Here is a 136,065-nt window from a genome sequence, read left to right as displayed (position 1 = left end):
CACACAGCTCCCCAGGGGCAAGGATCGCTCCCCTCCTGGGGCAAGACTGGTCTGCTGTTGAGTTCATCTACCATGCATGGGTGCCACCCACATCCTTTGCCCGCCCGCTGGGCATGCGCTGTTCAGATGGGGACAGAAACTCCTTTGCTTTGGAAGCATTTGTATTTGCAGGTGAGGGACGGAAACGTTTTCAGTGAAAATACAAATGTGCGGGCATCCTTGTGGCAGCTGAAGGAGCCAAAGAGCTCTGGTTCACATTTGGGGCCTGGCAAAGGAGCCCCCCCCCCGAACCCCTACACTCTTTGGGTCCCTCAGAATCAGGGAGCAATCAGCTGCCGTTTCACACGAGGTCGGCCTGTCCACTTGGGGGGCTGGGTTCCTTTCACAGCCAGTCACGAGGCTGTGTTTGCCCCCCATGCTGACTTTAATGCAGATTCAGGAGGGTTCCTCAGTTGGTGGAAACCGCCACAAGAGCCTTTCCCCATGGAACGCCGGCTCTCTTCCCTGCCTTCGGTCACTAAGCCCTGTGTGTCCCCCCCCCTCCTCCACAGAGCGTCTCCGGGGCCTTTGAGACCATCTACAAGAAGCAAGGGCTGCTGGGATTGTGGCGGGGGGTGAATGGCGCCGTGCCTCGTGTCATGGTGGGCTCTGCGGTGCAGCTGGCCACCTTTGCCTCTGCCAAGGAGTGGGTCAGGAAGCACCAGGTAAGGAGCCCCGGCAGGGGGGTGGGGAAAGGGTTTGGTTGCGGCTCGCTGGCATCTATGGGAAGGGGGAGAGTCTCAGTGGGGGACGCGAGCACAGGATTCATCCCTCACAAGGAAGGTAATTGAAATTTGCCTGCTCCCCCCCCCAAAACGGAGGAAAACAGAAAACGTGCTGCCCCTTCCTGCTTCCCCCCCCCCCAGTCTTTCTGCCCCTCTTTGTTCTGAAGTCATCAACAGGCAGAAGGAGCTTGGGGAGGGGGGCCCTTGGCACTCAGCGCCCCACCTTTCTGCCCCCAGTGGTTCCCAGAGGGCAGCTGGATGGTGGCCCTCAGCAGCGGCATGATCAGCAGCGTGGCCGTGGCCGTGGCCATGACCCCCTTTGATGTGGTGAGCACCAGACTGTACAACCAGCCAGTGGATGAGATGGGCAAGGTACGGCTCTGGCACTGGGGCTGTGTCTCATAAGGGGGGGGCACAAGCAAAGCAAGGGGAGGTCTGGCCGCCGCAACTCAGGAGAACCACCACCTTCAGAGGCGGTCTATCTCAATAGACTATGCACTGGGGCCAACTGACAGCAGTCACCGTCAAGTGCTGCTGGGAAGCATCTGTTGGACCTCTGGAGAACGGGGGCAGCCCTGGGTGACGCCCCCGAGAGCTCCTCTACCCCCCCCCCCCGGGAGTTGGGTCCCTGGGCCTTGCCTGCCTGGTAGGACAAGCTGTTCCGCCGTCTGCCGGGCAGTGCGTGAAGACCGCGTGGGCGGAGGGGTGGCACGGGGTGGCACTTTCTGAAAGCTTGTCTCTGGCAGCTGGGAAGGCTTTTGGCATGCGCCCACCACCACCACCTCCCCGGTGTAGGAGCGTTTTTGGAGCACTGAGTGCTGCTGCCTCAAGAGAGTCAGGGATTAAAAAGAGAACGGGGGGCACTTGGGAGCAGTCTCCTTTCCCAGTATTTTCTTGCAGTCCTGGGGGATGGGGGGAGACGACCATGGGCTGGATGGCCCAGCTGTTCCCAAATAGTAGGGGCTACCTTGTGCCCCTGCCTCCTCATCGCATTCTTTCTCCCCCTTCCCCCCCCCCAGGGCAAACACTACCGGGGGTTCCTGGACTGCTTCGTGCAGATCGTGGGGAAGGAGAGCTTCCTGGCCCTCTACAAAGGCCTGGGCCCAGCTTACCTGCGCCTGGGGCCCCACACCACCCTGAGCCTCCTCTTCTGGGATGAGCTGAGGCAGTTCACCCGACAGCACCAGGGAACCTGAAGGGATGCCACTGGAGGATTTGGCGCTTGCTCTCCCTCGCAGGGGGTAGCAGAACAGGGGCAGCCAGTGGAAGCGTGCTTCTTGCCCCCATCTCCCGTCTCCCTGTGGGGCCGCTCTCCCTCGCCTGGACACTGGGTCAGAGGGCAGGCCTGCACCAGCCCCCCTCTTTGGGCCCTCTGGGGGCAAGTGAGGTGGAGACATCCTGGGCGGTGCTGGCGAGAGCGGGAACTGTGCCTTCCATTCTTGGCTGGCTGGTGGGGCTCCAGGCTGCTCCCCGGAAAAGTCTGTGCGGCCAGATGAAGCCTGGTTGAGGGGCACGCCCCTCCCTTGAAGTGTGAGTAAGCGGGGAGAGCGGGCCGGCACTGGACTGGGATCTCTAAGGGGCAGCGTGAACCCGGGATCTGGGGCTGCCTTGGGACCGCACCCATTCTGCATTCATATTTCAACTCTTGGACTGGAAATCTGCATTGCAAGAGGCCCAAGTGTGGCAGCAGAACTGCTGCCTGGCTCAAGGAGGTCAAAGTCCAACCGGGAGTGCCAAGAGAGACGGACGGCCAGAGCAAAGTTTGCTCCACAGCTGTTGTCACTGGAGCCAGGCCTGGCGTGGGGCTCCCTGTCACCAAATAAAGATTTTTCTACGTTGTCGTATTTATAGGCTGCCCCTCCTGTGTCAGGGCTCACTTTCCTCTGCCCGGGGAGGGGCTGAACCGGGCCACGCTTTGAAACAAGTCAGGCCCTGTTTTCTTCTGCCTGTCTGCAAGCCCTCGCAGGAGGAGGGTGGTGAAAGGTGCAAGCTATGAGGCAGAAGACCCTGCCTCATAAACCCAGCCCATGAGCCCCCCCCCCCCAGGAATGCACCCTCCTTGGTGGGCAGAAGCCCTCGGCCAGTACAATGCAGCTTCAAGGGGCACAGCCCTGCCCTGCCCTCCTCAGAGTGCCCGCTGAAAAGAGGCAAAGGCCCAGGGGAAGCCACCCAAACTGGCAGGCAGGCAGGGGCCTCCCAAAGAGGGTGGGATGAGTGCCCCCTGCTGCCATCTAGTGGGCACTGGTAAGATACAGTCTATATTGACTCCAGAATGGAGGGGGGATTTATGGGTGTTGAAACAAACACCATCAAAAGAGACTCAGCACAGCCTCCGTACTTCTGTGCTGCCTGAGAAGGCGGCCCCCAAGGCCCGGCTTGCCTGCCTAATGCAGCTGAGACACAGCGAACAGGCCAGCTCCAATCCCAGCGCTCCGTAAGGTAAAGAGGCGCATCAGCACTGTGCATAACAGAGGAGTGGAATCTAGGAGGCACCCACGCGGCAGCGTCCCGTTTCACCTCCCCTGCAAGTGGATAACCAGCAGCTGAAGACATCTGTGGAGGGAGGGTGGAAGTCTGCCCCCCCCTTCGCGGCCCTCTTGGGGCAGGCTCCTAGAAGCCACAAGAAACAGCCTGGCAGAGCAGGCCGAAGTCAAGCTGGCTTGGCTCACTGGCTCAACACCAGCCATTCCCAGATGTCCTTTTTACTTACAAACCTACTGCATAGGGAAAGACCAGAGAACTACTGCATAGATCCTGAGATGACCACTTGATAAAGGCAGTCCTAATTCCCTGGGCCCTCCCGCTGCCTCCCGCAGCCATACAAATCAGGAACACATCATCCTGAGCGTAGCACAAGCATGGACATTAGAGGAGGGGTTTTGGATGAAGACCATGAGAGCAGCATTCCTCCAAACCCCATTTTGTGGCAGCGCTTTGAGTTGGGGGGGTCGGGAGGGGGTCACCGGCACAGAGCATCGTCTCGGGATCGTTCAGTTGCTTCCACAATTATGGAGCAACAGTTCTCTCCTAGAGAGGAAGGAGCTTATAACTGATAGGAAGAATCCGGATCAAACAAACCAGAGGCTCTTTGCGAATGGACCAGCACCCGCATACCAAGACCACAGCTGGGTCAGTTGTCTTTTCCAAACCTGAGAACTCTTCACGAGCATTAAGAGACCATTAATGAGTAATGACTGGGAGCTGGCACAGGGGGACACCTTTACCTTTTTAATGAGCTTTGAACATCATCTACAGAGGCCAACCAATCACAGAAATAGTACTGACATCCATTGGTTCTTGTAGGTTATCCGGGCTGCGTGACCGTGGTCTTGGTATTTTCTTTCCTGACATTTCTCCAGCAGCTGTGGCTGGCGTCTTCAGAGGCACTGAGAGACACTGTCCTTCACTGTTCCTCCTCTGAAGATGCCGGCCACAGCTGCTGGAGAAACGTCAGGAAAGAAAATACCAAGACCACGGTCACACAGCCCGGATAACCTACAAGAACCAATGAACTCTGACCGTGAAAGCCTTCGACAATATTTAGTACTGACATCCTTCCTAAAACAACCGGGCAGAGCAAAGACCCCTTGGATGAAGGAAGGGGCCACAGGCATCCAGTCACAAGCAAAACTAACACTCCGCTTGGGGTTGGATACTTTTCGAATCCTTATCCATAGATATAGTTTAAAATTGGTGCTTGCTCCAGAGAGGATCACATTTGGCCCAGGCAGTCCAAGGGAGGGTGTGAGAACCGGGGGGGGGGGGAGTGCGCCAGGGAGAGTCCTTGGTGGGTGTCCTTGAGTGGCAAGGCTTGGGGTAAGGGCACAACCCATGGCATGCCTTTCCTCAGGAGCAGTCCAAGGACACAGAGCAGGGCCTGAGCGTCAGAGTTCCCTCGAAGGCTGCTCCAGGCCGGGTGTTGCCCGACCAAAAGGGCGAGCAGAGCTTTGGGACAGGAGAAGGGGGCAGGCCAAGGGGTCCCGGCCTGCTTTGTAGGTTCAAGCGCAGCTGGATTCAAGGGAGTCTCCAAGCCAGAGGCCATCAAACAGGACCCGTGGGCGACCTAGCAAGGGCTCCCGGGCAGGGCAGCTCAGCAGAGCCTCCAGAAGCAGAGGCAGTCTACCCCTGGGTCCCGCCTGGTCGGGGGCGGGCCACAGGGCAGGCCCGCTCAGCTTCGGAGGGGGGGGCGGGCGCCGCTGGGCCGGCCCCGCTGCCCTTTGGACCCTCCGGGCGTCGGGGCGCCATGATGCCTGCGGCTGGCCTGCTGTCGTGGCTGGGCGCCTGGCTGCCCGCCTGGCCCGGCCTGGCGTGGGGGGGCAGCCTGCTGGACGCCTGCTTGCAAGGTGAGGCGGGCCGGCGGGCGGGCGGGCGGGGGGCGAGGCGGGCGGGCGCCCCCCTGCCCGCCCGCCGGTTGGTGACGCTGGTGCCCCCTTGCAGGGCTGGTGGGCTCGTGCGCCGTGGCGGTGCTGAGCAGCCTGCTGCGACTCCACCTCTACCTGCAGTGCTTGACGTGAGTCTCCGCCTGGCTCGGGGGTGGGGGTGGGGGTCCCTCTCTCCCTCCCTGCCCCGCGGACGCTGACCTTTCCCCGCTCCTCTCTCCGCAGCGACCCGGCGCGGCAGGCGGCGGCGGCGGCGGCGGCGGTGCGCGGGCAGTGGGCGCTGCTGGACCCGGTGCACGTGGGCGTGGTGGGCGCGCTCTTGGCGGCGGTGGGCTCCCGCGTGGCCGCCCTGGTGGTGCTGGAGTTCTCCCTGCGCGCCGTCGCCACCCTCCTCGCCCTCCCCAAGGTGGGCCTCTGCGCGGCTGGGCTGGGCTGGGCTGGGCTGGCGAAGGGGTCGGGCCGCGCAGCCCTGGCCTGAGCGGGCCCCTCCCCCGCGGCCGGCCCCCAGCCAGGGAGGAGGAGGAGGAGGAGGCCGCAGCCCCTCCGGGGTCTTGGCACACCCAGGGGCCCTCCCCAGCAGAGAGAGCAGCGCCCAGCCCGGGACGCACGGAGCTGCTTTCTACTGAATCAGACCCCCCCCCCTTCTCCATCCAAGTCAGCCTTGTCTCCTCAGACCGGCAGCGGCCGTCCGGGGTCTCGGGCAGGGGTCTTTCCCATCACCTACCTGCCTGGTCCCTTTCGCTGGAGATGCCGCCGGGGATTGAACCTGGGACCTTCTGCATGCCGAGCAGAGGCTCGAGCACTGAGCCACGGCCCCTGCCCTTTCTTTCCTGGCTGTGGTTCCTGCTCCCCACTCCGAGGCTTGCAGGGGAGGTGCCCCCCGCATTGCAAGAGAGTCGGTGCCCCTGAGCATGGCGATGGGTGGGGGTGGGGTGCATGCCCTGTGTCCCAAGGCCAGGCGGTGTGAGCTCAGCCCCCCTCCCTCTCTGGCTCCGCAGGGGGCGCACAGCAGCCAGCTCTTCTTGCTCTGCCAGTACTCGCTGGGGTGCGGGGTCTCATGCAGCCTCAGCTATCTCCAGGAGGGGGCGCCCCGCCGGACGTGGAACCTGCTGCTCAGCGCGGGCCTGGCCGGCCTCCTGACCAGCTACGTGTGGCGCTTGACACACCACGTTTTCACCATGTACGAGCTGCACTGCAAAGAGCGCTACTGCGGGGTGTGCCTCTTCTTGCTCACCAACTGGCACGGCATCCCCCGGTTGCTGTGCAATGCCCTCAAGGTCACCTTCCTGGTGGCTGACCTGACAGCCGTGGCGTTGATCAACCGTGACTTCCTCACCACCTCGGAGGCCATCCGCTTCTGGACTCCGCTCACCATCTGCTACACGCTCCTGGTCATCTACATGCAAGGTGAGGCCTCCCTCTTCTTCCTGGCCCTGTACCTGCCCCTCTTCTGCCCCTTCTAGTCAAAGCTGCTGGCCTCCTAGAAACTGCGCTGTTAGTTCAATTGCTGATGTTCATCATTCTGAGAAGTTGAAATGTTTGTGAACATTCCATGACCTCACAGCAGTTCTCCAAATGGCTGGTCAGCACATGTGCATCTTATAAATAGCGACTGTCTGCGTGTTTGGTTTGGGATGGAGAAAGGTTAGAACCTCAGTAAAGCGTATCTTCAAGGACAGGACTGTTCTGATCTTTTTTCCCATGGGAAACTGCCCGTGTGGCACCGAGAGGGGCCCCGAGGAAAAGACCCGCGTTTCTTAGCAAATGCCCGCTGGGGCTTACTTTGCTGCTGCAGGGGAGTCCTGTGGCGCTTTCCGGACAGAACGACATTTATTCCCGCCTGAGCTGTGGTGAACTGGGGGCCCCTTCCCCTCAGGTGCACGAGCGGCCCTTTGGTGCCCCCGACAAAGGGAGCCCCTTGTCCACAGCCCCTCGTGTGGGAAGAGGAGGCTGCTCCGTCTGGAAGGGGCCCCTCGGCGGCACTGGCCTAAGAGGGCTCTCTCCTTTTCTTTGGCCGGACGGCAGAAGAGCAGCGGCAGAACCCCAGCCAGCAGATGGTCTACCAGACGGTCTTTGTGCGAATGGGTGGCCTCTTGATCCTGCTGATGACCGTGGGCAGGTGGACGGACATCCTAAATGTCTTCATCTCGCTGATGGGAGAGATCTGGTGCCTGCTGCGGGCAGGCGCCACACTGGAGATCTGCAGGAGGCAGGTGAGGAAGAGGGCGGGACTGGGGAGGAGGGGTCCTGGGGGAGTGGTCCGAGGGAGGCCCTTTTGGTGAAGGGAAACCCCCACGGCCGCTCAGGCCAACTACTGCACACCCCAATAACACAGGGGTTGCTGTGCGGGACCGTGCCGGTAGTCTGCCGGTCTGCCTCTGCTGGGCCAGCCAGGGGCCCCTGCAAAGGTCTGACGTGCTGTGATGACCAAGGGGGGGGAGGGGGGAAAGGACCCCAGGGGCGGTGGCAGCCCTGGGACAAGGCTGCCTGCTCCTGCCCTGGGCCGTACTGACCATCCTCATGGGTGGAGGCTCGCCATTAGCCGTCTGTTGTGCCGCTGCTGCCACTGGCATGGGTGGAGGAGACGGGCAGATCGCTGGCCCTCTGGCCCCGGCCTAGAAGCCCTGGGAGGATGCTGTTCAGCAGGTTCCTGGTGGCTGGCAGCCCAGGGGGGGGCTTTCCCCAGAAGCCAGAGGACCAGGTGGCAGTGTTCCCAGCAGTCAGTGGGGCTTCTCAAGGTGGAGGTTCCATGCCTGGCCCGAGCGAACTTTCCTCGCCACTCCCACAAGGCAGCTGCAAGCACAGCGGAGGGGCCTGCGTCTTGGGTGTGGAAACTGCGGTGCTGACGGCCGCCGCTCTGTCCAGAATCTAATACTGCTTGAGGGGATTTCAGGATTTTTCTCAGCGGTCCTCCCATTTGGCTTCTCCTTCCCGGGGGCCCAGAAATCAGCATGAAGACCACCTCTCAAAGCTCTCAGCAGCAGCAGCAGCTGTGTCCTGAAGAAGAGAAGCAAGACAGGCTGGTCCGGTGACGGTCAGCGAATGGCCAGCCCCGGTTTTCCAGGCCTCTGAAGCAACCCGTTCCGCTCTCGGCTGCAGGCCGGGTGCCTCCTTGAGGCTGGACTCTGGCGCTTCTTCCCATGCCCCATCCTGCCCTGCAGCTCCCTCCGCCTTCGCGTTAGCATGACGGCAGTGGCTCTCCTTGGGTCCTGCCTACTCCAAGGGCAAGCTCCGTCTTCTGTGACTCTTTGTGTGGATGCCCGTGCCCATGGGGGGGGGCCTGCTTTGGTGGCCGTGGGTGCCCTGCCCTCTGGATACTTTGGTCAGCTGGCTCTTGCGTGCTGGAGCTGTGAGCTGGTTCCTGGGCAGGCCGTTTCCCAAAGACCCTGAGCCCTCTCTGCATGCCTCCGAAGGACTAACGCCGGCCCCCCTCTGGGACACGCACAGCCCTCCTGTGTCTACAGCCATAGCCTGAGCGCTGCAGCTTTCGATCCCGTCCCTCTACCTTGTCCTGTACCTTTTTGGTCAGTAACTGTGGGAACAAATAAAATCTGGAAGTGCTGGAGTGGGGTGCCTTGCCTGCCTCTGCCTGGATTCTTTGGATTGTGAGAACAGGATCTCCATCTCAGGGTGCCTTGTAGGGGGCACGCCTGTTGAGGGGCTGAGAGGGGGGGCTCACCTGGCTGGCTTCACCTTGGCAGAGCTCCGCCTCCCGCTCTGAGCAGCCACAGTCCAAAGAGACCCAACTGCCGCGTGGAGCCACGGAACCCACATTGCCTGGACACCGTGGGGTGGGTGGGGGTGGAGAGCGTTGATCTTTACCATCCACAACGATGGGGCTGCAGCATCTGGGGCGGGGGCAACTGGAACAGGAGGAGCTGCAGCAAGGAAGGCATTCCCCTCCCCCCCCCCCCCCGAGCACTGGGCGAGCCAAGACCTGCCAGCCGCCTGATGCATTCTGGACCTCAACGGCTGGGGGGTGGAAAGATTTGCCAAGCCAAAGATGTGGCTGGCACAGGTGTGTGTGTGTGTGTGTGTGTCTTTCCTCGGCCTAGCACAGAAGCTCACCCAGAGGCCTGGCCCACCTGCCTGTCCTCCTCAGGAGTAAGACAGACTGTTTCCAGGCAGGAGTGCTGGATGCTGTGCTGCTGGGGGGGGGGGCAGGTAAGACCCCCCTCCTTCACTTCTTGTGGGTCCAGCTGGCAACTTCACACATCCCCAGAAGAGGGCAGGAGGCCTGCCCATCTCAACTTGCACCAAGGGAACTGGGCCCAGCTGTCCCTTCCAAAGGGTCTTGGCTGGCTGCCTGCCTGCCTGCGTGTGTGGGGGGTGGGGTGGGGTGGGGAAGCACCTTTGCGACTGCCCTAAAGGCCAGTGTGGGACATCCGCCTGCAGCCCCGCTGGGTGGGGTGTGGCCATGGGGCCGGGGTCCCTGCTGCTGAACCCCCTCGGGGGCGGACCGCCCCCCTTCTGCCACCTCCGCCCCGGGGCCTGGCTGGGCGGAGGGGGGCCTGGGCGCCTGAGCCCTTCCCCTGGCCAGAGGCCGGTCCCGGCCCCGGCCCCGCCGGGTGCCCGAGGCGCGCCTCGCCTTTTATGGAGAGGGCCGGTCCGGGCGGCCCCGGCCGGGAGAGAGGGCCCTCCACCGCCCGCCCGCCCGCCCGCTGCCGGCGCGGCGCGCCTTTTGTGCGGGCGGGCGTGCGGACGGGGCGAAGGGGCAGCTGGGCTCGCTGGCAAAAGCGCCGCGCCCCAGCCGCTCGCTCGGTGGCCACGTGCCGCCGGCGGCCCCTCTCCCGCCGCCTCCGCCGCCCTCCCCCCGGAAACTGGATCGGCGAGCGGGCGGGACACGCGGCCCGCCTCGCCTCGCCTCGCCCCTCCCCAGGCGGCGGCGGCGGCGAGCGGGGAGCGACCGCAAGCTGCGCGGGGGCGCGGGCTTGGCCGAAAGCCCGCGGCGGCGGCGGCTGCGGGTCGTGGCCGCGTGCAGCGAGGCTGCCCCAAGGCTGCCGGCCCCCTCCCGCCCGCCCGCCCTTCCCTGCTGCCTCCCCTTGTCCCCCTCGTTCCCTGTGCACACCTGGAGGGGGCGTCGGTGCGGGGGGGGCTCTCTCGGGGTCTCCTGGAGGCCGGATTCAGGCCTGCCTGCCTGCCTGCCGGCCTGCCTGGCCGCTCCCCCGGGGCAAAGATGCTGCCCGGGAAGGCGGAGAAGCGGCGCAGCTCGTCCCTCTTCATCCCCCTGGCGCCCCCCGGGAGGGCTCCCGTGGCTCCCGACAAGGTCCGAGCCCCGCAGAGCTGCAGCCCCCCTGGCCAATATCGTCCCATCGAGGCTCCGGAGGCTGCTGGTGCCCAGCCACCCCGAACTTGTGCCAGTGCCGCCAAGGGGGTGGAGGGGGGCTCCTGGGGAGTGCTTGGCATGACCAGGGCAGGTGAGTGGGGGCGGGGGAAATGACCGCCTACTGCCAGCCGGGAGGAAGCCCCTGCCCCAGGTTCTCCTCGCCAGCACAGCCCTTGGCCTTGGGCAGAAGGACAGAGAGGCGCTTTGGACTGGCCAGCAGGGCTCAACCCCTCCAGCTTAGTTCCAGGCCAAAGGCTCGGCCCGGGAACAAACCGACTGCTGGGAGGGAGGGAGGCAGGGAGGGAGGGTGTGCCCCTGGCTGGCGCTTGCCCCCACTGAGGCGCAGGGCTTCAGGGGGCATCTTGTGGCAGGACGGAGTCCCTGCACCTGCCATTGGAGACATTCAAAGCAAGCTCCTATCCCTTGGGACCAGCTGGCATTTTTGGTCTTGTTCTGTTGCAGGTGGCTCCACACCACCGCCTCCGTCCTTCCTGCCCAGCTGCCGGGGGCGCCCTGCCCCAGAGGGCGTCTGTCCTCCTCCTCCGCTGTCCTCTGACCCCTTCTTGGCTCCTGCTCTCCAGGAAGAGAGGGGGGCCTTGCGGCCCCCACCCCGACAGGTGACCTTTCCGTCTTGACAGGAAGTGGCACAAGGCCACACCAGGCCACACCACCTCTGCCCAGGCGGCCTGCTCTGCCTGGCAGCAGCTCTGCTGGGGCTCAGGCCAGGAAGACGATTTCCCCGCTCCTCCAGTCCTGGGAACGGTGCAAAGTGAGTGGGTGGGTGTTTGGTCACGGCGAAGGAGCCAGAAATCGTCCTTCATGTTTTCCCTTCAAAACGGGGGTTGTTTTTTTTGTAGGGGAGACTTGTCTGTCGCCCTGGATTTCTGTCTGCCTTTCAGACCTTTGTGCCTCCTGGCCAGCCCTTTTGCTGCCAGCCCTACATGCCTGGCACGACCCCAAGAGGCATTGTCTGCCTTGGGATCCTTAGCAGTATCGCAAAGCACGCTGGGGTGCGACTAGGTGACCCGTGAAGTCAGACCAGTAGTCCGGTGTTGCGTGCTCCCTCGGATGACTTCCCAGGGTCTTGGGCAGAAAAAGTTCTTCCCCAGTGCCACCTCCTTCAGATCTTTTTTTAAAACAGAGAAAATGAGGCGATGCCAGAGATTCAACTGTAGGGAAGCTGAGCTCTGGGGGCTGCCCCTTCTGTGCCCTGAAGACCGGCCACACTTAGCAGTAGAGCAGTTTTGTGTACCAGAGGCCCAAGAGTCAGTCCACATACCTTGAAGGACAGTCTCTCTGGCAGCGAAGCGGGAAGATCTCTGGCTCAGCGCGTGGAGTGGGGCTGCCATTCCAAACCCTGAGGTTAAGGGGCTGGTGGTCGAAGTCTCTCCAGAGACGCCTGATTCAGCAAGTCCCTCCAAGCGCTCCTGCTGCCCGGTTCAGCCTGCTTTGTGCCTTTCCTTTCTGCTTTCCAGATCTCTTCCATGTTTCCAGCAGAACTAAGGCAGATGCCGATTCTGTCTCCAAAGTTTGACTGGGCTAGTGAGACTGGCAAACCGGTGGAGAAGGCCATTTCTACAGGTGGGGCATTCAGCAGAACAGGCCCGTGTGTGTGTGTGGGGGGGTGTTCTGGTTTCCAAAGCCCGGGAATGAAGACTCCTCCAGCTCACAATCTGCTGCAATTCCTCCTTCTAGATATTTGTGCCTTTTGCCACAAAGCCCTCTGCTCCTGGGCTCCAGCTGTTCAGGCCATGAACAAGCAGTACCACGCAGAGTGCTTCAGGTGCCGAGTGTGCCACTCTGCCTTGGCAGGGCAGCAATACTTCCAAAGAGAGGGGCGGCCCTTGTGCACCGCCTGCTACCAGGTGAGCTCCCCTGTTGCCTCTGGCACTCCCTCCCCCCACGGCAGCTCAAGGTTTGGGTTCTGGGCAGCAGCTCTGCATAGGCCCCCTCCGGGCACAACTGCTGAAGCCTCATGCCTGTGCGCTTGGGCACCTTGATAGTGCTCAGGCCCTCCAACATCCCTTTGTCTCTTGGGGCTTCTCCCCACCCACAGAGCACCCTGGAGAAATGTGCCAAGTGCCAGGCTTCCATCTGGAGCCAGATCGTGCGGGCCTTGGGCAGCGGGTACCACCCGGAGTGCTTCGTCTGTGTGGAGTGCGGCCGGACCATTGGAGATGAGACGTTTGTGGTGGACGAAGAGGGTGGGGTGCACTGCCTCGGCGACTTTCACAGGTACAGGTGGAACAAACTGCTTTTTCAGACAACACTGGTACCGAGAGGGAAGCAGGCACAGAAACATTTTAAATGAATAGTTTAAAATATAATAAACGATCTCCCGACTACATGATGTCTCTCAGGGCACGTAGTGTAAAAAAAAAAGGCACAGTGAAACTCAGTATAACCCACTTAAAATGTGTTTTAAAATCTTTTTTCTTAGAAAAAAAAAGGAATAACTGAGAGAAATGGTAAAAACGATCACTATTGTGGATTCTTGAAGAGCCCCTAGGATTCAGCTTGAAATTTCTTTAGTCAGTGAAATTGCAACCCCTCCCCCCCCCCCCGGCCTGCTTTTCAGGAAGTTTGCTTGGGTGTGCAGTGCCTGTGAGAAGGCCATCACCCCCAGTGGAGGGAGGGACCGCTACCGGATCGAGTGCCTGGGCCGCTGCTTCCATGAGGATTGCTACCGGTGTCAGGTGAGTCTGGTGCCAGAGCCGGGAGGCCTTGAGATCCAGGGGTCATGGCAGGGGGGGGGGGAGCACAGCTGACCTGTACATTTTAAGATGTGAAATATCAACCACCTATTAGGCGTAAAACCAAAGTGGGGAATACCAGGCACGAGGCAGCACATGCCAGACTTCTTGTCTGGTATATTTATTTATGAATTTATTTATTTACTTAACAGTCTGCCTTTCTCACTTGGACTCAAGGCGGATTGCACAGACGTGAGTCAATACAGTTGACGGATGGGACATTTAATAAGCAGTGCAATAGCATTAGGGTTGTAGGACCAATCAGAAATCTAAAAACAGAACAGAAGCAAAGGGAACTGCTAAGACTCGGGAGGCCCGAGATGGTGCATGTGGAGCACTGCCTGCCTGCCAACTCTTTCCCCACCCGCATCACCGGCCCACCCTGCTCTCTGTTGCGGTCTGTTTTGGAGCCCAGCCAGGCCTGCATCTGGGCCGGCCACTTTCCTCCGCTGCCCACTGGTGATGGTCCAGAATGCAGTTAAGAGTGAGTGGGAAATGCAGGGGAATTTTTGGGCGCAATTTTTGAACGTATCGACACTTGCAAGGAGGTGAAGCTGTGCTTGAAGAACAGATGGAAGTGTATTTAAATTAGCCCCTGGGGGTCGCCACGGAGCCAACCCTCGCTCTCCTTTCTGCCGCAGAGCTGCCGGGTCCGGCTCTCCCCAGAATCTACGGAGGACGGCTGCTACCCTTTGAATGGGTGCCTGTTTTGCAAAGCCTGCCACGTCCAGCACAAAGAATCGTCTCGCTGAGCAAGCAAGGCGCAAGCAGCTTTCTGGTGGTGGGTGGACCCAACGAGCCAGCGTGGCGGGTTTCTACAGTCCGACTTCCTGCCTCATCTCTCTCGTTTTCTTCCATCTGAGTTTTTTTCTTTAGGGTTTAATTTGGGGGCACAGCATAATGCGCGGGGCGGCCACAAGATTTGCTGCTGGGCTCCGCAGGGCGGAATGAAAGGAACCCGCCCAGCCAATTAACCTCCCAGAAAACTTGCAGCAGGCTACGGCTTCAAGTCCACACCTGGAACACGGCCTGTCTGCCACGGGCTGTGAGGGGCTAGGCTGGTTTGAAGCACTGCGGGGGCTGAAGGCCAAAAGGGGGGCTGCCTGACCCACCTGCTGACCGAATGTCCCTTCTGAGAGGGGTTGGAATCTATCAGCAGGCTGCATGGGTCTATCACCAGCTGTGGGGCCAGTTCATCCTGACACCCCGCCCCCCCCTCCCGGGCTCATTTGCAATGCACTTCCTGGCAGCCCAGATATCAAGTGGGGTTTGCGCAACGGACCCGAGTGAGTGAGGAAGACTGCCCGCCCCCCGCCCTGCTATCAGTTGAAAGGGCAGCAGAACGCTAAAAATGGGCGCTTTCCTAGGGGCCGCCTTCCTTTTCCTCAGCCCTGTTGGACTGGGAAATCAGCCTTCCAGGTGGGGCATTTCAACTTGGGTAGAAATAGGCAGAGGAGGATCCTTGGTGGGAACGAGCCAGGAAAGGGTAGGGTGGGGGTGGGGGTGGGGGTCTTGGCAGCGCGGTGCCTGACAGGCGTGCCCAGTCCCAGGCGGCATCTGCCAGCCTCTGACCAGGAGGGGGTGGTGGGAGGGCAAAGATGCCCCCGAGGTTGACCCGGCCTGCAGGCCCAGGGCCGGGCCCCAAGGAGCCGTGCGGAAGGGGCCCCTTTCTCACCTCTGCTGGGGGGCGGGGGGCAGGGGGCGAGCCGGCACCTGGGCATCCCTGCAGGAATGAAGCGTCCCTCGCACTCCCCTCCCACGCCAGCGCCAAACACCCCCCTGCCCTCACCGGCAGGTTGGTTGGAGCTCTTTCGCCTGCAGGGACGCTCAGGGCACATTAAAAGCTGGGGGGGGGGAGAAGAGAAGGGGGGGCGCACACATACAGGGGGGCAAAGACCCGCCGCCCACTTGACCGGTCATGAAACGGGCAGCGGCCGCCCCTCCTCCTCCTCCTTCCCCCCCCCTCGCTGGATGCTCGTCCTCTCCGTGGGGTGGGGGGGGGGCAGCACGAGGCCACGGGACCCCCCTCCATGGCTGGGGACAGGCGGGGGTGCGGGGGGGGGGAGGTCGGGTCCTTCTACACAGCGGGAGGAAGTCCCCCCCGCCCTGCCCCCCCCCCGTGACAAGGGCACCGCATGAAGGCCATTGTGGGGGGGCGGGGGGCAGGGCGGGGGGGTCTCAGCCTCCCGCCGCCCATTGGGTCTCCTGCCCGTTCTTAGAAGGGGGGAGGCGGCCCCCCCTTCCCCGTGTGGGGCGGGGAGCGCGAGAGCCGCTCCGCCTTGCTCGGGGGGGTGGGGGTGGGGGGCGGCGCGGGGGGGCCCTCCTGCTCCTCCCGCCACAAAATGGCCGGAGACGCGGAGGCCACAAAATGGCGCCCGCCCAAGGACAAAGGCAACCCTCACCCTCGGGGGGGGGGCGGGCGGCCCCCCTCCTTCCAGAAGGCTCTCGCGCGGGCCCCAGTGCGTGGCTGGGGGGGGGCTCCGACGCCCCTCCCCCCCCCCCCCGCGGGAGTCCGCGGCTGCCCAAGTCCACCGGGGCCCCCCCTCCTGCTCCTCCTGAGGGCTCTTTGAAAAGGCGCGGGGGGGAGGAGAGAGAGAGGGGGGGCGCCCTTCCCCCCCACCACCTTCAGCGCGGCGGTTCTGGCCCACCTCGTTGCGCTCCACCCCACCCCCCCCCACCCCACTGACCCACCATGAAAAACAAACTACGGTGGGGCGGGTTGTGCGTCATTCCCAGGGCGCCCCACTGTGCTGACTGGGGTTCCCCAATCCCCGCCCCCCCCCCGCTCAGACGAATGCCCGACCCTGCCCATAAGAAAGGGGCTGCCCTTGGAATGGGATACCTTTTGACCTTTTACTCAAGAGTAGGCGGAGGAAACAAAGGAACTGCGGGGGGGGGGCACATTTTCAGCCAGCTTCATGGGTTTCCCTCCTCCAGAGCAGCAGCAGATTCGCCACAGCCCCTCCCTCTCCCCGTGGGAGAGCAAGCCCAAGGGCCCCCACCCCACCCCCCGCACCTATCCCAAGGGCGGGCAGAGACCTCTGCGGCCCCTCTGCGGGGGGGGGGGGGCACAGTGGGACTCCCACCCCAAACGCTCTTCTCAGGCCCCAAGTGATTTCCGCCCCCTCACTGTCAAGGCAGAAGGGGAGGGGGCTGCTCAGCTTCGACAATGGACTCACTTTCACCTGCGGAGGGGAGGCCTGCAGAAATGGGGCCCCAGGCCTCCCCTCCAAGCAAGCCCTTCTGATTTTACCCTGCCGAGGCGGTTGCAAGGAACCTCGAGCGCTTCCCGGCCCCACGGAGCTACCTGCCAACCTCCCAGTGCTTCCCTCTCGTTGGTCAGTGTAGGTTAGAGGGACCCGAGTCCGAGGGGATTCAGTCTGTCTTTCTGCACTGCCCCGAGGGACAGTTTTGTTGCAGGTGACCCAGGGGGGCCTCCGCCTGCTGCCTTGACCCCGCCACAGCCTGCTGGGCCTCCAAACAGCAACAGAGACCCACCTCTGCTCCAGAAGAAGGGTTCGCTACAGCGTGGAGCCCATTCTGTGCAGGAGGAGGGCATTGTATGTAAAATAGTGGCATCCTGCCTTATGTCCTCAGACTCAAGTTGTAAAGACGTACAATCGGACACGGAAGTCTAATCGGACACCTGAAAGACTAACCAGACCTAGCGTGAGTTTCCTTGAGTCAGAACTCACACCCGACAGTCAGCGTTAGCCTCGAAGGTGCCACCGGACAGAGCATTTTCCTTTCGCTGCAATGGGCCGACGGGGCTCCCCTTCTGAAATGAAAACAATACTACTGACCGTCGGCGGGACAAAAGCACAGCCAGGTCTTCCCAGCCAAATTACACCCTCCGCCAGACACCCTCAGCAGTGAAACTCTCTTACTCGTCTATCTGCCGGCTGCTGCCGAACCGAATCCCAACAGACGGCATCATCAGGGCGAGGCAGTCTGAGGAGCAGAACTGTGACACAGGGTTCCTTGCAGACATTCCTCCTCCTCCTCCTCCTCCTGATGCACATTCCCCACGCAGCTTCGGTCTGGCAAACATCGTACATCCGGGACCCCTTTCTTCCAGCGCCCCTCCAAACCTCATTCCCGCTTCCTGGAACCACGGCTGGCCTCTGCTTCCGGCCGAGCGAGCACATGCCCGTCAACGCGTGGAGCGCATAGGAGAGGGTTTTATGCCTGACGCTGATGTGGTTTTAGCTTTCTATCAACACTGTTCTAAGTGGGTCTACTCGGAACCCACCTCCGGTCCACCCTCCGCATAGTAGGCTGACCAGGAAACCTGAAGGTGCTGCGAGGGGCGAAGGGCAGAGGTGGCTTTTGGGCAAGCTGCCCTGGGAAGCGCCAGCCAGTCCACTCACAGCAGAAGACCCTTTGGGCAGGGCTGGGGACAGGGCCACCCCGCGATTCCTTTGCCCTGTCCTGTCCACACCCTCTTAATTTGTCACCCACTCCCCCCAGGCCAGGATGCCATGTCTGGGACACACACACACACACATGCAAGGCAGAAGCCCCTGCCAGCATCAGACAAAGAACTGGGTAGGGGGGCGCACGGGAGATGGGGAAGGCAGAGAGGCTGCAGGCGCTGCTTGGAGGGACAGAGGGGTTTGGCCCAATGGGAAAGGTGGGCTCAGAGGCGCCTCTGGCTGGCTGTTCAGGCCCACCCACAACACACGGAAGGAATTCTGCCCCAAGGGTAACCCAAGGGCACTGGGGGTGGGGTGGGGGGCGTGTCCCCCTGCCACTGGGGTGGGGGGGCACCTCTGGGGCTGCTGTCTGCCTGGCTGGCCTCGCTCAGCAGGGCGTGGGTGGCATCACCCCCCTCTGACTCGGGGCGGAGAGGGGGCTGGCAAGCCAGACCACCGCGGGGGGGGGCAGCCTGGCATTGAGCTGGCCCAGCCGCTCCTGCCCGGAAGCTCTGCCCCGGCAGCCGGCTTCCCCCCCTTACCCCCCCCGCTAGATGGGCCGGCCGTTTGTGGGCACAAGGAGAGCCCTTGCCGCCCACCCCACGGGGGCCCCTTCCTGCTCCCCTCGTGCCCCCCCACTTAAGGGAGCCTCAACCCGGCTGACGACCCGCTTTCCCTTCTCCCCTCCGCAAGGGACGCCCTGGGAGGTCGGTGGGGCTGAGAGCGCTGTGACTGGCCCAAGGTCCACCCAGCTGGCTTCACGGGGAATCGAACCCGCTCCTCCAGATCAGACCCCCCACCGCTCCAAACGGGCGGGCGGCGAAGGCGTGCGCGGGGAGTCCCGTCGAGGCGCTGCCGCCCGCCTTCCCGGCTCCTGCGGGCCCGACGCCGCGGCCGGCACCCCCCCCCGCAATGGCCCCCGCCAGAGAGAGAGAGAGCGAGACAGAGAGCGCCCCCCGCCCAGCCGCCCTCTTCCTCCTCCAGCCGCCGAGGAGGAAAAAGGAGTGCCGGCGGGGCTCTCTCTCTCTCTCTCTCCGGCGCTCCTGCGCAGCGCGGAAGGATCCGGCACTGCGTCGGTCAGTTGGCGCAGAGAGCCGCGCGCAGCGGCATGGGGAAAGAGGCCGCACCGCGCGCATGCGCCGTCCCTCGGAGAGGCTTATTGGGGACACTGGGATTCTCTCACCCCTCCCCCCGCCGCTTCCGCGGCTGCTCGCCAGTCCTCGAGTGAGCATGCGCCCCGTGTGCCCTGCCCCCTCCCACTTATCTCTATGGCTCCGCGCGCCCTCCCCGCGCCGCGGCCAATGAGGGGAGAGCATCGAGCGCCAGGCGTGGCTAGTGCGCATGCGCGCGCGAGGCAGCCAGCCGCGGGGGCCGCTGCTGCTGCCGCCGCCGCTCAGGCTGAGGAGAATCGGGGAGAGGCGGCGTCGGCCGGCGGGCGGGCAGGCAGGCAGGCAGGCAGGCAGGCAGGCGGCGGACGGGAGCGCGCAGCCGCCCAGGCCGAGTCCCAGCAGGCGCAGCGCGGCCCCGGTGGGATGGTGCCCCCCACCGGCGCCGGCACCACGGAGGGCGGCGGCCGGGCGGGGAGGCGGCGGCGCGCGACAGCAGCAGCGGCGGCGGCGGCGGGAGGCGGCGGCGGAAGGGGGCGGCCCGGAGGCGGAGGCAGCGACGGCCCCCGCGGGCGGCGCTGAGGGAGGGAGGGAGGCGGCCACAGCGGCGGCGGCGGTGACGACAGCGGCGGAGCCCCCCGCCCGCCCGCGCCGCCCCCCCGCCCCGGCGGCGGCGGCGGCGGCAGCAGGAGCAGCAGGCGCAGGAGCAGCAGCATGGTGCGGGAGACCCGGCACCTCTGGGTGGGCAACCTGCCCGAGAACGTCCGCGAGGAGAAGATCATCGAGCACTTCAAGCGGTGAGTGGCTGCCGGGGGGGGGAGGGGGGAGAGGCCCGGCCAGGAGGCCCGGAGAGGGAAACCGGTTTGGCCTGCAGAGCCGCCGCCGCCTCCTGCTCCCCGGGGATCGGGCGGCAGGGGCCAGCTGGGCCGCGGCCTTGGGGCCAGCCGCGCTCTCCGCCCGCCCGCCCGCCCGCCCTTTTGTCTGTCGCTGCTCGTCCGGCTCGCGGCCAAAACAAAGCGGGGGGGGGAGAGAGGGAGGGGGGGGTTGTTCCGTCCCCGGTCCGAGCGCCGCCGGTTGGGGTTGGGGGCGAGGGGGGGAGACGCGGAGCGGCGGCTGGGGCCCAGCGGCCCTCGGCCCGCTTCAGGCACGGAGGCCTCGGCGGCGGCGTCCCTCGTGGCGCTGAAGCCGTGGGGGGGGTGGGGGGGCAGGCCGGGATCCGCGTCTTCGTCGCCGTGGGGGGGGGGAGAAGAAGAAATCGCGGCCCCGAGAGTGGACCGGGGTTGTCAGGACGGGGCCGTCCAGTGGCGTGTTTCTCACCCCTGCTGCTCGTCGCGAGCGGCCGCCTGGCCCCGTGGGTGGGCGGGTGGGCGGGTGGGGGGCTCCGGCTCCCGCATCCTGGAAGGAGACCCGGCCCGCCCGCCCGCCCGCCCGCGGCGTTTCGCTCAGCTGAGGCGGCGTCCCGTTTTGAGGCCGGGGAAAGGCTTGACAGCCCCCAACACCCCCCCGCCCCGCCCCACCCCCGATCATTTTCTCGCTGCTATTTTGAGCCGGGCCACTCCGCGGTGCGCCTCATGAGTCACCCTGGGGAAAATAGCCTCCGCCGCTGCCTGGCCGGGAGCAGGCTTGGGCGGGTGGAAGGGAGAAAGGGGGGGGTCCGTCCACCCCCTCTGGCCTTTGGATTTGAGCTAAAGGTTCCAAAACCCGGTCGTGTTACGGGAAGGACACCTTCGTGTCTCCAGAAACCCCCCTTCCCTTTCCCTGTGTGGTAGATTGGGGGGGTGGGGGCACAGGTAGACCAAGTGTCTTGATCCAGACCTTGGGAGGGTTATGCTAGCAGAGGGATGTTTGTTCCTTTGTCATTCCTCAGCAGTTTATTTGTTGTACTGAAGCAGTCATGGGTTTCAGTGGGTGTGGGGGATTCTGTGTGTGAAATGAAATGTGTGTGGGAGCCTAGAGGTTCCCCTTTTCTCTCCTGAGGTCCTCTTTCTCCCCCCCCCCCCCGCCAGAAAGGAAGGTGCCAGAGCGCATCGCAGCATTGCCTCTAGCCTATACTGGTCAGCCAGGCTTTTCCCTTGGCGCAGGTATTTTTGTGCTTTTCCAGCCGTGCTTTTCTTCTGGCAGAGGAGACTGCATTAAAGGAGAGATTCCTTTCAAACAGTGTACGGTGCGGTGGTCTGGTTAGTGTGAATGACTTTCTAAAATGGCGGCCCGGACCTGGGTTACGTAGGAAAGAACAGAGCTGATTTCAGGCTGTATGCAGGGAGGTGGGGGAATCGGGAGAGAAGCCAGGCTGTGCAAAGGAGGCAGCACTGGGAACTGCGTAATCAGAGACTTCGCCCAGCTCCCTTGTTGCCGACGCTGCAGAATTTCATCCAAAATGTGCAAAGGGAACAGAATACCTTGAAAAGAGCAGTTGCTGCTGTGTGGTGTGTGTGTGTGCGCGCACTCGAGGGATGTCCCCTTGCATGAAATCTCTTTGGGTTTTGTAATGGGCCATGTTTAGTCCTTGCATGCTGAGAACTGTAAAAGTAATGTATAAATTGTACAGAACGCAGAATGGTGAGCAGAGATGTAACACTGTAAAACAGAAGAGATTAACATCTAGGGGGAAGAGAGACACAGTTGCTCCAAACATAGTCTAGCTGTGTGGATCTTGGCAGCTCTTGCATAAAAAATGATGTTCTTGTGCCCGGTGTGCTGAATGCAGATCACTGTATGTTGAAATGACAGACAGAAAAGGAATACAGCTGTGGGGTGGTGGTGGAGGAAGAGAGTTTGGGTTCTGTTGTTTGGACTGTGTCAAGATCCTTGAGGGATTCTTCAAGTGAGAACAAAATTTGTCTTTCCAGTGTTTCTTTCTCCTTCACCCTGCTCTCACAAGGCCTTTGTAAGGAAGGGAAAAGTTGCCATGGTGCCGTTGCTTAGTGATGGAGCAGAAACATGGAAAGATCTGAATTAATTGCCTCGCTTTTTCCTCTTCCATCTTTTTTAGTGTCTCAGTTTAAATATAGGGCTTCAAATTTGTCACGAGCATTTGGGCTTGACAGGTTTATTTGTCTTTTGTTTCAGGATCGGGGCGGGGGGAATGGACCTAAATGTCCAGCCGTGTATTCCAGGATTTGTGTATAGAAAAATGCTCAAATATATTTTTCACCAGCTTCTAGCCACTTGGATGGCTGAATCCTTTAACTATCAAATATCAAGAGTTTCGGTTGGCAGGAGACCATTGTGAGTACTGTAAGCTCACAGAGGAGTAGCCCTTCTTTTGTATGTCCTTTGGTTGGTATCGGTGGGGGCAGGGAAAAGTTGCACAAGAATTGTATTGCTATCTTGTGCCCAGAGCTGCTAATATGCATATGAAAGGCTGCTTCCTGAGGTGGGTGTAGAATGTGCAAGGCTACTTCTTGGAAGAGACTGCCTGCTGGTTCTGTAGGAGAGGCCCTTGTCAAGATTTAGCTGGTCTTGGCTGCACAAAGTTCCCACCCATCCCCCAGTCTGAGAATAGGACAAAGGCTATGTAGAGCGCCTGAGTAAGCAGTCAGTACCAGCCTGTCCCTGCAGAAGCCCACAGGTATCTCTGGCTGGCTGGTGTGTTTCAGGGACATCAGTGGCAGACCTCAGCCAAAGCATCGCCTCTCTTTGATCTGCACCTTGGCATTAATTTGAATAATTCCAGTTTATGCTTGTGAAGGATGTGCCCTTTCAGTAGCAAAGGGTGCATTGAAACCAGATGTCTTTCACTTACACAGTTTGCTTGTAATAAGAAGGAAAAAATTAGCCCTGAATGAGACATGCTCATTTACTCTCAATCTTGTAAGGTGGTCAGGGAGGGGTTTGGCTCTGCAGTGGTGTGACTGACTGTGCGTGCTGTGTATTAATCAGAGACCTCAATGTATAAAATTGACACAGAATGCTTTCCAGTATCTTTGTCCCCATTTAAGGTAATTAGGTCCTTTCTGGTGATTTGCAGTGAGCAACAGCTGGTGTCAAAATATTTAATTATACAGTTCCAATTTACAAAGCACTTAGTTTTAGAAGGGAAAAAAAATCAACCTTTGGCCCCAAGAAGCTCACAATCTAAAATGGCTTCAGGTACAGGACTGTGTATGTGGAGTGCAGAGGAGAGGACGCTGAACATCTTTGAAAATGCAGGTCTTTTGAGTGTTTAGATAATGCAAGCTTATATATTAAATGTTCATGAGGGCATTTGTATTTATTCACTTCTATTATATTCCCACCTGAGTCCCCAAAGGGGACCCAAAGCAGTTGACATTGTTCTTCTCTCCTCCATTTTATTCTCAAAATGGTTTTGCAAGATAGGTTAGTTAGATGGAGTGTGTGTGTGTGTGTGAATTGGTCCAGGGTCACTTCGCAAGCGTCCATGTCGTCAGAGTGGGAATTCAAACCCATATCTCCCAGAGACCTTAGTCTGACACTCTAACCACTATACCACACTGGCTTTCTTTATGAAAGAAATAGGGCTATAGTGGAATGGGACAGTCCATGAGGGTGCTTTCATAAAGAGAGTAGGATTGTCATCTGTTGCATGGCTGTATGTTTTATCTTGCTTGTTCTGCTTTCTACATTTGTTATCCATTTTTGCCCTGGGCATAGTATGTCGTGTTAATCTGACTTTGTATTTGTCCTCATTGTCTTCTAATTTTGTAATCCTAGTCCTATTGCATTGTTTATTGGGTGCCTTATGCTGTCTGATTGCATTTTTTTAATGTCTTGTAATATGCTGTGAGTCTCAGTCAGAAAGGTTCCTGTGCTGGCCCTCCTCCCTTTGGAAGTTAGCGGTGGGGCCTTTTCTGTGGAGGTGCCCTGGTTGTGGCACTGCCATCCGGATGCATTCCTGTGGGTACCTGTGCTGCTTTCCTTTAGGAGCCAGGTAAAAACTGTCCTGTCCTGGGCCTCTGTTGGTGAATAATATTGATCTGTTGTTTACATCTGCTGTATGATCTGCTGAAATTTTTAGACTGTCTGGTTTTAGTTTTTGTGGCATTTCGGTTTTTTTAAATGGTGTTGTTCACCAAGTTAAAGGCCCAATGTAGTGTTATGAAGTTTTATCCTCCTTGTGGGGAAACGTTACTTTTAAAACAGGCTCATGGTAGCAAATAATTTTTTGACTGTTTCAAAGCAGTTCATTGACCACTAAACCACAAGGCTGTATTGAGATTATTATTCTCTCGAATAATCAATCTCTGACAGGTAATCAGCTCTCTGATTGAAGAGAGGCCAGAAGTTTGTTTATTTCAGGTGTCAAGTGAAATCCCAGCCAAGAATCACTCGCAGTTATCTTTTAAGATTTTTAATTTAAAATCAGTCTAGTAACTCTAGAAATAATTTAATAAGGAATTACAGTGAACAAAAATGCTAGCATATATCAATGAAATTAGAAATAGAATAGCACACATCATCCCTTATTCTATCTATTTTACAATTAAAAGATAACATACTATTTTTAAGATTATTACCAGAGTGTTTTCAGAAAAGATAATCCCAATCTGAGAGATATATTAGGGTATGCCTACAGTTTAAAGACCCAATCTCATGACCCACATGACTTTATTAAACCACCTAATTTGTTTCCTCTGAAGGCTTGAAGTATGACACCCGTGAGCATCAAATGACACTTTACCGAGGGAGGCTTGTTTCGCTGTGCGCTCTGCTCGTACTAAAATTCATTCTGAACATGAAGGCATTTCCATAAACTGTCTTTCTCAAGGTTGGTTGGGGTAATGAGTACAATGCTGACAGTAAAAACGCAGAGTGCCTGACCACGGGGAAAGGGCAAGCTATAATTCTTTAAGAGATTAATAAATGTTATATGATGAACTATCTTATACTTCTTGTGTCAAGCATCTTAACGTATCAGCTCCCCCAGATTGAGACCGGCATCACAAATGGAGCCAGCCGGTTCTTGCTCTTTCAGGTGCAGAAGGTGGTGATGGTCCCACCTTTTCTGGAAGGTGCTGACAGTAGACATTATGCTGGTGTAAGGAAAGTGCTATTAAAGTTAATTCTGTGTGATTTAGTAACCTCCTGGCCTAGCTCCGTAATCTTGGGAGAGCAAAGCGCCGGTTTTGTGACAAGGGCTAGTGTTTCAGATATGCTCCTCTGCAGCAGATGTATCCACCCTGGGGATTCGGCGTTTAAGGTCTTCCTTTTTGTGTTTCCACAGTGCATCAATTGTACTCCACTCCATCTCCACCGTCTCTTTCCCAGCTAGTGGATGAACTTACCCTGGTGTGTGCTTCATGACTGTGGTCTTAGTCAACCCTATTGTCTTTGCCTGATGAATGGAAAGTCGCTACCTTTTCCCAACTGGAGGAAGCAGGAGGGTCTGGGGTCTTGTGTTCTTAAAGTCAAGTTCTTCTTTAGGCTGTGCAAGGTGGGTCGCTCTGCCACTGACTTCAGAGAAGTGAGTTTGCATAGAGAAGGAACCCTGAGGAAGGATGTAGGAGAGAGAGGAGACTTTCTTCTTTCAAGTGTAAGAGGAGCCAAGGTCCCCAGGAGATAAAATGACAGCAGCTACTGTGAGAAAAAAGAACTTGGCTTGCCACACGGTTTCCATTCTTTATTAATTCCACCCCTCTTTAGTGGCATTTACACCTTGAAAGCAGCAGAGCACGTTCACCTAGCTTTTCAGTTGCTGGATAATTCCAGTATTGCTGATAGAATCAATCTTCCCTTTGCTACCTTGCTCTGTGAAGGGCCGATCAGGTTTTCAGGCTGTTTTGTGCTAAACCATTGAGGAGACTTCCAGACGTCTTGAATGTTTCCTTTTTGGCAATCCAATGGATTGGAAAGGTGCACGAGCCTCAGAGTCTGGTCTCGCATCTGATGCCAACAGTGAGTGGCCAGGATGGCCTTGGGCATTCCCCACACCTATGAAGCAGAGCTAGCATTTACCTGCTTCTTCAGTGTCCTGTGACAAGGAACAAATTCTCTCTGTGTTTCTTAGCACTCCCTGACAGAGTTATATAAATAATGTTTAAAAACAACAACAACCCACAGTAGTCAGATATCTAGAAAGTGCCTGAGGATGGACGAAATTCCTTATGATTGTTTGGGTGTTTTCCTTAGCCTTCCCATCTTTGATGTAGTCTTCCAATGTCGTCTTCATGGCTGTCACGCTGGTGCACCTGTCGTATCTTTCCAGCTCATTTTAATGTCATAAAGAGTTACTTTGTTGGGTATTCCACAACCTGATCTGTTTTCTGTTTTGCACGTCGGTTAGCTATTTGAGTAAGAGAGGTACCAAAAGCACATGTCTTAAAGTAAAATCTCCTAGCTGTGGAGAAAGCTGCCCTGAGTTGAATTGCCAATCCCTTTCTCAGTGTAACTTCCTTCACCTGATGAGGAGAGAAAGGGGATGAAAGGCAGGATAAATATGTTGCCGATAATACCTCTGAAAAGACAAGGGGGAAAGTTGCTTCTGTTTCTCTATGGAAAGAGGCCAAGTATTGCCTTAACCAGATTAGCGAAATGCTGGAGAGGAGAATGGTCTTTTTTAGATAATGATTTCAGGCTCAAAGAATCTAAAAATTAAATTGGGTAGTCATGCAAAATATAGAATGAAATACTTCCCAAAGCTCTGGTAAACTGATGGTCCTGTGCAACCCCTTGTACCTTTTCTGTGTATTTTAAAATTCATGGTGTCCTGACAGTCTGCTGTGATCTATGAACACAGCATTGATCAAGCAGAGGCCTGCACCTGGTTTCCCCATCCATTTGAAGAATTGCATTTTTTGAAAGAAACAAAAGGGAACCCAGCTATAAAGTGTGGGGTGGGGGTGGGGAGAGAGAAACTTCCCTCCAGACCACCCTTTGCTGGAGGAGCAGGACTCCTCTCAGCGAGTGGCTCTTAGCTGAAAGTCTTCAACCTGGTGATGAGGTGAGCTGCAGGTAAAGCTGGGATAGATCTGGTTGGCCAGCAGCTCTCTGCTTCAGGTGGTGCGCTGCTCCCTCAGTCAGTCTGCAGGTGCCAGTCACAGACCTTCTTGCTCAGGCTGTCAGTCCCTGGGGCACCACTGACTATTCAGCCATCTAGAAAGACTCGTTCTAAAAATAGCCATTTATTCATTCACATTCTTACATCGACATGGCTTTTTTCCTGATGGATGATGAAAACTGTATTTTGTTTGTCCATTTCCTTGCTTTGCCAATGCCAGGATTCTCATGCAGTCCTGGCAGGTGCCCTGGCATGCTTTGAAAAGATCCTTCTTCCTCCACGGCAGGAAGTTGGTGTCCAAGCACTTGCTATTCCCATTTCATTTTTTGGGGCCCCTAGCTCCCTTTCTACACAATTAGGCCTCTGTGGGCTTTCCATGCAGTCACAAAAGTGGGGTTTGCCACACAGGGTAAAGTTGATTCCTTCAAAGGGCTGGTGTGGCTTGCTTGTCTAGTACTTGTCCTGTCCCAATCGGTGAATTTAGGAAGCAAATTGAATTTTTTGCTTCAGGTGACTCACAGGGCTGATTCCCGGTTTGCTTTTCGGTACTTGGGAGTGCACCCTGAGTCCAAAATGCACGTGCACCCTGGGAAGTACCTTCATAAATCTGAAGTGGTAACTTGCTTCTCCCCCTCCCCTCGAATTTTTCCAAAGCAATGCATGTTTCCACCCTTCATAGACAGTGTGTGTGTTTTCTACTCTTCTACAGGTATCCAAGAACAAAAGTAAAACTCACCCTAGTAGTTTTGGAGAAACAAATGTTGACTGGTAGATATCAGTGGGCTGTTGTTTCTAGCAGGGAATCCCTCTCACTGTCTTCCAGGGTGGATTTGATTTAAATCAGATTGATTTAAATCACTGGTCAGTAAGACTAGATTTAAATCATGGTTTTCTACGTATAGATTCATTCTTTCTGGTATTATCTTAATATTTACAACCAGATAAAGGTTTCATTTTTAGAATAATAACTTTTCAGATTAGTTTTACACTTATATCAAAAAATTACTGATTTGGTTATCCTATTATAAATCGATAGATAATTATTAAATTATCATTCTGGCCACCAAGTCTTGTATTTCTTTGCTGCAATGGTTGCATTTTGCACACATGCCTGCCTTACCCATAGGTAGAGGAACGTCATTAACATATTCCCAAACTGGGTCTCTTTTACGGACTGCTGCCATTGTAGATTTTCTCCTCCAGGGAGAGAATAATATGATAAACTCAGGCTATACACACAAAAATCTCAAGACTTGTGGAGTATTCTGCTCACATGGTTTCACTTTCATTTTTACTGCTTGCCTCTCCCTCATACTTAGCTCCTTGTGCAGATCTGTTCCACTCCAAACAATCTTCTATTTATTGAACTTCTTGAAACAGCACTTAAGAGGTAAAGGGTTGATTCTGTGTACCTAGATTTGCAAAGGAACAATGGGATTAAGTCTTTTTCTCAACTCTGCATGTTTATTTTATAACATTTTTGCTGTGAAGAAGAGGCATGTTATCTCTGCAGACACAAATTCACTGTGTCTGGGCCTGGCTGCAACCGCGGCCACAAAACCCACTGCGGTCATCCCAACCCCAGACTCCCAATGCCGGGAGGGATGAGGAAGGAGCTGCTCCCCTCCCAGCCTACAAGATGCTGAAAGATCTCTCTCTCACTCTCTTCCCCCCACCCTAAACTCCAAGGCCAATGTCATTGTGACGCTTCTCTTTCATATTTTATAGCACCCAGCCTGAGGAAGAGTTCTAAGGCACTTGAAAGCTTGCACATGATTTTGTGTCATTTTGGTTAGTTCCAATAAAAGGTGTTCTGTGGGTTATGCTTTGTTTTTGAGTTTGGATTTTGGACCAGCTGCAGACAGCTTTTGTCTACTTTGGAAATACCTGAATTCAGCCAAGTCAGCTGGAAGAGAATGGAACTAGCAAGAGACTGTGCGTACGGGAATTTACCCTTCATGTGAAGTTGAACTACCCAATTTGGCTTCAACTGATTTAACACTTTGTGCATCATATTAAATTTATCTCCCAAACAGCTAATACAATGCCTGCCAAGAAATTCCTTTGCTCTTGCTCTACAAGGGATTTCTGAGTCTCGCTTGGTGTCAGAGAGATGCAAGGAAAATTGCTGGCCTGTGTAATTTCAGTGGAGAGACACCATTTATTTTTTCTGGCTCACAGAAACCAAGGTGCAAACAACCTGAGACCCTTGGCACAACTTTATGCCTGCCAGCATGAAGCACAGGAATGAATGCTGGCAAAAACAGGCTTTAAAAACCATCACCTGGAATGTTTTATTCCTCCTTATTTTGTAACATCCAGCCTGAGGAAGAGTTCTGGTGAACTTGGAAGATTGCGCCACTGTGTTGTGTGATTTTGGTTGGTCCTAAGAAAAGGTATGATGTGAATTGTACTGTTCTATTTAAAACCTTCCCCACTTTGCCTCCTCTCAGCCAAGGTGGCACTTCAGTGTAATACCAGACTGAGACACCCCCCCCCCTTTTCCGGTCATTTCAGTGTACCGCTTACTGTTAGCCAGCAGTGCTTTTTGATTTGGCAGGCTCGGGTGGAAAGCAAGCTAGGCTGCTCCGTGTCTTTATGCTCTCAACCCCGTAATATCCGACTCAGTCCTGAGTGCTGAGGGCTTGCTCCAGTAATGTTTTGAAGGAAGCCTCTGCAGTGTCTGAGGATGAGGAAGAGGGCAGTTACCTCAGCTATCTCCTGTAGTGGGAAAGAGCCATTGTCGGTTTTCTGAAATGTTTCCTTTTTACTTTGGGTTAAAATCTGCATGCCAGCCTTTTGCCATGTGTTCAGCTTTAATTCCTATATGGTTATGTACACGATAAACATGTCTTTCTTGTTCACGTTTGAACACATGCTTGTGGCAATGGCTGCTGCTGCTTAGCAACGGGAACACCGGGCTGGTGTGGAATGCCTTGACGGAGCCTAATAGGAAGATGCAGGCACCATAAAGCAAGCCAGTTTATGCCCGACGTATTGCCAGTGGGCCTAACATAATCCCAGCATTTTAGCAATCTTCTAATATAATATGTTCAGCCATATGCAAGTAGATTAGTGAACAGGCATAGGAAGAGGCCAAATAGGAGATTATTTGTGTATTGCTCTCACCACTTGAAAACATCCATCTCGCTACTACAGATGTGGAGTATTTCATTTTTATGGCTTGTGTATGAAGGAGAAAGAAAGCAAGTTACTTAGAAAGGAGTAGGTATAAAGTAAAGTAAATATGTAATGTTCGTGGACCATAAACCATTCAGAAATTACAGATTTTTTTTGGGCAAGTGTGACTCTCGCCTTCATTTGGATCACATTCTCATAGACCAAAGTGAAAAATGTGTGTGTCCTGATGCACACCCTCAGTTTCCAGCACCAAATCACAATTTTACAAGTAATGTTTAGATAAATATTATTTTTGCACGCATACACATAGCAGATTTGAGGAAGGATGGGGAGAGTGTACATCAGGACACACACATCCTTGAGGCACTAGCTAGCCAGTGCAGAGGTGAGCATTTTTTCACACAGGAATTTGCTGGGTGGTCATGGGCCAGTTGTACAGTCTCAGCATAACCTACCACACAGGGTTGTGAGTAGAAAATGGAGGAGAGGCTACCTAGATGCACCCAGTCTCCCCAGAGAAGGTTACTGAGATAATTAAAAAGGAAATGAAACCCTGGGGGTAGATGGATTTCCAGCAGAGCAATACAAAAAATTAAGAATCAGCTCCACACACACTTGGTCAGAGGTGAGAATTGTTGTAATCTCTACAAGATCCAACACTAGTGGTATTGTATTGTCCTATTTCACTGCTAAACCAAGGCGCCAAGGTATTTACAGCTCTCCTAACGTATACGTTAAACAAAATAACCCACCATTATTTATTTAAAACATTTTTATACCACCTTTCCACCCAAGTAGGGTCCCCAGGCCTGTGGCCAACTAGGCTTTATCCCACACAGTCAAATAGCTGATGGTGTTTGTAGAACCCTTCCTGTCATTAATGACTATGAACTGAATGATTTGCAAGCAATTCTTTTGTCCCTTGATGCTGAAAAGGTGTTTGATCACCTGGAGGGACTCTTCCTCAGATCCCTTCTACAAAGTATGGGGTTTGGGAATGGCTTTCTTCCGTGATTGCTGCTCTTTACCAGTCTCCAGTTGCCCAGGGAACAGTAAATACTTTTAGAGCTGATGGTTTCACCAAGGAGAGAGGTGCCTCCAGCAAGGCTGTCCTTTCTTATCCCCCCATTCCTCATTCTATCAGCGGCACCTCTGGCAGCGGCCATGGGGCCTCATGATAAAATAAAAGGTATAATGGTTAGTGACGTGCAGCATAAAGTTGGTCTGTGTGCTGATGACATGATGTTATAGTTATCACAATGTGAATCCTCTTTGCCAGCTGTTAAGGAGGTCCTGGACAATATAGCCTGTTATCAGGCTTCAAAGTAAATTATAATCGGAGATTATGCTTAGCCTTTCCCAAAATATCAAGAAATCTATCCAATCGTGATTTCATTTTTAGTGGATAGGGAAATAATGGAGGCATTTGGGTTGTGAAGATAACAACTAATATGCAAAAATTAATGCAAGCCAGCTAGCAGCTGTTAGGCTCAAAAATGACTCAAAACTTTAAAGACTGAGCTGAATGTAATCCCATCATGGGTGCTAACAAAAATCCAACTAAATAATTTCCCTCAAAATTCTTGTTCTGTTTTCAAGTGAATATTCCCCAGAACATGCTTAATGAATAATCTACATTAAACAAATTTATCTGGTCAAATAAAAAGCCCAGAGTATCACAGTGAGCCCCTAGGGGGAAAGGAGGCCTGATTGGTCCTGATCTACACTTTTACTTGGGAGTCTTCACAGTTGCGAAATATCCTGCAATACGTAGAATCTTCAAACTCAAATCACTGGGTGCAAATAGAACAAGGTTTTTCATCTCTGTATTCTTCTTGAGGAGGTAACCGCAGGATAAATCACATGATAAATCTGCTAAAATTAGATTGAATCCTGTTGTGAATTTAGCCTTTAGCATATGTGATCACTGGAGAAAGTCAGTCGCCCCTGATGTCTCACTGGCAACAATGTTTATGGGTCAAAAAAACTTTCCCCAGGAGCATTTAACAATTGGATAGGTGCCAGTATTAGCAGATGAACAGATGTATCTGAAAATAGTTTATCAAAAGAAAAAAATCAAATTACAAGACCTGACAGGCAACTAGAAAAAAATTCTGGTTTCTGCATCTCCAGTTGCAGCATTTATTCCGAATTCTGGCTTTTAAAAAAGAGTAGACTCTGCATTTGACTTTCTTTGGAAAGCTGATTTCTGAAAGGCTGCTCAATAGCAAAAGCAAATTTCCTTGCTTTATAAGAGTATAGTCTCCATAGTTTAGAACACATGCCCATGGGAAACAGAGATGAATGTAACTCCTAGTGAGCAGAAAAGAGCTCAGATATGGAATATGTACGCACTTAGTTTGCCCTCCCTAAACATACAGGAACTGTCAAGTAATATCCTAAGTACCGTAGATGGTATCTGACACCTCTGAACCCACATGTGGCCACAATATCCCATATTGTGCTGGAAAGACTGGGGTGTAGGTTGTTTCTCACATGGTTGGTGGCATTGCTCCAAAATTCTACAAGACTGGGGGAAAGTATTGATTCAGTACAAAACATTGCAGGGTACAAAACCCCAGTACAAATGTCTACAGTCATGCTGTAAATGTTTGACCACAAAACATTACCCAGAATAAGCTTGGAGCTAATTTCACTGTTTTTGTGTGCTATTAAATGTCTAATTGCAACATTCTGGAAGAAAATAATAGTACTACAATTTTTAAAAGTTATCTTGAGGTTTGGGACCACTGAACCTAGACAAACTTTCTTCTCAGCTGAAAATTCCCAGTAGCCCATCTCACACAACTAACTTCACAAAAAAGTGGTTAGCCTTCTTTGAATTAATTGAAAAGTCTATGCAGCAAATCCAGCAAAGACCTATGATATACAGCCCCATCCTGGTTTTCAAAGTAATTGAAATTAATGGGCTTAGACTGGAGTAACTCTGCATAGGATGGCACTGTCAGTGATATATCAAAGTTGTCCACCAATGTAATTATGCCCATTTGGAGCACTAGTTGTTCCTTCATTACTTGTCCTTTGTTCGTTGTTGATTCATGTTTTCCATATGTTGCGATATTTTAATTATTATCATTATTTATAAAAATGTATGCCATTTTAATTTTTTTCACACTTCATACTTCTAACCCACCCAAGGCCCTATTTTGGGTCCCAAAAATACATAAATTGTCCCATGTTAACCGGAGAGTGATTGGGAAGGTGTCAGTCTTAAATATTCCCCTCTAGAAAGATGAGATGGGGTAGCAGTGGTGGGCGTGCTCCCTCCTTCGTACTGGTTGCTTGGTTGGTGGTGAATAACGTTTTAGATTACGAATGGTCCTGAAAAGATGGATTCGCTTGGCTGGTGGTTGAGCAATTTTAAGAAGGGCTGCCCATGCCCTTTTTATCAGAGGTGGCATCTTCATGTCTGAAAAAAATGGCAAGTTCAGCCATCTAGCACAAGGTCTTGTTATAGCAGAAACAGCTTCTTGAATACCATAGAAAAGAAAACTATTGTGCTAATTTCAGAGGGCAGACTGTGTTGGTCTGCAGCTATATTTGAGTCCAGGAGCACCTCAGAGACCAACAGGATGATCAAGGTATGAGCTTTTGAGAGTCCATCATCTTTTTGACTCTTCAAAACTTCTACTCCCCATAAAATTCGTCTTTAAGGTGCTGCTGGACTCTTGCTCTTTTCTACTCCCAAAAACCTTGTTAATCTCTGTGGTGCTGCTGGACTCGAATCCAGCCATACTGTGCTAATGCTGGTGGGATGATGCTGAGAGAATCAGATTAGGATCTGGGAGACCCAGGTTGAAACTCCCACTCTGTCGTGAAGCCCACTGGGGGATCTTGAGCCACGGTGATTTGCTCTTGCCCCAACCTGCTCCATGGGGTGGTTATGAGGATGAAATGGCTGGGGGAATGATGGTTGCTGCCCTGAACTCCTTGGAGGAGTAGCTGGATGACATTGGATGCAATAAATAAAATAATATGCAAGGGGTGGAAATTATTTTTTATTACGGGGACAGCATTGCTTTGTCTTCGCTGAGTTCTTACAGGCTGGCACATTGACCAAATGTCTCCCTGGGGTGTGTGTGTGTGTTTTCTTGCTTGTTTGTTTTGTTCAGCCTGCCAGTAACTGGGAAATAACAGCCTTCTTCGAAAGGGCTGAAAGGGCTGACGTAGGTATAGAGATACAGAGTGAGGGTTTCACAAGGCTGTTCTTTCGGCATTGTGAAGGTCATGGCGGCTCCTGTCCTTTTTGTCTAACCTCTCCGGCCAGCTGGTGCTTGGACAAAGGTTGCGTTAAACAAGCTTGTGGCTGCTCCTTGCAAATTCTGCCCAAGAAACCAGCTGCTTGTGTTGCATTTCCTCCCGCTGCCTTTTCTTGTCCTGCATTGTTCTGCTGCAGTCGCTGGTCTTGTGATGCAGCATTGCAGAGCTCCCCCCCCTTTTGGATCAGTTAGCGTGAAGCAATGCAGGTCCCCTCCCAGCGGTAACTGCCAACATGGGAGCAGTTTGGAAAACAGCCAATGGGTGGGGCTGGATCAGATCACTAGGCAAATTAATCTTCACCGTGGTGGACTAAAGGGTATGCGCAGTTAAGAGGTTCCTGATAATGAAACTCTTCCTGCTAAATAGCTGCCTTATAAACACCGTTTTTTAAAAAAGCAACTTTTGCCCTCCTTCTGTGCTCTTTGGAAAGCCGTTGTCCCACTTGTTCATCACAGGAGAGATTGTGCAAGGCTAAATAATTTAGGTAAATCCCTGTGGTAGAAATCTGGCAATGGTTCTGTTTGCTGCAATGAGGAGAAATTTGGGTTGCTTAGATTCCCTTCCCATCTCAGGTCTTCCCTGTAACGTTTTGTTTGTACCTGTCCTTACTCCTTGGATTGGTGAGGCCAATAAATGGCACTTTACCCAGTGCCAGCAAATAAGCGCCATGTCTGAGGAGGGATTTAAACACTTGGGGTCCATCTTTTTCATCATCGCTATCATTTATTATTTCTCAAACTCTTAACATGCACCCAGGCCAAACACTCCCCATTGTACCACGCTCCCTTTCTGTGACTTGGCCAACTTGTGGAGAACGGTAACCACCAAGCCTAAGGAATTCTTTACTTCTGTGCCTCAAGTAATTTAAATGTGCCAACCTTGTTTTTATTACTTGAGAGCAAAGGAAGTTCCTCATAGGGATGAAATAAATGAATATGAGTTTTTCTCTTGGTAATAATCCCCTTGGTTATGGACAGCAAAATAACTGGGTGGTGGGAGGCTTTGCAACTGGTGCAGGCCATACCAGGCAACAGCCTCTGATGTTCTGGTCTCCACACCTAAAAAAGGATATTGCAGAGCTTGAGAAGGTGCAGAAAAGAGCAACCAAAATCAATTAGGGACTAGAGCAACTGCCCTATGAGGAGCAGTTAACACGCTTAGGGCTGTTTATCATGTCTCCCCTTAACCGCCTTCTTTCCAAGCTAGAGGTTATAAAATTATGCATGGTGTGGAGAGAGTGGACAGGGAGAAGCTTTTCTCCCTCTTGTAATACTAGAACGCGGGGTCATCTGTTGAAGCTGGAGGGTGAGAGAGTCAACACAGATAAAAGGAAGTATTTCTTCGCACAACGCATAGTTAAATTGTGGAACTCCCTGCCCCAGGATGTGCTGATGGCTGCCAACTTAGAAAGCTTTAAGAGGGGAGCAGACATGTTCATGGAGGATAGATAGGGCTATCCACGGCTACTAGTCAAAATGGATACTAATCATGATTGATGCATCCCTATTCTCTCCAGGATCAGAGGAGTATGCCTAATATATTAGGTGCTGTGGAACACAGGCAGGATGCTGCTGCAATCATCTTGTTTGTAGGCTTCCTAGAGGCCCCTGGTTGGCCACTGTGTGAACAGACTGCTGGACTTGATGGACCTTGGTCTGATCCAGCAGGGCGTTTCTTAGGTTCTTCTGTGATTTTTCCATTGGTTCTAGTTCTGTGCCTTTTGTTGAAAAGTTGTGTGGGCTTTTGTGGCTCAAGCCTGTACACAGAAGAGTGCAGAGAGAAACTTGCCAGTATAAGTGCAAACCTGTGTAGACAGGAACTTCATTGACATGAAGGGATGAGTGGTGCACGTTTCTTGGCTCTCATATAAGAGCTGCACATTTGCTGTTCCTGCACAGCTGAGTCGTAGGCTCTGGGAGAATCCCAAGGGATTTTGCTGACTTTTCTCTCATGGCCTTAAGTTTTGGCCCCCACATAGAAACCAGCAGTGTCAGTGACGGTGAGGGGCTTCACACAGATTCCAGAAGCAGGGACTCTGACAGCCTTGCAAGACCACATTGTGAAACTCAGCCTTGAACTATTTGCAAATAAAAACATTTGAAAAGTCATTGTTAAAGGTTGTCTCATTATTTTAACAGTGGATGAACTGAAAGTGTATTGGAGAGATGAAATAGTTATGTCAAAATGCACAATTTTCTTTATTACATCTTGCAAATATTGGTTAAATCTAGGGGTACTTAGAGCTGAAGAATAATTTAGATTAGACTTTTCAAAACCTAGGGCACAAAAGATGGGACTTGATGTTACTTGGAAGTCCTTTTAGATTCTCTTGTGCCAAGAAGAAAAACAACTTTATGTGAAATAATTTTATTTCTAGCAGACTAAAGTCATGAAATAGAAGCATGGCTGCAGGTGTGTTGAGGATTGCAGCCCCAGTTTTAGAAGTATCACTCCAATAAAACATGACCTGGGGTAATATTGTGTATGTGAGCATTCATATATGTAATTTGTTTTTTCTCTCTCCTAGATATGGACGTGTTGAGAGTGTCAAAATTCTCCCCAAAAGGGGCTCAGAAGGTGGCGTGGCAGCCTTTGTGGATTTTGTGGACATCAAGAGTGCTCAGAAGGCACACAACTCCGTCAACAAAATGGGAGATAGAGATCTTCGGACGGATTACAATGAACCAGGAACCATTCCTAGTGCTGCTCGGGGATTGGATGATACAGTTTCCATAGCATCTCGTAGTAGAGAGGTTTCTGGGTTCAGAGGAGGTGGTGGTGGGCCCACATATGGCCCCCCACCATCACTTCATGCACGGGAAGGACGCTATGAGCGGAGACTTGATGGGTAAGTTCCAAGGTTTCACTAGGCAGGTATTTTGTATTTGATGTGGTGAGAAACACAAACTCTTGTCTAGGGCCCCCAGACGGATTTAAAATTGGGGGAATGATCTGTGTTTCCTGTTTTGGGTTGGAGACGGAGTTCGTGCCTGTCCCAGTGACTGGTATCTTGTGGATCCCTGGAGGATGTTTCCTGCAGCTGGTTGGATATCTGCTGTCAAGAGACATTGGTCCTAAGATGGAAGACTTCCTGTAGCCAGTCTTGATTGTGGAGCTATCCTTCTAGACCTTAGTGATCCCACCTCTTGGATAATGTTAAGGCCGTTCTCGGATGGAGCTATTCGTTACAGCGTGCCATGAGGCCCAGTTTGGAGTACCGCCAGAATGTAGGACCTACGGATCTCTTACAGAGCTTCCTACCTAGTTCTCAGGGTTTTATTGGTGTATAGCTGATGTGTAAAACTGGATTGTTGCCAAAATGTTCTAGTAGACTTTGCATCATCTTGGATTCTACAAACAACTTCTAGTGATTGGAATACCTGTGGTACGATGAAGACAGCAGAAGGCAGCTTTTGAAGTTTCCGTTTTTGGATCTACACCACACACATATATTGGGATTACTGTTCCTTATGGTATTGGCAAAGGTGGAGATGTACTTTGCCAAGTCTTGGAAATTACAGGTCGTTCAGATGCTGGAATAATGGCTACTACCTCGAGCTTGTGGGATGGCCCAGGGGAGTGGATTACTATCTAGTCCTGTTGTTTTTTTATTTTTAAAAAGCATTGTCTACTGTGCAGTTAAAAAGTGCTTTAGCTTTAAAGACATGGTGCTGATAATCGGCTTATGTGGATACATCAGACAAAATTGACTTGGCTGGATGCTTACAAAGTTGGACAGTGGATGCCTGCTGGCAAGCAGAGATGCGTTCTTTCTCGTGGTGATACCTTTTTGACCAGCTGCTTGATTCAGACGTAGGGCTGGAGACTCTCTTCCCTATTGGATGTACTTAGAAGCGCCTGCAATCTCATGGAGGAAGTCTGGGGGTTCCATGTCAGTCTGGGACAACTTGCTTCCAGTGGAATTTTTATCCTTTTTCCACTAAGAATTTTTCTTGCTCGCTCATCTAAAATATCATTTGACACCCTTGCCCATTAAGAAGGTGGATTACCCCTATAAGAGGGGCCAAAATTGGGGAAGTTATGTTCACAATTCTCTCCCTAGATTTAATTGGGAATATAGGTCGTGTTTCCACACGTGGAAAAGGTTGGTATGTCCTGCCCTGTGTATCTTAGCCCCTTTCCTAACCCAAGTCAATCCCTCTTTCCACTAACTCCAGTAGTAATAGTACTAATAGATAATCAAATAAGCTCTGCTGTAGCCATTAGATTTTCAGCTCTGCTAGTTCTTTTGTCTGTCTTCTGTGTCCTTTTAACTGATAAGGAGATCAGTTTACTGTCACTGTAACCTTCTAGAAGGATTGCTTATTCTGTTTTACTATATCATCTTTTAACAACTATCACTATTTCAATGTTTGGTAGACTGCAGAATGCTTATTGATTTTGTTCTTTCAAAGCAGGGAGAGACACAACAGTTGGAAAAAATAAATACACACACACAAACAGGCCTTGTAACAATTTGCTACCTAATTTGCAAGCAGCTGCAAATAATTAGAAAGCTAGATGATGCATTTTAATTGGGATTTTGTTTCAGTTTTCATGAGTTGTTTGGAGCCAGGAGTTCAGGCAGCCTTTATGTGTGCCAAATGCCTTTCTGGCCCTGGGTCTGAGATATGATCTTAGCAGGAGAGAGAGCTGTATGCTAAGCAAGGAATATTCTAAGATGGACTTCTAAGATCAAAACAAAAGAGTTCCATAGGACTGTTGAGAGAAGATCTGTCCTGAGACCCAGCGGAGAGGAGGGACTGTGGCACTTTGGCACCCTGAAGGCAGATAACTGAGGTGGCTTTTAATTGGTTTTCAAGGAGGATTTAAAACCCTTCTTCCAAAAATGGATGTTAAATGTTGTAACTAACACAGGCGCCGGCTTATGACTAAGTCTACAAGCGTTTATTTCAAATGTTTCATATGTTCCCCAGCAATGCCACTGAAGACAGGCCATCCTGTTATCTTTTCAAACTAGATGACTAAACTATGAGAAACCCAGGTCCTTTGTTTTTGTCAAAAGACCTCAAGCAGGTCCTTGAGCCACACAAATGGCCTTCTTTAACTCGGACTCACCCAAAATTGGCCTGATTGGGAGCCAAAGAGGTGATTGCATTTGAGGAGCTGAGGGAGCCAAAGAGGTGATTGCATTTGAGGAGCTGAGAAGTCTTTCGGACTCCTGTAGTTAGTTTCATTTTTGGTTAGAATATTTGTACATGCTTGTCTTTCATCCAAAGCAACTTCCATCCAATAAATTTATATGGATGGATTGATCTCTCTTGCTTTGGGTACTTAATTCTGTTTTGCAGAATACCTTTGTCTTATTTATGGCGTTAAGCCCGACCTTCGGGTTGGGGAGAGCAGGGTAGAAATGTAATAAATAAATAAGCAGATGCTGACACCCTGATATTGGCATTTAGCAGAATCGATATTCCTAGGGATTACGGTCCTCTGATACTATATCTTATCATTTTTGACAGGAAAAATGCTTTGCAACAAGTGAGAGATTCCCAGTAACTTGCCATCTTCTGGGCTTCTCTGTGGAGGATATAACCCTTTTGTCAAAATGGGGAGGGGGCTTCTGCTTTTGCTGCTGGGTCCTGCTTTTCACAAGGGTTGGGCTTTCATGACTGAAGATGATTGGTTGTCTTCAACAAGCTTTCATTGAAATATCTGAACAGCTATAAGAATTGCTGAGGAACCGAGATCATGGCTTCATTGTGCTCTTAGACACATGTTATTTAAAACTTCTGAATTCAAAAAATTTAAACTAAAGAATTATACAAGGCTGCAGACCTTAGCTGGTTTGTTCTGTAATGCAATGCGCACTCATGAAAGCCCGATCCAGTAACTGAAACAGTTTGGAGCGAAGTGGTATCTAGATATCTGAAGGGGCCCAAGCTCACACATGGCTTAATGGACTGCTGCCATTTAGCAGCCGACTTTGTCAAGGTAGCTGATGCCATGTGAGAATGTTTGCATGACTCTAGGACTTCCTTCTCCCTCTCTGACTGATATAAATATTTTCCCCCTCCTAAATGCAGGGCTTCAGATAACAGGGAGCGTGCTTATGAACATAGTGCCTATGGACACCATGAACGGGGGACAGGAGGATTTGATCGTACGAGACATTATGATCAGGATTACTATAGAGATCCTCGGGAGCGGACTTTACAACATGGACTCTATTACAGTTCTCGGAGTCGGAGTCCGAGCCGCTTTGACACTCACGACCCCCGATATGAACCTCGGGCCCGGGAGCAGTTTACCTTGCCCAGTGTGGTACATAGGGATATCTATCGGGATGATCTCACGCGGGAGGTACGAGGCAGAAGGCCAGAGCGGAATTACCAGCACAGCAGGAGCCGGTCGCCGCATTCCTCCCAGTCCAGGACTCAGTCTCCCCAGAGGCTGGCCAGCCAAGCATCAAGACCCACCAGGTCCCCGAGTGGCAGCGGTTCCCGGAGTAGGTCTTCAAGCAGTGACTCCATCAGTAGCAGCAGCAGCACCAGCAGTGACAGGTACGTTTTGCTCGGCCCGAGACTTGATTTCAAACCATCAATGGCATAATACAACCATTTCCTTCTCCTCCCCCCACCTCACTCTTTGAGAAACCCTCATCTGAAGGAAAATCCCACCACCACCATCATTGCAGGACATTTTCCCCTGGAAATATTGTTCACAAATAACCAGCCAGAATGAGAATACATGCCTTAGGGTTGTTTTAAAAATGAAGTTGTTCACCCCTCTGTATTATACTTCAAAATGGGTGGTCCTCTGTGCAGCCTCTTGTGAAACAAGGTTGAAGTGTGTGTGAAGAGGGTAGTCTGGATTTTTATTTTGTTGGTTTTAACGTGTAATGTTTTCATAGTGAATTGTAATTGCCTTGAACCATGTGGAAAGGCTGGATATCAGTGTTTTAATCAATGTGTGTGGTCAGTTTCAGATGTGCTTTGACCAAGGAGAGTATTCTGTTAAGAACACAGCACCAGTTATTCATCTTTGTACCCATCTCCCTTGGACTGTGTTATTTGGCTAGACTATTGCACCCACTCTTGGTTGTTTAAAGGAGTGCCACACGATTCTCGGTCATAGTCGGAATGCTGTCTGAGAAGCGAGTGGGCCGTGGGTGGAGGTGTCAGTGTTGACTTAGAGGGTTGCTCTTGGTATAGAAGGCCCCTCTCCCTTCAGTGGGAAGGAGAAAGAGAGATCAGGATAGAATATATGTCAGAAGGAAATGCCAAATGAGCTTGTTCTTGTTCTCAGTCACATTGCAAGTGTACATAAATGCTGGATTAAATTTGGTGATGCACGCATGCCAGAAAGTTGCTGTGTCTGTAGTGTAGGAGAGCGGGGGGCGGGGGGGCACTGTCCCCCATTCATGCCTGTGGAAGGTTTTTTTAGTGGTGTAAATTTTGTTTGAAAAGCTATGCTTTAAATGGCGAACATGTTTATTGTTGAAATATTAACAAATTCCCAGTATCTCGTTCATATGCATACTCTTACATATTAGCAGTTCTGCTGCTGATTTTCAGCATGGGAATTACACCAGTGTCAGTTCTGTGTGCAGACAAATTAACTGTAAGGCCAGCATTGGAAAACACGTGATCCCCAGGTGCAGTCAGCCCTAGCATGCAGCCCAGGGCTTGAAAGGCGTGGTGTGCTTCTTGGCCTGCCCTCCGTCCTGGCGCGCCTGTGCCCAAGCCTGAGTGCATGGCAGTTACGCCGTGAGCCTGGCAGGGCTGCCAACCACTGGCAGTTCATCGCAGGGGGCTTCCCACCGTGAAAGTGCCATCACCTAGCATAGCCACGGGCTGCCTTACGTGCTGTGACGTCACCTCCATAGCATCCTCTTTGCTCATATTGCAGCATTTTTAGCTGAGCTATGGCTAGAGATATAAAAGTTCTATTGATGTCACGGGGGGAAGGGGGGAATGGACATTTGTGGGAAAACTGAAACATATGCAATACGTTCCCTATTAAACCTAAACTTATTTTACTGATCTAACTATATAAAATGTATCCTTTATAGCCTAGGATATTAAATGTTACTATTTTGGAATATTTATGGAATTTAAAAGTATAGATGTCTTAGTTTCTTATAAGAAAAATTGCAGACATACCTGCTGTGGCTGGAAATGCAAGGGAATGCTTGGAAGGGAAAACCTTGAAGGTGCCAACTAGCACATGTCTCTGGGAAAAGTAGATCCTTCTTGCTATTCAGTTCTGTCAAATCAAAGCATAGCAGAAGCGGTGCTTGGCCACACCTAAGATCATCCTTTCATGGGTGATGAGCCTACAGATAGACTGGACGGAAGGTGGCAACGTCATTTATTGGAATCTTTCTGGGGTTGATGTCACCCACCCTTGGAGCACAACAGGCAGACAGTTTTGCAGGGAAAACTCTTTTGCTCTCTTCTCACATGTTAAAATGGAAGGTTGCAGGGAGAGATCTGGGATGATCCCAGGTGACCAGACACGAAGGCCACCTGAGTCTAGCTTGGTGGCTGTTCTTGTGCTTGCAGGTCTGTCCTGCTGGAGTGAAAGCAGATATTGGGAAACTAGGTTTCATTGCATAATGCTGGCCTTTCCCAACCATTTCCCCTCCTCCTTTCCAGCTCAAGAATTTGCCAGGTAGTGATGAGTCACTGGCTTAAAAATGGTCTTGAGTGTAACGAGGGGGCTGGAGCTTCCTGCATGGCGGGATGGCTGGGAAGCCACTCTGGAGCCTCGGCAAGGACAGCTATCCATGGCTTTTTGGTCTAGAGGAAGCTAATGGAGTGACGAATAGCACCCTGGTGAGGGCACACCACAGGATTTCTACACAGGTGCCAGGAGAGGGGGGTGCACGCACACACTGCTTTCTCGGAAGAACTTATGTGGAGGAGTAGGCTTTGTCTGAAAGAAGTTGTGAAGCCCAGGGCCTTCTGTCCAGGTACACCCATGCTGGCATCGTGGAATGTGAGGGGGGCTTTTACGCTGCATACAGAATCCTGCTCTTGCCTGTTGTTCTCATTTTTGTATTGGTGTGCTGCCAGCGTGGTTTAGTGGTTAAGAGCATGGCGGATTCCAGTCTGGAGAACCGGGTTCGATTTTCCACTCCTCCACGTAAAGCCGGCTGGGTGACCTTGGGCCAGTCACAGTTCTCTCAGAACTCTCCCAGACTCACAAGGTGTCTGCGGTGGAGAGGGGAAGGGAAGGCTATTGTAAGCCACTTTGAGTCTCCGTAAAGGTAGAGAAAAAGCAGGGTGTAAAAACCTCCTCCTCCTTATCTGAAGTCATCCATTGCTGCCTCTTGAGAGTTTCCCTCTGGAGGGTATCCAGTTCCTCCTTTAATGAAACACAGATTTTTCCCCCCTGCTATGCTTCAAGAGGAAGGCTGGCTTGTTCACTCTTTGTTTCCCTCAGGAGAAAAAGAGCTTTCCTAGGTCAGGAGTCCAAGGCACTGCCGCCTGGGCAGCCCACTTGTGGAGTTGTGAAAATGGAAAAGCAGCACATTGTGTTGGCTCCTCTGTAGCTCTCGACAGTCTGTTAGCAGCTGCTATGTAGTGTGTGTGTGTGCGCACGCATGCTTCTTTGGTTCTGATATGCTTCTACTAGTTACTCAGGCTTTTCCAGAAGTGGCGGCAGCACTCCTTGCCTGAAGGTCTGCCCCCACTCACTGCTCAGCCACATGGGATGTTGCTTTTTGAATGTGTGTGAGAAAGAGAGACAAATGGAGGGTTTCTTTTGCCGTTGTTTCCTGAGACGTTCCGTTCTTTGAGAGGATGCCTTCAGCACAGCACATCGTTTTTTACCAATAGCAGATCTTGTGGAAGCCTCCAAAACGCTATTCCGGTGAGCTTTGCATCTAAACCACTTTCTAACCTTTTTAAATCTGAATGAGAGTGAAGAGTGGTTTGGAAATTAGACCGAAGTGTGGGTGTGGCTTTCTTTCCTTTTCTGTCTGTGTGCAGACAGGAAGGTTCTGCAAATGGAAGCCAGCGGGGCCTGCGTGAGCTGGGAACGTGGTCTTCTGCAGAGGCAGTGGGAGTGTCTCCTGAACCAGCCGGGACTGGAATTATCCAGTCTGCTTTGGCTGCTCACCACCTCCCCAGAGGCTGTTTGTGATCTGCACAGCCGGCCAGCAAAAGCAGGAGAGAGTGGCTGCAAGCTGAGAGAATGGGCAGATTTTCAGGCCGATGGCAGGCAGGAGCCTGTAGGCAGCCCTGGCACACAAGGGCACATGCAGGAAGGGCTTGCTAACCTGGGCATGTAGATTCGAGTTTTGCTGCAGCCCCGTAAACCTTTCTGGGGCTCTTCAGATTCCTTCTGCAGTGGAGCCCATTTCTGAAATGTTGGTTTCTTATATATGGTTTTCACTCGGCACAGATCTTGCCATCTTAGCCCTGGGATGAAGCTTTTCTACCACTGGAGTCTGAAGATTTTTCTTATTGTTGCTGTTTTGGAGATTTGCAGCTCAAGATAAGGCATTTTGAAAAAAAGAAAGGCCCATCCACCTTGGAATCTGATAGCAAAATACTCTGACTTCAGTAGTTGTGTGCACCTGCACCCACACATTATTTGAGGGGGATGGAATGATGCCTCTTTTGCTGTCTGCCAGCCTCTGTATTGCATTTTCCTTTAGCTTAGGCTGGCATGCATACTTGAGCGTCTAATTCCTCTTGTGGGTGGTATTAATAGCTTGATTATGGTGTAGCTTGTGTATCGATGAAAAGCACTCCTACCTGGCGGAAGAACACAGGAGGATTCCAGTTTTTCAGTGCAGGAGACTGCCTTCTTATAAAAGCAGAAACCTTCAGGAAGTCTATTTCCCACCCTTAAATTTATGCCTGGAAATTGGAATTAAGGATACAGAATTAAATGGAATAAACACCTCGGAAGGATGGTCATGGGAAGACTCTGCAGCTGCCAGTGCCCCTCTGCTCAGAGGCAGAGCAGGAGTTGGAGCCACCGGAGGAAGATTTCATGCAGGGGCCCGAAGCACCTCCCACAGGTCCCACAGCAGCCTCCCAGTGTGCACCTGTCCCTCCCCAACATCCCTCGCAACATCAAGCAGCAACAGCATGTCCTCCAGTTGCCCTGCGGCTGCCTTTCCATCCACTGCTGACCCTTGGAGAAGGCTTCCTGCCTTGGCTGGTGGCGCCCTTAAGTCAGTATCCGGAGCTGCTTGAGCCTCATGGGCGGCAGAAGGGGAGTATTTGTCTTTTGCCACTCTGTGGCCGCCTATGGGCGGCACCATCTTTTTTCTTGGAGCAACATTGCACCTCAGTCAGAGGGCATTCCTGGGCTGAAAGGTGGCATCTGGGAGCAGACAGGCTACCCCTTGCCCCGTGACCCACCCACAACAACACTGGCTCAGAGCCCTGTACCTCAGTTGCATCGGTGTACAGCCACTGCACAGCAGCGTCAGCGCCCGAGTGTGGTGCAGCAGCGCTGGGGGTCTGCACTGGCATAACTGGCCCTTAGGCTGGCGTATCCCCCCCCCCCCCAGCATTGTGCTGTAAAAGACATCAGCTTTTGTGCACTGGAACCCTCTTGGTCATGGATCTGGGGCTGCTTGAGTTGGCAACTAAATATTTTGATGTTCCCATTTGAAAACCTGGGTGTAGTAACAGTGTTCCTAACTTTGGCCCATTCTGGGTCCCCCCCCCCCTTTGAATATTTTGGGTGTGGAGGCCTGGGAAAAAGCAGAAAAAGCTGATAAACGTTTCCCCCATGGTTTTCCCCCTCTAACTTTTTCAGTAAAAGTACTCCTGTGAAATATTTTTATCTTTTGGAAAGAGAGAAATGCTTTTTGAAGCAAGAGTTTTATTCATTTGAAAGATGTAGCATGAGAAACAATCTGCAGCATTCCATGGTAATTCCTGTTTGTATATCACAGCCATTTTGAACATTTAGAGGATTTTTTAAAATTTGAATGTGAATAATTTTAGCAACAATTAATATGCTATAATGTGTTAATAAATTATTGAAAGAGTTCAATGTTTTTGATTTTAAAAGTCTGCCTATTTATTTATTTATTTATATTTATGGACGTTATTTTGCCTTATAGTTTGCCTTTCTCCCTGTGTCTCAAGGCGAATTACATAGTGCAAGTCAAATACAAACAACAGCACGGGACATCCAGAAAACAGGGCAGTAGCGTTTGGATCACAGATATCCAGATAATGCTGCTAGTCTTACCGTGCCTGTATGAGACTTTCTGTCCAATTATACTCAAAATTTACTATAAGATTTGTTTTCTAATTTCAACTTCCATTTTATCTCAACTTTTCAGATGGCAAAAATTAAGGTATGTGTGTTGAGGTTAGTGCAGGGTGCTGAGTATCCAGGTCTCTCTCAAATATTGGCTGTGTTTGAAGTTTTGCTTCTAGAAAACTGAAGACATTTATATTTTTAAATTTCATCAGTAGGCCAGTTAGTACCATTTTATATGCTAAGGTTTAAGTGATATCAGTCTGAGTAGACAAGACTGATCTTGATGGACCAAGGGTCTGATTCAGGATGAGGCAGCTTCATGTGGGTTCATGTGTGATGTTAAAGTGGAATAATCAATTTAGGGTTGATAGGAGGAAAATAAATATTGTGCCTATTTCATTTTCTCAAAAGTTTCCATTTCTTCCTTGGGGAAAAAGAACAGTTCCTCCCCTCCCATGGCTTCAAGATTTTCAGAAATTTTGCTTCTGTAGGTGTGGGGAAGTTGAGAGATTGCTTTTGAGCAGTCAAAGACAGTCCGTGGAGATCTTCACATCAGCGGTGCTAGGGAGGCAGCTGCCTTTGCACGCATGGCTCCTGTGGCGTTCTTAATGGTGGGGATCTGAACGGATGGGCTTGTTTGGACCAGGGGTTCCATACAGATTGTTCTGGCTCTGCACACACATGGGTGGCTTAATCAAGACATCAGAAGAGCAGGATCAGCCTGTTGTGCCCTGGGAACCTGCCATTCGACAACTGAGCAGGGGTAGGCGGTAGTTTCACATCCTGCAACTGACCCACTTCCAGTTTTTGTCGAGTAATAAAAACACCTGTCATAAAATGAGCCCGGCCCACAACCTGGAGGAGCTGAGCTGCTTTCTGAGCACCTTTAGGCAGCCCTCCTGCAGGAGGGCAGAGGCCAAAAGGCCCCTTTGGCTGAGCAGCAGCTGAAGGGCTTGGCTGCTCTTGAACCCGGTTGTGCATCTTCTCCCACGGAGTGGTGAAGGCCGGGGTGTTTAAAAATAAGTAGTAGTTCCTTCTTAAAGAAGAAGAATAGTATTTTCTGCTCCCAGGAAATCTTCCTTGGAAGATGCCTGAAAGGCATAAAAAAGAGACTCTCACAAGCAGTGGCTGTCATCGTGAGTGCTGCTGACGCACAAGACAGAGAAAAGTTGTGTAAGTCTTCGGATGAAGATTTTTTCCAGTGTCTAGTGAGAGGCTTGAAATCAGTGGGAAAGGCTCTTCCGGCTGTAGGGTAGCCATACCTTGAAACCCCTCTTCAGTGTTTAGAGGACTTTACAAGCAATACCTTGCTGCTGTCTTTTCAGCAGACAGTGTGGTATAGTGAACACATGAAGCTGCCTTATACTGAATCAGACACCCCCCCTTGGTCCATCAAAGTCAGTATTGCCTACTCAGACCGGCAGCGGCTCTCCAGGGTCTCCTGCAGAGGTCTTTCACATCACCTACTTGCCTAGTCCCTTTAACTGGAGATGCCGGGGATTGAACCTGGTACCTTCTGCATGCCAAGCAGATACTCTGCCACTGAGCCACCGCCCCTCCCCAGAGTTGGGTGACCTTGGGCCAGTCATGCATTCTTAGCCTGACTGACTTCACACTTGTTGTGAAGCAAAAAATGGGATAAATCATTACGCTCCGCTGAGGTCCGAGGAGGGAAGAGGAGGATATTCGGCCCATTTGGGGGGGGGGGCTGAGGCAGGCCTGGGGCTTGATCTGGTGACTCCAGGATCACAGCTCCTTCGCTTAGTGGCCTTGCTGGCTCCTCCTGGTGCCAGGCCTCCCGCTCACATGCATCCCTCCTTTGTTGTGATTTTAAAGGAAGATGAATCCAATGCCTGTCTGTCTCTTCTTTTTATTTAGAGACGACCAGAAATATTCTTTTCCTAGCCGAGGATCCATCAGCTTTGGCTGCTGATTTCTCAACCTAAGTATGGCCTTGAATGCTCAGGGTCAGTGAGGCATTGCCTGGTCCTCAGTAATGCCGCAAGCAAGCATTCCTGTTAGTCATTCTCCTTCAAGTATAAGAGTGAAAATTTGGAGAGATGATCTTGCAGGTCTAGGTTGTGGCTCAGCCTGGTGGGCCTGTAGCACTTTGGAGCAAAGGCAGCAGGAGGCCCTGGCAGGCACTGCTGGTGGAGTTCCAGGTCAGCCAGGCTAAGAGGCACCTCCGGTGGCACGGAGGAAGGGAGTGGAGGGCAAGTGCCAAACATGGAGGCTTTTTATCACTCGCGCACAATCTCTTGCAATCTTTTATGCGTCTCCTGAATGCTTATGACTCATCCCAGTCCCTGGAAAGGAATGATCTGCAACTTACAGTTTCCACACAGAGCAGGGTGTTAAGGCAGAGCAGTAGGAATGGTTCCATTTCTTTGTGATGGTATTTGGCACCTTATTAGTGGGAGGCGGCTCCAGGATCACACGGCATGGGTCTGGCACTTCTGAGGTGGTTCTTGATCCGAATATTTGTGTTCTGCTTTGGTTTGCCCTTGTAGAAAGAATACTGGAGTGCTACAAAGGGCTCTGCTCCTCAGGCCCAGGACACGACCCCTGCATACAAGTGCCTGAATCCAGACACACTCGAGAGGGAAAACAGTGGGAAAGAACCACCCGTGCTCAGTGGCATTTTCCTTGGGTGGATTTTGAAAGCATTTGAAGCCCTTGTTTGGTTATGGGCAAATGGATTAAAAGGTGTCAAAAGCAAATGAGTGCCTAAAGTAAAAACAGAATCTCTGCTGGTTATAGGCCGAGGTAAAAGTCACAACAAAGAAGAGGGTGTGTGTGTGTGAGCGAGAGAGAGAGAGAAAGGAGGCCTGGCTCCTGGGCAGCTGAGCTGTGATCCAGGGGCCACTCAATCGAGCCTCACATCTGCCCCAACATTGCTAGGCGGCCATAGGCAGGCCATGCTTTCCTCTGCCTGCCCCCCCTCAAGTATGGGCAATAATACTACCCTGCCTGACCCGGAAGAGGGGGGAATTATAGAAGTATTTTAAAAGTATAAATACCTTCATTTTTCATAAAAGAAAAATGTACAGGTATGCCCATTACTTGAGAAAAAATTGCAAAATGCTGCTGTCCAAGGCTGATGGGAGAGGAATTCTTGTTCATAGTTCCCTGAACTCCTTCAGGGGCAGCTCTGTGGTAAATATGGTCATGTCAGGCAGCTGCTGCTGTGGCACTGAGAATGGCACACAGTGGGGGGGAGGGGAGACTTTTAAAGACGTGCTGATGGAAGTAAGGACAGTGCCGGTGACCTGTTGCTGCTGCTCTCAAACACTTGTCTGCATAAATAGGCCTGAATGTTGATGGACACAAAAGGCACAGGTGTGGTTTGGTAGACTTTTTAAAAAAGTGTGCACCACCTTACCAACGATGCAAGCTGATCACTACAGTACTTGAACTGGGCCTTCTGGGAGTGCACAAGATCCCCACTAGAGTATCAGGCAGGAGAGCTTTGGATGATAGTAGGGGCCCTTGGTGTGACCCAAGTAGCAGGCAGGTGGGCTCATAATTTGCTTCTAAGATTACTTCGAGATGAAGGAAAAGCAGTTTATAAATATTTATGAACATGTAAGAGTATTCTTTCAAGACTGCCTGAAACCCTTCATTCTTCTATGTTCATTTTCAGGATGTGGGATCTTAAGGAAGCCTTTAGCGTTGGGCCAGGATCTTTGTGCTGGGTGCAGGGCCAGGAAAGACAATACCAGAAGTTCTGGAAAGCTTGTCCAAGATACCCCTGGTCAACCCCTTTTCCCAAGTGGAAAATTGTACCCCCCCCTTTTTGCCATCAAGTCACATCTGACTTATGGCAGCCCTGGTGGAGTTTTCAAGGCAAGAGACATTCGGAGGTGGTTTGCCATTGCCTGCCTCCCCATAGCAACCCTGGACTTCCTTGGGGGTCTCCCCTCCAAATGCTTGCCAGGGCCAACCCTGCTTAGCTTCTGAGATCTGACAAGATCAGGCTAGCCTGGACCACTGCTCGGTGTTAATTGTCAGCAGGTGGAGAGCTCTGAGGTGACACAGCGTGGAAGCAGCAGTTGTTGCATGGCTCCTAAAGGCAACATTTGAGGAGGTCTGGGCCTTGAGAGTTCTGTTTTTGTTCTAGGTTTACCACTGCAAAATACTTTACCAGGTTGAAACCTCATGGCTTTTCTTGTATAACTCTTTCTTTAACATGTGCTCTTTTACATCTTTATGAGTGACTTTCCCCCAAGGAACAGGGATGTCTGTAGAGTACTTCTGCCTAACATGAGGTGGTGCTGCCAGAAACTTCTTGAGTGGCCAGGTTCCCTCTCTCTTCCTTCCAGCCCACCCTTCACTTCAGGGAGGCAGTGCATGATGAGGGGAAACGTGAGGATCTATTTCAGGGTCAGAAGCACTGGTTTCCATACCCCCGTAAGAGCAGTCCTGCTGGATCAGACCCCCCCTCCCTGGGGCCCAGCACCAGCTTTACATCACCAAAGCAGCTGGCCTTTGGGAAGCCCCAAGCAGGGTGTGAAGGCAGCTACGTTTCCCTCCTGCTGCCTCTCAGCCCAGACCATCCATCTATCCAGTACTTATTGATAGTCTATCCTCTGTCAATTGATCAAATCCCCTTTTAAAACCATCTCAGCTTTCAAATGAATTGCCATTTCAAATGCAGGGTTCCAGTTTTACATATTTTCTATTTGCAAGCGCAAAGTCAAAAGTGGGGATTGTTAATTTGCGTAACCTACCTTTTACTACTGCCTAAGTCAGGAACACTAACAGAGTCTGCTAGTTTCTTAAGAATCTTTGGTCTGTGCTTTAATGCAGGCTGACTTTTGGCATGCTTATTTTTAGCTGGGGGGCCATATCGTAGTGTTGTTTATTGACACAGACTTGGTCACATGGCAGCATTAACTAGCAGGGCATGACACATAGTGGCTGTCAGCTGGTCCCTTTATGTAGGTCAGGGTTGTTAAGATAAGGTTAGTTCGCCTTAGCAAAAAGCCCTTCGGAGGACATTCTCCTTGATGCTGCTTGCTTCTGGAATTTACGTTCCACCCCCTCCCAAAGGCCTGGTGAGGATTGCAGCTGCCACTTACCTGTTCTTTCCAACAGCTTCTGAGGGAGATCGCTTAGCTTTTCCATTTTACAGCTGAAGGAATTTGAGACTCTGGCTTCCTTGGCAAGCTGCTATGACTCCGTGGATTCCCACAGCTAATCCTCTCTTGGTCCTGGAAGTAGGGGTTCCAGTCCCTGCACTGTTTCATTGCACAGTGCTGGTTTGTGAACAGTTTGGTAGGGAGATTCGCTGTAATTATTTTTACCTGTGTGTGTCCAAAAACAAAGTTGGATTATTGGCTCGCTTGAGATTGTTCCTGGGCTAATCGGATGCGAGTTCATTTGAGGTCACTTGTGCTTGTCTGCTGAGAGATGCGCGGGTTGTTCCCATGGAGTCCACATGCCTGTTCCTGGTTTGGAAGTGCCTGGGTTTGTTGAACTTCAAGCACTCCCGCAAGCCATCCAGTCTGTCTTCCAGTGAAAGCACCTGTCAACACCACCAACAACAACAAAGGAGCCCTGAGAGCCCCTGTGGTCAGGCCTGCATTTTCTGCATCAGGTGTAATCCACGTCCTCTCCCAGAGAAATGCACGGGAAGTGTGCACGAAAGTGTCCACATCTGGTACAATTAGCTTGGTAACACAAAGACCACATGTGCTTTATCATGAAAATAAGAGGCAACTGGCTAATGGTTCGGCATTCGAAGGCTGTTTGGGGAGTCCAGCCTAGTAAATATGTGTCTTTCATGCCCCTGCCAGGGCAGGAGCATTGCACAGTGCAGAGGCCCCACAAGTACTTTTTCTGGAACAGGCCCCACAGTGGCATGGGAAATCACCTCTCGCGCTTCCCTCTGTGTCCCTCCCCACCGAGACCAGCTCTTGCCTTCTGGCTTGAGGGCAGCTCCATTTGCTCGGCGCTCAGTCATTCTTTCCGTGTCTTGCCCTTCGTGTGTACATCAGTGTGGTGTTCTGAGCTCTGCTTTTTTTCTGCCTTTGAGCTTGCAAAGACAGTGAGTCAATTTTGCTTTTCTATACTAACTGAGTAGCTTGTCGGTCACTTCAGAGGCCTGTGCTTCTTGGCATGTCATGCTATGGCAACTGGGGGTTACTTTGGTTATTCTTTAACTGACCGGGAAGGCCACACTTTAGTGCTGAAGGTACTGCTAAATGAGGAGGTCAAGAAAACAAATTCACTTTATTCTTTAGGAGCCACCTCTTCTGTATCCTGTTATTGGTGTTATTTTTCTTTGCAGCGTATAATCCTTTTTTGTTTTTGATTTTTTGCCGTCAAATCACAGCTTGACTTAAGGCGGCCCTGGAGGGTTTTCAGTGCAAGAGAGGTGGATTGCCATTGCCTGCCTCCAAATCATGCCTCTGATATTCCTTGAAGGTTTCCCGTCCAAATACTTGCCAGGGTTGAGGCTGAGAGCGTATGACTGGCCCAAGATCACCCAGCAAGTTTCCATGGCAGAATAGGGATTCGAACCTGGGGTTCCCAGATCCTAGTTTGACACCTTAAGCATTGCACCACACTGGCGCTCAATATGTAATCTAGAAGGTATAAATTACCTATAGGAGGTTACTGAGAGGGAAGGCAGCATGGTATAGCCCGATCTCGTCAGATCTTGGAAGCCAAGCAGGGTCAGCCCTGGTTAGTATTTGGATGGGAGACCGCCAAGGAGGTCTAGGGCTGATACACAGAGGAAGTCTTTGGCAAACCACCTCTGTTCTCCCACTGAGTTCGGAGTACATCTTCATCAGCGGGTTTTGTTGTTCCTAGGCAGGATCTAAAAAACCTTTTGCTTCCTGTCACATGTGCTAGGACCGCCCTCTGATATCCAGTTCTCTTCCTGCCTTAGAGGGAGAAGCAGCGTTTGTGGTTAGCTCTGTAGCAAACCTGATTTTTCTAGCCTTTTGACGTCAATAACTCTTCCTGTCTACCTTTCTACCTGTCCAGTTACAGGGACTAGGCAAGTAGGTGATGTGAAAGACCCCTGCCTGAGATGTATAGAGCCATGGGGAGGGGCCGTGGCTCAGTGGTAGAGCATCTGCTTGGTGTGCAGAAGGCCCCAGGTTCAATCCCCAGTTAAAGGGACTAGGCAGGTAGGTGATGTGAAAGACCTCTGCCTGAGACCCTGGAGAAGCATGGGGAGGGGCTGTGGCTTAGTGGAAGAGCATCTGCTTGGCATGCAGAAGGTCCCAGGTTCAATCTCCAGCATCTCCAGTTAAAGGGACTAGGCAAGTAGGTGATGTGAAAGGCCCCTGCCTGAGACCTAGAGAGCCATGGGGGAGGGGCCGTGGCTCAGTGGAAGAGCATCTGCTTGGCATGCAGAAGGTCCCAGGTTCAATCTCCAGCATCTCCAGTTAAAGGGGCTAGGCAAGTAGGTGGTGTGAAAGACCTCTGCCTGAGACCCTGGAGAGCCACTGCCGGCCTGAGTAGACAATACTGACTTTGATGGACTGAGGGTCCGATTCAGTATAAGGCAGCTTCATGTGTTCATGTGTTTCTGTGTTCTTTCCACTCTATCCTTTGTTTGTGTGCACCCAGCAGCCTTTTTCCTCTTCGTCTCTGTCTCCATGCCTCCCCCCACCCCCACTTCTCAGGAGGAATAATGTCAGAAAGTGGGGACAGGGCTTCAGAGGACTTAATGTCGGGGAAGAGGAGCAGGTCGAAGGACTCCTTACCTCCCGACAAGCGTCTCAAGCGGCATCCAAGAACCGCGAAGGAGAGAAATGGGCAAATCGGTCTGATTTGCAAGCAGCGGCTCAAAAGCGGGGCCAAAAAGATGCGCGCAGACAAGATGGCCGCCGCAACTCCCCATTCGGCCTATAAAGTTATGAGGGTGAACCTGATCCCGGTGATGCCGGCTCCTCTGGAGTTCATGCGACCCGGACCACACCGGGTAACGTTGAAATAATTTCTTCCTTAAATTCAGAAGGGGGGGCGGGCAGCCTAGGACTGATTCAACTTATGCGGCAAGCATTAAGAGAGGAGTTTGCCCACATTAGCGACCCTTCCTGCGGGAGTACCACAAGATCTAGGGGATCATCCCCAGTTTCTAGGGCATCCATCCACTCTGAGTCAGAACGTGGGGAAAGCTCTAGTGGCACACGACGTACCTGGCAGACTAAAGCAGATAGGAATGCGCCTTTACCTTCTACCAGCAAGGCCCGGCCACCCTCTCCCTCATTCAGTGAGGAAGAAGAGGGAGAGTTCTCCTCAGGAGAAAACAACAATGAAATAGGGCCACAAAATCAGGACCACCAATCCCGGGTATTTGCCGGGGAAGATTATCAGGCTTTTCTGACCAAGGGCCTAGCAGCCTTAGACCTCCATGAGGATGAGGACTCAGAGGCTGCGAAAAGTAAGGCTAAATTCAAGGGCGCCAAGGAGTTCTTCACCAGACTGACGACATCTACCCGGGCCGGGCCCTTTCCTGAATATTTTGAGGGCCTCCTCAAAACTGAATGGCAGAAGCCTCTATTGAATAGACAACTCCCAGCTACTGTTAGAAAGATGTATAATTTGGAGTCCTGGGCCTCCAATCTCCTTCAGGTACCCTTGGTTGAAGCCCCAGTCGCTGCTCTGCAGTCGGCTGGCTTACTGTCTGAGGATGGGGCTGGTAACATCAGGGACCCCCTAGATAGAAAAGCTGATTATGCTATCAAAAAGGCTCATGAGGCTTCGGCCATATCCATCCAAGCTTCAGCTACAGCAGCCCTAGTGGCTTGGGCCTCCATCATGTGGATCAGGAAAATAATTGACCTGACTCCACAAGATAACAAAAGAGTACTGAGTGGCCTCAACAGTGTTCTAAAAGCGGTAAATTTTATGGCGGATGCCACCCTTGATTCTATGGCTATGTCAGCCAGGGCTCTGGCAGTTTCCTCTATTTCCAGAAGAGCTCTTTGGCTACGGTCCTGGTCAGCTGACTTCGATTCCAAGTCCCTCCTACTGGGATACCCCTTTGAAGGAGGTCGGCTCTTCGGCTCTAAGCTAGAGTAGAGGCGAGAGACAAGAAAAGGCCCGAAGTACATAAAGAAATTTGGAACACGTAAAAGGGGTATTGAACACGCAAGCGGACTGGCTCAGCCGACAGCAGATGGACGAGGGGTAGTGGTCCTTGAAGAGAGAGGTCTTCCTACAAATCACAGAGAGGTTCGGAAGGCCAGTTATGGATCTCTTCACGACATGCGAAAATCATCAGCTTCCAAGGTTTCTATCAAAATTCTTGCATCCAAGGGCCAAGGGAATAGACGCACTACTGTCCCCGTGGCCACAGGGTCTTCTTTATGCATTTCCCCACTTGGAGACTTCACGTAGTACTGCAGGCTCTAACCTGACACCCATTTGAACCCTTACGGGAGGCTTCCCTGGTTCACCTTAGGATGAAAGTCCTTTTCCTCACGGCCGTGACTTCGGCTAGGAGAGTGTTGGAGCTAGCGGCTTTATCATCTAGGCGAAGCCTTTGTGTATTCCATACGGATAAGGTAGTGCTACATCCAGATCCAGCCTTCATACCAAAGGTGAATTCTAAGTTCCATAGGCAACAGGAACTCCATTTGCCATCCTTTTGCCCTCACCCTTCACATCCAAAAGAAAAGAGCTGGCACACCTTGGATGTAAAAAGAGCCTTACGCATCTTCTTGACGGACAGAACCATTCCGACGTTCAGAGTCTATTTGTGTCTATATCACCTCCAAATAAGGGATGTAAAATGTCAAAGTAGTCTATCAGCAAATGCATCAAACAGTGCATCCAATTGTGCTATCAACTTAATAACATCCCGGTTCCCTTGGGGATTACTGCACACTCGGCCTTTGATGGTCATGCATCCGTGGAAGAAATTTGTAGGGCTGCGACCTGGTCGAGCCCTTCCATGTTCATATGTCACTACAAGATAAATACCTATTCTTCATCCAACGCGGTATTTGGTAGGAGAGTCCGCCAGAATGTGGTTTCAGATGATCAGTGAAGACTCCCTCCCAGTTAACGTCAGCTTTTGAAGATCCCGCTGATGAAGATGTACTCCGAACTCAGTGGGAGAACGGAACCTTGGCTTACCTGTGAAGGTTCCTTCTACACTGAGGGAGGAGTACATCCTGCCCACCAGGGTGAAGAATCGAAACAGATGAAGAATGCAGTATTCAAATATTCAAATTGGTTTGCCCCTGAAAGGAATCAAAGTGCTGCATTCTGAACCAGCTAAAGTTTCCGGGTTGTCTTCAAAGGCTGCCCAAAGAGAAAACAGGTAAAGGAAGACCTCAGAATGTCAGAAAAGCAAAGGTACACAGGACCAGATGTCAACATCAAAATTTCAAAAAGTGTACAATTTATGAAAAGTGAAATACAAAAATAAATATATTTGTGTCACAATATGACAGACAATTCCTCAGTACACTAGTACCTAATGTGTGAAAATACTTAACAGCTCTTTACAAAGTCACACATCAAGAAATGAATTCACAGTAAGTGATGATTCTTAACAAATGTTAGTCACACAGCCAAATTGCAAAGAATTATTCAATACAAAAACAGGAATGCCGGCTGATAGTTCCTGTTTTGATTTTTTCATCAGTCCACAAGGCTCATAGCTACTGAAGCAAAAAAATTTCAGCAGATTCAAAATATGAATAAGTCATCGAGAAGGATCCTGGTTCATGTCCTTGGGTCAATAAATGTTATGTGTGCAATGCCCAGCATAAAGTACATTACACTAGACCAGGGGTGTCAAACATAAGGCCCGGAGGCCAGATCCGTCCCCTGAGAGCTTTTATACAGCCTGCAAGCTAGCTGAGGCAGCCCCCTGCCCCAGCTCTTGATCTGGGCTGGCGAGGCCTGGCCTGGCCCGACCAAGTGACATTTATGTCATATCCTGCCCTTGTAACAACTGAGTTTGACCAGTGGTGAGGCTACAGAAGCGGGTGCTAAGCATGGCCAGATCAGAGAGAGCCGGTGGACCAGATGCAGTTGAGAGAAGGCAATTCTTGGCCGCTGCACCAGTTCCTGAATGCCAGTTGTAGGAGGCAGTTGCATCTGAACAACTGGTTAGTCACTGGTCTGATCCATCAGGGTGTCTCATATGTTTTTATGTACTGCAAAATGTGTGTGTTCCATTTTCAGAACATGTGCTAAGGTAGCGTAGGGTATCGCAATAAACAAGATATAGTACAATTTTATATGCTAAGTGCAATTCTAAATACTTTTTATTTAGTAGTTCTAGAAGTTTGGGAGGGCAGGCGGCATGGTATAGCCTGATCCTGTCAGATCTCAGAAGCTAAGCAGGGTCGGTACTTGGAAGGGTGATCACCAAGGAAGGCTCTGCAGAGGAAGGAGATGGCAAACCCCCTATGCTTCTCACTTCTCGAAAGCCCCTTGCTGGGATTGCGGCTGCCGTAAGTCAGCTGCAACTTGACAGTGCTTTACACACATACAGGCACATACACAAACATGCAGAGTGCTAGAGGTTTAGGGCAGGGGTCGGCAAACTCATTAGTCAAAAGAGCCAACTATCAACAGTACAACGATTGAGATTTCTTTTGAGAGCCAAATTTCTTAAACTTAAACTATATAGGTAGGTACACTGTTTATTAACTTAATAAACTTTAATTAAAGCTTTAAGTCTTAATTAAACTATAGGTACACTGAATAAAACTTGATATCATAATACTGATCTTATTTATTGATAAAAATTAAATTGTAAGTCCCTGCCATTTCCCCCTCCCCGTCCGGAGTCCTCGTCTGGAGGCCTGGTCTACCGCCATAAAAGCCTATTGGTAGACCTGGCTTCTGGCTGAGTCCCATTGGGAGGCCAGGTCTACCCATTGGCTTTCTTGGCAGTAGACCTGGCCTCCGGAGGCCCATAGAAGCCAATTGGTAGACCTGGCCTCTGAAGGGGGACTTTTCCCCTGACCTGGATGGCCAAGGCTAGGTTGATCTCTGCCCTGGTTAGTATTTGGATGGGAGACCACCAAGGAAGTCCAGGGTTGCTGCACAGAAGCAGGCAATGGCAAACCACCTCTGAACATCTCTTGCCATACGTTAGGTGTGACTTGATGGGACTTTCCACCACCAAAGATTTGCACCCCACTTTTCTCTCCAAAGGGACCCAAAGTAAAATCTCAGCCGCCAAAAGAAAAATACAATGTTAGTAAACCAAGCAAACAAAACAACAAACAGTGTCTTGGGTTGGTCAGGATCACATAGTTGACTCATCTCAAGGTGTTGGCGTGTGTGAGAGCCCAAGCTTTATAATACCTGCAGGGAAGGAGGACAGCCTTTTCCCAGAGGGAGGGAATTCAATGCTGCTGGCTTGCTATCAACAAGATCTTCCTCACCCCTAAGCCCCTACCTTCTTTCTTTATCTAATCTACCTCCCCAGGACTGTTCTGATAAAATGGAGGAGGGAGAGCTGTACCCCCTACCCTAAGCTTCATGAAGGGCAGGGTGAAAAGATGGTGGATGGATAGACCTTTCCCATGTGCAACTGTACACTCGGTGGGAATAATACTCCTTAGAAAAATGGGAGAAGCCAATGAGTGAGCCCCCTGTGACCCTTGCAGGTAGTTGTGGAAAGTTTGACCTGTACTCACCAGCACATAGCTCTGGGATGGGGACTTCCCAGAGTGATTTGGATAGGAATACGATCATTGTTGCCCTTGGCGGTCTCCTTGGTTTGGGTTCTGGTATCTCTTTGGTGGCCCTGATTGGGCAGACAGGCTGGATAGAAGTTTTGTAAACAGGTACATTAGACAGTTGTACAAAATGGGGGAGAGGTTTCTTCCCTGCTTTGTCACATAGCATGGAAGTAATGGGGACCATTTAAGTACCAGTGAAAGAAAGGTTCTTAGCCGTGTCTTGTTCAGAGAGCTCCTGCCATGCCTGCGTGCTGCTCACGGGGTCTCTTTGCTGGGTTCACGAGGCTGGTAACTGACCACCGGCTGCCTGGAGGGGGTCGCTGTGGGACCATCGAATCCTAGACCAGGGTCTGGAGGCATCAGTGGGTGCAGGCATCTTTTGGGCTCAGCCAGTGGTTTGAAATGTGGCAAGCCCTTAAGCATGCACTTCTTCATGAAGAATAAGTAGGGAGTGTGGGGGAGCTGGAGAGCAGCAGAGGCCCCCCTCGTTGCCAGGGCTCCAGTCCACATTTTTGTGGTTACGAATTATAGCCTGGCGTTACTTTTCTGCAGACCAAGTTATTGCTTAACTTCATTTGTTAGATGTTGAGCTGCACTGCAGTTTGAGTCAGTGAGAAAGAGCTGCTTGTGTCTTTGGAGATTGGCACCAGAGTTTTGTGTCGGTTTTCCCAGTGTGTGTTCCACATACCAGTCTGGAGAAGTGACAGTAGGGCTGCAGAAGGGAGAGGCAGGTTGTGAAAGTGCTCTGTGCTGTGCAGACGGCCGGCCAGCCGTGATTGAGGATCAGCAGGGCATCCTGTGACATCTGGAATCTTTCATCTTCACAGGACAAACTGCTTTTTGTTCTAGCTCACTCTCAAAAAAAAAATCTAAACTCTGATGGTCTTATTTGTTGCTAGAACAAAAGGATTAGCCAAATTGTGATGGCAATATGGATATAAAATTGAACAAAATTAGTATGGGAGGTAAAATGCTGCTTTGATCAAGGTCTGGTGGTCGGGAATCCGTTCTTCCTCCTCACCGTAAGGTGGAGGGCCTGTTTGGCGGGATGTGTCCGCACTTGGCCACAGCAGAGCCAGAGCTCCCTTGAAGCGCAGCGTCTGCCGCACATTTGCTTGCTTCTTGGAATTCATTTCTTCAGGGGTGTAAGTGGTTTGGTCTGGCTCAGGGGTGGGCGGTCCCATGTGGGGTGGGATGTGGTAGGAGCTGTGCCTTTTTGTCTGTGGATTATTGCAAGGAGTCCTTTGTCATGCTGTGTGTGACCACAGGTACTGGCTGAACCTGACTCTCCAGCCCACAGGTGTTCCCACGAGGTTGAAGCATCTCCCAGGAGTGTGTTTTAGAGACGAAACCTAGGGGACCGTTGCTGCTCTTGTAGGAGTATAAAAGCAGTTGAAATTTCACCTCAAAGCAATGAGAGCTCTAATTAATTGGCGATCTGGAAAAAATCACTACATATTACGACTTCAACATTTCCCAGCGTTTTGGAGGGATAGTGGTATATTCATTGGGGATTTTGTGTGGTGAAAAATCCCAGCTGTATTCTAGACAGATGCATTTGCACTCTCTTATGCTTAGATATAGGTCTAACCGGCCTACAGACAGACAGTGTCAATGAGAGGGGGTTCTCTTCACTGCTATATTCTTTGTTAATTATAACCCCATCCAAGGCCATATGTTCCAGTAAAGCTCCAGTCAGGGCTGATACTCCATCTGTTTTCCAAAGGTAGAGTCCCTGACTTCAGCTTAGATCTTAATCTGTTCAAAATGTAATTATAGATTTTGTTATTCTCTTACTGACAGCAGCACCTGGCAATGGCTGTGTGATGCGGCTGCCGGAAGGACTGCGAGGCTCCACCAGTCCTGGGTGCCCTGCATGATTCCTACACATCTCTTAAGCTGCTAAAGCTCTACATTACACTTAATTAAATCTTCCCTATTGTTGAAAAATGTAACAGGATCTACTTGACGTATTACCCACATTCAGTTTCCTCGACTGCCATCTCTGGATTTTGCAAGTGAATGTGCTTACATGAGGATTATGAATTCCTTGTATGGGTTAGAAGCGAGTTGTGAAAATTGCTTTGTGCCATATAGAAGGAATGAAGGAAGGAAAGAAAGAAGGAAGAACATCGGAGTCAGTGGAATGCTTCTGCCTAAGAGCACCAAACTAAGCAAATTAAAGGCTTCTCCTTTGTGCTGGCCAGGTAGCACAAGAGCAGATCGGCTGCCTGTCAGACTCTCCAGGTTTTTGATGGTGTTGGATTCCTCAGGAGGTGCCACTGCAGTGCTGTTCATGAATGCTTTCCAGTATACAGTCTAGGGCAGGGGTGTTGAACTCAATTGTTACAAAGGCCGGATATGACATAAATGTCACTTGGTTGGGCCGGGCCATGCCTCGCCAGCCCACATTAAGAGTGGGAAGGGTGGCTGCCTTGGCTGGCTCGTGAGCCAGATAAGAGCTCTCCAGGGGCCGAATCCGGCCCACTGGCCTTCTGCTTGACTCCCCTGGTCTACGGGGCTGTTAAACAAATCATGCAAATCCTGCATGGAGCGGTAGAGTTTTTTGTGGCCTGGGTGACCTGGCCCTTGGGGTGTTTTTGTTCATTCACACACACGCACACACACACACACACACACACACAAGCAAACTAGGTTGAATCACACTTTTGACTGTTCCTCAGAGAAGGTGTTTATATTAGTAGTTATATTAACCCGAGTTGTGTACATTTGGCTACAGATGGGCTGGAAGTCCGACTCGTGTAGTTATTTCCAGGCTGCTGCTTTGCCTCTCCCTGTGTGCTGAATTGCTGTGGTCTCTTTCACTTCCATAGCAGCGACTCCAGCAGCAGTTCAAGTGACGAGTCTCCAGCCCGGTCTGTTCAGTCCACGGCTGTTCCAGCTCCCACCTCCCAGCTGCTTCCATCTCTGGAGAAAGATGAGCCCCGGAAAAGTTTTGGGATCAAGGTCCAGAATCTTCCCGTGCGCTCCACAGGTAAGATTTGGGTTCATGAGGCATGATTATCATCTCCTGTGCAAAATCTGGCACCCCTCAAAACTCATTAAGAAATGTTTCACTGGGAAATGCCAGTCCAGCACTGAGGTGTAGCTCAACAGATCCGGACCTGGTTGACGTCTGGAGGAGAGGTCTCCTGGGATGCATTCCAATGGAAGCAGCCTGGAGTCCCATGGCAGAGAATGGGGTATAGATGCCGAGCCAAAGAAGATTTCTGTAGTTGGCATCACGTTTCTGGGTAGCTAGGGAGACCCAGATGCCCTGATCTGGATGACCCAGGATAGCCCAATCTCAGAAGCTAAGCATGGTCAGCCCTCATTAGAATTTGGATGGGAGGCCTCCAAGGAAGTCCAGGGTGGTGATGCAGAGGCAGACAATGGCAAATCCTCTCTCAACATCTCTTGCCTTGAAACCCTACTGGGTGGCCATAAGTCAGCTGTGACTTAATGGCACATTCCACCACCAGAGAGATCAGGGGCTGTAGCCTTTTCCAGCCCTGGTTGATGAGAGGGAAGCAAAGCTCTGTGTTTTGTTTTTTAAGAGAGCATTTTTTTCACATAGGAAAACTGAATAAAGGAAGCTCATTGACATGCTTGACTTATTGACATGATTCAGCCTTTATTCCTCTCAGAGGGATGAGGATTAGCAGAGCTGAAGCTCTGGCCAACAGCTGTCCTCATCTGCCTCCCGTCTGGCTTCTGGGGTTTTGCTAGGATGCCCTGGGCAAGAATTGCCTGTAGGTGGAAGAGGTGGGACTGGGGTGGCCGGCTGCCTGTGGGTGAGCATCTCTTGCACCACCAGTATGGACATAAGAAATGAAAATGGCCACCTGGTGTTTTTGTGCAATAAATGCCTGGTGCCGTAACAAGGCGTCACTGTTTTGGCTTTTGCCTCTCGGGTTTAGACACCAGCCTTAAAGATGGGCTGTTCCACGAGTTCAAGAAATACGGGAAGGTGACTTCGGTGCAGATCCACGGGGCCTCCGAAGAGCGCTACGGGCTGGTGTTTTTTCGGCAGCAGGAGGATCAAGAGAAAGCCTTGAACGCCTCCAAAGGGAAGCTCTTCTTTGGCATGCAGATTGAGGTCACAGCATGGATAGGCCCAGGTGAGCAGAGACCTGCAGGAGCACAAAGGTTGCCTGCGGCACGGAGCCCTTTCTCTAGGCCAGAAGCACCTCTGAGCAGTGCTTCCTTAGGCAGATCTTGCAGGAAGAAGTGGCTCTGTGGACGCACGCTCTCTCTTAGCTACCACTTGTGGGAGGCAGGTTGTGAAAATGGAAAAATGAAATTGGAGCAGATTAAAGGTGACACACACACCCAGTTAATGATGCTAGTAGACACAGTGCAATCTGAGGCAGCCTGGAATCTAACCTCAGCGAGAGTTTGGCTTTTGCAGTTGGAGGAAGTCATGAATTGCACTGAAATCAATTCAGAGCAGCTCCCCTTTGTCCTCATTTCAGGTACTTGTTGAATTCCGTTTCCTGCCAACGGAATACATTCCTTCAGTGTTTGCCAGTCTGCTGGCTTTGATAGACTTTAATTTTCTGGCACCATTTGGTCCCAGGGTAGGGGTGGGCAGGATGCTTCTCTCTTGACGCGGCTCATGGGTTGAGATTTTTAAGAAGGTGACATCAGAGAACTCTTTAATCTCTCATTTCAAGAAACTGAAAGTGAGAACGAGTTTCGGCCTTTGGATGAAAGGATAGATGAATTTCACCCCAAAGCAACAAGAACTCTCTTCATTGGCAATCTGGAAAAAACCACCACGTATCATGACCTTCGAAACATTTTTCAGCGTTTTGGAGGAATAGTGGTATGTATATTGGTGTGTTTGTGTGTGAAAATGCATCATATTGTGCAAGTATGTTTGCTCCTGTCGTCTTGCAGGAAAGCTTGAGTCAGCTTATAAATTATTTTTAATTTTCTTGGATCTGTTAAGTGAAGCTAAATTTTACTTGAGAGGCTGTTCATTATCCCTGGATAGCAGCATATTAAGATCCTTCAGAAAACAGCCTTTCCAAGGTGCAGAACAGTTTAAGGTCTGCATCTCCTCACCGGGGCAGGTGATAGTGTTGCAGGTGAGGGGGACTCTGGGGGTTTGAGTCTTGCTTAGCATGATCTGTTTGGGACCTACAGATGTGGAAGATGGCAAGCAGAATGGGTGGGGAGCCGGGGGGCCACCTTAAGTTTTCCACTCTCCCTTTCATGCATGCCCAGGATGAGGAAAAGCCCTGAGAACTCTCAAGGGGGGTGGGGACATCCACTGCCAGTGATGCAGGATATGGTGACATCCACATCATGCCCTGCTTCTTTCAGGGAACAGTGGCACACACACACACAGAAACAGTCGTCTGCTTTCCCAGGGCAAGTGGTAGCTCTCCACTTGTGTTATAATATGGGTTGTCTGATCAGGTCTCTGCCCTCTTCAAAGAACATGGTTTGCCCAGGTTGGTTGTTAGAGCGAGCACACCCTGACCAAAGAGTTCTTTCTCTTTGCTTAAACCCATTAAATTCCCAGGGCTAGATTTTTGTGGTCAGTCACTGATTAATTTGGTAGATTTTGGTTGCAAATAAAAACATACACAACAGATAACGCAGATAAAATAAAGAATCGATAATATTTGTTGCATTTTTAAGACAGACGTCCCGGGGGCTTTCAGTGTATCTCTCTTTAAGGCAAAGTGGGCTTGGACAAGAGAGCTTTGTTTGGCAGTGGAGACCAGTGGGGGGGGGGGGTCATCTCCCTCTTGTGTTTATAGGGGAGGAAGAGAGTTCCGTCTGCTCTCGGAGGAACTTGGATAAGCAGATGGTGGAGCAGAGGGGTGGAGAGTCTGCTCAGACAGACAGAGAGACATGCATACTCAGTGATTCAGTTCCTTTGCCAGCAAAGGCCATTGGGGGGAGGTGAGAGTGGTGGAAAGGTGAGCCAGTTGTCATCTTGAAGCCCCCCACCCCCACCATGTGCTGGCAAACCAGGTCTGGCCGAGACTTCTCTCCCACCTTCCTCTTTGCATGTCATGTATGAAGCAGAAAAACAGAGGAGGGGGGCTTTCCTTGTCCAGTTTCCTCCTCCCCCCCCATTGGCCACTGCTGGGTGAGGCTCCCGGGTCCCAGCCAGGATTGGGGGAGGGTGGGAGGAAGGACCAGTGGGTTGGTCTGATCTGGGGCTGGACCCCTGCTTCGGATATTGAGTTGGGGGGAGGGCTTGTCATGCTAGCCACCAGTTTTCAGAAGGAATGCAGCACTTTAGAGCAGCGTGTATGAGTGGAGGCCTACTTGCCTCATTGTGTGTGTGTGTGTGGGGGGGGTTATGCCCATCCCTCTTTGAGTTCACCTGGCCTTCCTGTCCCACCACCCAGGATATTGACATCAAGAAACTGAACGGCTTCCCCCAGTATGCCTTCCTCCAGTACTGCGACATTGCCAGCGTGTGTAAAGCCATCAAGAAAATGGACGGGGAATATCTTGGAAACAATCGGCTGAAGGTAAAGACACCTTCTCTTAGCAGCTCTCCCCTTATGGTCAGCGCTTGCTTTGAAAGACAGAGGCTTATTTTCACCAGTTTGGGGCAGGGTGGGGGTGGGGAGGATTTTTCTGTGTTCCTCTTAGGGTCTTTCTGTGTGCTTGTGGCTCAGATTAGGTCATTCCGTGTTTTTCTGCCCCTTCACACAGCATTTATTGGCAAACTTGCTGTCTTTGCACAGAGGCTGAAGTCTGATTGGGCGTAGGCGCTTCCCCCCTCTTTCCATGCGCCGTTTTCTCTCTGGCACAGTGTGAGGGAGCCTGCCCTGCCCATACTACCCAAGCTGCATTTAAGGCACTCCAAACAAAAACACTTGGACCCCATTTTTAAGCCAGGAGAACATGTAAATGAAAGACTCCTTATAACTTGCTAGGGCCTCTCTGGGTGGTTAGCTCCAAAGCAGACGTGCTGCTTGTTAAGTGATCTGAACTATGGGGGCTTCTCCACTGATGCAGTTTTTGCCCTTTTGTGTCCAGCTGGGCTTTGGGAAGAGCATGCCCACCAACTGTGTGTGGCTAGACGGTCTTTCCACAAACGTTACGGACCAGTATTTAACACGCCATTTCTGCCACTATGGGCCTGTGGTCAAGGTAGGTGGGAGGCTGCCCTGAGCCTGACTCTCTCTGGGCTTCTTTTTCAGCAGGCTGTTCCGTCAAGCGCTCTGCCTGTCTGTCTGCCTGTCTTTCTGTGTCCATCTGTCTCTCTCTCTGTCTCTCTCTGTGTGTTGTCTCTGTCTCTCTCGCTGTGTGTGTGTGTATGTGTCTCTGGGTGGATGCTGCCCTTAAGCTCCTATGCCAGCTTTTTGTTTTGGGAAAGAAATGCTGCAGATGAGCCAAGGGAACAGCAAATGCCCAAGTTCTGTTCTTGCTTTTCAAGGTTACTTTGAAATTGGGGGGGAGCAGCTCACGCTTCAGGGGCTCTAGTCACGTTCACTAAGGAGGAAACTGCCTGACCCGCACTCTGAATGTGGAGGGAAGTGTCATGCCCAAGAGAGGCCTGGGCCACAGTACATGGGTAGGCTGGCATCGGACTGACTTTGCCCAGCCCTCCTTCAGTTAGAAGCACAAGCGCTGGCCCGATCTTTGGCCAAGCAGCTCTTCACCCTGCAGCCTCCTCCGTGGGTCTGGTGGATGAGCGATGCAGGTTGTGTGGAAGCCCAACAGAATGGCGGCGGAACCTGTGATCTTTCAAACAGCACATGTTGTAGCTCAATGAAACCAGTTACAGACCCCCACACCCAAAAGAATCCTTTGCCCCCTTCTCCCTAAAACTCATGAGACAGGCAAAATGTAGGGAGCTCTACTGTTTGCTAGCCAAGGCTGAAATCAGTAAGATACAAACAAACAGGCATAAAAACACTTCTCTCCAAAGCCCAGAGCAGTCCTGTTTTTATACCCATTCAAAGATGCCGTATCAGAGGAAAGCCAGAAGCCCTTTCCTTCCATAATGGTGTGCTCCTCTCTCATCCAGCCCTCCACCTTGGCAGAATTTGGGGGTGGGGGCTTGGGTTGACCTCCTGTGGATGAGGCTCTTACGTATTTTTTGGTTTCGCTTTTTTTCCAGGTGGTGTTTGACCGCTTAAAAGGCATGGCTCTCGTTCTCTACAATGAGATCGAATATGCACAGGCAGCTGTAAAGGAGACCAAGGGCAGGATGATAGGTGGAAATAAAATCAAGGTCTGGAAAATCCGTCCCTGATAGAGCTGAATGAATGAATACCTTAGCGGCCCCCGTCTCTAAGGGCTAAATTAGTATTATTATTAGTGAAGTTGCTCTTTGGCCTCCTCAGCGATTCCTTATGGGCCTCTCTGATTCCGCTGTCGGCTTGGCTCCATTGTCCCCTTGAAGGTCTCTGCACCGCTAGCCTCGGTTGCCAGTATCTCTGAAGGTGGGCAGCCACAGCCAAGGGAAGGGCAGCCATCCTGCCTGGAGGTCACCGGGGTTGCCCCATGGCGTGGCTCAGCCACCTGTTTCTAGCATTTTCTGTGGGCCTGGCTTTTCCCTCTGGCGGGATAGACACCACCTTGGAGTAAGGAAGGAGCCTTGTTTTGCGATAAGGGGCAGGCAGGCCAGCCCCTGAAAGCCTTTCTCCTGCGGTGCGTTTCCCTTCCTGCCGTATGGGAGGCATCACCTAGCGTTAGCCAGAGTGCCAGCCGCCACTAGGAGCCAAGCATATGAAGGGGAATGGGACGCTGAGTTGCCAGACCACCACCACCCCTTTCTTTTTGCCTGTGTGTGTTGTTTGAGCCCCCATGCCAGGTCGGCATCCCAGTGCTGTGGCCCCTCCATTCTCTTGTATGCAGATTCTTCCCTTTATCTTAGTGAGATAGAGCTATGAGTGTTTTATGGAGTGCATATCTTAGCTGTAACTGAGGGCCAGTAAGTCTGGCTACAGCAGTCATTTGGCAAAGCAGTAGTCACTTGTCCTGAGGAAGGGTCTTGAAATTTGGGTGTGCTTGCTGAGTCAGAGTTGGGCAAATTGTTGCGGGGAGGGCACAAAACATCTTAATTTTTCAAACAGTAAGAGCAGCTAGGAGTTTTCCTTTCGCCCAGAGGCAGGTCATTTTAATGGTTTGAAGTTAATGGCAACTACTAGTCATGACAGCTAAACAGAACCTCCATGTTCAGAGGCAGCACGTTGTCTTGTTTTGCGTGTGACCAGTCTGCTCTTTAAAGAGCACACTGGATGAGCGGGCTTCTTAGCTGACCCAGAAGACCGCTCTGCCAAAGAATGATCTTGAACTGCTTTTTCAGGTGGATTTTGCAAACCGCGAGAGTCAGTTGGCATTCTATCATTCTATGGAGAAGACGGGCCAGGATATCCGAGACTTCTACGAGATGCTGGCAGAGAGGAGGCAAGTGTTGCTGACGCACATTGGCAAATCCGGCCGTGGCCTGTCCAGCCTAGCAGGGCTCCAGCATAGGAATTGCGATGCTCGCAGCTGCCGCTTGGCCCTGGGCTCTTTGTGGGGGGTCTTAGGGGACATTTTAAAGTTGTGTGTTATCCATCTTATGTGTGTGTTAAGTGTCGTCAAGTCGCTTCCGACTCATGGCGACCCTATGAATGAAAGTCCTCCAAAATATCCTATCTTTGACAGGACATTTATCCATCTTAGGGTTATCCATCTTAGGGTTTGTTTTTTTACGTATATGATTTTGACTTGGTATGGAAGAGAGAAGTAAAAGTAAATACTGAGAGAGAAAAGAGAATTTCAGGCCACATCAGACATTGCTGCTTGTCGCACAAAAGCTTTGTTTGCTTGTCAGGCAAATTGCCTCAAGAGCCACAGTTGTGATATAAATAGGGAAGGCAGTTTGTAACTTATGGAGTGTACATATTCGCTATCACCCTATAGCCATGTTGGCAAACCTATGGCACGTGTGCCGGACTTGGCACACTGAACCATCTCTGTGGGCACGCGCAGCCATCACATCTGCCTTCCTTGGACTCCCGCCTCCCAGCTGGGCGGCGGGGGCTTTGAACTGCTCCACGCTGCCTGCAGTTCAAAGTGCCCCCCGTTCCCTGGACTCCCTGCCGCCCAGCTGGGAGGAAACCTCAGTATTCAGGTTAAATTGCCATGTTGGCACTTTGCAATAAATAAGTGGGTTTTGGGTTGCAGTTTGGGCACTCAGTCTCTAAAAGGTTCGCCATCACTGCCCTATAGGATCATTGGTCTTCAACTATTACTCAGTATTACTTTTTATAATGTAATTTAGATTTCTTAAAATGGCCCTCAGAAAAATCAGGAATGGCTTGTTCAGCTGCTCTTGGCCTCCTCGGCATCTGCTGACATCTCAGGCCCTGTGTTTAACCTACCGTTGCAAGATGCAGGTTGAGCTTATGCCTACTTCCCCCAGCATATTTAGAGGTTTATCAGTTGTAATTCATCAGTCTCTCTTTCTAATCTCCGCTTTGAAATCCCTTTGTAAGAGAACTCGAAGAGAGTTCCTTGGATGGCGTAGACCATGCAGCTTGTCAGGGCAGCTTCCCTCACATTGTTCTCAAGTGGAACCAAGTGAGCTCAGATCTCTCCCTGGTTTCTTAGCATGTGATTTGAGTGAGCACATATTATGAGCACTCCCCCCCCACCCCAAAAAAAGGCATATAAGGACGACGCCATTAGAGTAATTAATTATTGAAAATATGCAGTGTCTGATCAGCTTGGGAGAAGCACGATAATTGAAATTGGCTCTGTGATATTCTTATTTTGATGAATCTGGCTGTAGCTGTATACGGTGACCTCCAGTTGGGGACAAGCTAATTTCTTGGTGTTCTTGGTTTTGGCAGAGATGAAAGAAGAGGATCTTACGACTATGCTGCTGACCGTACTTACTACGAGGCTGTAAGAACGCCAGGGACATATCCTGAAGATCCTCGAAGAGAGTATCCAGCTCGTGGAAGGGAGTTTTATGCAGACTGGGATCCTTATCAAGGAGACTATTATGACCCACGATATTATGATGATCCACGGGAATACAGAGATTATAGAGGTGACCCTTATGAACAAGACATCAGGGAATACAGTTACAGGCAGCGGGAGCGGGAGCGATTTGAGTCGGACCGGGACCACGAAAGGAGGCCTATTGAGCGGAGTCAGAGTCCTCATTCCCGGCGGCCACAAAGCCCGGGAGCGTCTCCATCTCAATCTGAGAGGCTGCAGAGTGACTCCGAGAGGAGGATTTACAGCAGGTCTTCAGAGCGCAGCGGCAGCTGCAGCTCACTTTCTCCACCACGCTATGAAAAGCCGGACAAAGCCCGCCTGGAGCGCTGTGCAAAAACGGAGAAGGCAGAAAAAGAGAGAGCCTTTGAGCCAGAGAGGCCCGACAAAGACAAGCGGCTGGTTAGGAAAGGTAAAGCAGAGAAACTCGAAAAGGATAAAACGGACAAGCAAAAACGAAAAGCCAAAATTCACTCTCCTAGCTCTCCATCTTCTGAGACAGACCAAGAGAACGATCGAGAGCCCAGTCCGGAGAGGCTAAAAGGCAGTGGCAAGCAGAGCAGGGAGAGAGCTGACAGAGAAGGGGGGCCTGCTAAGAATCGCCTCGAGCTGATGCCGTGTGTCGTGTTGACTCGAGTGAAAGAGAAAGAAGGGAAAGTGATTGACCAGCCAGCTTTGGAGAAATTGAGAGGGAAGCAAGAAAACGACACCAGGAGGTCGTCTCCCTTGCTGGAGCCCAGACTGCAGCAGCTCCCCCCCCAGGCGGAGCCAGCCAAGTCCGAGCAGCTGAAACCGGAGCCCGTGAGAGCGAAGGCGCCGAAGGAAAAGATGCTCGCCAGTTACGTGGAAGTGGTTGATAAGGAGGGGAAACTGAAGCCCAAGAAACACCTGAAGACAGAGCAGCCGGGCGAAGTGGCAAACCCCCTTGACCTGGAAAAGTTGGAGGCTCGCAAAAGGCGCTTTGCAGACATCAGCCTGAAGCCTGAGAAGCAAAAAATGGAAATCAAAAGGAGCACCCAGGAGGAGGAGGAGGGGGCGGGGGCGACACGCCTGGTTCTGAAAAAGCAGCCTGATGTGTCAGCAGAGTCTGAAAGGAAGTCCTTGAGGAAAGAAGCATTTAAAAGGGAGTCTAAGAAAATTAAGGTGGAAAGACTTGTTCCTGTTGCCAGTCCCAAAGATGCCCCAGTGCCTGCAAGCATTTCTGCCAGCATTGTTTTACGGCCCAGTTTAGAGCTGCAGGCCAGGCTGGGAGAACCAGTTGATGAACCTGTGGAAGTCTCTGAGATCCCTTCCAGGAAGGCCAGTTCAGTGAAACTGCAGCACAGATATTCCCAGTTGTTAGGTGACCAAGGATCTGAGAGAGATGATTTACGCAAAAACTACTGCAGTCTTCCAGAAGAAATGCCTGACCACAGACATGTCCAAGAGAGGCCCCTGTCGTCAGATATTGAGGAGAAAATTCCAATTGACATTGATCACACACAGAGTTACCGGAAACAGATGGAGCAAAGCCGCAGGTTAAAGCAGCAAATGGAATTGGAAATAGCCAAGTCTGAGAAGTTTGGTAGCCCAAAGAAAGACCTAGATGAGTATGAAAGGCGGAGCCTGGTGCATGAGGTAGGGAAGCCCCCCCAAGATGTGACGGACGACTCTCCTCCCAGTAAGCGTAAGAAGTCGTCTGATGCTTTTGATTTTGAAATTAGCACCAAGAGAGAGCGCAACTATCGAAGTTCCCGTCAGGTGAGTGACGATTCTGAGAGAATGGCTTGTTCCCCGAGCCTCAGACCTTTCCCTTTCCATGAGGAGGACGAGGTGCAGGATTCCCCAAGGCTGATGCCTTTAAAAGAAACCAAACAATCACCAAAAATAGACGAAAGGGGCCCTGCATATTCTCACATGGCTGTTAGAGAAGACTCTCTGAAGTTTAATCCCTACGACTCCAGTCAGAGAGAACAGATGGCGGAAATGGCCAAAATAAAGCTCTCCTCACTGAATTCAGAGGAGGAATCCAACCGGTGGGAGCCCTCAGTGAAACCAGAACCCGGCCGAGTGGACATTAGCTTCCCCAGTAGTGTAGTCAAAAGAGACAGTCTCCGGAAACGGTCGATTCGGGACCTGGAGCCAGGGGAGGTGCATTCAGACTCCGACGAGGATGGCGACAGCAAGCCCCGGTCTCCTAAGGCCTCCTTGTTCCTGGAGAGCTCACGCTTGTCTTTTTTATTAAGGGACAGGGAAGAGAAACTGCGTGAGAGAGAGGAAAGGCTGCCAGCCTCCTTGGAAAGGAACAGATTCTACTCTTTTGCCCTGGACAAAACAATCACGCCTGACACAAAAGCCTTGCTGGAGAGAGCCAAGTCTCTCTCATCATCCAGGGAAGAAAACTGGTCTTTTCTTGACTGGGACTCCAGATTTGCTAGTTTTAGAAATAACAAAGACAAAGAGAAGGTGGATTCTACTCCAAGGCCCATCCCCCCATGGTATATGAAAAAGAAGAAAATAAAAACAGACTCTGAAGGGAAGCTGGACGATAAGAAAGAAGATCATAAAGAGGAGGAGCAAGAGAGACAGGAGTTGTTTGCCTCACGATTCTTACATAGCTCAATCTTTGAACAAGACTCAAAGCGCTTGCAGCATTTAGAAAGGAAAGATGAAGACCTGGACTTTCTTTCCGGCAGATCGTATGGTAGACAGTCTTCTCTGGATGGGACCAACAGTCTCCCAGATGTCTTGGTGCAAGAGCCAGTGGTTCTCTTCCATAGCAGGTTTGTTGAACTCACTCGCATGCAGCAGAAGGAGAAGGAAAAAGACAAGAAACCCACAGAAGCTGAAAAGCAGGAAGAGAAGGAGAACCGTCCCGAAACACCCCTGCCTGAAAAGAAAGGGCTTGAGCAGCAGGCTTCCGTGCCAGCAGCTCCATTGCCGGCAGCTCTTGTCCTCCAAGGCCCAGAGAAGGTCATCGGCGAGAAGTTACTGGCCGATCTGCCCCCTTCTAGAGAAGAAAAGGCCCATGAGCTTAGCCCTGAAGCCGAAGAACCTCTTCCTGAACTCCTTGCTCCTGTGAAAGTCGAACTGCCTGAGCCGCCTCTTGAAGCTTCTCCAGCTACAGAAAACAAAGACGCTGCTCTTTCCAGTGCACCTCCTGAGGAGGACTCCATCCCCATGGAGAACCCATTGTCTTTGGACACAAAGCCACCTACTCCTGGGTCTTCTTTTTCCCCAGCAGACACTGTCACAGACCCAGAAGCAGTTGGAGCCCCCCCACCATTGGCCACGATGCCTGAGGAACTGTTGGAACCCAAAGGAGACAGCGTTTCAGGGGCCCCAGGCTCAGAAGCTGCTGCAGTCCAGAAAGTGGAGGTGGTCGCTGAGGTGCTCCCTGCAGCTTCTGATACTGAGGTGGAAGCTGACCCTCCTGTTGTTGTGAAAGACAAAAGGCCTTGCAAGAACAAGCGGTCCAAAACTCCCATCCAGTCTGCTCTTGCCAACATCACTGATAAGCCCATCACGAGGAAGAGCGAAAGGATTGACCGTGAAAAACTCAAAAGGTCTGTCTCTCCACGTGGGGAAGCGCAGAAGCTTCTCGAGTTGAAAGGAGAAGCAGAGAAGATTGTGAAAAATGCGACTAAATCTCCAAGTGCAGCGGCAGAGCCAGACAACCCAGAGCCAAGTTTGCCTGTTGGCCGAACAAGGCGCAGAAATGTCAGGTCAGTTTATGCTACTCCAGGAGACCACGAAGGTCCCTTGCCCCTAAAAGACCCTGTTGAGGTGACGCGGTCTACCAGAAAAAGAGCTGAAAGAGAGCCTCCCGAGACAGTAATTGTTCCTACTCCTCCAAAAAGAGGCAGGCCTCGAAAGTCACGTCACAAACCTGAGGAGGAAATCTCTCCAGTCAAGACAGAGCCTGTACAGCTGGAAGCAGAAGAGGCAGAAACAAAAGAAGCAGTGGAAATCCCTAAACCTGTGGAGGGGTGGAGGTCCCCTCGATCCCAGAAGCTACTGCACAGCCACTTGTCGGCTGCCGGCAGTCAGCAAGGAAAGAAAGGCCGAGCTGAACCAAAGGTAGAAATCCCAGCAGACCCTGAAGAGCCACCTGAACTACCTGGCCAAGGTGCACATGCAGGAGAAAATGGCAGTAAGATCAAGATAGACAAAGAAACAGCTGCCAGTGAACAGAAGCGAGAAAGGAAAGATGTTGACGTGGATAAAAATGCTCCTGAGGTCTGCACAGTTGAGATTGTAGAAAGAAAACCTGCCCCGGAGAAGATGGCCAAGTCCAAGAGGGGAAGATCTAGAACCATGAAGGCTGTGGACAGAGCGTCCTTGATCAAGAGCCTGAAAAGTGTCGAAATCCGGCTCAACGTGGATGAGGTCAAAGGTGCTCTGCGGCCAAGCGAAGAGGAGATGGAACCCATGCCAGTATCGCCCAAAAACAAAAGTCCCCGGGAGGAAGACAAATTGCCTGCCCATTTCCTAAAGAGTGAGGCAGATGACCCCTTTCTGGACACGGGGCAGGACACCCCGTGTGAGCCAACGCAGTCTCCCGAAGCGGTCCAGTTGGCCAAGCAAATGGAACTTGAACAGGCGGTGGAGAATATTGCCAAGCTCACAGAAGGCCCAACGTTGGCAGCCTATAAGGAGCAGGCTGCAGATGTGGCTGAGGTCCGCCCAGAAGAAGAGGGCGACAAGCCTGCCCACCAGGCGAGTGAGACCGAACTGGCGGCAGCCATCGGCTCCATCATCAACGACATTTCTGGGGAGGCCGAGAGCTTCCCTGCCCCCCCACCGTATCCGTCGGAGTCGGAGGTGCCTGCAGAGCCATTAGTGCTGCCCTCCCCACGGGAGGAGATGGAGCCTGAGACAGACCTGGCTGTCAACAATATTTTGGATTCCGAAGCAGCAGCCGCGACCGAGCCACCTGTGCCCCCCTCCTCTGGGTCCGCTGCCTCGGCCACGGCAGCCGCGAGCAAAGAGGCTGAAGTGAGCCTCAGCGAGTCTTCCAGTTCAGCACAGGAAACAGAAACCCTGCAGGAGGCTGACGGGTCTCGGAAGGAAAGGGGCCGCCAGAAGGCCGCTCGGCCAAGACGTAAACGGAGCACCAGCAAAAAAGGAGACACTGCCGAACCGAGGGACATTGAGTCTGAAAGAGGGCCGAGGGCCGTTGAGTCTGAAAGAGGGCCGAGCAAATCCCCGGTTGCCAGTGAAATGAAAGGGAAACTGGAGGAAAGCACGAAAGATGACCAGCCCAGCAAAAACTCTCCTCCAGCCTCCCCCAAACCTGCTGTTCCAGATGCTAGCCAGATCCCATCCCAGGAGGCGACGTCGCAGCAGCCTTCTGCAGAAAGCAGCCCCCCACCCAAAGTTCCTGATCCACTGAATCTGCCACCTCTGTCACTTCCTGTCGACGACTTGAGCCAAACGGGGCTCCAGCTGCGCCCAGCCACCGAAACCGCGCCTGTGACTCCACCGTGTGCCCCGACCCCAACCGTTACCTCGGCCGCTGCAGCTAAGCTTGGGGGCCCTGTCTCTGCCGGGCTGGGTCCCCTTCCCTCCGGTGCAGCCAAGGTGACAGAATGGATCGTGAAGCACGAGGAGGCCCGGGCCCACTCCACCCCTCCTCCTCCTCCTGCTCTCCCCCCAGACACAAAGGCCTCAGATATCGACACCAATTCCAGTACTTTGCGGAAGATCCTGATGGAGCCCAAGTACGTGTCTGCATCCAGCATTGCCTCCACACACGTCACAGCGGCCATTGTTGAACCGGTGAGTGCCCCTCGTGTGGAAGAGGCGCCCCCTCACCCCCCGGCGGAGGCTATGATGAGGCCGGGCGCAGAAGAGAAGCCGGCCGTGCCCGCTGCCCCAAATGCTCTGGACCCCCCTGCTGCAGAGGCCCCCCTGGTCTTTGCGGAGAAGGAGAAGATCCTGACAGTCATCGCCCCCAAGGCCACGTCGGTCATCAGCAGGATGCCCCCCAGCATCGACCTGGAGGAAGCCCCCAGAATTCCCCTGGTGAAGCCGGTGCCCCCACCCCAGGCGTGCCTTGTCAGCTCCCTTCCTCTGAAGCTCAAGCAGAGGCCAAGTGCAAATGATGACATCCGCTTCCACCCGGGCTCCATGCCTGTGATCGAAGACCGGCCGGCAGAGAGTGGCGCCGGCCCGGGTCTTCGCGTCAACACCTCAGAAGGCGTGGTGCTTCTGAGCTATTCGGGGCAGAAGACAGAAGGCCCGCAGAGGATCAGTGCCAAGATCAGCCAGATCCCCCCAGCCAGCGCTGTTGATATTGAATTCCAGCAATCCGTCTCCAAGACCCAAGTGAAGCAGGAGCCCCTAGGGCCAGGCCAGGCACCCCCCAAGGGGTATCAGACAGCGGCGGGCTACGGGAGCGGCCCAGCCCCTTCGGCACTGGTGCTGGGTGCTCAGCCCTATGGCTCTTCGCCGGTGCTCTCCTCTATCAAACTGGAGCGTGGCAGCGTGGAGAAATCTGAACCGGCACACCTCTCTGCAACAGCACCTGCTTCTCAGCCGGGCCCAGTTAAGGTCCTCTCCCAGGCCAGCAGCACTCCACCCGTCCTGGTCCACAACCAGATGGTGCTCTCTCAGAGCATGGCTTCCAGCAACAAAAAGCTTCCAGACCCTCCAGCGGCCCTGAAGGCAGAGCCCAAGGCCCTGCAGCCTTCCAGCCTGAGCCCTGGGGTCGGTCCTCATCACCCCTCCTTGCCCGGCAAGATGCACCCAGACGCCAACCACGTGAGCATGGGGCCCGGCACCCCAGGCGACCGGGCGGTTCCTCACTTGGGTGTCTCGAAGCAGGAGCCCCTGTCTCCCCGGACGAGCGGGCATTCTCCGTCGCCATTCTCAAGGGCTTGCCATCCGGGCGGCCCCTCTTCCCCGGCTTCGGTCATGCTGGGCCTCCAGGGCTCTCCTTGCCCAGGGATCCCCGTGCCCCAGTACATCTCCAGCATGCACCCCGAGCAGTCTGTGATCATGCCTCCCCACAGCGTCACCCAGACCGTCTCCCTGGGCCATCTCTCTCAAGGGGAAGTGAGGATGAACACCCCTCCCCTACCTGGCATGCCCTACAACATCCGCTCTGAAGCCCTCCACTCCCCCCGGGCAGCTCTGCAGCCTCAGCGGTCCAGCACGCCTCAGCCGGCGCCTGTCAGAGAGATTGTCATGCCGCCTCTGTCTTCCCAGCATTCCCCAGAAGAAGAAATGCACTACCACCACACGGTGTGTCGGGGGTCGGCCCCCGTGCAGTCGGACGTGCTGGTCATGCAGCCAGATTACCGCATGCACCCGACCGGCATGCGGCTTGACCAGTACAACGTGCCCCGGGATGTGCGGATGATGATGCACCCACACATGGCAGCGGTGGCCGGGGAGCATCACCCAGAGACCCGGCAGTCCAGAACTCCAGAAGGGGGATCTGTCAAAACGCCGCCTGCCCCCAAGACTCTCCAGTCGGGCAAAGAGACCCCCAAGTCTGCTGAAGTCAAACTGGCTCACTCTCCGCATAGCGAGCCACGCCTCCTCAGTGGTCAGCTGCCCGGCCTGCCTCTGGCTCAGCCGGTGGTTGTGCCGCACGGTGTCCAGATCATGCATCCTGCCGGGAGCTCCTTCCACGACTACCGGGCGGTGTACGGCGACATCCGGAGCTACCACCCAGCGGCTCAGCTCGGCCCACCCCCCTTTCCAGGGGCTCCCTCAATGGGTCTGCCTTCCCGGAGCATGACCCCCTCCCAGGTAAGGAAATGGGGAGGGCGCTGGGTGGGGGGGGGCCTTCTTGGCATTGCTGGCACCTCTGCCCTGGGGAGTTGAGTTTTCACGTCTCCCCACTGGGCAGAGGCTCCTGCTACCTCCTCTTGCATCATACAAGCTGGTTGAGGGGGGAGGGGCTTTGGTGCTCCCTCCTCTTGCATTGGAGGTGCCTCCAAAGCTGCTCTTGGTTGGGGGGGGTAAACAGCTTGGGGGAGGGGTGGAGAAGTGTTGCCTTGGCAGGCGCTAGGAGGCCCATGGCTCTCGCCTGCATTGGGCTGTGGGGTTGGGGGTGGTGGAAGTGACGACTCCCATACAAGAGAAGCAGCCTGTGGCAATAGCCAGAGGTGGTGCCCGCGTGAGCTGGGAATCCGTCATCGGCCTGTAGCTGGAGGACAGAATTGGGCAGCGTGTGGGTTTGCCATGTGCCTGTAGCTTCCATACACAGGAGGCAGAACTTGTTCACGTCTGTGGAGGTGGTCTGCGTGTGAAAAATGCTTGTTGCTCAGTTCATGTGGACATCACAGGGACCGCGCACTTCCAGTGCGCTTGGTTGGCCAGCTCTTTCAACTCTTGTGGCTTATGTGGGCAACTAAAAAATCCAGGGGGTGCTGTGGGGTGAACTGTAAGCCGGAGAATGGGAGGTTTAAAACCCACGCGCACACTCCGATCTGAAAGTGACGCGCAGAAGCCAGAGAGCCTCCGCAGCGTTGCTGTTCGCCCTGGAGAACAGAAGCCCGGGCAGAACGTGCCCTTACCCAGGTTTTTAAATAGGAGTTTCATCTTACCAGCTTTTTAAGTGGTCCTCTGCCTCGGTTTTATGGATCGTCCATGTGCTGTTTTTGTTTGATAGCTTGATTCGACATAGTTACGTTGTTTTTACTGTAAGCTACCTGGAGCAGGATTCTGAACAGGTTGCCTAGAAATATCCCCAGTTCGGTACATAAATAAATATTGCCTGGGTTGGTCGGGGTGTGTGTGTGTGCTTGCCAAGGCTGCTCCTCCCCCCCCTTCCCCAGCATCGAGCGAGAGCAGTGAGCAGAGTCCTCCTGGGTGGCAGCTCAGAGCCCCCGCGCTGCCTGTCCCTAACTGTTCTGCTTCCTCTTGGGCCCTTCAGGGTCTGCCGGAAGGAGAGCACTCACATCCCAGTCAGCCAGCTCACAGCAAAACGCCGCAGCTCTCCCAGGAGCCCAAGGGGGGGGCACAGGCAGCAGGCCCAGAGCCGACACATCACCCTGCCGTCGGCCGGCACGTCCCGCAGATTGAAGCCCACGTGCACCTTCCGAGAGGCCAGGCAGACCCGGGCCCAACCTCCTATCCTTCTCCCGTCGCCATCTCTGTGAAGCAGGAGCTCCCTTCCCCGCACCAGGCCCAAGCGGTCCAGAAAGCAGCCCTCTTCATCCCCACCACTGCTGGTCCTGGCGTGCCCCCGGGGCTGTCGCTCGCCCGCCCAGAACCTCAGTCAGCACTCAAACCCGATCCTGTTTCTCAAAGGCCTGTCGACATGGTCCAGCTTCTAACGGTACGTGTTGCGCGGTGGCCTCTTGCTTGGAATGTCATGGGGGAGGAAGGCAGAGGGACGGGCAGGGCAGGGTTGACCTGGGTCAGGGGTGGGGAGTCAAAGAAGAGGAGAGCCGGGGGTGGCTGAACACTTGCCGAACAGAGGTCTGAGAAGCTGGTCTCTGGTCTGCGACAAGAAGGAGAAAAGGCCTCCCCGGGGTTTTCCTTCCCTTCTCCAGCAGGTTTCCGTGTTAGTTGTGGAATCCTCCCTTCCTCCCCCTGATCTGTGCCGTTCTTCCCTGGCCCTGGCATGTGGCACTCAGGCTCCTTCTCTCCACCCTGCCTTTGCAGAAATACCCGATTGTGTGGCAGGGGCTCTTGGCCTTAAAGAACGACACGGCCGCAGTCCAGCTGCACTTTGTCTCTGGCAACAATGTCCTGGCGCATCGCTCCCTGCCTGCTCCAGAAGGGGGGCCTCCGTTGCGCATCGCCCAGCGCATGAGGCTGGAAGCATCCCAACTGGAGGGCGTCGCGCGCAGAATGATGGTGAGTGGGGCACACGTGGCATGCGGGGGGCTCTTGCCCTCGCCAGACCTGCCTTTGGCCGTGGGGTTCTCGGCCCTCTGAAAACGGCAGGAGTGCTGAGGGCCACGCCATAAGCAGGGGACCGCAGCAGAGAAAGCTCTCTGGCAGCCTCCCTCTGCGCAGCACTGGGAAGAGCTCCAGGGCCTGCCCCTTCGTTCCTGGGCGCCATTGATCGTGCCAGCTCTTCCCCTTTCAGCCCTGGCAGGACGCGTCCGCTCGCTGCGGTCGGTGCCAGCCGGCAGCCTTGCTGCAGCATTTTGAACCCACAGAAGCGGCTGAGCCCTCTCCCAAGGTGTAAGGCAGTAATCGAGCTGTTGTCTTCCAGGTGGAGAGCGATTATTGCCTGCTGCTGGCCCTGCCCTGCGGACGAGACCAAGAGGATGTGGTCAGTCAGACCGAGTCGCTGAAGGCTGCCTTCATCAGCTACCTGCAGGCCAAGCAAGCCGCCGGCATCATCAACGTTCCCAATCCTGGCTCCAACCAGGTATGGCGAGGGGGGGCGGAGCCTGCTGTCCTTGTCGGCCCAAGGGCCTTTGGCAACTCTCGGGCTGCTTCTGTGCACTCAGAGAGTGCCGTGTCTGGACACCAGAGGGACCCAGCCGGACTCGAGCAGTGAGCTGAGCAGTCCCTCTCCGTGGCCAGGGTGGGTCAGAGAAGCAGGGCCATCCTGCCCCCTTTGTTTGGCTTTGAATTATCGCTCATGAGCCTTCTTGCTTCGAGGGGGCTGTGTTGCTGGGGAGGGGGAGCAGGCCGCAAGGCAGCATTGGGTGCTGCATTGGTGGCTTCGGGGCCGGTGTCTCGGCTGCCTGCTGCTCAGCTGAGTGTTGCCTCTCCGGTTCTGTTTTCCAGCCAGCGTACGTCCTGCAGATATTCCCACCCTGCGAGTTCTCCGAGAGCCACCTGTCTCGCCTGGCCCCAGACCTCCTGGCCAGTATCTCCAACATCTCGCCTCACCTCATGATTGTCATCGCATCAGTCTGAGCTGCTGACCGGTTGTGGACTTGTCTCTCCAAGGCACGAGAGCAGAGAGGCAGCGGAGGGACGGACAGCCGAGCGGCCACCTCCGGTCTCCATGGGGCTCGAGCAGACGGTGGCGCTGGGCTCGTGGCCCCGCCACTGGGGTATGTTTACATGTGGCTTTAGCGAAGATGGACGTCGGAGGCACTCTTTGAGGCAGGCTGCGCTTGGTTTAGGTGCCTCCTTTTGGGGGGAAATTAAAGGAAGACTATTTTTTTTTATTTACAAAACAAATTTTAAAAAAAGGAACCAGAACTGCCTTTGCACTAAATTAGTGACTTTGGACCTTTGCACAGTTGAAGACATGTTGTGGCGTTCTGAATGGATGTCTCTTGATACACACACGGACTTGGAAGCTTGGGAGCCAGGGCGGTTTGCTCCTTTCCGCGGGTCAAGGAGCATCTCCCGTGGTCCCTCCGGCAGGCCTCCCCTCTCCGCCATGCGGCACTCGCTTCTCCCTCCATCTGGGATGTACAGTTTACAGTGAAACGAAGCAAAACATGAAAGGGAGAGCAGTTGCCTTTCCTTGTGGGATGTGCAGGACTCTTGGGGGGGGCGTGAGCGTGTATGTATAAATATATATATAATATATATATATATATATATAAATATATATATATATAATACCGACTTTAAAAAGAAATCTGATCCCCACAACATACTTTTTTTTTAATCTGTGCCAAAAATGTGTTTTCAGAGAAAAAAAATCTTATTTTCATACTCGGACTTCGTACGTGTCACTCATTTGTAAGTGCGCTTCATTTAGACATCCCCCCCGGTCACATGTGGAAGTGTTATACACTTGTGCAGACTCTTTATCCCCCTCTCCTTTCCTTCTTGTTTCCCTCCACCTCCCCTAACAATTAATTTATGGAACTGTTTTTCTCAGCGCAGTTTTGTTTTGTGTGTCCATTGGATTACCAACTTTATTAAAAAAAATACAAAACAGCCCTGCGGTGGGGTGTGCTGCTGTGTGGCCAGAGGGTGGCTGCGCATGACCAGCCGGCTGTCGTGCCTGGGGAGATGCCACAGCTTGAACACTTCCAAGAACCTGTTCACAGTCTTAATCGTTTGCACTTGAGAGGGCTGCCATTTGACCGGAAGGGGTTGCCCGAAAGATGGGTCCATGTTGAGCATTTGGCTCCCAGTGCCAGGCTCTGAGCTTGCTGCCCATTGCCAGGTGCAGGACTGCTGGGGGGGGGGGGCACATCAATGCAGCAGAAAAGGAAGGTGCTAGATGAAGTTGTGAATGGACACCCGTCTGCTTGGACTCCTAAAAGGCTTTGACAGGGTCCCTCACCAAACTTCATGAGTGACTTAGCACTCATGGGGTAAGTGCAGGGGTCCTCCTATGGATTAAAAACGGGTTAAATAACAGCAAGCAAAGAGTAGGAATCAATGGACAGTTCTTTCACTGCATCGTGGTCTCACCAGGATTGGTAATTGGGACTGGTGCGCTGAGTCCATAAAAGAGCTGAAATTGGGGCAGAGGGAGCATTGTAGTGGCCAAGCTGGCATGTGAAATACTGCAGAGGGCATCTCCAAATGGGTGAGTGGGCAACAAAGTGGCAAATGACGTTCAAAATAGGCAAGGGCAAAGTGATGTTATACTAGAACGGAAAAAACACTCACTTAAAATGTGGGCTGTTGCTGTCTGAACTGGCCAAGAATGAGAGGGAAAGAGAACTTGGGGTCGTAGTGGGAAGCGGAATGGAAACAGGCTCAGAGTGGCGGCAGCAAAATGGGCAGACTCCATGCTGGGAATGAAAGGGGTTGAAAATCACCCCTATTGTCAGGCCTTTGGGTATCGACCTCATGGAATGGAAAAAAACAGAGGACAACCAAGAGGATTATGGGTTGGGGCGTGTGTCTTGTGAGTCTGGCACTCTGCTATTTAGAAAGAAGGCGGCTAACTGGGAGAAAGGACGCAATAAGAGGTTTACAAAGAGTGGGTAGATTTTTTTTCTCCCTTTCTTATAATACTAGAACTTGGGGGCACCCAATCATGGGCCCTAGATGCAGAATAAAAGTAGTTCTCCTTTACTCAATGGGTGATTAAAATGTGGGCTCCGCTGCCTGAGGATGTCATGTTGGCCACAATCAGGGGTGGCATTCAAAGGGCACTAGTCACATCCTGGAGAAGTCCATCAGTGGCTACTCGCCATGGTGGCTAAACAGAACCTCCACATCCAGAAGCAGCTAACCTCAGAGTCCCTGTGCCCAGGAGGCAACGCAGAGGAGGCCTTGTGGACTCGCAGCGCTGTGTGAGACAGGAGGCCGGGCCAGAGATGGGCTCCAGCAGGGCTCTCCTGACGTTCTTAGAAGCCCCTGGAACAGACGGTGGCCCTGAGGCAGGCTGGTTTCCCAAAAGGGAGGGCTCAGGATTGTGTGAAATAACATGTCAGCCCTTTCTGATATTTTAGAGGCAGCAATGGTGGGGGGGCGTTGCTTGACATATAAATGGGTCCGGAGCAAAGCAGCAGAGGTTGACCCAAGCGTTGCCCAGTCCCTTCTAAAGGAGAAGAGAGGTGCAGCAGAACCCAGCAGACTCTGGAGAGCTGGCTCTAGTCACAGCAGGAAATCTACTGGGGTGTATGTTATTTCTCATGCTCCCCCCCCCGCCCCCTACCTATCGCCCCTTGTGAGCCTTGTGCTGGCCTCGCTGTGGGCGTCCCCTGGTGCGGAAAGGCCAGCAGCCTCACAGCGGGTCACATCAGCCTCGCCTTTTTGGCCATTCATCCCACCTCTCGCTCTCTAAGCCGAGCCGCTTGTCCTGGGGCATGAGGCACCTGTGTCCTGCGGAGGCATAGGGGGAACTCTGGCTAAGATCTGTGCCCCCCCCCCAGTGAACTTCAGCAAGGGAAGAGGGCAACGATGCTTCACTCAGCCCTCTGAAACGTGACCGGTGACACAAGCCGAGTCTTTGGTTTTCAAACAAGCATTAGAAAATAATGGCATTTATTTCATCTAAATATTAACACAGATGTAGATTCTCTCCCATACAGAAATAACTTTGTTTACAGTAGTACGATATAGCTTTGTCTTCTTTAAGTAGCCCCTCCCTCCTGTGCTGCTGTGCTACGACAGGGAGGGGCAGCCCTTTAGGACCCCCCCGGCAGTCCCAGCTGCAGCCCCAAACATGAAGGTAACTGAGTCCTGTAGCACCACCCACCCACCCAACCAGCCGCCGTTTCACTCTGCAGAATCGGGCGCTCCCCCCCCCGGCTGTGGGGCGTCTGTGACAGAGGGCTGTGGGGCCTCGTGCCCGTCTCGTGCCTGGAAGAGGAGCTCGCTGGAGGGGAGGGCCTGCTCGGATTGCCACGCCGTGGGGGCTCCGTACGGCTGGTAAAAGTCCGCATCTGCCTGGAACATAACCAAGGCTTGTGCTGTGTGGATCCGCACGTGCTGAGCCAAGCTGTTGGCGTCTAAGAACTTCTCCCCACAGGAGTCGCAGGCATAGAGAATCTGGGTGTTTGGGTCTAGAAGAGAGGACACGTCAGGAAGCTGCCACCCTCTTAGCACAAGGGGTGGGGGGGAGGAGGATTGCACGCATAAGGGACTTTGAACCCTAGACAAGCTCTAGCCTGCTCTGTGGTGAGGACCGACTCCAAGAAAGCAGTGTGGTGGCAACAGGCCCCCCAGTCCTGCTGATTGAAAGCTTTCAGTTGCAACACATCAGAAGCTGCCCCCCCTCCCCAAGCCGTATGAGGCCCTGTGCTATTTTAGTTCTAAACTAATGAGAATTGGGAAAGTGACCAGGATAATAGCTGATTACAGAAGTGACTGCAACCACCGCCTCCCCACACACGCACACCTGACGAACAACGAAACAGTACGGGGGGGGGGCACAATTCCACACGAGGCAGCCGGACCTTTCCCTCCATCTCCCCAGGGTACCCGCTGAACCAGTCCCAAGACGGTACTCCCATATGATGCAGACCTCACCGGTGGAACTTCTGCCACAGGCCTAGGACAGGCCCACTGAACCGGTTGGCTTTCAAAGGGCAACAGATGCGAAGGTGACAGGGCTCCTCCCCACTGGCTGAAGGGCGGGTGATTTGGAGGCAGTCAAGGCTTCCATGGGGGCGGGGCAAGAGGAACCGGAAAGAAGAGTCCTCGCCTGCCCATCCCCCCTGAAATGAAGCCCCTCCTTTGCCCTCTGCTACAACGGCCACCGCAGGGTTTTCCGGGGGTGGGGGCTGTCTCTACTCAAAGAGTGTCTGACATGAGCTCTTCTGGGGATGCTGCCCTCCCATAGCCACACGGAAGACCTTTCCATACCCGGCCCGCTTTGCAGGGGAGGGGTGGAGTGCCCCAGAGAGCATCTTACCCGGTGGCCTTGATGGCCAAAGCCCCCAGCTGCTCAGCAGCCACCCCTCCCCCGCAGGCCAGGGTTGGGGACTCACCTGCTTCTTGCACCTGCTTCACCGCCTTTGTGATCTCGGCCTTCAGTGCTTCCGTCTCATCTGCTGTGACCGGAGCTGCCACCGGGACCACTGGGAAGGAAGCCATTACAACGTCACAAGGAGTGTCTGGGGACCAAAGGAGGCACTCCTGCCCACAGCCCCTGGGGTGCAATGTCTGGGGGGCCCCGCGCATGCGCACACAGGCAGGGACGCAACAGCCGTCTCAATCCTGCAGCTGTGGGCAAAGCCTGAGCCACCACTTTCGGAAGAGTCCTTTGCAGAGAAAATGGACGTGTTATAAAAGGCAGAGAGGACAAGCGCGTGTGCGTTTTTCTCTTTCAATCTGGCCCCACTCCCCCTTGCGGCCACAGCCGCCTCACTGGCTGCCCCCTCCCCACTTCCTCAGCCAAAGCTGGGCCAGAGATAGATGCAGGTGGCATCGTTGGACGCAATCTGAGCTCAGCCATTCACGTTGCCAGAGAACGGGAGATCTTTGGGGGACCCAAGCAGGCCAGGAGAGAAGGCGAGCCGCCCTCCATCCTCCACCCAGAGCCGAGCAAGGGTGGGCCAAGGCCCCGGCCCCGAGACGCACCTGTGAGCTGCGTGACTGCCGTGGCCGCCAGGGCTTCCGTGGCCAGCGTCACCATCTCATCAGAGGACACCGTCACAATGTTGAGCTCCTCCTCCCCTTCCTCGCCTTCCAGGAGCTTCATCCCAGCCTTGCCCTGGTGGACGGTCTTCACGTGGGAGCGGAGGTTATCCACGCGGTTGAATCCGCGGCCACACTTGTCGCAGAGGAACGGCTTCTCCCCTGTGCCAGAACCAAGGGCCCAAGGTGGCCTTAGCTCCGGCACACACAGGGCCGGTAGATTCTTGTCGAGGAGGAAGCAGCTCAAAGGGGTCCTCCCCACATTTCTGCGGCCCCTCCTCCCCTTTCCCAGCTGGCCCGAGAGCTGTGGTGCCCCCCCCCCCGGCCTCACCTGTGTGGATGATGATGTGCTTGGAGAGGTCCCCCACATTGACGAAGGCCTTGTTGCAAACACTGCACTTATGGGGCCGGATGTTGTCATGGTGGCGAATGTGGTTGGCGAGCTGGCTGGACTGCACAAACCTAGGCAAAGGAGAGTGTGGGCAGAGCATCAAGGGGCCTGCCACGCCCCCCCCCCCCCCACAGAAAGCCTGGCTTGGCGGCAGCAGCTCGGAGGAGAGGGGAGGGGGAGAAAGCACTTCTTGGGTCCTGGTTCATAAAGAAGAGCAGCCGGCCTCCCTTGGGAATATTTTTGGCCCTCACTTCTGCTCAAAGACACCAGACCACTAAGACTGGAAGGTGACAGGCTTGCTCCACCTGAAGACCCCCAACTGGCCCTCCCCCAATTGGTAACAGGCAGTCATCAGACTTAGGCATTCAGGGTTTGATGGCAGAGCTGGGAAACAGCTCTGTGCTCCTCTCCCTGCCCGCCTTCTGTGTCGGTTCTGAACATAAGGTTGGGGGGGGGGGCTCCAGAGGTGAGAAATGCAGCCAACAGATGCAGCAGCACCAGTGCTCTAGAAAGCTCTCCGGAAGAAAAAAGCCGGAGGGAAGGAGGGAGGGGCTGCAGCTGCCAAAGCCGGGTCTTCTCCCTCAACAGGGGGGTGGGAAGCAGGGGGGGCACCGCCGCAGAGGTCAGCTCGCAGACTGGCTCACAGCTGAACCAACTGCCATTTCCGGGTGCCTGGTAAAGCGATCACCACTACCCCCTCCCTGGGGGTGGGGGGAGAAGCAATTTGTGACTCAAGGGGGGGCAGAGAGCCACCCGTGAGCCAGTGCCACCTGCACAGATCTGCCTGAAAGCCAGTGGCTGAAGCCTGGCCGGAAGCCGGCTGGCGAAGGCTGAGGCAGGCAAAGGCAGATGACTCTTGCAGTCAGATCCTTCTGCAGGCAGGCGGGCCCCGAATCGGACCTCCCTGGCCAGGCAGGCAGGGAGGGGCAGGGCAAGTGGGGGTCTCACCTCTTGCCGCAGCGCTCGCAGACGTAGGGCTTCTCCCCCGTGTGTTGGCGCACGTGAGCAATCAGCGAGCTGGCCTGGGTGAAGGCCTTGCCGCAGATCAGACACTGGCATGGCTTCTCGCCTGGCAAGAGAGAGGAGCAGAGCGTGGCTGGAGCAAACGGGCTCAGGGAGCCAGGTTGGCTCGCAAAGCATGCACGGCCTGACTTGCCTTGACAGGCCAGTCCCCCAACCCATCCTGCACCGGGTGCCTTTGTTCAAGCTGGACCCCGGGCCCACCTCCCTCAGCACCAGGGCTTATGCCGCTGGGGCTGGCCCTCAGCAGGGGGGACCTCCAGGGCTGCAGGATGGGGCTCCCGGGCTGTCCTCCGCCCTGTGACCTCTGGGAGGAGGGCCCTCCAGCCTCATGCGACCCCCTCCTCCTCCTGCAGCAGCTCACCTGTGTGGATGCGCACGTGGCGCTGCAATGCTCCAGGGTCAGCAAACTGGCGCTGGCAATGCACACAGACGTAGGGCTTCTCCCCACTGTGGATGCGCAAGTGCCGCTTCAGGTTGCCTGTGGGAAACGAGCCGCTGTGGAGATGCCCACCAAGAACCCCCTGCCCCGAGTCAGCCTGCCCCACAGGCTCCGCGCCGCCCGTACCTGAGGTGGTGAACTGCTTCCCGCACTCCCTGCATTTCAGTGGCCCATCTGCAATGTGGATCTTCAAGTGGGCCTTGAGGTTCCCCACCTGCCAGCAGAGGCGAGAGACGGGCCATGAGCGCGAGGCCACCCCTGCCGCCGTGCCCCCCAGCCCAGCCCAGCCTCACCTGGTTGAACTTCTTCTCGCAGTGGGGGCACTTGTGCTCCTTATCAGTGTCGTGCGTCTCCAGGTGGCGCATCTTGGAGGTGGGGTCTGAGAAGGAGCGCCCGCAGTAGTCGCACTGGTAGGGCTTCTCCCCACTATGCACCAGCTGGTGGCGCTTCAGGTTGCCCGAGGTGGTGAAGAGCTTGCCGCAGTCCTCGCAGCGGTACTTGGCCTCGCCCGTGTGCCGCTTCTTGTGCAGGTTCAGGAGGCTGATCAGGCGGTAGCTCTTGCCACACTCCTCACAGCTGTAGGGCTTCAGGGGGCTGGAAGGAAGGAGGGCGGGGGGCTGCGCTGAATACGGGCACAGCAGGATGGGCAAGCGCAAAGCACTCCCTCAAGGGCCACAGAGTCTCCCTGCGGAACTCTCCGCCACAGGATGTTGTGATGGCCATTAACTGAGATCAATCTGAAGAACCCACATTCCCAGCCATAAAAAAACAAGCTAAGGAGCTGGCTGTTAGCAGGGCCCGAGGCACCCCACAATTTGGGGGGGGGGACTGCATGACAATGGAGAACGCCACTTCCAGTGCCTCGAAACTCTCACCTTTCCCTGAAAAGAGCCATACAGGGTTTGGAGGGCCCCTGCTACCCTACCCGATGGGCCACCACCAACAGAAGACTTCCCTGCCAGCCCTGCCCTCTGCGCCCCCACCTGCAGAAGTGAGGGGGGGTGATCACCAACAGGGCTTTGTCAGTGGCGGCACCTTGCCTGTGGAATGCCCTCCCTGGGAAGCTCACCTGGAGCCTACCGGACTGTTTTAGGCACCTGGCTGAGACATGTCCTGTTGCCCAAACTGTAAGCTAAGGGGGTTGATCTCTCTGCACTGAGCCCAAAGGCCTGTTAGGAAGATCGCTTATGTTGCTGAACTGCCGGGAGGGGGTATCGGTTTGCTCGCTTTAATTATCTCATGTTTGATTATATTGTCCCATTTTATCTTGTGAGCCGTCTCAAGCAGGTGTCCAAATGCTTCGCGTAACGGATAACAGCCCTGGACACCAACTTTTGAGCCCCAATGAGCGGTGAGGGACGGCATCCATCAACTGTGCGGAGTCGGCTGTTGCAGCTCCTGGAATCTCAGCGTGGGGCCGGGGCCTGGCTCAAAACTTGACCACAATCTGCACAGCAGAGCTCTTCCAGCCAGAGGATTTCCCTTTCTCTGGGGCCGACTCCCAACACAATCAGCTCTTAGGCCAGACTAGAAATGGAACCTCCCGGCCTTGAAAAAAACACACCTCCTGGGTCGGGGGGGGTCACCTCCCTCCCTCTCAAACTCTCCCATCACAGCACAGCAGAGCAGCTCCGCTGGCCTCAGGGGGAGCCTCGCCTGATGCCCCCCCTCCTCAGACCCCAGCCCAGCCCACTCTCCCGCCTGCTGCCCCCCCCCACACACACACACCTGTGTGTCTTTTCATGGGCTTTGCAGGCTGCTGGGTCGGAAAAGGCCTTGGTGCACTCCCGGCAGGAAAAGGGCTTCTCCCCCGTGTGAATGCGGATGTGGCGCTTGAAGTTGCCTGTGTGAGTGAACTCCTTCCCGCAGTCCTGCGGAAAGAGGCCGGGTGAGGGGGGGCTTGGGGGAGCCGCCTCGCCCCCTTCCTCCCAAGGACAGCCCACGCAGAAGGCTGCTCCAGCGCCAGCCAGACCCCCCAGGGGGGGCACCGGCACCTGTGCCAGACCCTCACCCCACTGCCGGCTATCCACCTTGGCTGGTAGGCGGCCCATGCGTCACGTTCCCAGCCCTCTGGCTGACCAAGACCAGCCGGAGATTTCAGCAGCCCCGGATGGGCAACTGCTGGCCCTCCCCTCCCCCACCACACCCCAGAATCAAACATAAGCCCGAAAGGAAGCCGGGGGGGAGGGGTGAGCTGGATTGAAATGTTCCCTCCGTTCCTAAGATGAGGCAGGCGTGACCAGACATGGGGCTTTTCAGTGGTGGCACCTTGTCGTTGGAATGCCCTGCTCGCCAAGGCCCACCTGGGTCTTTCTCTACTCTGCTGTCGGTGCCCCCGGCCAAAACACGTCATTTGACCCAGGCTTTTAGCCAGCACGTTTGTTCTTCACTTGTTTTACGGTTTGAGGTCCAAAGGCTGGGTTTGCGCTGGGCTGCTCCGTGCTTTCAGTGGGACTGTTTTTATAGCTGGCTTTTAACAGGGATCGTTTTGGCTGCCGTTTTTATGATTTCAGGGTTGCTTTGATGTGCACGCCACCTGGAGTGGATCTCTCGAGAGCCAGCTGATACATTAATTCAATAGACCAGGGACTGTGAGGCAGTCCCTGGTGTGACTGTCTCTTCTGCCAAGTGCCGGGGGGGTACCCTTTCTCCAGCAGGAGAGCTGGCCCACACAACACACTTGACCAGGCAGGAGCTTCCTGGGACAGCTTCTTCCATGGAGAGAATGGGGGGAGCGTCCCCCCCTCCTGCTTGACTCACCTCACATTTGTGTGTGACGGACCCGTAGGCTTTGGACTCTGTCCGCTCACTGTACGTCCCGGAGCGCAGCAGACGCATTTCGCCAGCGGAGTTCTCCTGCCCCGAGTCGGTGTCTCCGGACTCATTCTCCTCAAGGGGGCTGCCATTAGCCAGCTGGGCCCCTTTTGGCTCAGGGGCCTGGGGGGTGGCTTCTACCTCCAAGGGGGGATCGACGTCTCGCTCTTCCAGCTCCACCTCCATCTCGGCTGGAAGCTTCAGCACTGGGGGGTCGGGGAAAGCAAGCGAGGCAGGTAAGGGCAGGGCTGAGCTAGGCTGCCAGCAGAGGGGCAGAGAGACCCAGGAAGCGCAGCAGGGGGCCCTCCAAGCGGCGAGGAGCCTGGGCCCATGCCAGCCCCCTGCTGCCTCGCTGCCCATGCCCCAACCCCCCCCCCCCCACGTTTCCTTCAGAGACTAAACAGCTCTTTCGGAGAGACCAGCCTGGTTCTCCCTGGCATGGACTGGACGATGCTCAGAATTTCCCCCACTTGGTGGGATCCACACTGAGGTCAACCCCCCTCCCCACGACATACACACCCAGAAAGCATCCACAAGGAAATATCTCCTGAGCTTTCCTCTGGGGAACCCCCCCATCAAGCTCTCCAAAGAGACTGGCACAGCCACCCTGGAAGGGGTGGGGGCCAGAAGCCCGACACAAAAGGAGCCCAGGCCTCAACCTCTCATTCTGAAGGAGAAAAGCTTGAACTAGGAGGATGCGCCGACCACGACGGCCAGCACTGAAAAACTGCCCCACACACCCCCACCCAGACACAGCCCCCCGCCCCCCAGGGGCCAAACTGCGTTTGAGATAAACTGTCTCCAGATAGGAGGGGCTCCAGAAGAGCTCTCCTTCCTCGGGGGGGAGGGGGGAGTTGCACGTCTCAGCACAGGAGGAATGGGACGGGAAAGCAAGAGGTGCAGCTGAGGGAAGAAGGCCCCCTCAGCAAGCCCCACAGTCAGAAGGTGTCACAGGAAGGAGGGAGCTGCAGCTCACATCCCCCGCCCCAAGTGCTCACCTGCCTCGGTGGCTCCAGAGGACGGGAGCTTTGAAGCGGGGCTGCTTTCTGCAAGGGGCGGACAGTCTGGCAATGGCTTCTCGGGCGTGCCCAAGGAGTCGTCTCCCACCACCTCGCCTGCAGCAGGAAAGAGGGGAGCAATCACAGAGCCAGGAGGTGCTACAGGCAAGGAACAGGGCGCTGCGCCCAGGGCCTCCATCCACAGGACAGGGGAGAAATGCAGCCAGCTACTGCAGGCTTGGCCTGGGGGTGCAAACCCTGGCATCAAGGTGGTGGAACAGAAGCCCTTGCGATGGGCCGGGAGGGGGGAGGGCTCCTGGCCTGGGTTGGTTTCCGCCGGCCCCGAAAGAGCCCTCAGGGTGTTGCAGGCGCTGATGGGGCGGGGGGGAGAGGAGGAGGAGAAGAGAGTCCTCTCTTATAACAGCGGGAGGGCCTCTCAGTGTGGGCCTGGCTGCCCCCCCCCCAGACAAGAAAGATGCTTGGAGCAGGCATCCTTCCGGCACTTCGCTCCCCTATCTCCAAAGGGGTTTGAAGCCCAATCCTCAGCAGAGCAACACCCCTCGAAGTCCACGGACACGAATGGACTTAGAAAGGCGCAACTCTCCTTAGGATTGCCCTGCTAGTCTATTTGGCCTTAACAGGGACTGGCATGCGGGTGAAATCACGGCTGACCTAGGCCCACTCCAGAGCCCCAAGCCTTGGGGGCTGGCACAGAACATGACTGCCTTGCAAGCCCCCAAATGTGGGGGGAGAGTTCTGCTCCCACGCCTCCTCAGGGGGCCCTGCCCTGTACTCACCAGAGCCCTCTGCAGCTTGGGGGCTGGCCTGTGCTTCGGCCACCCCCCTCTCCTTTGTCTCCTCGGCAAGATCCGCAGCCTCATCCTTCGTGAGCCCTCCGGACGGGGCCTCCTTTGTCTCGCGGAGGGTGCCCCCCACTGCTGCATCCTCACCGGCAGCTTTCTCCTGCCCTGGGAAAGAAAAGGGAGCGGAAGTAACGATGACGCACTCTGGCCTCTTGGCTTCTCCCCGCTGGACAGCAGGTGGGAAAAGGCCATGGCAGCTGCCTCTTCCGGCCCACTTCTCTACGTGTAAGACGGGCACCACAGAACTTTACCCTGCTGGGCTGCTGGGATAACAAATAGCCGGGCAGGACTTTAAACACTTCCAAGTGTTCCAAAAACTGGCAAATGATCGGGGGGAAGGGGCCACTGGAGATCAGCAAAAAGGGGGAGGCCGCTCCCTGTCTGCGGCTGAAACCAGAGCTCCTCCTGTCTGCACAACACAAAGCGTAACCAGGGATTTGAACTCACTCTGCTGAAGGGACCAAACCCCAGCTCCAGGGCTGCCTCTGCTGCAGAAGCCACCGTGCCTCCTCTGGCATCACACACTTTTGCTCTCTGAGTCAATATCGGAGGCATGCCTCATTCTTACACCTAAAGTGTTGCTGGAGGAGAAAGAATTTACCGTGACAGCAGAAGGGGCTGCGTGAGGCATCTCTGTACAGTTTGCAGTGACTCATGCAGAGTCACAACAGGCAGCTTCTGTGGCTGGAAGTAGGGAAATCCAGTTGCTCTCTGCAGGGGAAGTGATTCAGTGATCAAATCACACCTGATGCCGAGGCTCAGGAGAACCACTCACCCTGAGCAGAAGCCAACTGGAAGGGGGGAAAGTCAGAACAGCTACCCATCTAAAGCTTCCTCTGTGGAGCCCTAACCAGTTCCATTTATTTCCCACGGCACATGGGCAGCTTGGGGGTGACCAGCCCAAGCATTGGAACCCTGCTCAATCCCCGAGATTTTGCTTGGAAGCTGATGAGCCAAAGGGACAGGAAAATGCTTTACAAGCACCAAATTCTCTGCAAGGATAGAAGCAAGGAACAGAAAGAACCTGGGGGTCGGGAAGCACCGTACCAGCCGCCGGGGGGCCGTCCTGGCCTGGGCTGGTTTCTGCTGGCCCCGAAAGAGCCCTCAGGGTGTTGCAGGCGCTGATGATCTCCTGCATCTGGAGGAAGCTGGCCACGGCCAGGACGTCGTCCACGTTTTCGGCGCTCAGGCTCAGCTTGGCGGTGTACATGAACTCCAGCACTTGCTCCAGACCTGCAGGCCGAAGGGGGGGGGGATTGCAGGAGGGAGCAGCGCTTTGAGAGAGCGTGTCCATCAGCCTGCCGGGCCAGGCCAAAGGCCCTGCAAGGTTTGTTTCTCTTGTCTTCACTCCTACCTACCCCACCTTCCTTCCCGACGGGGACCCAACATGGCTTTCAGCAGTCTGCTGTCCTTCCATCTACCATCACACCAACCCTATGAGGTAGGCTTGTCTGAGAGGGTGTGCCTGTCCCAGGGTTGCCCAGTGAGCTTCCTTGGCCAAGTGATGATTCAGACCTGACTCTGTCAGACCCTCGTCCGACACTCAAACCGAAGCACACACACACCCCCCCACACACACACACAACCTTACAGAGGCATGCAACACCTGTTCGGGGATGACCTCCAGCCACGGCCTCAGGCAGGCTCCCCTCCTGACACGGAGCCTCCTCGGGCCCGCTTAGCATCGGTCGGGGCGGCACCAGCAGGCTTCAGACCCAGCCCAGAGCCTGGGCTCAGCGTTGGCGTTTCCAACAGTGGCCGAATCAGGAGCAGTCCAAACTGCACGCGCGCACACACACACAGCACAGCCCAGGCAAGGAGTCCGCGAGCTCGGCCCAAAGGCAAGGGCCCGCTGCTCTTGGCCGCCTCCAGCACCTGATGCCGACTGTGGCTGACCTAGAAGGCTTCTCTCCCCACCCACCCCCACCCCCCCGGGCTGGCTGGCGGGGGGGGGGGGGCTCGCCAGCCTCTGCCTCCCACCTGCGGCGTTGCTGATGTCCAGGTGCACGACGTCCTTCTGGTCCACGAAGAGCATGCGGAAGTAGTGGCTGCAGGCCGCCAGCACCGCCTTGTGGGCCTTGAAGTCGATGCCGTCCACCACGAAGGTGCAGTCGCAGAGGAGGCCCAGCTGCCGCTGCTGGTTCAGCTGCTCCAGGACCGCCTTGCTGTGCTGCGGGAAGTGCATGGCTGCGCGGGCCCGGGGGAGGGGGGGAGGGGACGGGGGGCCCCGCAGGCGGCGCCGTCAGACCGGCCCGCCGCGCCCCCCACACCCACCCCCACACCGGGGGGGGGGCCCGGCCGGCCGGCCTCGGACGAGCGCACCACCCGCCAGCCGGAGCACGGGGGTGGGGTGGGGGGCGCTGCCCCGGCCCTGACAGGTGCCCCTCCCGCCCCCGCGGCGCTGCCCGGCGCCGCTTCAGCCCCCCTTCACGGGGCAGGAACGGAGGCGGCTCCCCCGGCCCGCCTTCCCCGCCCCCTCCCCGGCCCGCCTTCCCCGCCTCGCCGCTTCTCCCCCACCTGCCATCCCGCGCGCGTCACATAATCCCGACGAGCAGCAGCAGCAGCAACGCTCAGAGTGACACGGAACAGACAAAGGGCGCCGCCATCTTGGGGCCGGGCGGAAGCGGCGTCGCCGTAGTCGCCGCCCTCTTCCCAGCGGCGCGTCGCTCGCCGCCTTGCGCATGCGCCCCTGGAGGACTCCCCGCCGCCGCCGCTCTCCCTCCCTCCCTCCCTCCCTCCCTCCCTCGGCGGCCTCGCGCCTCGGCCGGCGGGGGGCACGGGGCGCATGCGCGCCACGGCGCTGCCTGGCCGCCATGACAGGAGAGGCAGAAGCGCCCCCGCCCCGCCCCGCCCCTCGGGGGCAGCCGGGCGAGGAGGGGTCCTGGCAGGGGTCGCGGCGGGCTAGGCCCGGGCAGCAGGCGCGGATCCCCCCGCCCCCCCCGCCATTAACTGCCCCTTTATTCCGCATTAACACAAAACTCGCAGATCAGAAGAGGCCAAAGGGGGGGCCTCGAACACGCCGCGCGGGGCCTGGCGGGGCCTGGCGGGGCCTGGCGGGGGCGGAATTGACGGCCCAGCCCCGCCAGCCCCGCCAGCCCCACGCCTCCTGTGCCAGGGGGCCTGGCCTCCAGGCTACAAAGACCCGCTCCCCCGGAGAAAACGGCTGCGCTGGAGGGCAGGCGAGGGCGTGGCTGCCGTAGGGCCCCCCCCCCAGCACGCGGGCTGGCCCGGGGGGCCATAATGCTGTCAAGACGGCCCTGCTCCCCAGACTCTGCCCCCAGTCTCCGGCACTTCCCCAGCCCGTGAGCGATGGAGGATGTTGCCCGCCGCACAAGAGCCGGGAGGGGCGCGCGAGCCAGGCGAGAGAGGCCCCTGGGCTCGGGCCCCTCTCCCCACCACCACAGCAGCTTCCGCCCCGGCCTTTCCCTTTGCCAGTGAAGGGAGCGTGCCCTGCCTCGACGTCCCCAACAGCAGCAGCAGCAGCAGCTGAACCCCCCCCCCACCACCACCCCCACCCCCCACCCCCCGCCCAGCCACGCAGAGGAGGACAGAGGGACCTCTGAGCTCAGCCGAGAGTCACACCCAACGCAGCCCCCTGCCGAGCCGGCTTCTATAAACAGCCGCCCCAGGGCACCCTTGCCTGGCAGCCTGGTCCCGCCCACCACCCTCCGCCTTGCAGACACACCAAGGCCTTATGCAAGCCCCCCACCCCCCCATACACACACCCATGGGCACATGCAAATGCCCCAGGACAATGTTTTCCGGAGCAGCATCGCAGCATCTCTGGGCTCACGAACCCAGCCTCTGGGAGGGGGCGCAGGCATGGGGGGGGGGGGCTGCAAGTGATGCATATCGGGTGGGTGGGGAGAGGCAGCCTAGGGCAAAGGCGCAAGATCAAAATAGCCTGTTTCTTTCATGAGTAATGTGATTGTATAATGGGGATGGGTCCCCTGTTGCCCATTGGTACTGTGCCCAAATAAATTATGTCTGTGCCCTCCTCTGGGGAACTAAATCCAGTGATTTACAGCCTCTCTTTGCCCTGAAGGAATTCAGTCCCTGGCCAATCTCCTTGCCCCCCCCCCCCCCCGAGCACCCAGCCAGGCTGGAGGCCCTGCGGGATTTCCTCTCCCTGCCATGACAGAGACAGGTAGGAAGAGGTCTTCACATTTTGGCTTTGTACAAAAAAGGACTATAATATTGGCCATTTTATTTTCAGCTCCTTCCCAAAGAAGCCACAGGAGGGGTTTAGTTTGTCTTTTTCACCATTACCACACACACAGTACTATGTTTTTATTGCGCTACCTACTATAACCCCAAGGTCTCCTTCAGTCTCCCTCTCAGCCAGTTCAGACTCCCATTAACAGACACGGGTTAAAGTTGGTATTTTTTTATTTTATTGTATTTATATCCAGCCTTTCTCCCTAATGGGGACTCAAAGCAACTTACATCATTCTCCTCTCCTCCATTTTACCCTCACAACAACCCTGTGAGGTAGGTCAAGGGGGAGAGGGAGTGACTGGCCCAAGGACACCCACCAACCTTCCGTAGCAGAGTGAAGATTAGAACCTGGGTTCCCCAGATCATAGTCTGATGCTTTAACCACCACACCACACTCTTCCGCTGGGCATCACCTCACCCTTATCAACAGTGAACTTTATTTGCCACGTTGTCGCCCCACTTGCCCAGTTCAGAGAGTGATCCCTCTCGCAGCCCTGTCTCACAGGGCAGCCTTCATGTCCCCCATCCTGAATAGCTTGGTATTACCTGCAAAAGGACCCCTTTGCTGCTCACCCTCCGTGCGACTCAGTCAGGAATCCCTGGTGACCCCACCTCCTCGGAAGCCTTTCCCCCCTCAACCACCTGCTTGCCCATCTGCTGAAAGAACCCCAAGAGGTGGGCAAGGCAGGACTTCCCTGGGCTGAAGCCGGCTGCTCTGCCCTCACCAGGCCTTGTTCCAGCAGCCTTGGCTCTTGTGCCCTCTCTTACATGTCCAGGGAAATGCCAGTCGCCACTTTGGGGTCAGGAAACCCCTTCCTTTTTTTCCCTTTCTTTTTGCCATCTTCTGGGCATGGAGTAGGGGTCACTGGGGGTAGGGGGGGGAGGTAGTTGAGAATTTCCTGCATTGTGCAGGGGGTTGGACTAGATGACCCTGGTGGTCCCTTCCAACTCTATGATTCTATGTTTCCACTCAAAAGTAAGTCCCATTTCAGTCAATAGGGCTTATTCCTAGAGAAGCGCAGCCTAATAATGTTATCTTTCCTGGGACAAATGTTAGGCCACCTGACTTGGAATTTCCTCCGGTGTGGAGGCATATTTTAGTGGCAAGAAACAGACCCTAGTCAGTGGAGCCCACAGTTCCACGTTGGCAGCTCCCCTCGGGCACACGCCATCCAGACCGTTTCCGTGTGCCCCGGAGTCCCAGAACGTCACCTGCGCTCTCCTCTGGACAGCCCTGCTGAGCTGTGGGGATCTGTGCAGGCTGAAGTGCTACAGCCATGGATGTCCCACAGTGACACGAGGGATGTGGGGGGGGGGGACCATGCTCCCACACAACGTGGCTCCGAGCAATGGACAGGTTTGGGGGTGGGAAGTAACTCTCCAGCCTACCCTGCTTTGATGCACTGTTGATCTTGTGTCTTTGGTGTGGGTTCCCCTGGAGTGTGTCTCTTGGGGGTGGGCTGTGGCCACTGGGGCTCCATTTGCCCCGAGGCCATCCTCTGCCCATGGCACAGGGACGCAAGCCCATCTTGCAGAGAGCCTGGCTCGGGCACAAGCGATGGAACTGTGCAGTGCAGAATGTGCCAGTTGGACCGGATTTCCCAGGACAGTTGCACCCCCGAGCACAAACCCCCAAAGTGGAGGTCTGGGAAGATACACAAGAGCCCAAGGGAGGGGCCTGCCTGGTGCCCCTGACTGGAGGGGGCAAAGGGCGTATGCCCTGCGTGCGTCCCCCTCTTGCCTTCGTCGGTAAAGCAGGTGACTGCCCTGGCGGGCAGCCTGGGAGCAGCTGGGCTATTTCTAGGGGTTGACTCATTCCCTCCGCCAGCCCCTCCAAAGACAAGGCTGTGTTTGCCTCACTCCCCCTGCCCCAACCAGGAAGAGGATGCAGAGAGGGTGGAGGGGGGAGACTCCTGCGGCAGTGCAAAGGTGCCCCTGCGCTTGGCCCAGAGACCAGGAGGCCTGCACCCTTTGGGCGCGTGGTCCCTGTGGCCCCTTCAGGGGTGCTTCTTGTGGGTCAAGGAGAGATTGCGGGGCGGGTGGCGGATTGTGAGTGCGTGCAGACAGAGCATCTGTGCTAAACCCTCCAGGTCACCAAAAACAGACTCTCCAACCCCAAAGCCTAGGAGATTAGGTGTTGGTGACCTGAAGTCCACCAGAAATGACAGCAGTGAGCTAGCAAAGGACACGGCTGGCCGGCTGGCCACCTCTCTGAGATCCTGAGGGCTCCTGTAGAGGATCAAAGTAGTTGTGAGTTTCCTGCATTGTGCAGGGGGTTGGACTAGATGACCCTGGTGGTCCCTTCCAACTCTGTGATTCTAAACCCCCGCTTTTAAAGAGAGGCCGGGCCTCCAGCCCTCATCCGTCTCAGAATCTCCCTGCCACAGTCGGCCAGGTTGACACAGATTCAGGCCTGGCAGGGTGAAGCTCCAAATGGCTCCCCACACACGCCTGGCCTCCTCCCCCTGTGCCCCTCACCTGGCCCCTGTGGCCGCAGACCCACTCCCAGGGGGCACGGGGCACAGAGGCAGCCCCAGAGAGGGCACGGCTGACCAAGGGCCGCCAAGCGTTCACCCAAACTCCGCACCATCTACAACCTACAAAGAGAATTCTACAATGCGGAGGGCGCCCCCTCCCCTCCCCCCGCCCCCTCCCCTCCCCCCCTCCCCCTGCTGTGGGCCGCTCAGATTTTAATCTCAGTCCGGAAGGTCTGCTGGCCGTGCTTCGCGGGGCCCCTCCGTGCCCGGATGGTGAGCGAGCCGTCCCGGCCCAGTGCAGAGGTGACCGAGGTGGGGTCGACGTCCTCGGGCAGCTGGCACTGGTGGCTAAAGGTGTTCAGCAGGGTCCCGTCAGCAGCCAGCTGCAGGGAGGTAAGGAGTCAATGGGGTGGGGGAAGAAGAGGCCAGAGTCAGGCAGGGCTGGCGGGGGGGGGGGCGGCAGAAAGGAGCCGAAGGGCGGGCTGCCCTTTCCTGAGCACTGCCCCTGCAAGGGAGGGTGAGCCCCATCAGAAAGAGGCAGCCTCTGCCGAGCGTGGCCTGGGGGAGACATTCCCTTTGCCCCGGACAGGATGGGCAAAGCGACTGGAGTACTGGGGGCCGGGAGAGACCCCACCAAGCAGCAGAGGCTTGCAGGGATTCGTCCGCCCGGGGCCTCAACTGCTTGGTCTGTGAAATGGGAACGCCTGCCCGGTTCTTCTTGCAGGGCATCCAGCCTCTGCCTGGCCACATTGGGGCTGCCCACCACCACAGGTGCCCCCCGGAAGAGCCCGCCAGCCTGCAGCGGAGGTGTGGATGGGCTCCCAACTGGCACTCCCCACCAGCGGTAGGAAAGAGCTCTGTGCGCCAAAGCAAGGGGGTGGGATGGGTGTCTCTGCAGACAGTGGTGGACGTGGTGTGGGGCTTCTCCAGCCAGCAACTGGCCCATAATTACCTTACGGACTGGCGATGGCTGGTCCTCAGCCCCCCACTCATTTGGCCCAATCCGAAAGTTGACCCCCAAGCAGCAGCTCCTCTGAGGAACCCCTGCTGACTCTTTGGCAGGAAGGCAGCCCAGCACCCACCGAGGAAGGGTTTTCACATGCAAGAGGCTCTGATGTGCGTTCACCCCATTTTACAGACAGGGGAACTGAGGCACACCTGAACCAAGCTCTCTGGAGCACGAGAAGAGCCTCGTGGATTGGACCAAGAGCAGGCACCGTGTCCAGCATCCTGTTTCCCAGCGGGGCCAGCACAAGCAAAAGCATGGAGCCACAGCCCCCCCCCCATCCTGCCTTCCAACCACTGGCATTTTGAGGCACCCTGGCGGCTCTGAGCATGAAGCTCTCATTCCGCTGACGTGGCCATCAGTGGTCCCCTCTGTCAGGAGCCGGCCTACGCCACTTCCAAAGCTGTGGCTGTCATGGCATCCAGCGGCAGTGAGTTCCACACATTCGTTATAGCAGGAGGCTGTGGGCATCTACCCCACGGACAAGAGCGCCTCTCCTGACAGCGGAGGGACCGCTCACCTTCTCAGCATGAACTCTGATCTGGTTTTTCGAGGTGGTGATGACGATGTCTTCTGGAGAGAAGTCGCTGACGTCCACCGCAAACTGGTAGGTGTCCCCCAGAGTCTTAATATTCCCCGTGTTCCCGGCACGGCCCGCTAGGACAAACAGAGGGGCCCGTGAGGTGAAGTGCTGGTCAGCAGCAAGGATTCCTTTCCCGGAGGGCGGAGGGCTCGCGAGAAGGTCTCTCTGGCCACCGGAGACCTGCAGGGCTCCTCCAGAGACCTCCTCAGGTGGTTTGGCTCTCAGGACCCACTTGGGTCAGGGCTGCCCACTCTGCCCCCCCACCCCCACTGCCAGCCTCCCGCAGGCCGTGCTTCCTGCCTGCCCTTGGCTAAGCAGAGGGTCCCGAGGGCCTTGGGGAGAGGGAGAGAAAAGCACCAGACTTTGGCCTTCTACCCCCTGCCTGGCCCACTCCGCCCTGCTGCTGTTTTGGGGTCCCTCTGGTCAATGTGCCACGTGCCAGCCATTCAGCCAAGCACGTCACTCGGCTGTGTAGAGGGCATCGCCAGCAAGAATCACTCCCCCCCACACACACACACAGACACTAAACTTGAGACCCCCCCCTTTCGTTCTGCCTGACAAAGACAACCAACTTCATTTGATCCAGTCGAAGGTGGCAATTTTTGACCTTGCCCCCCTCTCGTAGGGTTTCAAAGGGCAGGGTGTCCCCCTTGGGCAGAGCCAGGCCCTCTTCCTGACGCTGGAGGTTCGGGCTGCCTGCCTGCAGAAGGCATTTTCTCCTGTGTCAAGACGAGAGCTCCCGGGCAGCTGAACATTTCTGGCCAGGGCCACACCCAATGAAACATGAGACTTGGCTAGGATTTGAACCCAGGCCTCCCGCATCCTGAAGTCCAGCCCTCTAGAGGGGGTCTCTGTCCAGCAGTCCTTTGGCACGTGACTTGCCCCTCCCCTGCGCACCGTTTGCCCTGAGCTCAGTCCCAGAGCTTGCTCTGAATGCCAGAGGCTCAGGCTTAGACCCTCTGGAAGGGAGCATGTGCAGAGTGCCTTGTCCTCTGGGGCTGGGGGGGATTTGTGGGGGGGGGGGGCTTCTGTCTGTGCTGGAGATCCAGCATCAGCTGCCCGACCCCCTTGGAACTCTGGGGATGTGGCGGCCGCAGCTCTGCCTCCTGCTGGCCAAGGCCTGGAATTACAGTGGAGGCTCTCAATTAGTCCTATTATCTCAAACCCCTTGAAGCCGCTGCAGGGGGGGGGGGGGCTCGGCAGCCTTGCCCACATAAGAGGGTTGCATTTTTGGAGGGAGGGGGGTATTTGGGGTTTGTTATTTTATTTTGGTTTTAACTAGTAATGTCTTAATTATTACTGCCAGCCACCCTGAGCCAAGAGGAAAGGCAGGGCATAAATATTTTAATAGCCACAGTCAATAACCCCCAGATGGGCAGCCAAAGGCTCAGCGCCAGAGCATGGCGCCTTGGCCTGCCTCAGACCCCCGGAATCCCCATTCCCTGGTGCTGAGCCAGGGAGCTGACCCTGGACCTTCGGGCAGGGCCCCGGGGCAAGGGGCACGAGGGGGCGCTCGGGGAGCCATTCCCCAGCCGTGCCGGCTGCCCATGTTTTGACCGACACCGTCGCTGACTTGCCTGAGAAACCCAAGGGCTCATTGCGGGACCTCAGGAAGCCCCCAAAGTCATCGGCGAATATCCCGTGGGTCTTCTCCATGGGGTGGCTCCGACACGGCTGACTCTGAGGAGGCGGACGAGTGAGCAGAGGTCTAGGGCAAGCTCATCAATGCCGCCCCCCCCCCAACAATCCCCCCGCAAAGGCTGAGAGGGCAGAACGCAGCTCTTCTTCTTCCTCCGGTGCCCTTGACCAGCGTGGCCCTTGGGCGCTTTGGCATGGCGGTCCCTGGGAGGAGTCGGCCGCGCAGCTTATAAAGGCCCCAGCGCCTCTTGGGCGCCTTCCAGGGCTCTTGTTCCAGAGCTAAGTTTAGCACACTGAGCATCACTTGGATCCCTGTGGAAAGTTTCCCCCAAGTGGCAGCTCCAAACAAACAGAGGGAGGGGAGGCCAGCCGGGCGGCTGACATTCCTGCCGGCCTTGATGATAACAGCTCTGCCAGTTTCTAAAAAAAGAAAAGTGTGCGTGTGCATGTGCGCGTGTGTTTGTGTGTGTGGTACCCAAAGTGTGGGACAGTTCAGGCTTTCTGGGATGATAGACAAGGATCCTCTGCTGCTGGAGGGGGGGTTGCCTGAAGGGCGCTTGAGTCCAGGGAGAAGCCCGGAGCGGGTTCAAGGGCTACGCTGCCCCAGGCCGCCCACCTGATTTTGCACCTTGAGCAGCTGCCTGGCTGGCCTAAATTCAACAGGGACAGCTTTGGGCCTGGTGAGGCAGTGACGGGGGGGGGAAGCTTCACCTGCTGAAGTTCTGCCTGGGGAAGGGAGCTTTGCCAGACTCTGCCAGGCCAGGCCTTGCCTCGAGGGTCACACTCCCTCACCGAGAGACTTTGCCCATGTAAGGCTTGCTTTCCCAGCTCGTTCCGAGGACTCTGTGGGCCAGTGGGTGCTGGGCCGGGCCAAGCGCCACGGGCCCCTTCCCGCCTGCAACGCCTCTTGGCTGCCGGCTGCAGGGACTGTCTGTGCCCTGCCGGGAGGTATTGTGATGATCCTTCCTGGGGGGATGAGCCAAGCTGGGAGGCATTTCACAGCCGGCCCCTGAGCAAGCATGACTCTGGGGGTGTGGGGGGGGGCAGAGCTAATTGCAGCCGCTCGGTCATCGCAGTCCAGGCCTGAGTCACACTTTGGCCCCTGGGAGGAGGGCAAAGGACAGCCGAGGCTCCCCTCCATCGCATTTGCTGGATCCCAGCGCAGAACAAGCCCCCCCACCCCCACACACAACTCCCCAGTAAGCTTAGCAGCCCTCTCGTGGATTGCAAGTTGGTTAAATGGCAGGGAGCGGCGAGTGGGGCTCCAGCGGGCCGTTCTCCCAGCGGAGGGGAGGGAAGTTGGGTCTCCAGCGTTTGCTGCTCAATTTGCTCATCCACGATCTGGGACGGGGGTGGGTGGGTGAGGGAGCCTTGCAGTGGCCAAGTGAGCACCTGACACAGAATTATTCCTGAGGGTGAAAACTGAAGTGGACTGCAAAGAGTTCGGGGGGGGGGGTCCTCTCTAAATTGGGCAACGATGTGGCAAATGAGGCTCAGTGTAGGTTAGTATAAGCTGATGCACAACTGAACAAAAAAACATTCCACCTTTAAATATCTGCTGATGGGAGACCAAGACTGGAACAGATCTTGGGGGTTGTGCAAGAAGAAAACGTTGACTCCATTCCGGGGGCGGGGTGGTCCGGGGCTCTGGCCACCCTGTTCCAGCCCAGCCCTCTCTTCTGGGGGGGGGGGGCGTCAGAGCTGACGGCAGCCCAGGGGGGCTTTTTGTTGGAGTCGAGGCATCCCACTCGTCGCCCCAAGGTTCTACTGACCGGTTTGCTGCAAAGCATCTTTGCCACACCTGCTGGTCTTTGGCTACACACATTTCAAAATTAAATGCCCAAGCCCAGGCTGACCTTTCTTTGGGGTTGCCAACTCTAAGCTGGGAAGTTCCTGGGGACTTGGGAATGGAGCCTGAGAAGGGTGGGATGTGTCATAGAGTCCATCCTCCAAAGCAGTTTATTTTCCCAGGGAAATTGATCTCTGTAGTCTGGAGATCAGTTGTAATTCTGGGGCATTTCCAGGGCCCACCTGGAGGTTGGCAAAAAAAAAAAAAAACCCAATTCCAGGCCCTTCCACAAACCATTTTCTCTGCAGCAGATCTGGAGCCGGCTCCAGTGCTAAAGAATGGGCCCAGGGCTAGGCCGGGGTGGCAGAGCTCTGTGCTCGAGCCTCTGTCTAACAGGAAGGTGATGAGTGAAGGGCCCTCCCACAGGCTCCACCAGAGACGGGGCGTCTGCTCTCTCCCTGCACCGAGTCTCTGACCAGGAGAGAGTTGGGGGGGGGGCACTGATCTGGACAGGCAGCCCCCTTTGGGAGAGAACGTCCTTCTGGCTGCAGCTGCTTATGCACCCTGTCAGGAAAACCTTCCGAACCTCGGCTGCAGGGTGCTGCCCAGAGGCCCGTCTTGGCCTGGATGGTTGGATGGGGGAGGCCAGCTGGCCAGTCTCCTCCTGAGCAGAGCCGTGGGGAAGGCCCCCACCCTGGCTGGGCTCCTCGCGGTTCAAGCAAGTTCCGGGAGCTGCGCTGCCTGCCTGGCCAGTTTCACCCAGCCCCGCCTTGGCTGCATCTCACAAGGGCATTTTGCGCAGGGACCACAAATGGTTAGAGGTCAGTGAAGGGGAGGGCGCGGTGGAGGGGGAGGGCCAGAGAGACAGGTGCGCAGGAGTTACCTGGTCAGCACAGGAGCTGAGAAAGCCCAACAACCTCCAGAGGACGGTTGAGGCCAGCAGGGTAAGTCTTTTCGAGGCTCCAGGGGCGGCTTCCAAGGGAGAATTCCTCTGGGGCAGCAAAGCCCCACTCTTGCTCGATTGTTAACTGAGGATTGTTAATCTTTACAAATTATCTGCGCCCCCCCCTTTCACCACGGAAGCTGCCTTGAATTTCTGTTTCAGGTGGAAACATCAGGCCATGTTTTACTTAATTTAAAATAAATATCATAAGAGGTGCTTACCTGGCACTCCCACCTGCTGACCTGGTTCCTGACAGCAGGTGCTGGTGTGTGAGTAGGATGTAGTTGCTCAGCAGTGAAGGGGAAAGCACTCTCAATATGCTCAGAGGTACCCTTTTCGATTGCTTCCCAGATGACAGGCTGTGAGGAACACAGCCCTAGACGGGGACCGAGACCAGAGTCCCAGGGATAAAGACCCAAGAGGCCTGCAGCAACAAACCTCGTTGGGCTGACCCCATTCTTTTTTTCACAGGGTCCAGGAGAGGCCGAGGGGGCAGATGGCCACAGAAGGGGCATCCCAACTCTGGAAGGGCAAAGGGGGATTCGAGGAGGAGGGCAGAATTCTAGTACTGGAAAAAAACTGGAGACCTTGGCCAAAAGCCCGGAGGAGGGTTCGAGGTAAGCCGCCTTGAGCCAAGAGGAAAGGCGGGGTGTCAATATTTTAATAACCAATCAATCAATCAATGAGGAGCACTGGCTCCGATGGAAAGCTTCATGGCCGGCAACACCCCTCCCCACAACCCTCCATGGGCCAGGGGAGCCCTTTTCCTTCGGACCCCTTCCTGACACGAAAGGCCTTTTGAGTAACTCCACACTCTTTTGTTTACCCAAGTGGAAAGCGGTCTTGTCGCCCGGCATTTCTGAAGAGCAAGATTTGGGCCCAGGAGCCCCTGGACAACCAACAAGATTGTCAGGCTTTCAAGAGACAAGTAGATAAGGGATGCATTCCCATTCCTGCTTGTATCTAAGGAAGAGAGCGCTGGCTCTCGAAAGCATGTAGCCCGGACATCTTGTGGGTCTTTAAGGGACTCCTGGACTCGAATCTGGCTCTTCTAGAGCAGACTGGCAAGGCTACACCCCCCGCCCCCCCTCTCGGGAGTCAGCCAGCCCACGGGTCTCTCCAGGCCAGGCTGATCTGCTCTGACGACGGGCGGGGCTCTCCAGCGTCTCAGGTGGGGAAAGGTCTGCTGGACCCTTCTTTTATCTGGGGAAGTGCCCAGAGATTGAACCTGGGGGCTTCTGCGTGCCAAGCAGACGCGTCACTGCGGGCCCTGCCTGATGGAGTGAAGGAGATGAGAATCCGGGGTTTTTGGATTGCAGACTGGTGGTCCTGAGGGGATTTACGGCAATCCTAAGCTGGGCTACACCCCTCTTGGTACACTGAGTTAATGGGGTGGGGGAAGAAAGAGACCTCCTGCTTTCCAGCCACACACCAATCTCCTGGGGGGGGCTGTTTCCCCATCCTGTTTACTCCCCAACTGCAGTCAGCAGCTAATTCCACCAGCCACTTAACGATTAACGTTTCTCACCAAGGTCATAAAACAGGGATGGGGAACCTCAGGCCCGAGGGCTGTATGCGGCCCCCGAGGACATATTTTGTGGCCCTCGGGAGCTCCGGGGCCCTGCTGCGGAGGCGGGGCGCAGGGCGGCCTTCCCCAAGGGTGTTCCTGGGGCCGTGGCTTACAGGGGCACTGCGGCGCCCTTTGGACCTCCTCTCGCCGACTGTCGGCTGTTGGTTGGCGAGAGGGGAGGGGGAGGGATGCTTCCCCCAAGGCTGCCCCCTACAGCCACGGCGTGCAGGAACGCCGCGGCACATTGTAAGCCCCTCTCGCTGCCTGTCGGCTGTTGAGCAGCAAGGGGGGGGGGAGAAGAGGACGGCGGCTCCCGGCGGCAGAGCATGTATGCAGGAGCCAATCGGGCTTCGGGGGGGGGCTTTTGTGGACTCTGGGGGGAAAGGGTATGGAAACTGGGGCCCTGTCGCACGGGGCCGGCGTGTGCGGGTGTGTGCGTGCGGGGGGAAGGCTTTTCTCTCTTTTCTTTTCTGTCACTCTTTCTCCTTTCTCTTCCTCTTTTTCTGTCTCTTTCTTTGTCTCCCTCCATTCTTTTCTTTCTTTCCCTCCGTCGTTTTCTTTCTTTCTCCTCCTCTCTCCATTTCTTTCTCCCTTTCTCTCTCTTTCTCCCTCCCTCCCTTTTCCTCTTTCTCTGTTTTCCTTCCTCCCTTCCTCCCTTGCCGATTGACTGTGGGCTGCGCCCCCCTGGCACCTCGTTTGCTTGGGCCCACCGCTGGCTGCCCTCCCGCCTGGAGGCCTTCTCTGCAGGCCTTCTCTGTGTGGCCTCCCCTGGGGTTGCCAACCTCCAGGTGGTAGAATTCAAACAAAACAGCACAAGAACAAAAAGCAAATCTACGGCACATAAATACCCAAACTGGAAATTGCTAATAGAAGTGTATTCTCAAAACAACCAACATGTAAACAACCAACATGTCAAGTATCACAATATGCATGAAACGCAAGGTGTTTGAAAGTTCAAAAGCAACGGAGTGATAAAGATGCAATGGGCTTCCGGTAAATTCCCATTTCATAACAACTTTTTCAAGCTTCCAAATCTTGCAAAAGAGTCCATTTATGAAGCAAAGGAGCGTACCTGAAGGTGATGGATTCTCAAGCATACGGAGGACTTGGAAGCTTGAAAAAGTCGTTATTAAATGGAAATTTACCGGAAGCCCATTGCATCTTTATCACTCCGTTGCTTTTGAACTTTCAAACGCCTTGCGTTTCATGCATATTGTGATACTTGACCTGTTGGTCTTGCACCTGATTTTTTGTCAACTGTGGTTGTTTACCTGTTGGTTGGCTTCTATTAGCAATTTCCAGTTTTGTTATTTATGTGCTATAGATTGGCTTTTTGTTCTTGTACTGTTTTGTTGGAATTCTACCTTCCTGTTTAAGCACTTGTAGCCTTTCTTGATTACTAACCTCCATGTGGTGGCTGGAGACCTGGCAACCCTAGCCTTCCCCCCCCCACCGGGAGATCTACACCTGGTATGGCCCCTGAATGATGTCATAAATGTGCAAATGACCCTTGGCAGGAAAAAGGTTCCCCACCCCTGTCATAAAAGATACCTACACCTCTCAGGGTACTGTCCAGGTGGTGCCAGACATAAGGGCAGCTCTGGACCCAGCAGCCCTGGCGAGGGGGGGCTGCTTGTGGGGGGGCCATACATCCAACTCACCCCTGGGCCTCTGCCGCCCCCTGCAGGCTGCCTGGCGTGTGTGAAGAGGCAGCTGTTCCGGGTGGGTGATGACTGGTACTTCCTTTTTGCCCTGGGGACCCTCATGGCGCTCATCAGTTTTGCCATGGACTTCACCGTCTCCAGGGTGGCAAACGGTAAGAGTCCCTCCCGCAGATCCCTCCTCCACCCCACCGGGACAGTCCTGGATCCAAATTCAGGCTGCTGCAAGCTGGCCGTCTTCCTCTGCTCTGTGCCAGTGCCGAGTCTTGCCTCTAGCGGCTGCAGGGCCTTCTTGCCAAGCCAGGAGAGGTGGGGGCGGGGGGGCAAAGCAAACAGTGTCTGGCAGGTGGCCACGCCTCTTCCAAGGGCACCCTGGCAAATATTTTGCCCCAAGCAAAGGGCTCACGCGTATCCTCAGCTGCCGGAAGGCTCCACCCTGGCTGTTCCTTGTGCCTGGTTCCCCCCCCCCCGGCTGCCTCCCCCTCCTCCCCCCACCACAAAGCCCACCTCTTTGCCTCCAGAATCCCATAGCCTCCACGCCCCTGTGTCCCCCTGCCAGAGATCATTGCCAAACCCCTTCCCCAACACGCTGCATGCTGGAGGTTTTCCCCTGCCCTGGCGGGGTGCCCATCTGCAATTGAGCCGAAAGCTGAGGGGGTGAGGGGGGCTTTTCTGCTGAAAGGCCCTGATGTGTTCGGCATTGTCAACAGATCAAAATGTCTCTGGGCAGCTGCAGAAGGCATCACATGCCGGTGGGGACACGTGGAGAGAGAAGCTGCATCCTGCCCACCCTCCCACACACACCACCGTCCTTCCTAGAGATGACTGGGGGGGGGGGGGCTGAACCCCAAAGAATGGCCCTCCTTGCAACCCTCACGAACCACCATCTAACAAGGCAACCCCCAAGCAAAGGCCCAGAGACAGGGGCAGAGTCTGCACCCCTCCCCCTGAGGCGCATGAAGGCATCCCTACATGCCCTTGCCAACCTCTGTCCGCCCTCTCTCCCACTCACCCCATCCGAAGCCCGTGGCCCCACAGCCGGGGGGGGGGGGCCTCTCCCTTTGCTTCGTGGTCCTCCACAAAGTGCCCCCACACCCTTCCGGTCCGGCATTCACGCGAGGCATTCTGAGCCAGAGGAAGGTCTGGAGAGAAAGAGGAAGGATTCCCCTGCGGCCACACAGCCCGCCCGTGGAACTGTGTCCTGCTTCACCTGGGCCCCTTTGGGATCGTAAGGGTGTGTCGTCGAGCTGCAGCATCAGCCAGGTCATGCTTTTGAGTCAGGAACAGATTCCCCTTCCATCCTCCTCCTGCCCCATTTCCTAGCTCACAAGTGGCTTTATCAAGAAGTTGGCGATTATCCAGTGCTGAAGTTCCTGTCCTGGACAATCTACCCCGTTGCCCTGTCGGCTTTTTCCACCGGCTTCGCACAGAGCATCACGCCGCACTCGGCAGGTGAGTCCAGGTGGATCACTGAGTGCGACCCTCGGTGGGGAACGAACAAGCTGTGCCTCCCTTGTGGTTAAGAGCAGTGGTTTGGAGCGGTGGACTCTGATCTGGTGAACCGGGTTGGTTTCCCCACTCTTCCACATGAAGCCAGCTGGGTGACCTTGGGCTAGTCACAGCTCTCTCAGCCCCACCTACCTCACAGGGTGTCTGTTGTGGGGAGGGGGAGGGAATGTGATTGTAAGTCAGTTTGATTCTCCCTTAAGTGGTAGAGAAAGTCAGCATATAAAAACCAGCTCTCCTCCTCCTCCTCCTCTGTCCTCCTCCTAAAGGTTCTGGCATTCCAGAGCTGAAGACCATCCTCACAGGGGTCCTCCTTGAGGAGTACTTGGCCGTGAAGAACTTTGGCGCCAAAGTGGTGGGGCTGACCTGCACCTTGGCCTGTGGGAGCACCCTCTTCCTGGGAAAAGTGGTGAGCAGCCCCCGCCCTGGCAGTGGCTCCCCGTGGCTCCTGAGAGGGTCCTGAGAGGGGAGAACGGAGCCTGGGTGTGGGTCCTCCCCTCTCTCTGCCACAGTGTCTGTGGGCGGCCACGGGCACCCCTCTCCCCCTCACTCCAGAGTGGCAGCCGGTCAAGAACAGGGCGCTGAAGCCCATCAAAGCCTGCGCTTTAATCAAACTCCGGCATCACCTAAAACTGCGTGGCGGGGTGGGGGTGGGGGTGGGGCTGGACTTGGCCATATTCCCCATCAGGCCAGGTGAGTTCTGACAAACATGGTACGGCTGAAGACGCCCGGCTGCAAGAGAGACCCTGATTGGCTGTGGCGGCAGCTGCTGCCCTACACCTGCTGGAGCATGCCCCCCCCATACCTATGGCTGCTGGAGTCACCTCAGGCTCCGGCTCCCCGACTCCAGGTGGGGCTGGGAGATCTCCTAGAATGACAACTGGTCTCTGGATAACCGGGTTATCCAGTTTCCCTGGATAACCCGGCTGCTGTGGAGGATGAGTTGGCTATTGTGGTCTCCCCCCTGCTGAGCTCTCCCCCCTGCTCAAGCCCCGCCCTCCCCAGGCTCCACCCCCTAAAACCTCCAGGGATTTCTCAACCCAGACCTGGCAACCTTCCGAGGCTCAAGAGTGTGGGTTGCCAACCTCCAGGTACCAACTGGAGATCTCCTGCTATTACAACTGTTCTACAGCCGATAGAGATCAGTTCACCTGGAGAAAATGGCCGCTTGGGCAATTGGACTCTATGACATTGAAGTCCTTCTCCTCCCCACCCTTCTCAGGCTCTGCCCCCCAAATCTCCTGCCAATGGCAAAGAGGGACCTGGCAACCCTACTCAAGAGCGGGGGGCTTCTTCTTTTTCCAGGGCCCCTTTGTCCACCTCTCCAGCATGATTGCTGCCTACCTGGGGAGAATTCGGACCACCGTCTCTGGGGAGTATGAGGTAAGGGCCAGGTGGGGGGAGGGGGGAGCTACAGTTGCCAGCTTCCAGGTGGTGGCTGGAGATCTCCTGGGATTACAACTGACTTCCAAGAGACAGAGATCAGTTCACTTGGAGAAAATGGCCACTTTGGAAGGTGGACTCTATAGCAATATAGCCCATTGAAGTCCCTCCCCTCCCCCCTCTGGCTCCACCCCCAAAATCTCCAGGTATTTCCCCACCCCAAGCTCGCAACTCTAGGTTGAGCATGTGCACCTCTCACGTGTGCGTGTCTGCCTGTTCAAGCCCTCCTGCACCTGCAGTCGGGGGGTGGGTGGGTGGGGGGTGCTTAAAAAGGGCGATCTCTCTCCTCTCCACACTTTTGCGCTTTGGGCACTGGGAATGCGTAACTGGGGGGGGGGCTGTTTCTTCAACAGTAATTCTGTTGGTAATTGCTCCTGTTTTTCATGGGGAGGCTTTTTTTTGCACGTGGGGTTCAGACAATCGTCTGGGGTCCTTTTGCATCAGAACTCGTTTCAGCTGCATCCGGCCACATTCAGCAAGCAGCTCTTCCTCTCCTAGGACAAAAGCAAACAGAACGAGATGCTGGTGGCGGGGGCTGCGGTCGGCATGGCAACGGTTTTTGGGGCACCCATTAGTGGTAAGCTTGGTATGGCCGGGGTATGTGTGAGTGTGTGCTGGGGGTAGCCAGGCATGGAGCACCTGGCCAGAGACAGGGAGAGGCGGGGTGGGGTGTGTGTGTGCAAGGCCTACAGTACGTGGAGTAAGTTCCTACAGTAAGTGGTTTCGCTAGACTAACACGCAGTGGGTGCAGCAGGGCATTCCAGGGTGGCCTGGGTCCTGAATTCAGCCCTTTGCACATGAACTGGGAAGTCTGTTGAGAGTTCTCTCCAAAGCACGCTGCATCTCTTCGGGAAGTGGGACGCTCCAGAGGTCCGCAATGAGGAGAAAAGGCAAACTGACCGGTGGCCCCTTTTCAAAGCCATCAGCAGAAGATTAGCCAGGAAAATGAATGACTGGGCGTCAGTGGGTGGGTCCGGGGGGGGGACTGAGACTCCATTGGGGGCCAGCTGTGGGCCCTGGGGCCCCTGAGCGCCTTGCTGGCGGCCTCCCCCACCACTTTCATGACGGGGGGCCTGCTCTCCCCCAGGGGTCCTGTTCAGCATCGAGGTCGTGTCTTCCCACTTCGCGGTCCGGGACTACTGGAGGGGCTTCTTTGCCGCCACCTGTGGGGCCTTCCTCTTCCGCCTCCTCGCCGTCTTCAACAGTGAACAAGGTGGGAGAAGCACGTCCGGCAGCAGGGCACGTAGATGCCGGCCCTGAGCTGGATCTGGGTTTCAGTCCAGCTTGCAGGGCAAACAGAGACCCCCGTGCGGGCCAGAATGTCCACTCTCATAACAAATGCCTCTCGCACTCATGCTTATAAGCACCGACTTCCTCTTCAGTAGCTGAGGGACGGCTGACAGAGGCAAAGAAAAGGCTCCCACTGGAGACACACAACCTCCCCGCCCGCCCCGGGGTGACATCAGAAAGCTCGCTGAAAGCAGCCCGCTCCTGGGTAGGATTAACAGCCTCCAGACTACAGAAATCACCTCCCCTTGAGAAAATGGCTGCTATGGGGGGGGGGGTTTCTGTGGCACGAGGTCCCTCCCCTCTCCGAACCCTGCCCTCCTCAGGCTGCACCTCCCTATCTCCAGGAATCTCCCAGCCCAGAGTGGGCAACCATAGTCCTGGGGCAGTGAGAAAAAGAGAGGAATGGGTAGGGAAGGGGCCTGGGGATTCACCCGTCTCTTCCAGAAAGAGGTGGCCCCTCAGCCTCTGCCTCAGCCCTTCCACGTGCAGAAGATGCCCAAGGAAGGGGGCCGCTGAGCAAGGGCAGAGACCACCGGGACGTGGCCAAGAGAGGGCTCGGCTCATCTGGGGGGAGGAGTCGCCTTCTCGGGTGTCCTGCTTGAGCGGGGGGGGGGGGGCTCAAAACACTTCACCAAATGTTGCCAAAAGCGTTCCAGACAAGATGGGTGTGTGTGCCTGGGATGCAGTGGGGTGTCTGCCAGGGAAACCACCCTGGGGTTGGCATCCTGGCTGCATAAGGGAGGGACCTCAGCTCACAGGCAAGTCATGCAAGTGCCCATCAGGGCTGGCAGACTTGTCCTGCAGTTTGGAAAGGGTGCATAGGTGGGGGGGGGATCCAGGAGGTGGAAGGAGAGGAAGTGGGGGGGAGCAGACAGGCCAAGAGGCTCTGGGGGGGCTTCCATGATGGATGGCGTTCCCTCACCTGCTTTCTCCCCTCCCAGAGACCATCACAGCGCTCTTCAAGACCAGTTTCAAGATTGATTTCCCCTTTAGCCTGCCAGAGACCCTTTTCTTCATGTTCCTGGGGTGAGAGGGGGGGCTGCTCCTGTCTCTTTGCAGCAGGGACATGGGGGGGGGGCGGAGGGCAGAGCAACCCAAGAGATCGTAATTCTGTTCCTCCTCTTTGCAGCACCGTCTGTGGGGTCGTGAGCTGTGCCTACCTCTTCTGCCAGCGCTGGTTCTTGGGCTACGTCCGAAGGAATTCGTTCACGGCCAAGCTCCTTGCTTCCGAGTAGGCATCTGAGAGAAAGCCATTCACTGTCTGCTGGGGTGGCCCCTCATGCCCCCACAGGACAGTCCCAGGGGAGTGAGAGGGCAGAGGCCAGGGAAGAAGAGCCCACACCTCCCCGAGCGAGCACTGAAGACTTGCACAGAGACCCACCACTTTGGGAGGCCAGGGAGGTTGAAGAAGAAGCAGGTCGACTGTAGGAGAAATAAGTAGAAAGTACCAAAACCTCATTCTGTACCTGATACTTTTGGGGCTTTGCTCAGGGGGCAGCAATCACTCCTGGTCAGCATTCTGAGCTTGGCTTTGCACTGTCCTAAACAGCAGTACAAAAGACCCTCCCCCCACACCCCAAAAAATCATGCAGCATTGTACTGAATAGCCTGCAAGCTTTCAGGTAGCACAGAGCCATTAATAGGTTTCTGGCTGATGGCAGAGCTTTGCGTCTCTCCGAAAGGCTGAGGATTCTTCCCTGAACAAAATCTGGGCCAGCCCAAGGGAGCGGAAGCTCTTCTCCCACAAACCAGGCTGGCGTTGGCGCTTCAGACTGGGAAGGGGCTGCAGTTTTCCCAGCAGAATTGACTTTTTGCATCTGGATACTTTTGTGTTCCTGAAAAAGCAGCACTGACTCTCCCCCCCCCCCTCCGCTCTTCCAGGAAGCCCCTCTACTCCGCCCTGGTGGCCTTCCTCCTCTCCTCCATCACCTTCCCTCGGAGCTTGGGGCAGTTCATGGCTTCCAGGGTAAACAGTCATTCTTGTTCACCAGCATCCCCCCCCCCTTCCCAGTGTCTGACTTGACTGGGGCCTCCGGGTGGGGGGAGCAGGCAGGGGCAAGGGGAGGCACGCCGAGGGCCAAATCCCAGGACCTCAAGCGTGGACGGACTGCGTGCCTGCCCCTTCCCGCTGGGAACACAGCGCCGCCGCCGCAGAGGGCCCGCGAGCGAGAGCTCCTTTGGTGGGATGGAGGGAAATGCCAGGGTGATGGGAGGGAGCAGTTGATCTGGGCACTTGGAGGCAGACCGCGTGGGCACAGGACCAGTGTCGTCTGACTCCCTGGACCAAGAGGATGCTGGGCTGTCGGGTGAATGGTCCCTGACTACAGTTCCCTCCTTTGACCAGCCGGTGGGGGGGCGCGCAGGGGAGCCAGGGCCCCCTTCACAGGGTCCCTGGTTTGGACCCTGGCCGAAGGGGAGGAAGACATCCAGCTGGGCCTGATCCTGGTGCCTCTCTTGAAGCTGCACTCCGCCCCCCCCCCACCGTGGGTCGCTGGTTCTCCTTCTACCTCCTGCTCCAGGTAGCTGGTTTCTCTCTCCATAGCTGAGCATGAAGGAGCTGCTCACCTCTCTGCTGGATGACCGCACCTGGGGCCTCCTTTCCCGGAACGGGTCGCTGGACAGGCCTCTCCATGTTGATCCCCAGGATCTCTGGCTTGAGTGGTGGGACCCAAATATCACCGCCTTTGGCTGCCTGGTGGTTTTCCTGGTGATGAAGGTACCAAATCTCCACTGTGGGGAGTCCCTTTTTTGTTGTTGAGATTACACTATTCACAAGGATGTGTCTTGCGCACGCGCATGTGTGCGCACAGTGGAGCTGGGAATCCCTGTGGGTGCTTTGGCCAGGGGGGGGACTCCCAGGGGACTCCCTGTTGGCCGCAGGTGTTTTTTTCAGGCCTGGTTTAAACAAAAAACTGTGACTGCCGTGCCAGACGGTTCCGTATGGGCAGCTGATATCCTTCAGGCCTCGTTACGTTTCCTTCCTGGCTTTTAGATTATGTCCCGTTCTTTCTGTGCCACAAGGTTTCTTTCCTTAATGCTAGGTGTAAGTTCTTATGGGTTTTAGTAGGCAAAACCCCTCTTGTTATTTTACTTGTTATTGTTCTGGTATTATCATCACGCTTACAAAACCATGAAATGATCAGCGGTGGCTTTGCCTGCCGAGTGAAAAGCAGCCCGGGGGGGGGGGTCTCCTTCCCTGGAGCTCTGCCAACAGAGGTCTGGCTGGTGAGACGCAAACTTTCATTCTCACAGCATTCACTCAACCCTCACCCAACCTCTCCTCTTTCCGGGGGCCCTGCTGTGCCCCCCCACCCGCACTAGCTATCTCTCTTCCTGGTCTTCCCCCCCCCCCCCGCTATCAGCTTCGTCTCCTTCTCTGAGCCCTGTGTGAGCCTTCTGCCACCGGTGGGGGGGAAGCAACCGCCTGCCTCCCTTGCAGCAGGATGCCCTGATTGTCAGCCGCCAGGGCTTGACCCTTCGCCCTCGGCCATTGGAAGGCTTCTGGGAATCCCACATCATCAGGTGGCGCCAACAGACCATCAGGCATAGAATCAGAGCGTTGGAAGGGACCACCAGGGTCATCTAGTCATTCCTGCACAATGCAGGAAATTAACAACTACCTCCCCCCCACACACACACCCAGTGACCCCTACTCCATGCCCAGAAGATGCCCAAGATGCCCTCCCTCTCAACATCTGCCTAAGGTCATAGAATCAGCCTTGCTGACAGATGGCCATCCAGCCTCTGCTTAAAAACCTCTAGGGAAGGAGAGCTCGCCACTTCCCAAGGAAGCCCATTCCACTGAGGAACCGGCGCTCTAACTGTCAGAAAGTTCTTCCTAATGTTTCCTTGATCTTACAGTTCTGGATGCTGATCTTGGCTACCACCATGCCCATGCCTGCTGGATATTTCATGCCCGTCTTCATCTACGGTGGGTGCTCCCAGTATTGGATGGGTGATGCTCTGTGCAGCTGCCATGCTCCATGCAGAGCTCATGCGAAAAACCAGAGGGGAACAGCGAGGGTGAACTGACTTTGAAGCCCACGTAATGTGCATCGTGTGGACACAGCTGTCAAGAGCTCTGACTTCTTTCCCCAACAGGCGCAGCCCTCGGCCGCTTGGTGGGCGAGTCCATGGCCGTTCTTTTCCCCAGGGACATCAGCTGGGAGGGACCCATAAGCCCCGGAGGGTACGCACTAGCAGGTGAGTCTGGTGTGGCTTGCAGAGGCTGGAGAGACCCAGGGCCCCTCTGAGAGCTCTGGTTTCTTGGTGCTTCCCCCCAAGTCTCTGACCCAACAGTCTCCAGCAGTCAGTCCCTCTTCCTGAGCACGAGGGAATCTGGAGCTCTCTCGTGAGACCACCGTTCCCAGGGACAATCTTTTGCAGTGCTTCTGGTACGAAATTGGCAGCGCGATGAGGTGTCGCTGCATCCTCTGGCTGCTGTGCGGGACAAACCCTTTGTGGCTTGAGACCGCGGGCAGGAGCCATCTGGGTCTTTCCCGCAGGGGCAGCTGCTTTCTCTGGCGCAGTCACTCACACCCTCTCCACGGCGTTGCTGGTCTTTGAGATGACGGGGCAGATCGCCCACATCCTACCAGTCACCCTGGCAGTGCTCATTGCAAATGCCATCGCCCAGAAGTCCCAGCCCTCCTTCTATGATGGCACCATCATCGTCAAGAAGTTGCCCTATCTACCCCGCATTCGGAGCAGACACATCGGGTGAGCCACGGGCAGCCATAGTGAATGCCGATGCAGAATCCATTGAGCTTCTCTGCCATCTCCCCATCTTCCTTTAGCAATCCTTTCACTCCTTTGTCATCCAAAGGCCCAACTGCGCCTTTCAAGAAATGTTTGTTGTTGGTCTCAATGCTTTTAGTGATGTGTTCCTCAAATTCTCTTTTTGCTTGCCTGATTATTAACTTACACTTCCTTGCCCGCCCCTGGGCTCCCTTCTGTTCACTTAAGTGGGCAAGGCATTCTGTTCTTTAAAAGTAAACGTTAGCCTTTTATTTCTGGCTTCCTTGACTTGGGCCATTAACCACGACGTCCGTGCGAGGCAGTGTTCCTCTGTTAAGGGGGCAGAGGTTCACCCTGAAGGAGGGCTGACTTCAACTAAGCTTTAAGAAAACAGTGATGTTTCCATGGCTCCAAGAAGATGCTGGACAAGGTCACCGGGAAGGGAGGGGGCAGAAAGTGCCCCCGCCATAGCAGTCTGCTCCCCTCTTTCCTTCCTGGGACTTTTTTTTGGGGTGGTGTTGGTGGTGTGGGATCCATTTCTGTCCTGAGGCGGAAACTGCTCTTTCTGCCTGGAGCAGCAGCTAAATCTGTTCTCTCCCCAGTTCCTACAAGGTCACCACGCAAGAGTTCATGAACACCGAATTCCTGGCCCTGTCCAAGGATGCCACCTTCCAGGAGATTCTCAGAGTGGTCACCTCTACGGAAGACCTGGAGTATCCAGTTATTGACAACACAGGTGGGACCTCAGAGATGAGCAGATTGATAGGGTTGGTAGCGCAAAAAGAGAGCCGGGAGGCCTATCCTAGAAGGGCCTCCCACTGCTGGCTCCCTCTTTCACTTTTGATTCTGCCCACCCCCTTCTGGAAATATCCTGGCTGAAACAGCACCAGGATTTCTGCCAACATTATGAGAGCCGCACTGCAGAGACATCTGTGGGGACTGCAGGAACCTGCCGCTCAGCTCTTGCTGCTCACCCACTCTCAGGAGGCCACGGCCACGCAATGCAGAGGCTGCCCTGGGAACAGAGGGGCTGCGAACACAGGCTTCCAGTCCCCTGGAACCAGCCTCTCCCCCGCCTTTCTCCTGCAGAAACGGGGATGCTGGTGGGAATGGTGCAGAGGTCCGAGCTGATCAAGCTTCTCCAGACCAGCGAGGATGAGAGGGGCAGCAGCCCCCCCAAGGAGCACAAGGAGAAGGAGGAGGTGGGTCAAGGGCGCCCACAGCTCCCTGTGGCTCCAAGGAAGGAAGGCTTCTCCCCAGCAGGGGTGGGGAGGCCTCCCCCAGCACCCTACGGGCATTGCTACACCCACCCAAAGGTCCTCTGAGCCACCATCTCCCCTGGGGAAACGGACGCCCCCTCCCCCGCCTTCCACCGCTCCCCCGGCCACCTACGCCACAAACTGTCCTTTTGCACAGACTCGGCCCAACCAGTCCCTGGGCGAAGGCTGCAGCATTGATCCGGTCACTCTGCAGCTGTCCCCGTGGACGTCCCTGCATCAGGTGAGTCTAAGTGTTGCTCCCCCCTCCCCCCCATGTTTGCTTCCACAGTTTCACTTTCAATGATGCCAGAGATTAGTGGTCAGTGAGGCGAAGGGTGAGGCTGCTGGCTTTGGGCAACTGACCCCTGTGGAACCTTGGACGGGCTGCCTCAGAACGCCGCTTTCCTCCTCCGCGCTCCTTCCAACACCTCTCCTTTCTGCTCTCCCCCCCCCCCCTCTTATTTCTCTTTCTAACAGGCCCACAACCTTTTCGAGTTGCTGAATTTGCAGCGGGCTTTTGTCACCCAGCTAGGCAAGATCGTGGGGACTGTCTCCAGGAACGAGGTATCAGGCGACTCATGGAGCTGGGGGAAGTGAAGGCAGTGGGGAGGGAAGGGGTTCCCACCCTGTTTCCCCCTCACGGTGCCCTGTGGCCTTCCTGCGCAAGCCTATTCAGACCCTGGTGCAGTGCTACCAACATGGGGTGGGCAGCAGGACAACCTGTGCTCCACTCTGAAGAATCTGGGGTCGGCTGCACACGGCTTCCATGCCTGCGCATCATCCGTGTGCTTCTGAGCCCGCTCCAAAATACTGATGCTGACCTACCGTGTAAAGCAGTCAAGGGCCAGACTCTGGACCGCCTGAGGGAAGTCTTTCCCCACACCTGCCCTCAACATCGCCCTGGGCCTCTTTCTCCCCAGATAAGAAAAGCCATCGAAGACCTGGCAAACCCCAAAGCGGCAAAGTGAGAAACAGACTCCCAGGCCAGCGGGAGAGACCCCACGGACAAGAGAGGCAGGAATCACAGGGCGGGAGCTGACAACTTGCTTTCCAGATCTGTTTTCAAAACCTACCTCCCTTCTCTGCTGAGGGCAGGGAGTCCTGTGCTGTGCTGGCGGAAATTGGCGTCTGGACACTTTGGTTACCCTTTGGATGACTCCTCACCTGCCCCACCTCTGGCATTGGGCACCCCCCCTTGCTTCCCTCTGCTGCAGCCAGGCCTGATGAAGGGAGCTCTGATTCGCCAAAGCTCATCGCCCGTCACACTTCTTGGCCTCTCAGGTGCTTCTGGACTCGAATCCAGCCCACTGAAAGCAGGCCTGGCTTCTCCTAGCAACTTTGCCCCCCCCCCGCCCACCCCCTGCTTCTCTGTTCCCTCCCTTACCACATCAAATTTCAGAAGGTGAGATTCTCAGCTTAGGGCCCTCTACCTTTTCACAGTTACTCTATGTAGAGCCATGCATACTACTACTACTACTAATTTTCACCCAAAAGCACTGAGATAAACGTAAAATAATATTTGTTGTGCAATCCTCTTTTATTGACAGCGTGTGGTGTGGGATGGACAGGCACCCGTGCAAACGGCTGTGAATCTGTAAAGCCAAGCTCCCCACCCTGAGCATGCACCCACAGCCAGGCCCAGAGGGCCACGTGGAAGCTGTGCCAATCCGAGAGATGATAACTAACCATTCGGGTCACCCACGGCCTACTACGTTCCCAGCACTCAACTGAGAGCTGCTGCTGTATTGCGGGCACAGCGCTCTCCTGGGCATCTTTTTGTACTGGCAATTGAGGATGCCAACCAGCTGTGCCACCATGGGCTGTGGTGGGACCACCTTGGCCCCTGGAAAGACCTTGTTTTGGATGCATGCAGCTACACCACTGCAGAGGTCACCACGTCACCCCGTGTGCCGCAGGGGTTAGAGGGCTGGACTAGGATCTGGGATATCCCAGGTTTGAATCCCCACATGCTGTGGAAGCTCACTGGGTGACCCTGGGCCAGTCAGTCACACACGCTCAACATAACCTACTTCACAGGGTTGTTGTAAGATTAAAATGGAGAAGAGAATTACATCAGCCACTTTGGGTACCCCCGGGTTGAGAAAGGCAAAGTAGAATTGTTTTGCTGAGCATGTTCCAGGGGTCCGTCCATCCTCCCCACCTCGCTTAGAGCACAACTATGCCTCCAGTGAAGGACAAAAACTGAGAAAGGGGGAGAAACTTGAAGGAACAGAGAGTGAGCGGGGGGGGGTGGGGATAAAAGATGTTGATTGCTGAAGAAATGAGATTGCGGGATAAAGAAAGGAAGGCTGCAGGGGGGATAAGAAGCTTGCAGTGTCGGGGTGGAGATGAGAAAGGCACTAGACATTCCAGAAAAGAAATGCAGGAAGAATGGAAGGGGAGGGGTCTTGTTTCCTCTTTCAGTCGTTGCCCAGGGGGCTTCTCATACTCTCTGGTCCCAGCTAACCCGAGGCCATAGAGGCCTCCCTCCCTCCCTCTCACCCAGCAGGGCCTGGCCGCAGGCTGGGTGTCCCCCGTTTCCTTTCTGTACAACTTGCCTGGCATTGCCTGCAGAGGGGGCTCCTGGACCAGCCAAGGTTCATCCTTGCGCGGGGACGCGGAGGAGTGCGATCCAGGGTGTTAAGAGCTGCTGAGAGGTCCGAGAGAACCAGCGGGGTCCTACCCCGTCCCTCCACCTCCCAGTGTAGGTCACCCACCCACCAGCAGGACCGAGGCCGTTTCAGTCCCAGAACCAGGCCAGAAACCAGATCAGAAAGGATCCAAATAATTCATTTCATCCCGGAATCCCTGGAGTTCTCCCGCTGGCGCTCACTCCATCCCCTTTCCCCAGAAGGGTACATTTGAAACCAGGCAATGGCTGGGTCCAGCGTAGGTGTCCTTAGGAGTGGGCGCACCCCTGCCTGCTTCAAGGCGCAGGGGTGGCCACCCCCACCCCGTTCTCAAGAAGGCCTTTACTCCTCAGGAAGACTCAGCCACTGAGCTGTCAGAGCAACAAGCAGCCAGCTGGTTGACACCACATTTAGGTAGGGAGGGGAGGGCGCCACGGGAAGGGGGGACCCGTTCCTTGTGTGGCACCCTGGTTTGTTAGCAGAGTAGTGTCGAATTCTGACATGAGAACACCAGAAGAGCCCTGCTGGATCAGACCCGTGAGGGTCTGTCTAGACCAGCAGACTGTCTCACACGGTGGCCGTCCAGTTTCTCTGGCGGGCCGACAACGGGGCACAGAGGCCGAGGCCTTCCCCTGAGGTTGCCTCCTGGTGCTGGCATCCAGAGGTTCTCTGCATCTGGCAGAATAATGTCAACCCCAGCCACCCTAGACCTCAGACCCATCTCCCTGGTCAGGGCCATCCTGTTGCAGGCCAAGCAGGTGCTTGACCACCTAGCCTGGCCCACGACTGCCTTGCGCTTTCAGCATGCTGGAAACTCATATGGGAGTTGCAGAAATCAGCGGTGGGGCCGGACAGCCCCTTTCCTCCCCAGAGGAACTGCCCATTGTGTTCCACTCAGTTAGGCGAGCACTCCTTGGGTGGGATGGAGGGAAATGCCAGGGGGCCCTCTGGGGTGACTGATGGGAGGGAGCAGCAGATCTGGGCCCTGGGAGGCAGACCGTGCGTGGGCACGGGACCGGTCCTCTCTTGTCCTCTGACTCCCTAGCCTAGGCCAAGAGGATGCTGGGCTGTGGGGCGAATGGGTCCCTGCAGCAACTGACCACTTTTTCAGTATCCTGAAAAATTCCTATATATATTTAGGATGTCCAATATACCCCCCAAAATATCACTAAGGTTTTTTCCCCAGGTATATTTTCAGCTCAGGTATGCACGCCCCTGCAAGGGAGCCAAGCCTCCATACCCCCTGCTGTCGGGGGCTTTTGGCTACGTCGGGCCTCGACCCTTTGTCTTGCTTGCCAACTTCACACAGCCACAGATGTGGTGCCCCCACAAGCATGAATGGGCACTGAGGATAATGGATCAAACCAGAGAAATTGAATGGAGGCCGAGATCGCTGACCCACGCAAAGAGATCTCAAGCCACACCAGTGGATTGCATTCAGATCTCGTGCTGCATGGGCTGCTTGTTTTCAACGGTGCCACAGAGCTGGCATCTGAACCTGGGGCTCATGTTATGGTGAATCTGCTTTTTAGGCACAGCTCCCGGTGTAGGGGGGGGGGAGACCCTGCTAGCCCCTCCCCCGGAGCTCTAAAGCCTCCAGCGACTGCTGCAGCCTGACCACGACGGTGCACCTGGCAGGGAATCCACGTCTTAAACGGGTTGCATCACACATCAGAGGGATCATCATAAAATCCAGCGGGCCTCATAAAATTCTGAATAGGTTTTATTTATTATCCAATATATATCAAGCTCAACAGGCTACGTAGTTTACAAGGCCTATAACACAGATGGTGTTTGGGAGGAATGAAATATGATTTTTGGGTTACTTCCCCGCTATGGGCGGGGGGGGGGGCTGTAAAGAGCAACCCTGTTATTTCTAGGCATGGGAGGCAAAGTCCTGAGCCACACCTTGGGGGGGGGGGACTCACCCACCCCAGCGCTGTGCTGCATGCTGTCGACTGCCACCCATGCCCATCTGATCTCTCTCTACAGTGGTTCCCAACCTTTTTTTGACCAGGGACCACTAGGGCTTTTTTGTTCGGTGCAGGGACCCCAAGGTTCAAAATAAAAATTCCGAGAATTTGAAAATAAACTTTAATCATAACTGTTAGTTAAACATTAAGCTTAGAATAATATTTGAATATATATATTTTATAATAGAGAACTTTTAATTGAAAATATTAATTTATTATGGGTTTATAACTTTGTTTCGCGGACCTTAATTTAGTTCTCGCGGACCCCTGGGGGTCCACGGACCCCTGGTTGGGAACCAGTTCTCTACAAGCACTGCTGGATCAGAATGGGTGGTTGCATCTATCTAGGAATTAATCAGGATCAAGGTTCTCACACCTACTCTGGGTGTTCAGTTAGCATAGCAAAGCTAAGAGATTTGTTCCTGTCAATTCCTGCCACCCCACAGCCAGCCCCCCCCCCCCCGCCTCTCTGCAGAGCAGGGCATTGGGGCGGGGGGGGAGGTGGAGGTGGAGCCCTCGCAAGGGAGGCAATCCGAAGCACAGGAGTCAGAGTTGGCAGGGTGAACTTTTCTGCACATGGTTCTTGTAGGTTATCTGGGCTGTGTAACCGTGGTCTTGGTATTTTCTTTTGTGGCGTTTCGCCAGCAGCTGTGGCAGGCATCTTCAGAGGAGTAACACTTTTTCTGCACATGCTTTGAGAAGGGAGGCAAACTCCAACCTCTCCCTACACTGACTAGGAATTCAAAATTTAATTCATTTGTACCCCACCTTTCTCCTCAATGGGGACCCAAAGTGGCTTCCATTGTTCTCCATGTTATCCTCACAACAATCCTGTGAGGTAGGTTAGGCTGAGAGAGCATGACTGGCCCAAGGTCACCCAGCAAGCTTCCAAGGCACGAGTGGGGATTCAAACCAGGGTCTCCCAGATACTAGTCTGGCACCCTTGACCACCGCCCCACTCATCAGTGTGGTTAAAGGGTATTAAGGAGTAACTAATCACGAGAATGTCGGAAGAGCCCTGATGGGTCAGACCAGTGAAGGCCCATCTCTAGTCTGGTATTCACGGTGGCCAGCCAGTTGCCCCGGAAGGCCCACAAGCAAGGCACAGAGGCCCACAAGCCCTCCATCCCCTTGATCTTGACTCCTAGCACTGGGGGTTTCAGGGATAAACTGCCTCTGAATGTGGAGGTTCCCTTTATTACTCACGATGGTTACTAGCCACTGAATAACATCTCCTCCGTATGGTTGCTAGCCACAGATCACAACCTGCCAGGAGGATTTGGGGGACCGGAATAGGCCTGCTGGTGTCACGCCAGTGTGCGACGGCCCTTCCGGAGAAAACCAGAAGTGACGTCATGATGTTGGGGCCCCCAATGCTGTAGGAGTCACTCAAGACTCATTTGGGGCGAATCCTACAGTATCGCTCCAGACATCTTGACGTCAGTTCTTGTTCTTGCTGGAAGTGCCCTTGAAGGGCCAGCGGGGAAGAGGGGGGGATTGCCAGGAGGTCTCCCACCACACAGGGCCCCTTTGTTCCCCCATGCATCTGTCTAACCCTGCCAAAGGTATCCATGCCCATGGCCAGCACCACTTCCACCAGCCGTGAATTCTGCCATTTGTTGTGGAAAGAAAGAATTCCTTTTGTCTGGTCAACAGCTGTCGCCCATCAGGGTCATTGGGTGTCCCTGACTTCTAGTATTATGGGAGAGGGAAAATAAAGCTCCCTGCATCTACTCTCTCTGCCCCATGCATAACTTTATGGCCCTCTGTCATGTCTCCCCATAGGCATCTTCTTTCTAGACTGAAAAGCCCCAGACTCTCCAGCCTCGCCCTGGTTGCCCCCTAACCCTAACCCTTCGTCAGCTCTACGGTGTCCTTTTTGAGATACGGACACCAGAAGGGAACCGAATCTGGAGCCACTGGTCTTCCGGATGTCCCCTCCCTGCCTCCCAACCGCCATTGGGTGTTTAGATGTCAGCACCTTTACTTCTGTCAACATCATTCAATTCTCTAACAATTATCCTTATTAAGCCTATGAAATGTTTTGTAACACCCCACCAGCATGAACACTATCCTGGGCCCGTCTCCCCACGCCCCACCTGTGTCGTCCTCATTTGACTCCCCGTGCCTGTCCCGCGGGCATCTCTGTTCTCCTTAGGGAAACGGGCGGCGGGGGTGTGGCGGGGGGAGAGAGAAGGCACTTTATTTGGGCTGGTCACGGCTGCTTTTCCTTCCTTCCAAAGTAATACAGCCACCTCTGGGGAAGATGCAGCAGCAGCAGCAGCAGCATTTAAGCAGCAGGGGCGGGAGAGGACAGAGCCCCAAGGGCACAGCTGGCTGCTCATGGCTCCGATTGCCCAAAATGGCATCCTGCCACGGATGAGGGGATCACGCCCTGGAGATCTACTGTGATATGCTCCTGTCTCAGCTAGCTTGGAGTCTGTGCAAAGAGTTTGCAAACTGCTGCTCCCAAAATAGTTTGGAGGCGACTCCAGTTCCATGATGGGCGCCCAGTGCTACCGAGGCGCTGAGACATGGCCGTTGGGACCCGGTGTGTGTGTGTGTGTGTGGGAAACGACAGCAGGCCTTTCAGAATCCAGGCGGCAGCCTCGAGGTCTGCCTGCCTGCCTGCCTGCCCCACAAACACAAAATCTTGTGGGCGGCACCACTCCCCTCATAAATCAAGGAGATGAAACGCCTGCGCTTACTAAGCCAAGAACATCTGGCTGCCCTTCCACGATTTGTATGTCTTCCACACACATGCGCACACACACAGCAAGAGAGGCCAAGCCGCCTCCCCCTCCCCTCACAGTCACAATGCCAGGCAGCACTGGGGGCAGGTCAGATGGGCAAGTGACACACCGCTAACCCCCCCTTCCCTCCAAGGAGCACACAAGGATCCCAGCGGTTCCTGGGAGTGAATGGCTGCGGCCGCCCAATGAACTTCATGACCCGAACAGGATTTGAACCTGAGTCTCCCCCAGCAAACCAAAGACACCTCTGTGCAAGGGGCATCCTGCTGGGGACAGTTGCCAGTGAAGCCTCTTCCCTTATGGGGACTTCCCAGAGCAGTGTTCGCACGGTGGCAGCATGTCATGCCAGATGTCCTGGATTGGGAACCAGCCACCCTCCCTCCCTCCCTCCCTCCAACACACTTGGCAACTCGCCTCAGGACCTGAGAGTGGGAAGGTCCCAGGCTGCGTTTCCACCCTGGTTGCCGGTCTGACAAAGTGAAAATCAACCTGAGTTGCTGTTGGTAAGAAAGGTTACGGAACATCTATAGGCAAATGTGAGGGAGAAGGAGCTAGGAGCTTGCGTGCTCGTGGACTCGTCTGGGACACAACGGGACCCCTCTTTCTGGCAAGAAATCGCAAGACTTTGGAGATGGAAAACAGAGGGGTAGCATCTTGGGAGACCCAGCCCTTGCCTTGGGGGGACTCTGCTGCCCCCCCCAATCTTCTCTTTATTTGAACAGGTCCTCCTAAACCTTGACAGGACCCCTGACTGCGACTCGGCAGCTGGCAGCTAAGCAAAAAGAGCCTCACCTGATGGCTGGAGGGAGACCACCTGGAGGTGGCTCTGCTGTTAAGCGGACCTGATGTCCTTCCTTACCATCACACCGGGGTCTCTCATTCAACGCTGGAGTGAACCAGGGGCAGGCTGGGGTGCCCCGGAGGCTGCGGAGGAAGCCCGGCCGCCTCCTGGGCCTGGCCACCTGCAAGAGGCGCAGGCTCCCTTGCCTCCTCCTCCTCCTGGGCCACTGGCATGGAGCTGGGTGGGGCACCACCAGAGACCCCCTTCCTGTTGCCACTGGTCAGACCCCACCCCGGCGGCCCCTCCAGGACCAGGGGGGCTCCGTGGCCCTCCAGGAGAGAGACCCTTCCAGGGAAGGCTCTGTCCTTGCCCTGATGAAGAAAAGAACGGGAAGAGGAAAGCCCCAAGCCCCAAAGAGGCCGGGAGGACAAAGAACAGGCAGAAGGAGCGGGCGATGCAAAGGTCACACGCCCAGCCCTGCCCAACACCGCTGGGGTCATCATCGACAGCCACCGGATGTCTCACTTCGGGATTATTTGCAAAGCTCCTGAACAAACCTCAGAGAGAGCTGCTGCCTGCTGACTGTGGCGGGTTTACAGGGCCGCCTGTCCCGGCTGCTGACCACAGGCTCTCGCTGCAGACGAGGGCTGCCTGTTTGCCTGGGAGGGGTGTTTCCAGGAGGTGCCATCCTCAGAGAGGTGACTAATATGTGCAGGGTGTGTGTGTGTGTGTGTGTGTGTGTGTGTGTGTGTGTGTGGAGGCCGCTGCACATCTTGAAGCACAAGTGGAAGAGCAGAGATCCAGGCCACGGAGTCGGGATGGCTGTGCGTGAGCCGTCTCGTGCCTTGCGGATCCAGCCTGGTCCTAGGCCCCAGGCCCACGCCAGGCCCTCCTGGGCTCCGGGCAGCAAGCGCCCGCTGGGCCAGGTGCGCTGCTGAGTGCAAAGCCAGGCCGGAGTTTCTGGTGCATCGGACGGTTGCCTCCTTCCCCTCCCCCTCCCCCTCCCTGCTGCATGCCAGGAGGAATGCGGAGAGACGTGTTAAGTGAGCAAGAGCTGGCCGGGAGGCCGCTTTATTGCGGCTTTGGGGTCTGCTGGGTCCCAGTCCAGTCCCTTGACTCTTGTTCTCCGCACCTGACCATCTGGGCGAAGCCAGCCCAGCCCCTGGGTCCCAGGCCAGAGGCCGGAAGCCCATTCTGGCCAGAAGGTGGCTGGCTGAAAAAGTGGGTTGGTCCAAACTGCCCACCGCCCCTCTCTCTCCAAAGTGGGGTTGCCAGCCTCCAGGTACTAGCTGGAGATCTCCTTCTATTACAACCGATCTCCAGCCGATAGAGATCAGTTCCCCCGGGGGAAATGGCCGCTTTGGCGATTGGACTCTACGGCATTGAAGTCCCTCCCCTCCACAAACCCCACCCTCTTCAGGCTCCGCCCCCAAACCCACCCTCTGCAGGCTCCGCCCCCCTCCGTCCCTCAGGCTCTGCCACCGGTGCTGAAGAGGGACCTGGCAGCCCTACTCCAAAAGCATTTGCGTGGCTGAGCAGCCCACCCCCGCCCCCTGGCATCTTTGGCAGAACTGGCAGTTAGGGTTGCCGGGTCCCTCTTCGCCACTGGCGGAAGGCTTTTGGGGGCGGAGCCTGAGGAGGGCGTGGTTTGGAGAGGGGAGGGGCTTCAGTGCCATAGAGTCCAATTGCCAAAGCAGCCGTTTTCTCAAGGTGAATGGAGATCAGTTGTAATAGCAGATCTCCAGCTAGTACCTGGCAGTTGGCAACCCTGCTGGCGGTTGCCTGCCTTGAGGGCCAGGCCAGCCCCCCCACCCCTCGTCCGAATGCCTTTTTTAGAGCAGCAGCAGGTCTTCTCTCTCCGTGTGGGCTGGAGAGGAAGACGTCTTCTGTATTCTTATCTGGATGGCTTGAAGAAGTCCTGCTGACATGGCGGCGGTGCTGGCCCCCCTCCCGGTCTGCAGTGCAAAGCGGTCTCCGGGACAGCTTGGGTCTTGGGCCCTGAGGCCGGGCCAAGGCCCCCACCCCCCACCCCCGGGAGCTGTGCTGGGAGGCAGAGAGGAGCTCCAGACAGTCGCCCGGAGGAGGCCTCGGCGGCAGCTTTGGGGTGTCTCCTCTCTCTCTCGCTCTCTCTCTCTCTCTCTCTCTCCCTCTGTGCTGGGCAAATGTGCCTCCCGCGCACTTGTCCCCTGACTCAAGACGAGCCCAAGCCCAGTTTTTTAAAAAGAGACAACACTTGAAATATGCATTGGTATATAGATATGAAGGAAGTTGACCCTCAGCCTCCAGGACAGCCCCCACCTGAAAGCTGACTTTCCTGGGCCAGGGTGTGTGTGTGGTAGTTGGGGGGCGCTTTTAAAATTCCTGCCTGAACTTCCTTCCCAAGCGACATGGCCCTGGGTGCTTGAGGCAGCCTCTCCCTTCTTTGCTCTTTCCTGGCTGCATCTCCTGAGCATATGCCGTTAAAATGTTGATTTTAGTCCTGCGTTGCTTGCAAGGAACAAGGCCCTTCATGGCCTTGGACTGACTTATTTGGGGGGCCGCCTCTCCTGCTATGCCCCGCCAGGACAGCTTCACTCACCTGAGCAAAGCCTCATGAAGATGTCACCCTGCTAGATGACCCTGGTGGTCCCTTCCAACACTATGATTCTATGAAATGGGTGAGATTGGCAACTGCCTGTTCATGGGCATCCTCTGGGCTGCCCCCCTCTGGTGGGATGGCCTGTCCGAAGTGGTCAGGAGACCCCCCCCCCCACTGCTATCATTCTGCAGCATCTACAAAACAGAAATGTTCCGGAGGAGTGCATTTTGACAAAGGGATCAGAGCAGCAGTGTGAGGACTGCCTGGCTCAGGGAATATGGGGCTGGCCGGGTGTGTTGCCCTGCTATTGTGCGCCTCACCTCGCTTATGCTGCGAATTGTCTTCTGCTTCCTGCCTCGTGGGGCGTCACACCTTAGACGGCTGCTTTTGTTTGCATTGTTTCCCAGTTCTGGATCCCAATCCGACAGCGTTGTTTATTGCCTGTCTTATGCTGTTCGACTGGATGGTTCTCTACATTGTGTAACCTGCCTTGAATCTCACTGAGAAAGGTGAGCTATAAATGAAGTAAATGAAATGAAATAATCTTATTTGTGTTGATTCTATTCCAGTTCAAAAGACTTAAAAAAATTATAAAACAAAAAAGCAACTGCATATATTTAATCTGATTAACATCATCATTGTTTATTATATTCAGAATTTGTATCCTGTCTTTTCACTCTTACAAGGGCCACCAAGGACGCTAACAATTCAAAAGATACATAATAAAATTACATTTTAAAACCATTAAAACCCACCCACCTCCCACACACATATCATTAAAACAATTAAAAGCAGTTAAATACATTCAAAATAGAGTTAAAATATATACTGAGCATAAAAACATTGATTAGGAAGGAGGGGTCATTGAGGGAATGCCAAACAAAACAAAAAAATCCTTACCCACTGGAACAGTGGCAAAAGAAGAAGGGGGCAGACGACTCTTCCCCGGGGAGAGGGTGCCAGAGTTTGGGTGCCACAACCAAGAAGGCCACTCCCAGCTTGCCACCTGCCTCATCAAAGAAGGGGGGGTACCCACCGCAGAGCCTCCAGAGGTGACCACAGCAGTCGGGCAGGTAGATAAGGGAGTGGGAGGAACTTCAGGTATGTGTGACCCAAACCATATAGGGGTTTGAAGGTCAAGATGAGCACCTGGAATTGTGCCCAGAAACAAACTGGGAGCCAGTGTTGGTGGGCCAAGAAGACGGGAGCGATGCAGTCCCTGCGACCCACTCCGGCCAACGTCCTGGCCGCAGCGTTCAGCATCAACCGCAGTTTCCGAACAGTTTTCAAGGGCCACCTTGCATAGAGAGCATTGCAGTGATCTAATCTAGATGCACCACAGGGGCCAGCTCCCTTCTCTCCAAGACTCGCCGCAGCTGGCTAAGCAGTCGAAGCTGGTCGAAGGCCCTCCTGGCCACAGCTGCCCCCCGGCTTCTCCAGCAGTCGGCCTGGGTCCGAGAGGACCCCAGACGACAGACCTGTTCCTTCAAGGGGAGCGCAACCCCATTCCAGAACAGCTTGTTAGCCACATGTACAAATGCTGCCACAGTCCACCACTACCCCCCAAGCAGTGTGGCAATTGGTGGGGGGGGATGTCGCTTGCGCTGCCCCCAGAGCCACTGTGGAACACGACCCCTCTGCCAGCAGCCGAAGAGCACTGCTCGACTCACCCCCCCAGGGCACTTTCCCCCCTCATTCCGCTGATCCGAAATGGGTTCCCTGCTGGCTCCCGCCAAATGCCAGGTGAGCCTGAAAGGGGGAGGGGGAGGGATGACCCAGGAGCCCAGCCTGCCCGCCGGTGCCAACCTCCTCCCTCCCACTCTTTGCCCTTCTCAAAGAGCTACTTGGCATTGGTGGGGGGCGCCCCCCTCCCAGAATGTAGCCCCAAACCCCACCCAGCTCAGCGCAAATACCAGATAAGGCCAAGAGACTGACTCAGCCGGGGCTGTGATCTCGCCTGACCTTGGATTGCTCTGCTGGGCGCAGTTGGCACCGTGCCACCTTCCGCTTTCATTTTGCTGGGCAGGCACATTCTGAAGGGGCCAGACAGGTCCCTTCCCTGCCTTCTCCTCAGGGAGGGGAGGGGAGTTGTCAGGTCCCTCTTCACCACGGGCGGGAGTTTTTGGAGGGAGGGGTTTGGGAATGGGAGGGACTTCAATGCCATAGAGTCCAATGGCCAAAGCAGCCATTTTCTCCAGGGGAACTGATCTCTATCGGGTGGAGATCAGTTGTAATAGGAGAAGATCCCCAGCTAGTACCTGGAGGCTGGCAACCCTGGAGGGGAGGGGGGACAGAGAGGCCACCACCTCCTCCTCCTCATGTGGGGTGTGTAAGATTTTAATTAAATTAATTCTAGCATATTAGAAAAATGTTATTTTTCTATTATATTTGTAAGCTGTGGTTATTTATATAAGTCAGTAGAAAACAGTATTGTCTAACTTAAACTGAACAAAGCAGGTGATTTTTCGTGTCTGGAACAGGGAGGTATAAAAAACAACATGTGACTACGGAGATGAGATCAGAGTTAGGGTGGATTTGAGAGGAGGAGATATTCAAATCCTCTTGGAACAAAGGGTTTTGGAGGAGTATATATAAGATATAGAGGGCGGGGTTTTGTTAGGAGACTTTCACTTTTGAACCCGAAAAGGGCTGAAATTCTCTCCTCTTTGCCTGGCAAAATAAAAAAAGCTTTTTTCTCCCGTTGCTTCTTAAACCTGGTGTCGTCTCTACTTTGTGATAATAAAATCTGGTCACAGAGGAGAGTATATTTACATCCAACACTCCTCCTGCCCGTGCTCCCTAAAAAGCTCTTTTTGTCCCAGAGCGAACCTGCTGGCATTGTGTCTGGGCTGCCCACTGGACTTTGAACCTGTCTCTTTGCCAAGTCCAAACTTCCCATCCTGTATGTCGAAGGCCGTTTGAGCTGCGCTCTGTGTTCGTTCATCCCTTGAACACCGTCAGGAGCTCTGGGCACAGCACGGCCTTTCCCACCCCACCCCTGCGAGAATCTATGCCAGCAATTCAGCCTGCCAAGCATGCTGCCCGGGCCTCTGAGTCCGGGCCCCTCACCCTGGCAGTGAAGTCAGAGCCTGCCCTGGGCATGGCTGTGAACCTCAGCCGCCCACCTCAACCCACTGAACTCTGGTGTCGGCTGCCTCGCCAGCCATCTCCCCAGGTGCCAGCGCGACGCTGCGCTCCGGGCCTCGGCTCCTTGGCAAGCTGGGGTTTCAGCTCACGCACCAAAGCGCAAAGGGTCAGGCAGCTCTGGCCTGACTCTGAGCCTGGTGTGTCCCTCGGTGTTTGCTTTCCAGCCGGCGGAGAGTTTCAGGCAAGGCAAGATGGAAGGCCGGAATCCAATCCTGAATGGCGAGCCGGGCTCGTTCTTTCCTCCTCCTGAGTAGGCAAAGGAGTGGGGGAGAAGCAGGGAGGGCCTCCGCCGCGTGGCTTCCAACCGTTGGCAGGAGCCCAGAGGTGTCAGGAAACCCCCCCAGAGGAGCCCCCTCCCCGTTCATGCCACCCCTGCCAAGGCAGGCGCCTGGCTGCCATCCTCGCGGGCACAAGCTCCAGCGTGCACCGCTGTGCGTTAGGAACCGGGAGTGAGGAGCTGGGCCCAAGGGCATGGCTGGTGGCGAGGCAGAGAAGAGAAGCAGCGGAAGCGGAGCGGCCGGCTGACTCAGCCGGCCAGAGTTGGTGGAGCCAGGCAGGCGCTGGGGGAGCCGGGCCTCTGTGGTCACCGCTCTCCTGCCACACAGAGCCAAAGCATTTCGCGGGGCAGGGGGCAGGGGGCAGGGGCATGGCCTCTCCAGCAAGGGCTCTGGGGAGGGGGAGGGGGGTCACAGAGCACGCCTGGAAACAGCCGCTCGCTTGGTCGGCTCTGGGGAGTCGACCCCACCTCTAGGGGAGCACCCAGGGCCGCTTCCAGAAGTGGGGAGAGGGGTGGGGTGTTGCTCTCGTCTTGCTGTTGAAGTGGTGCCAACAACAGGCACAGGGAGAGTCGGTTTTGTGGGTTAGTAGCTTTGGTTGGTTGGTTTATTAGAACCTTTATACCGTGCCTTTCCTTGTGGTTCAAGGCATTCAACAGTCATAGTTAAAAATAGTTAAAAGGCATAGTTAGAGCCAAGAATAAAATAGCTGTTAAGCTGTCTTCAAGGCTGTAGCAGAGTGCCCATGAGCACGTGCAGAGTACCTTCGCATGGCACAGAGCCAAACATCTGGGAATTTAGTGAGGGGGGAGGGGGCTCAGCCTCCAGATCTCCACCACTTCACACTGTGGGGCGCTTGGGGGCTTTATGACCGTCTCGGCCAGCGGGAAAAGGGGGTGAGCCACCCCCTGCCATCAGAGGCCGCGGGGGCAGCCGGGAGCCTGGCGCTGCCTTCCACACCTGGGCAGTGCCCGCTGCTGATGCAGCACTCTCCAAGCCAGCGCTGGGCGCTCCCCCAGGCCCCCTGGCTGCCAGAGCCCCTCTGGCAAGACACGCCTGGCTGCTGGCATCCACACCCCTGCAATCCAGCCTGGAAAATGAGAGGCCTCCGAGAGACACCCCCGCAGTGTGGTGGGTTTGGGGAGGGGCGAGGAGGGCGGAGGAGCCCCAGCCAGACCAGCCAGGCGAGCCGGGGCTGGCTGGGCTTCCGCTTTCTAGGTTAGCAAAAGGAGACTTGCGACAGCGAGGAGGCAGGAGGCCAGGTGAGAAGCAGCCCTGCCTCCCACTGAGGGTAACCCCTCATGCCCCTCCCCCACCCAGAGACCTCCGATAGTACCCCTCCCCAAAGGGGTGCACACTCAAGTACGCCCCACTCTCTTGGAAGAGCCGTGTCAGGCAGCCAGCCAAGATAGTTTCCATTTCTCTTTTGGCCGGGCTGCAGAGCCAGCTGCCAAAGCAGGGGTGCTGGGGGGGGAAGTAGTTTTCCAGATGTGGGGAGGCGCAGCAGGGCTCACGAGGGAGCAGGGCTCGCAGCCACAGCTGATCTTGTTTCTCTGATGGGGCAGGGGGGGTCTCAGGGGGAACGGGCTTTGCAGGAAGAGCCTCAGCGGCGGACTTCTGCAGGAGCATTTCACTGACACGCTTGCCCAGTGCTGCAGCCACAGACATCTGGAAGGAGAAACCAAATGTCAATTTTCAGGGACACATTTGGAGACCCTCTGGAGAGTGCGGGGAGGGGTCTTCTGCGCTTGGACGTCTTCTCCGGCACCGCTCTGGGCCCAGGCCTCACGCTCTGCCTGTTGGCCCTCGGGAGGGGAAGAGTGGCAAGCAGCCCGGTGGGTGCCGAGGGAGGCTGATCTGAGCCGGGCAACAGTGCCCATGTCCATGTCTCCATTTGCCTCTAGGCCAGGGCCCTCCTGAGTCCTCGGCAGGAAGAGGCCCCCTCGTCAGTCTCTCTGGAGGGCCCCACGTCCCGGAGGCCCAGAGGCAAAGCCTCCGGGGACAGGAGCAGAGTGGGGAGCAGAGAGGGGCCCTTTGTCCTGGAGCCCAGACCTCGGAGGGGTGCTAGAGCCCCGTGCCCTTTCCCTGGTCAGGTTGCCTGAGCTCAAGAGCACGCCTTGTCTTGTGGCCCTCTGGAACCACGTGGCTTGGCTTTACTGGACGGGGGGCTGTGCATAAGGGGTGCCTGCCCCAGAAAAGAAAGCACCCAGCCCACCAGCCCCAGAGAGGAAAGCACCCTGCCCACCAGTCCCCACTCCGGGTCTCCCAGCCCTTTGCGAGAGCTGGGAAGACTGGAGCCGTTCTCTGCCTGCTTCTTTCCAAATGCAGAACTGGCCACGCTTGAGCGGGGGATGGGGGGCAGGGCTGCCGGCTCCAGGCTGGGAATCTCCTGGACATTTGGGGATGGAGCCTGGGGAGGAGGAGGGGGACCTGGTTGGGGTACAAGGCCACAGAATCCGCCATCCAAAGCCCCCGCTTTCTCCAGGGGAACTACTCTCTCTGGCCTGCAGGTGAGCTGTGATTCTGGAGGATCCCCAGGTCCCGCCTGGAGGCTGCCGGCATCCCTACGACCAGCAAAGGGGGCCAGCTGCACAGCCGAGGCGCCAGAACCTTCCGGCTCCCAAGCGCAGTGCCCTCGCCCCAGCCGTGCCTGATGAAGGCAGGCAGGACGCAGCCCAGGGCAGAGCACTTAACCCCGGTTAAACCCCATGCGTTGGCAATCAATGCAACAGCACTTCCCCGGGGAAAGAGTGCAGCAGGATGCGGCCCGTTTTACTTGTGTGCAAACATGACTCAGCCCAAAGGGAGGGGAGCAGCTGACTCAAACGAGGTCATGACCAGGCTGGAAAAAACCCATGGAATCCAGGAAGATCTCCTGGGCCCCAAGGCCACTCCCGGAGAGTCAGCTGCTGACCGCAGAAAAGAGGCGCTGCAGCTTCCTTCCAACTCAGCCTAGCCTGAAAGATGCCCCCCCCCTTGATGCGGCTGATCTGGCCACCTGGATCCCCACGGGTGGCAACCTGCAACGGGTTAAATCAATAACGGCCTGTCTGTGTGCATTCTCCATTGTGGCTGCCTGAGGAAGTCAGGGAGACTCCCGTGCTCATGACTTTCCGCAAACTATGCGAAACAATAATTCAAGAGGAATTTTCCATATGGGTTGCACTGGACAAAATGGTTTACAAAGTTACTCGGATAAATTATTACGGATTGTAGTCTATACTGCTGTGTGTTGCTTCCTGTAGGTAGGATCCTATTATGTAATTTTTGCACCACTTAATGTGTCCTGTGAATATTCATGCTCTGATTCAGTTCTTTCTGGTTGGTTCCAGACGTTTACAATCCTGGCGCGTTGTTTTATGGAAGGCCCATTCGTCGATTCCATCGGACT

At 54.7% G+C, this 136,065-nt stretch overlaps 7 protein-coding genes across 8 annotated transcripts in view; 5 read left to right on the top strand and 2 right to left on the bottom strand.

Moving 5' to 3' along the window:
- The window catches only part of SLC25A34 (solute carrier family 25 member 34), a 4,301-nt gene extending 2,339 nt beyond the window's left edge, over nucleotides 1-1,962 (top strand). Inside the window, exons 4-6 of the mRNA XM_056865464.1 lie at nucleotides 552-704; nucleotides 1,002-1,136; nucleotides 1,784-1,962. Of these exons, the coding sequence (XP_056721442.1) occupies nucleotides 552-704; nucleotides 1,002-1,136; nucleotides 1,784-1,960 (465 nt within the window). The 3' untranslated portion in view covers nucleotides 1,961-1,962. The remainder of the gene's footprint in view (nucleotides 1-551; nucleotides 705-1,001; nucleotides 1,137-1,783) is intronic.
- Nucleotides 1,963-5,007: 3,045 nt separating this feature from the next.
- Nucleotides 5,008-8,144, top strand: TMEM82 (transmembrane protein 82). The gene is made up of 6 exons (XM_056865463.1): nucleotides 5,008-5,107; nucleotides 5,202-5,274; nucleotides 5,369-5,549; nucleotides 6,142-6,550; nucleotides 7,169-7,356; nucleotides 8,037-8,144. The coding sequence occupies exons 1-6, from the start codon at nucleotides 5,008-5,010 to the stop codon at nucleotides 8,142-8,144; spliced, it is 1,059 nt and encodes a 352-aa protein (XP_056721441.1).
- A 1,416-nt stretch (nucleotides 8,145-9,560) lies between these two features.
- FBLIM1 (filamin binding LIM protein 1) lies at nucleotides 9,561-13,974 on the top strand. Its single transcript, XM_056865462.1, has 8 exons — nucleotides 9,561-9,971; nucleotides 10,023-10,560; nucleotides 10,932-11,086; nucleotides 11,945-12,050; nucleotides 12,165-12,334; nucleotides 12,526-12,704; nucleotides 13,048-13,165; nucleotides 13,864-13,974. The coding sequence occupies exons 1-8, from the start codon at nucleotides 9,561-9,563 to the stop codon at nucleotides 13,972-13,974; spliced, it is 1,788 nt and encodes a 595-aa protein (XP_056721440.1).
- Nucleotides 13,975-19,419: 5,445 nt separating this feature from the next.
- On the top strand, nucleotides 19,420-80,836 carry SPEN (spen family transcriptional repressor). Its single transcript, XM_056864939.1, has 15 exons — nucleotides 19,420-19,540; nucleotides 36,650-36,970; nucleotides 40,170-40,646; nucleotides 61,838-61,998; nucleotides 62,924-63,124; nucleotides 63,680-63,831; nucleotides 65,378-65,503; nucleotides 66,018-66,131; nucleotides 67,105-67,218; nucleotides 68,296-68,396; nucleotides 69,830-77,720; nucleotides 78,850-79,254; nucleotides 79,584-79,778; nucleotides 80,143-80,301; nucleotides 80,667-80,836. Exons 1-15 carry the CDS (start codon nucleotides 19,458-19,460, stop codon nucleotides 80,796-80,798), a joined length of 10,632 nt encoding a protein of 3,543 aa, XP_056720917.1. The 5' UTR covers nucleotides 19,420-19,457; the 3' UTR covers nucleotides 80,799-80,836.
- Nucleotides 80,837-84,026: 3,190 nt separating this feature from the next.
- On the bottom strand, nucleotides 84,027-95,039 carry ZBTB17 (zinc finger and BTB domain containing 17). Its single transcript, XM_056865461.1, has 15 exons — nucleotides 94,935-95,039; nucleotides 94,398-94,604; nucleotides 93,465-93,650; nucleotides 92,352-92,522; nucleotides 91,555-91,671; nucleotides 90,503-90,762; nucleotides 89,471-89,613; nucleotides 88,036-88,336; nucleotides 87,869-87,956; nucleotides 87,665-87,781; nucleotides 87,229-87,349; nucleotides 86,221-86,351; nucleotides 85,833-86,051; nucleotides 85,241-85,330; nucleotides 84,027-84,313 (listed from the first exon to the last, which is right to left on the bottom strand). Exons 1-15 carry the CDS (start codon nucleotides 94,939-94,941, stop codon nucleotides 84,027-84,029), a joined length of 2,445 nt encoding a protein of 814 aa, XP_056721439.1. The 5' UTR covers nucleotides 94,942-95,039.
- Nucleotides 95,040-99,318: 4,279 nt separating this feature from the next.
- Nucleotides 99,319-102,357, bottom strand: HSPB7 (heat shock protein family B (small) member 7). Its single transcript, XM_056864940.1, has 3 exons — nucleotides 102,279-102,357; nucleotides 100,639-100,775; nucleotides 99,319-99,495 (listed from the first exon to the last, which is right to left on the bottom strand). Exons 1-3 carry the CDS (start codon nucleotides 102,355-102,357, stop codon nucleotides 99,319-99,321), a joined length of 393 nt encoding a protein of 130 aa, XP_056720918.1.
- Nucleotides 102,358-105,567: 3,210 nt separating this feature from the next.
- CLCNKA (chloride voltage-gated channel Ka) lies at nucleotides 105,568-119,505 on the top strand. 2 transcript variants are annotated; one of them, XM_056864936.1, is made up of 19 exons: nucleotides 105,568-105,688; nucleotides 108,329-108,457; nucleotides 109,626-109,754; nucleotides 110,078-110,217; nucleotides 111,114-111,191; nucleotides 111,750-111,828; nucleotides 112,339-112,464; nucleotides 113,483-113,567; nucleotides 113,671-113,772; nucleotides 114,423-114,507; nucleotides 115,084-115,257; nucleotides 116,403-116,472; nucleotides 116,643-116,744; nucleotides 117,047-117,260; nucleotides 117,881-118,014; nucleotides 118,368-118,430; nucleotides 118,669-118,778; nucleotides 119,015-119,101; nucleotides 119,458-119,505. In XM_056864936.1, exons 1-19 carry the CDS (start codon nucleotides 105,568-105,570, stop codon nucleotides 119,503-119,505), a joined length of 2,076 nt encoding a protein of 691 aa, XP_056720914.1. The 2 variants fall into 2 exon arrangements, with proteins under 2 accessions (XP_056720914.1, XP_056720913.1); XM_056864935.1 differs by having other exon boundaries at nucleotides 118,368-118,480; nucleotides 118,695-118,778.
- The last annotated feature ends 16,560 nt before the right edge of the window (nucleotides 119,506-136,065 follow it).

Source organism: Euleptes europaea, chromosome 19 (assembly GCF_029931775.1).
Source record: "Euleptes europaea isolate rEulEur1 chromosome 19, rEulEur1.hap1, whole genome shotgun sequence".
NCBI classification, from domain to species: Eukaryota; Metazoa; Chordata; class Lepidosauria; order Squamata; family Sphaerodactylidae; genus Euleptes; species Euleptes europaea.
The sequence above is the reverse complement of the archived record's forward strand: the minus strand, read 5'-3'. Positions and strand labels throughout refer to the sequence as shown.

Coding starts and splice junctions, on each gene's coding strand:
- TMEM82 (XM_056865463.1), top strand. CDS start 5,008: ATGATGCCTGCGGCTGGCCTGCTGTCGTGGCTGGGCGCCTGGCTGCCC. Junction 5,108..5,201: donor GCTGGACGCCTGCTTGCAAG/GTGAGGCGGGCC, acceptor GCCCCCTTGCAG/GGCTGGTGGGCTCGTGCGCC. Junction 7,357..8,036: donor TGGAGATCTGCAGGAGGCAG/GTGAGGAAGAGG, acceptor AGGGGATTTCAG/GATTTTTCTCAGCGGTCCTC.
- FBLIM1 (XM_056865462.1), top strand. CDS start 9,561: ATGGGGCCGGGGTCCCTGCTGCTGAACCCCCTCGGGGGCGGACCGCCC. Junction 11,087..11,944: donor TGCGGCCCCCACCCCGACAG/GTGACCTTTCCG, acceptor TCTGCTTTCCAG/ATCTCTTCCATGTTTCCAGC. Junction 12,705..13,047: donor TGCCTCGGCGACTTTCACAG/GTACAGGTGGAA, acceptor CCTGCTTTTCAG/GAAGTTTGCTTGGGTGTGCA.
- SPEN (XM_056864939.1), top strand. CDS start 19,458: ATGGTGCGGGAGACCCGGCACCTCTGGGTGGGCAACCTGCCCGAGAAC. Junction 19,541..36,649: donor ATCATCGAGCACTTCAAGCG/GTGAGTGGCTGC, acceptor TCTCTCTCCTAG/ATATGGACGTGTTGAGAGTG. Junction 65,504..66,017: donor TTGGAAACAATCGGCTGAAG/GTAAAGACACCT, acceptor TTTTGTGTCCAG/CTGGGCTTTGGGAAGAGCAT.
- ZBTB17 (XM_056865461.1), bottom strand. Junction 91,672..92,351: donor CCAAGCTGCAGAGGGCTCTG/GTGAGTACAGGG, acceptor TTCCTGCTGCAG/GCGAGGTGGTGGGAGACGAC. Junction 86,352..87,228: donor TGCGAGCGCTGCGGCAAGAG/GTGAGACCCCCA, acceptor TCCTTTGCCTAG/GTTTGTGCAGTCCAGCCAGC.
- HSPB7 (XM_056864940.1), bottom strand. CDS start 102,357: ATGGAGAAGACCCACGGGATATTCGCCGATGACTTTGGGGGCTTCCTG. Junction 100,776..102,278: donor TGAGCCCTTGGGTTTCTCAG/GCAAGTCAGCGA, acceptor TGTTTGTCCTAG/CGGGCCGTGCCGGGAACACG. Junction 99,496..100,638: donor TCAGAGTTCATGCTGAGAAG/GTGAGCGGTCCC, acceptor ACCTCCCTGCAG/CTGGCTGCTGACGGGACCCT.
- CLCNKA (XM_056864935.1), top strand. CDS start 105,568: ATGGCCACAGAAGGGGCATCCCAACTCTGGAAGGGCAAAGGGGGATTC. Junction 114,508..115,083: donor GGCAGTTCATGGCTTCCAGG/GTAAACAGTCAT, acceptor CTCTCTCCATAG/CTGAGCATGAAGGAGCTGCT. Junction 119,102..119,457: donor GGACTGTCTCCAGGAACGAG/GTATCAGGCGAC, acceptor CTTTCTCCCCAG/ATAAGAAAAGCCATCGAAGA.